The sequence below is a fragment of the Anser cygnoides genome, chromosome 28, assembly GCF_040182565.1.
Source record: "Anser cygnoides isolate HZ-2024a breed goose chromosome 28, Taihu_goose_T2T_genome, whole genome shotgun sequence".
NCBI classification, from domain to species: domain Eukaryota; kingdom Metazoa; phylum Chordata; class Aves; order Anseriformes; family Anatidae; genus Anser; species Anser cygnoides.
The window spans coordinates 2841230-2971547 of NC_089900.1; the positions used below are offsets into that span (position 1 = coordinate 2841230).

General features: G+C 50.9%; 8 protein-coding genes and 1 long non-coding RNA gene across 9 annotated transcripts; 4 read left to right on the forward strand and 5 right to left on the reverse strand.

The window, feature by feature from the left end:
* Positions 1-28961: 28961 nt before the first annotated feature.
* Positions 28962-30197, reverse strand: LOC136787032 (olfactory receptor 14C36-like). The gene has a single exon (XM_066984139.1). The coding sequence runs from the start codon at positions 30195-30197 to the stop codon at positions 29253-29255; it is 945 nt and encodes a 314-aa protein (XP_066840240.1). The 3' UTR covers positions 28962-29252.
* A 12319-nt stretch (positions 30198-42516) lies between these two features.
* LOC136787234 (olfactory receptor 14A16-like) lies at positions 42517-43476 on the reverse strand. Its single transcript, XM_066984382.1, has one exon. It carries the CDS (start codon positions 43474-43476, stop codon positions 42517-42519), a length of 960 nt encoding a protein of 319 aa, XP_066840483.1.
* An 11676-nt stretch (positions 43477-55152) lies between these two features.
* LOC136787304 (olfactory receptor 14C36-like) lies at positions 55153-56501 on the forward strand. The gene has a single exon (XM_066984464.1). The coding sequence runs from the start codon at positions 55246-55248 to the stop codon at positions 56203-56205; it is 960 nt and encodes a 319-aa protein (XP_066840565.1). The 5' UTR covers positions 55153-55245; the 3' UTR covers positions 56206-56501.
* An 8310-nt stretch (positions 56502-64811) lies between these two features.
* On the forward strand, positions 64812-65771 carry LOC136787153 (olfactory receptor 14C36-like). The gene has a single exon (XM_066984286.1). It carries the CDS (start codon positions 64812-64814, stop codon positions 65769-65771), a length of 960 nt encoding a protein of 319 aa, XP_066840387.1.
* A 16547-nt stretch (positions 65772-82318) lies between these two features.
* Positions 82319-83251, forward strand: LOC136787154 (olfactory receptor 14A16-like). Its single transcript, XM_066984287.1, has one exon. It carries the CDS (start codon positions 82319-82321, stop codon positions 83249-83251), a length of 933 nt encoding a protein of 310 aa, XP_066840388.1.
* A 7956-nt stretch (positions 83252-91207) lies between these two features.
* Positions 91208-92167, reverse strand: LOC136787155 (olfactory receptor 14A16-like). The gene has a single exon (XM_066984288.1). It carries the CDS (start codon positions 92165-92167, stop codon positions 91208-91210), a length of 960 nt encoding a protein of 319 aa, XP_066840389.1.
* An 8309-nt stretch (positions 92168-100476) lies between these two features.
* On the reverse strand, positions 100477-101752 carry LOC136787286 (olfactory receptor 14C36-like). The gene has a single exon (XM_066984439.1). The coding sequence runs from the start codon at positions 101730-101732 to the stop codon at positions 100773-100775; it is 960 nt and encodes a 319-aa protein (XP_066840540.1). The 5' UTR covers positions 101733-101752; the 3' UTR covers positions 100477-100772.
* Positions 101753-108477: 6725 nt separating this feature from the next.
* Positions 108478-115869, reverse strand: LOC136787223 (uncharacterized). Its single transcript, XR_010826812.1, has 2 exons — positions 115153-115869; positions 108478-109967 (listed from the first exon to the last, which is right to left on the reverse strand). It is a non-coding gene; the product is annotated as an uncharacterized lncRNA (long non-coding RNA).
* Positions 115870-119270: 3401 nt separating this feature from the next.
* LOC136787296 (olfactory receptor 14C36-like) lies at positions 119271-120296 on the forward strand. Its single transcript, XM_066984457.1, has one exon. The coding sequence runs from the start codon at positions 119271-119273 to the stop codon at positions 120228-120230; it is 960 nt and encodes a 319-aa protein (XP_066840558.1). The 3' UTR covers positions 120231-120296.
* Positions 120297-130318: the final 10022 nt, after the last annotated feature.

A 130318-nucleotide genomic window follows, 5' to 3' on the forward strand; every position in this document is an offset into this window, starting at 1 on the left:
GGCTGGGGGTGATCTAAGACTTCCAATATGTTTTCCTCAGAGAAGTCTGTTCTGACTTTGTTCTGCCTTCTCCTTTTTAACAGGCAACGATTTCCATTGTCAGCAAATGTCCAACAGCAGCTCCATCAGCGAGTTCCTCCTGCTGGCATTCGCAGACACGCGGGAGCTGCAGCTCCTGCACTTCGCGCTCTTCCTGGGCATCTACCTGGCTGCCCTCCTGGGCAACGGCCTCATCCTCACCGCCGTAGCCTGTGACCACCGCCTCCACACCCCCATGTACTTCTTCCTCCTCAACCTCGCCCTCCTTGACGTGGGCTGCATCTCCACCACTCTCCCCAAAGCCATGGCCAATTCCCTCTGGGACACCAGAGCCATCTATCAACGGTGTGTTGCACAGGTCTTTTTCTTTCTCTTCTTCATATCAGCAGAAATTTCTGTCCTTACTACCATGTCCTACGACCAATACGTTGCCATCTGCAAGCCCCAAGCAAGTTCTTTCAACATCTCGGTCGTTCAAAAAGCACCTCTGTGAAGCATGCAGAGACTTCTCTGGAGTACCCTAACTTCTCCCTGGGGTAGGAGAGGTAGACCCCCAGGATCCCCAAGCATCGCTCTGTGTCACCCATCACAGCCTTGGTACGCACAAGCACCTCCCCGTGCTGCACAAGCAATTTGCTGAGGCAGCCAAAGATCTCCCCAGAGCACCCGGTCACCTGCGTGGGGTATTCAAGAACCTCCCTGGAGCACCCAAGTCTCTCAGCAAGCCACCGTGGTGTCTCTTGGAGCATGCAAACATCTCTGTGCAGCACCCAAGCGTCTGCCCCAGGCATACTTGGACATCCTAGAGCATTTTCCTGGAAACACAAGCGCCTCCCTGGGAGCACCCAAGCATATCCCCAGGCCACCCAGACACCTTCCTGAAACACCCAAGCATCTTCCTGTGGCACCCAGGCGTCTCCCTGGGGAAACCAAGCACGTACTTGGAGAGCCCAAGCATCGTTGTGAGTCTCCATCTTTTGTGCGTGAGCAAACCAAGGGGCACCAAAGGATCACCTGGGGGCACCCAAGCATCTCCATGGGGCACCCAGGATCATCCTTGGAACACCCAAGCACCTGCACACAGCAGCCATGCACCTCCCTGGAGGAAGCATGCGTCTCCCTGGGGCACAGAAGCGTCGTCTTGGAGCTCCAGAACATCTCCCTGCATTGTTCAAGCATGTCTCTGGAGCAGCCAAGCAGCTTCCCACATCCCCAAGCATTTGAGCAGGTCACTCAAGCACCTCCCTGGATCCCACAGGCATCTTCCGCAGGTAGCCAGGCATTTCCCAGGCATCTCCCAGAGCACTCCAGCATCTCCACAGGACACTGAAGCACTTCCCTGGTGAAGCTAAGCACTTCCGTGGAGCACCCAGGCATCACCCCAGGGCACCCAAGCACCTCTCTTAAGTTGCCAAGCATAGCCACAGGGCACTAAAAAGATCTCCTTGGATGACACAAGCATTTCCTCAGAGCAAACCAGCATCTCCCTGGAGTGCCCAAGAGCCTCTGGAGTGCCCATCCATCGCCCCAGGACCCCAACTCTTCCCCTGGTGCTCGCAAGTAATTCCCTTTGCACCCAAGTAGAAAGTCAGGGGAAAAAAGGGAAAGCGTCCCAGGGCACCCAAGCACATAACCCTAGAACGCAAGCTCTCACTTTGAGCACTGAAGCATCTCCCCATGCCATGCAAGCCCCATTCTGGAGCACTCAAGCATCTTCTAGGAGACGGTCTTAAACTACCAGAGCATTCATTTCCATTAGATATTAGGCATGTTCGTGGAGCACCCAGGCATGTCCCAGGGCAACCAAGGTTGAAATGGAGATTCCAGGGTGCTCCAGGGAGGTGCTTGAGTGCCCTGGGAAGAGCCTGGTGTGCCCAGGGAGCTTCTTGTCTCCTCCAAGGCTCTGCAGGGCTGATCCCGGGAGGTGCTTGTGTGCGCCAAGGCCATGCTCGGTTTCCAAAAGGAGGGAATTGCATGTTGCAGGGGGATGCTTGGTGTCACCCAGACACTGAGCAGCCCTGGGGAGATGGGTGTGTGCCTCAGGAGGTGCTTGGGTTCCCAGGGGAGATGCTTCGGTGCTGCAGTGAGATGCTGGTGTTCTGTCGGGAGGTGTGTTGGTGCTCCAGGCAGATGTTTGGGTGCCCTGGGGAGATGCTTGGGTTCCTCATGGAGGCGTCTGCATATTCAAGGGAGGTGTTTGGGTGTCCTGGGGAGATTCTTTGGTGCTCCAAGATAGTGCTTGTGTGCCCCGTGGACAGAGTATGTAATGAGCAAGGGAGGAGCCTTGGGGCTTTCGGAAAGTGTAGGGGTGACGTGGATTGATGCCCGTTTGCCCCGGGGAGATCCTGGGATGTCCAGGAAGATGCTTGGGTGACCAGGGAGATGCTTGGGTGCCAGATGGAAAATGCTGGCGTCCCCTCGGCTGATGGCTGGCAGGAGCGTGTGCATCCCACAGAAGCTCTTGGGTGCCAAGGGAGGTGCTTCCCATGTCCAGTGAGATGTTTGTGTGCCCCAGGTGGTGTTGTGGAGCCCTGGGGAGATGCTTGCGTTCTCCACTCAGATGCACGAGTGCTGTGGGAAGAATCTTGGGCACTCCAATGAGGTGCTTGGGTGTTGCAGGCAGGTGCTTCTGTGCTGCAGGGAGATGCTTGGGTGATTGGGCAGAACTTTGTGTGATTAGGGGATAATTTTGTGTGCTCCAGGGAGGCTTTTCTTGTGGCCCAGGGCTATGCTTATGTACCCCGGGTAGATGCTTGTGTGCCCTGGGAATGTCTTCGGGCTCTCTAGGAAGATGCTCTATTGCTCTGGGGCCACTTGGGTGCCCCAGGATGTGCATGAGTACTGCAGAGAGCAGTTTGTGTGCTCCAGGGAGGTGCTTGAGCGCTCCAAGAGTGTTGTTGAGTTCCCTGAGAAGGTGTTTGTTTGCCCCGCTGAGGTGCTTGCATGCTCCAACGAGAGCGCTGAGCGCTGGAGAACGATGCGTGGGTGCTGTGGGGATATGTGTGTTTCCTCAGGTGAGAAGCATTGGTTTACTGGAAACAAGCTTGTGTCCGCCTGGGAAGTGCTTGTGGACCACAGGGAAGTGCTGGGGGTCCCCAGGAAGATAGCTGGATGCCCCTGGAGGTGCTTGTGTACCCTGAGGAGATGCTAGATTGCACGAAGGAGATGCTTGGGTGCTTTCGAGACATGCCTGGGTGCCCCTGTGTTGTGCTTTCTTGCTCCAAATCGATGCTTGGGTGCTCTGGGAATGTTCTTGGGTGCCTCCAGGAGAAGACTGTGTGCTCCTGGAATGTGCTTGAACGCCCTGAGGAGATGGCAGCACGCCCTGGGAAAATGCTTGGGTCCCCCAGGGAGATCTTTGGTCTTCAAGGGAGGTGATTGCGTTCCCCAGCAAGGTGTTTGGCTGTCCCAGGGAAATGGGACACAGGAAATGTGTCAGCCAGGCGTCACAATGGGCAGCGGGGCAGCAGTGGCTGTGTCACCCAGGCGTCACAGTGGGGCCGTGACACGGCAGCCCAGTCGGGATAAAAGGCCCCTGGTTGCGGGCAGGCCCCAGTCGGGATGGAAGCCCCTGGCAGCAGGCAGCAGAGGGCAGAGCAGGGCAGGACAGGGAGGTGAGTGCGCGATGGAGCAGGGGCTGAAGTGCAGTGCGAGCCTGAATGGCCCAGGAACCGCTGTGGGGAGGAGATGCTTGTGTGCTCATCCCGGTGCGGAGATGATGCCTGGGTGCCTCAGAAGATGCCCGCGGGACTCAGGAGCTGCTTTCTTGCTCGATGGAAGTTCTTGGCTATGCCAGGAAGAATCTGGGTGCTCCCCAGGCTTCTTAGCTGCTGTGTCCAGATGCTCCCTGGGTGTGCAGGGAGATGCTTGGTTTCTCCAAGAAGACAGCTGGGTGATGCCGAGATTCTTTTGGATGTCTCAGGAAGATGGATTGGTGATCCTGGCTGTTTCTTGGTGGCTCCAGAGAAATGCTTGAGTGCTCTTTGGGGATGCTTGTGTACCCTAGGAGATGTGCTTGTGTGCCCAGGGGAGAGGCTAGTTTGATCCGGGGTAAAGCTTTGTTTGTCCAGGGAGGATTTTGGGTGCTCCAGGGAGATGGTTGGGTGCTTTTTGTGTGATGCTTGGCTCCAGGGAGATGCTGGAGTGCTGTGGGGAGATGCTTGGTTCCTGCTCTTTGGTGTCTGTGTCCCCTGGGGGATGCGTGCATGAGCACGGGGACATACTTGAATGACCCTGGTAGGTACTTGTGCAGCCCTCGGAAGCTCTTGGGTGCCAAGGGAGGTGCTTCCCATGTCCAGTGAGATCTTTGTGTGCCCCAGGTGGTGTTTTGGTGCCCTGGGGAGATGCTTGGGTTCTCCAGTCAGATGTAGGACTGTGGTGGGAAGGTTCCTGTGGGAGGTGCAATGAGGTGCTTGGGTGTTGCAGGGAGGTGCTTCTGTGCTGCAGGGAGATGCTTGGGTGCCTGGGGCAGAACTTTGTGTGATTAGGGGATAGATTTTTGTGCTCTAAGGTGCAGCCAAACATTCCCCAGACCAGTCCCCATCTTGGGAGCAGCCAAGCATCTCCCCGGAGCACCCGACTATTGTACTAGGAGTACCCAAGCAGCTCCCCAGAGTACACGAGCATGTCCAAGGAGCATTCAGGCACCTCCCTAGAGAAGGCATGAACCTCCCTAGGGAAAGAACCAGTCTCCCTTGGGAATACAAGCATCTTCCTGGAGCACTCTCCACGACACCCAAGCCTCTCGCCAAGGAACCTAAGCACCTCTTGAAATCACCGAGATTTTCCCCAGGGCACACAAGCCTTGTGTTGGAGTAGACAAGCATCTCCCCACGACACCTAAGCACTACATTCTACCCGTGAGGCATCATCCAAGGGCATTCCAGCACCTTCCAGGAGATCCCAACAGCACCCTGAGCTCACAAGGTTCTGCCTGGCTCAGCCAGGCATCTCTCTGGAGCACCCAAGCGTCATTGCAGGGCATCCAAACGTGACCCTTTTAAGGACCCAAGCATTTTGGGTAGACCTGTGCGGTGCCAGGGGTTGCACTTGATCATCCTTATGGGTCCCTTCCAACTCGGGATATTCTGTGATTCTACGATTCCCCAGCAGCAGCAAAGCATCTCCCCAGGAACACAGCTATTTCCCTGAGGCACACAAGCATAACCCCCCGAGAACGCAAGCATCTTCCTGGAGGACCCACGCATCTCCCCGCAGCACTCAGGCACCCCACTGCAGCATAATTGAAACATCTCCCCAGGGAACCCAAGCACATCCCAAGGTACTCGGACGTCCCTCCAGAGCTCCCAAGCAAGTTCTTTCAGCATCTCGGTCGTTCAAAAAGCACCTCTGTGAAGCATGCAGAGACCTCTCTGGAGTACCCTAACTTCTCCCTGGGGTAGGAGAGGTAGATCCCCAGGATCCCCAAGCATCGCTCTGTGTCACCCATCACAGCCTTGGTACGCACAAGCACCTCCCCGTGCTGCACAAGCAATTTGCTGAGGCAGCCAAAGATCTCCCCAGAGCACCCGGTCACCTGCGTGGGGTATTCAAGAACCTCCCTGGAGCACCCAAGTCTCTCAGCAAGCCACCGTGGTGTCTCTTGGAGCATGCAAACATCTCTGTGCAGCACCCAAGCGTCTGCCCCAGGCATACTTGGACATCCTAGAGCATTTTCCTGGAAACACAAGCGCCTCCCTGGGAGCACCCAAGCATATCCCCAGGCCACCCAGACACCTTCCTGAAACACCCAAGCATCTTCCTGTGGCACCCAGGCGTCTCCCTGGGGAAACCAAGCACGTACTTGGAGAGCCCAAGCATCGTTGTGAGTCTCCATCTTTTGTGCGTGAGCAAACCAAGGGGCACCAAAGGATCACCTGGGGGCACCCAAGCATCTCCATGGGGCACCCAGGATCATCCTTGGAACACCCAAGCACCTGCACACAGCAGCCATGCACCTCCCTGGAGAAAGCATGCGTCTCCCTGGGGCACAGAAGCGTCGTCTTGGAGCTCCAGAACATCTCCCTGCATTGTTCAAGCATGTCTCTGGAGCAGCCACGCAGCTTCCCACATCCCCAAGCATTTGAGCAGGTCACTCAAGCACCTCCCTGGATCCCACAGGCATCTTCCACAGGTAGCCAGGCATTTCCCAGGCATCTCCCAGAGCACTCCAGCATCTCCACAGGACACTGAAGCACTTCCCTGGTGAAGCTAAGCACTTCCGTGGAGCACCCAGGCATCACCCCAGGGCACCCAAGCACCTCTCTTAAGTTGCCAAGCATAGCCACAGGGCACTAAAAAGATCTCCTTGGATGACACAAGCGTTTCCTCAGAGCAAACCAGCATCTCCCTGGAGTGCCCAAGAGCCTCTGGAGTGCCCATCCATCGCCCCAGGACCCCAACTCTTCCCCTGGTGCTCGCAAGTAATTCCCTTTGCACCCAAGTAGAAAGTCAGGGGAAAAAAGGGAAAGCGTCCCAGGGCACCCAAGCACATAACCCTAGAACGCAAGCTCTCACTTTGAGCACTGAAGCATCTCCCCATGCCATGCAAGCCCCATTCTGGAGCACTCAAGCATCTTCTAGGAGACGGTCTTAAACTACCAGAGCATTCATTTCCATTAGATATTAGGCATGTTCGTGGAGCACCCAGGCATGTCCCAGGGCAACCAAGGTTGAAATGGAGATTCCAGGGTGCTCCAGGGAGGTGCTTGAGTGCCCTGGGAAGAGCCTGGTGTGCCCAGGGAGCTTCTTGTCTCCTCCAAGGCTCTGCAGGGCTGATCCCGGGAGGTGCTTGTGTGCGCCAAGGCCATGCTCGGTTTCCAAAAGGAGGGAATTGCATGTTGCAGGGGGATGCTTGGTGTCACCCAGACACTGAGCAGCCCTGGGGAGATGGGTGTGTGCCTCAGGAGGTGCTTGGGTTCCCAGGGGAGATGCTTCGGTGCTGCAGTGAGATGCTGGTGTTCTGTCGGGAGGTGTGTTGGTGCTCCAGGCAGATGTTTGGGTGCCCTGGGGAGATGCTTGGGTTCCTCATGGAGGCGTCTGCATATTCAAGGGAGGTGTTTGGGTGTCCTGGGGAGATTCTTTGGTGCTCCAAGATAGTGCTTGTGTGCCCCGTGGACAGAGTATGTAATGAGCAAGGGAGGAGCCTTGGGGCTTTGGGAAGGTGTAGGAGTGATGCACGGAATTCACAGAAGCAGCTTATAACCTTGACAAGGCACAAGTGGAAAATAAACACACACCTAGAGCCAGATTTCTGATAGTGGCTGTCAGAAGAGCTTCAGCACTCAAGCAAGAGGAATCAGTTCTTTGTTTTCATTTAAATTAATTTTTACGGCTGTATGAAAACGGTCTAAGTTCACGGAAAGGAAGAAGGAGAAAGTATATTTAATAGCCAGTTGTTACCTTTTGCAGTACTAGTCTTTTGAAAAGGTAATCCTAGTCTCTCCTTCACAGACTTGGGAACTTGAACTGCAAAACAGAAAAAGACCAAATTAGGGAGGCTGCATAAACGTCAACTTTGTGTTCACATTTGAAAACAAGACAGGGAAGGCAATTTTGAATCCCAGTGATTAAGACCTTAGCCAACATGCAAAAAGAAACATCACAGGAAAAGGACAAACAGAAAGCCTAAATAAAAAACCCGTGAATCAAGTCCAGATGCCTGTTTAGTAGCTGTACCTCTCTTCGGTGCTTTGTCAGCATTTCCCGGAACCTCCACCTTCTTCCCCAGCCTTTCAGCAAGGCTGCGCTTCACCGGAAGGGCGCTTACATCAGCTTCAGTCAGAGAAAACAAGAAATATTTTAAGAACATTTCTTTGCAGGAAGATTTGAGAACAGTCAACCACAAGCTTCTATTTTTCAAGCATATTTTCATACAATTGCCTTTCAGCTGCTAAATGTTTTTTTTGCCATTTCTGCAGTCAACACAGATCTCCACTGCAATACATTTTCCTCTCATACGTCAAAAATACTCTTTAATGCAGTCATATATAGAAGGCAGCACCTAAATAACAGCTCATAAAAAGTTCTTACCCACGGAGGCTTTCCGTTTTCCTTGTTTCTCAGCAAGATCTAGTAGAATCACAGGTTCCTCCCCTAAAACAAAGGTAAATTTTTTCTATTTCATAGAAACCAGTAGCCAATCGAAATAGTATACTGTTAGCCCATGTCCAAAAAAACCCAGTAAGACACTGTTTTGACAGCTAAACCACACAAACTCATATTTCAACTATAATTAACTTAGAAGAAGTATTAGTAGTCTCAGATCAGATTGTTCGTGATTATGTAGCTCACGCAATGACACTTCAGTCCATGGTTCATATAAAAAAGCTTTTTTTTTTTTTTTTTAATACAGCTACACTGACCTGATGAACTCATAAGTAGACTACCCTAGGACAAAGCATCTAGGACTCTAGATTCTCTCTGCAGCTTTAACTACTACACAACATATTGCTCTTCAGACAGAAAAAAAAGGAATTTCCTTCCTAGTTTCACATAGAGCTTTACACAACAGACCAGCTAAAGCCAAGAGTGGTTCTAAGCTTTCCTCCAACATTTCAGGTTCTGTCCACTGACTGCCAGACAAAGCCACCAGTGACCTGACCAGACTGCCTGCCCTATCGCTAGTCAGAGCTCAGGTCATCTGTGATTTATACATTCATTTACAGCACAAATTCATTCCAAGAACCAAAACATGCTCACCATCATCATCTTCATCATCATCTGCAGCATTGATTACAACTGGAGGGTGTGTTGGGCTTGGGACATTTTCCAAGTTTTCCACTTTCCTCACCCCCCTTAGCTATGGAGAGGCATCGGACTGGACAGAAAGTTTGTTTTGCTGCAGTGACATCTGAGCCACTTTCAAATCATTGTCCGCGGACTCAGGCGGACTTGGCAGTGTAGCTAGAGGAAGAGGAGGATCATCAGTAATACGGCAGTTTAAAACTTTGACCACAATGCACGAAGATGGTAGGTAAGGCAGATAACCTGCACAGACAATGAATTCAGCATCTCCTTTTGCCCATCCCGCCACTGTTTACACCGTGAACAATGACTTCCCTTCAAACAACAACACATCTCCCTACCAACCAGCAGAAGACGAAACAACAGAAAGCAAACTGCAAGGCAAATATCACACAAAGCAGAGAGAAGCTGAGCATGAAAGCAGAAAACAAATACCAGCAGTACACCAGCAGTGCACTCGGTTTAGCTGACCACCTAGGACTGCAGACCTTTTCCTGCACTCACAAATGAATGGTTACCTGATGTCTCCTACAGTATTGGCACCCACTAAGTAATATTCAAAATTAATTCTTCAATACTTAAAGAAAAAGGACCTAAACTCACTCTTGCTTGGTGGTAAGAAGACTCCATCGATGTAACGTCCCTTTGCGTGATGAAAAGCACAGTTGGCTTTCTGACTGCCTACTGGCTGCTTCTCCCAGTAGCAGGGAATCTCAATGCGCTTTTTCTGAAGACAGAAAGAAAGACAAGCTCGTGATAACATGCAGCTAAGGTTTGCAAAGAGATGCACAGTTCCAGATCATGACAGCAATAGGGCTGTCACAATACAGTGCTGAAACATCATTCCAAAGGTCACTTTATCACTTAAGTATAGTATTTCCGGGCATATTCACAAAGTTTGCAGAAGCTGTAACCATTATGCACGTTTAGCTTTGTCATCATTCAGTTTGAGAAGACAGGCACTCTCAGACATCAGTTCAGGGTGGGTTAAACTAATACACCTAGGATTATACTAGGATTATTCAGAGGGAAAAAGAACATCTTAAATTGCCTATGTTAACTCTGTCTAGAACTACTTCTTGGAGACTTCATTCTTCTGCACCTTTAACTTTCCCCACTGCTTCCTAGCCCAGGCAGCTAGAACAGCATTATCTGAAGGACTCCGGGACACAAGAGACCTGATAGATCATTATCAAGCCTGCTCTCAGGAGGCTAGTACAGCCTGTTTATTACCCCCCTGCTCCAGCAGGTTTTAGCAGTCTATTTAGCGGTTATTCTGCATCTGTTGAGAAAATACTGTCAGCATCTAATAAAAGAAAATCTTGCTAAGACATACCTAAGGCATTGATTTTATTTCCCTCTCCTTCCTCCCACCCCCTCCCCTGGTAACAGAAACCAGTGTAATTCCAAAGCAAATGACTCTATCCTGCAAAAGCACAATCAGCACACCTACAGCACTGAAAAATGCTTTTGTTGATTTATTTTGAGAACACATCTTTAGGCACTCACATCAATTTCCATGTGTCTGAATCGGCAGACATTCCTGAAACAATGACCCTCCTGCCACAGCGTGCAGACTGTCTCGTTCCCCAGAGCAGCTTCGCAGTGGTGGAAGAAACAGTTGTCTCCCTGTAACCAAAAGGAAACCAACAAGGAAAATATAGTACAGCCTCAAAAACATCCATGCTACTGCCTCAGGTTGCTACAATTGAATTCAGAATCTATCTGGTTATCGTGTTAACCAAAGACCAGTGTGCCTCCTCCTCCTACTCTACCCCTTCCTGAAAAAAAATGGAAAAAAAAAAAAAGCAAAGCAAAGCAAAAGAAGCCCAGCCATACCTTGGTACAGGTAGAATAGAAATAGAAGTAGCAATCGTCTCCTTGTTTAGACATGCCGACAAGTTCTGATAACAAGCTCGGGTTCTCTCCACAGGGACTTCCTCTGCTCTTGGAGAGAGTTGTCTTCACCCTTGCTTGGGCTGAAAGTCTTCTACTGGCTTGTGATCAGTGAAATCTTCTTTTTAAAAGTAGCCCTAAAGAAAGTACCAACAAGTGAAAAATAATGAGTAACAAGCATTTTTCCAGCTTTCTTCTGTTCATCAAATTAGTCTCTTGAGGAGAGCAATGCCTTGAAATCAGTTGTTACGTGAACTAACACAATATTAAACTAAAGTTCTGTAAAGCTGCCGGGAGCTTTGTCAGCAAGTGTTCTCTTCCATGTCCTCAATAATATGCCTTGGAGCACATCTGGAAGCCTGAAAATGGAGTCACTTCTTAAAAAACCACCTGATCATACATGCAAGGCAATGATCAACTATGGCTACGAATAACTTCTACAGAACGCAGTATGACGCATTAAATAGCATGTTCTGGTCACTGTGGGTCTTCGAGTTCACCTACCTGGACAACCTCAGCAAAGTTATCGGTCTTCAAAGACTTCCAGTTAACTTCTCCTGTAGGCCGAACCAACACTGAATCCGTGAATTAATAATAAAGGGGTAGGAAGAATTTTCCTCCTCACTTTGCCAAGGGAACCTCTCATCCACAAGTCAAACATAGGATGTGCTTTTAAACAGCTTATAACTAATGGAGGAAGCAAGTCCATTTGAACACTCTCTCAGACTGGAGACAGCCAGGGTTAGTTAGCTCTTCAAAAAATAAAAACCAAAAAAAAAATCCACAAAACAAAACAAAAACAAAAAAAAAACAGTGCATTTAGAGATGAATTCGTGATTCAAAGTGGCTGCAAAAATGAGGATCCATCTTCCACAGCCGGACAATTTAACTTTTTTTTTTTTTAATTCAAAATTCAGTATGTTCCAATCTCTGGTCTTCAAGATTTCTTCACCTATTAAGAAAACACAAAAACCTTTCCCCGTCTTTATTACCTGTACAGCAAAAAACACACCAGTGCATAGAAATACACAAATGTGCATACGAATACACACATATGTGTTTAGACACACACGAGGAGTGAGTGATAGAAAGTTAGCGAGAGCGACAGTGGAAATCAGAATTTTTGCCTTTTTGACACAGAGAGCGCTTAAAAACTCTCTTATTTTGAGGGAACTAGAAAAAAAATGGAGGATCTACAAAATATTTTGATGAGTATGCCTTCGAGGCCAATGCTTTATAACATGAGTGATCTGGGGGCCAGCACACAAATATGCATACATATGTACATGCGTACAGGATAAACATATCTATACACAAAAGCGTGCACAGTATATGTTGTATGATATCCATATCGAGAACAACTCGTAGCCCTGATCAGACACGTAGAGTTGCAATCAATTAACAGCACGAAGACAGCAGATCAAGGATACAGCAAGCTTTGAGAGGCAGGGGAATGCTCACTTTGCCAGTGGCAAGGCTGCATGATACCAAGAATTTTGAATTAGTTTGATTTTTTGGAAGCAATTTGTTTCCTTTCTGCGTTGTAGCAAATACCACAGGTTTGCCATCACGTGCTGTTCCCTAATCCATATATCCATCATCATCCATTGCTGCAAGATCATGAAAGGTTAGAAAAGATGACTTAGGTCCAATTTAACAGCCAATGATTTTTCAATGACCAGAGCTGCAACAGATTTTATTTAGCCACAAGCAGGTTTTTTTTCTGGTGTGAAGTCAGATATTTTGATTTTTTTTAAGACACTAAATATCATAAAACCTGCAACCAGACCAGATAAAGTTCAAATGAGAGTGATTCTGAATCCTTTCATTAAAATGCTGCACATTTCTGTGCAAATTATTTCTGACTCTTCTGGACAAAAGCAGATGAAATAGTTCTTACAAATTAATAATAAAAGTTTGGAACCTTTTACTCACACAAACACTAGTGAATTTTCCAGGAAATATTTTTTTGGCAGGGAATTTTCCCAAATCTAAAGTAAAGAGAGGAAAAGTTGGGATCTCATATTAGTTATTGGTTTTGACTGCTTGACAAAGGGAATAAAAACAGTAGTTAAGTGCAAGGTTTCCTTCTCTTCTTTAGTATTGAGAGGAATCGTCACTTCTGACCTTTAGCACCTTCAGAAACACACTTAGTGCCATGCAGATTCCTCTGCATCTACTTCTAAAAATTACTGGTGCTCCTTAGCATGGAAGTTTGACTTGAAATCTTTTCCAGATTTAGCTCTTTTGAATGCCCAAGGAGCTCATCATTTTGCTTGTTGCCTTCCATTTTCCTGAACAGACCCAGAACGCTGTTCAGGATATGAATGGACTGGTCTAAGGAATGGGAAGAAAGAAAAAACCAAGGATACCTCACAGCCCTAAATGCAACAAAAGGCAGTCTCATTTTAAAAAAGATCTCAAAAGCTTTTTTTTTTTTTTTAAAACTGACATCTGCTAACATGGCAATCCAAGTGCTGAACAGAAACCAACTGAACTAGCCCCTGAAAGCCTGAATAAAAATGAGTAACTCTGGTGCACTCAGCAGGTCTGTAATAGAAGTTGGCAAGATTTTTAGATTTCTTTTTTCTCCAGGGTGCTAGTAAAGTTTTTGCGTTACGAGATTTTGAACTCTTTTTGTACAAAAGAATTACAGATGCACTACAGTCACGGTAGCTGGGGTTCTGGAAATACATGCCAACAAGTGTCATAAACTTTGCCTTTGCTGAAGGAAGATAAATAGTCCAAAGAAAACCTGTCTAGTTTGTTTTACAGGCTTGTCTTTCTCAGTATGGAACAAACTGACCTCCCTGGTCTAACTTTCCAGTTGGCTATTCTGCCTTTGTCCTGGAGAGAAGAGCAAGAAGGGAACAAAATATTTTTGCACTCCAAAAAATGCATTAGAGAAGGATTATCACACCTACCTAAGGGTAATTTCTTGTTTGTTTATAAAGCACAAAGTATTTCTCTTGGACAGTCTCTGTTGCTGGCCTGTTTTGTGCCTTCCATTTATAATAAAGATATTAAAGATGCTTACCCCATTGTTTTTGGTTTTGTTTTTTTTTTTTTTTTTTTAGAACAGTGTAAGCGGACAGTCAGATGACAAGCAAGAAAGAACAGCATAAACTCCTTGTTCGGACCCTGCTTTTTAATCACCCAGCATCACCCTGGCTGCAAAACAGTCTATAGATGGGAACCAACTGCATACTGCCAGTCTGTATCAACTTCCAATACGACAGTGTTGGAAAAAGGTGCCTTCAATGGTCAGTAGCACAATAGCTCTGGTGATGTGTTATTTAAGTGCACTCTTACAGCTGAGTTTCTTCGTAGCAGTATGTAGATGAGCGTGTCCGAGTTTCCCAGGTAAGATTTATGCTTTCTCCTACCAAGCACCAGCTCAGTATGCAATGCTGTGTTAATAACACCCAAGCATGTAGATGTTAAACTGTAACTGCTTTTAAACCTATTTGTTGGTAAGAAAAGAGCTCAGTACACCACCTTCACAGGGCAAAAATTCACATGGAAGAGCAGAAAAACCCAGAAGCGCTTCCTGAACTTCACATTACCAGCAGCACCATCGGATTTAGATCCTGGCCTGGCATCCAGGATGCACGGTCTGCAAGCACTGCTGCGATGTGGAAGTGCCAAGGCAGGTTTTTGGCCTGCCCTGACTAAAACACTTTTTTTTTTTTTTTTTTTTAACCAACAATACAAAGAGTGTGCCAGGTATGCTGTAATGCCCGTGTGCCGGGTCAATAGAGGATATCCAAACAACAGAGGTGCTTGTCCTAATTTCTGGCATGAAAACACTTTCACAGCTGGGAACACTTCAGTCACACTTCACACTTTCAAAGCTGGGAACACAGCAGCCAAACTCTCACTGCTAACGAAGCCACCAGGGCAGAGGGCTGACACAGACCCGCCAGAGGTGAACCGTACCCGCTCTCCCTCCCGGCTGCGAGGCTTGCCGCAGCAGCCCCGACCCAAAGCGCTCACAGTGCTTTGCTTGGTGATGTCACCGATGAGTCAGAGTCCCCAGATGAGCATCTGCCTTGCCACTCCTTAATGTTGGTGTTGTTTTTTGGTTGTTTGTTTGCTTGTTTTTGAAACATATGCAGGTTATGGTAAACCTTCAGGTAAACCACAGATCAATGGGGAAGAAGTCCCACACGGGGGAAGGCCGTGCTTTTCTTCCAGGCAATGGCGCACGCTTTAACATGCTGCATTTGACAAAGAAGCTCTCTCCATTTTGCGCAGTGGCAACAGGCACGACTGCAACACACGCACGTGTAGGCAGCACCTGCAGGTCCCAAACCCTTAACCAATTTTTAGATAGCACCAATTTTTTATGTAGTGGCTTTCCCTTCATCCATAACCCCTTTTTTCCTTTCTTTATACCGGATGGCTCTCCCCCATTGTTTTCTCTGTCATTTTCCTCCCCAGTGTCTGAGCAGGCACTGGGAATCGTTTCCAGAGGAAGGGTACTGCTGAAGCTACAACGTTTACTCTCAGGGAAAAGAGAGTATGTGAAAAAATACATACTTCCTTTCTTTTTCCTTTTTTTTTTTTTTTTTTAAATCTCTGAATATCAATGCTGCGGCCTGGCAGCAAATAACTATGGGAGTAATGATGATTCCTCATCCTCACTGTAACGTTGTAGTTAATCTCATAAAGAAGCAATTTCCCCAGGCAGTGGCCATTTGAGATGGGAAGGGGCAGTAAGAGGAAGTTTTCCTTAGACTAGCTCTTCCCCCAGAACACCTCACCATCCAGCAACAAATTCAATTCACCTGCCCCGCCTGATCAGTCAAACGCGCGTCCGACTCCAGCACACGCCACAGCGGTGGTTCTGACGTGGTTTGAGAATCACCTATCCGCAGAATATCTCGGGTTTGTACATTCAAATAACGCAGTCTTTTCCAAATAAGGCCCAGAGCTCAGACTCCGAGTGGAGCCTAACAGCACCAGAGGGCCGGTAGGCTAAACATTCCCATCCTGGCAACAGTACTGACCCGGGCAACAGCAAGCATCCCTTCTGCACTTTCATCGTGAACATCAGCATAAGGAAACAGAGTGTAGGTGTAGGAACAGCATTGGTATGTATATGGAACATCGGGAGAGGAAACTATATCAGTATTTACAGATTTTCTACTTCCTTGTCAGAGAGACGTTATCTCCAAATTAGAAATTGATGTATTTTGAATAAGGGGTGGTGGATCGGATTTATTCTTACTAGTGTTAATATTTGCTCTTGAATAGTACTTAATATCTGGTAACGCATCAATCAATCGTCAAAAATAAACTTAAAAATGTGTAAGGCTTATCTCGTTGGTCGATACAAAGACCAAGGTCTTTTCTCTTTTCTCTTTTTTTTTTTTCCCAGTATTGTTTTTCTGTTTTCCTTCTCACTGCAGTCTTGATTTTGTTTCTTGTCCCTTAAGTATGTTTTCAATGTGTTGTTGAAACATTTTCCCTTTCAATCTGAAAAAAGGAGCTGTCACTGGTGTCTGCAAGTTGAAGACTGGAGCTTATCTGAAAATCAAGAGCTGTCACCTTAGTCTTCCGATAGGACAAGGATGTCTTCATTTCTCAGTTAAATGCATTTTTCAGGTTTGTGTATTATTTTCTCAGGAATGGAAAGTGTGCGCACAATTTGCCAGTTGTGGGACTAGGAGTTCTCTTACTTCCTGTGCTTTGTTTAACCTGTCTTAAGTTTAATGGATAGCAATCAAGGTGTACTAGAAATCTGAAAACACTTTATGCTTTGTTCTCTCAGTCATTTTGGTATAACAAACTAGCTTATGGTTTAAACCCTCCATTAGGTTAGCGGTTTCCCTAAACGTAACAAGTCCCTGTGTGCTACAGGAAGACAGTAACAAAAAATTAAGTATAGAAGTTCATCCTGTCATTATTCAGCTTCTGCCTAAGGACACACAATTACGCTTATTTAAAGCGGTATCCTCTTGAAACGTAATCAGCATGTTAGAAAGCACTTAGTATCAGTTATCGGCTTTTGTCCTGGAGGGCTGAGGTTTGTTTTGTTTTGTTTTACATTCAGCATTTCCTTTTCTAGCTTCCATTCCCCTGTTGTTTTGCATGAGGAAAACATGCAGCTTTACAAAGTAGAACGGAAAGAGATGCTTTTCAGTCTAACTTTTCAGTTTTTTGTAGGAGTTTTAAATGTGGTAGGCGCAAAACAGCATAAGTACTGCTGCCAAAGTTATATTCAAACAAGTATTCCTTGGAGAAGCAGAAGAAGCCCAGGGAGAAATAAATTTACAAACATTGCTCTTCATGCTCTCCTTTCCCAAGATTTCTCTGAGATATATCCCATAGTCTGTGGGTTTTGAGGTATGTGGTTCCCAGGAGTGAAAAGGAGGGCCAAACAGCTCTCCTCTCAGATCTCAACGTGCCAGGGCTTTAGTGTACTGCCACTTATGGCTCCGCTTTTCACCTGGAAAAAGCGACCTCATGCTGTAAACTGAGGAGCCCTGCTATTGTTCTACTTGGTTTTTTTTTTTTTTTTTCCCCCCTGCTCATATAGGCTTAGAAATGTACTGATGAAACAATAAAAAAGCCAGCTTGGTACGTCTCCTTACAAAAAAATAAATACAAACTTGAGCTCCTGGTTGGCTTCATGCTGCACTCTGTGCTGTTCTTGTCATAATCTTGGTCTCTCAGTAGATAATATGGTTTAATTACAAATAGAATCATGTGATGAAGAAGATCTCACACTGCAACAAATTCAACATCTCAAATGAAATTTTACATTTTCCGTGATTTTCTTTCTGAGCAGAAGTGTGTAGTATTAAATATATATATATATATCTGTGATGAAGCCACGGTCGCAGTTACTCAGGTATTTTAATAAGCACTTGCAGTAAGATAAATTGCTGCATCTTTTAGCATTATTTAATTGTAGGGATAGAGACATGTTGATTCAACAGAGCTGTAAAGCTTCTAAAAGGTCACTTTGAAAAATACCAGCTAAATTACTGGCAAGACTGCACCCGTTCTTAAAAACAAACAACCCCCCCCGTCATCTATTTTCCTCTTACAGATAACTGAAGTAATCCCCGAAGAAGACAGTTCACTATCCAAAGGCAAGTTTTATTTTTAAACATTTTCTACATTTTATACCTAGCCACAACTTAACAACCAGTTAACAGTCGGTGACAATCCTGTTCAGTGTTGAAAATGTCATTCTGGCATAGGAAACAAAGGACTTCATCTTCTTGCTTTACAGCTGAATGCCTTTTACATAATGTTTGGAGAAGTGAAATCTTGGAAGAGGTTTTCAAAAATTCTGCCCGGTTTGGATGATGAAGTAAATTGCCATAGTCAGTAGATTCTGGCACTGACAAGTTCCTTCAAGCTAAAGAGGGAGTGCGATTGTTGCAAAGCATGTCTGTGTTTTGAGACAGGGATGACCACAAGTTTTAATCTTAAAATAGGACATGGAAGGGAGGCTGGTTGTTCACACATTCTTGCAAACATTAACACAATCTGTCCCATTATCAAGAACAAAATTAGGGACTGAACGGAGGTCTTTCAAATACCAGTGTTGCAAAAATAGACTTTTATGCTACTAATGTCAAAAGAATCCTGATTGTACTAAACTGTAAGTGTCTCTTCTAGCTGATAAATCAGGAACAGCACAGAAGAAAATGCATCTGCTCTAATGCTCTTTGGGCTTCGGTAAATTCTCTGGCCAGCAGATGGCGAAATCGTTTTTTCTAAACCAGTCAAAAGTATAGGAAGAAAGTAAATGTCTTGCATACATTACACAAGTCCAGGGCATTAGGATCACTGGGCTATATGAGTGAAAGAGATGTACCCCAACAGTACCCCACTTAGATACGCTGCTTGCAACATAAGCAGGATAGGAGGGCTGTGCAAAGCAGTTTTGGTAAATTGAGGAATTCATGCATTTCATCAAGCCTAAAGATACTAATTAGTTTCATTTGGGGGAAGGTCAATCTTTCAAAGAAAAGAAAAAACGTCTCTTAAGCAGGATTTTCTGAATGGTGGAATCTAATCTGAAAAAAGGCCACTTCAGCAGGTTATTTATTTATTCATTTATTTTTTACTGTATTGAACCTCTCAAGTAAGCTAGGAGCAGACTAGGAACAACTGAGGACTTGTTAGAGTGTGCCTTTTCACCTGGACTCATGTTACTTTGAATAAATTAACAAGGATAGCTAGTGATAATTTGTGATTTAAGGAAATTCCAGATACGTGAGAGAAAGAGCAGCGTTAAAGCAGTTAAATTCCTGCATTCCTAAGTGCTCTCTCTAGCCAGTTTCTGAATGCTTCTGTTCTGTGGCTAGGATTTGGTCAGCTTGACCACAAGATCACTAGTAAATCAAGGATGCCGTCCAGTCAAACTTTCAAATGAATGTAACTTACCTAAGGTGTACCATTTGCTATCAAAGCAGGCAGCTTTGTCCTAATATTCTGTGCAGTTGACCAATTTTTGCATAGAACTGAAATGCAGTCAGTTTAATGGGAGGGCTTTGGAAGCTGCCTTCTCCAGTCTGTTCAGCCCTGTAGTCAGCAGATCAAGCCGTGTGCAGGGTTGTGACTTCTCTCTTTAGAAAGAAAACCACTGAGCCAGACAGTTCCATGTTGAGTATCACAACAGGGAATGACATTTCTTCCCTTTGTCTTTCAGATGCAGAGCTTACTGATGGAAGCCTTCAATACTCAGACTAAACCTACCATCAAAACCGACGACCTTTTTACCATCCAAACCAACCATTTTTCCATCAAACCCAACAACTTGGGTTTTGAAATGAAACTCGTAAGCCACAAGTCTTTATTGAACCTATTTTGCAGTGAAAGGGTTTTCTCTGTAACCTGATCAGTTAAACTGTTGTGCCTAAACGAAGGGCACTTGCAAGAGCAGTTATAATCCATGCTAATCCATGCTCCATGCTGTTCCTTGCAGTCAGCACACCAGGTTCCCCCAGTGCGGTAACATGTAAGGGTGGAAGCCTAGGGAACACTCAGGTTATGCAGCTATACCGTACCCTGAAAGCCTCCTCAATGCACTACAGTTTCTTTAAAATGTGAATATTAGTTTAATTTTCCTAGTCACTTTAGGCAATTACTCCACAAGACCTTATTGCTCTCCACAACTCCCTCTTAGAGGTTGTAGCAGCATGGGGGTTGGTCTTTCTCCCAAGCAGCAAGCAACAGGAGAAGAGGAATTGGCCTCAAGTTTCACCCAGGAAGGCATGGGGTGGATATGAGGAAAAAATTCTTCCCTGAAAGGATTGTGAGGCCTTGGAAGAGGCTGCCCAGGGAAGGAGTTGAGTCACCGTCCCTGCAGCTCTGCAAAAGACGTGTAGATGTGGTGCTTGGGGATGTGGTTTAGTGGTAGACTTGGCAGGGCTGGGTTAGCGCTTGGACTTGATGACCTCAGAGCTCTTTTCCAGCCTGAAGGATTTGACAATTCTATGATAATAAGCACAAGTGCTGAGACACAGAGCTGACCAAGCAAACATAGAGACAAGGACAAGACACGAACCATGAGGATTCTTCTTAACAGAAGAGTAGAGAAAGCAGCTAGAAATAGAAGATCTTTTCAGAAGAGAACTTTCCAAGCTAGAGAAAGAGGAAAGCATGTGTGCGTAACTTCAAACTTGAACAAGAAAGGAAAAGCATGCTAAACACTGACAAGAAAAACACAAAGAAATATAAACACCAACACTTCAGCCTAAAACTTCAAGAATGATTTGGCATTCGTTATCTTGTTGAGGTTTACGGAAGTTGCCAGAAATATTTTTTTTCTGGGGGTGAATTTGATAAATTAGCTTAAATTTAATTGTCACTGACAAACCTGTGAGTCCAAGGAAATAGATACTGAGTGGTGTCCCAGTAGGCAGGAGGGCAGCGGTGACTGTCTCACCCAGGCGTCACAATGGGCAGCGGTGGCTGTGTCACCCAGGCGTCACAGTGGGGCCGTGACACGGCAGCCCAGTCGGGATAAAAGGCCCCTGGTTGCGGGCAGGCCCCAGTCGGGATGGAAGCCCCTGGCAGCAGGCAGCAGAGGGCAGAGCAGGGCAGGACAGGGAGGTGAGTGCGCGATGGAGCAGGGGCTGAAGTGCAGTGCGAGCCTGAATGGCCCAGGAACCGCTGTGGGGAGGAGATGCTTGTGTGCTCATCCCGGTGCGGAGATGATGCCTGGGTGCCTCAGAAGATGCCCGCGGGACTCAGGAGCTGCTTTCTTGCTCGATGGAAGTTCTTGGCTATGCCAGGAAGAATCTGGGTGCTCCCCAGGCTTCTTAGCTGCTGTGTCCAGATGCTCCCTGGGTGTGCAGGGAGATGCTTGGTTTCTCCAAGAAGACAGCTGGGTGATGCCGAGATTCTTTTGGATGTCTCAGGAAGATGGATTGGTGATCCTGGCTGTTTCTTGGTGGCTCCAGAGAAATGCTTGAGTGCTCTTTGGGGATGCTTGTGTACCCTAGGAGATGTGCTTGTGTGCCCAAGGGAGAGGCTAGTTTGATCCAGGGTAAAGCTTTGTTTGTCCAGGGAGGATTTTGGGTGCTCCAGGGAGATGGTTGGGTGCTTTTTGTGTGATGCTTGGCTCCAGGGAGATGCCGGAGTGCTGTGGGGAGATGCTTGGTTCCTGCTCTTTGGTGTCTGTGTCCCCTGGGGGACGCGTGCATGAGCACGGGGACATACTTGAATGACCCTGGTAGGCACTTGTGCAGCCCTCAGAAGCTCCTGGGTGCCAAGGGAGGTGCTTCCCATGTCCAGCGAGATGTTTGTGTGCCCCAGGTGGTGTTTTGGTGCCCTGGGGAGATGCTTGGGTTCTCCAGTCAGATGTAGGACTGTGGTGGGAAGGTTCCTGTGGGAGGTGCAATGAGGTGCTTGGGTGTTGCAGGGAGGTGCTTCTGTGCTGCAGGGAGATGCTTGGGTGCCTGGGGCAGAACTTTGTGTGATTAGGGGATAGATTTTTGTGCTCTAAGGTGCAGCCAAACATTCCCCAGACCAGTCCCCATCTTGGGAGCAGCCAAGCATCTCCCCGGAGCACCCAACTATTGTACTAGGAGTACCCAAGCAGCTCCCCAGAGTCCACGAGCATGTCCAAGGAGCATTCAGGCACCTCCCTAGAGAAGACATGAACCTCCCTAGGGAAAGAACCAGTCTCCCTTGGGAATACAAGCATCTTCCTGGAGCACTCTCCACGACACCCAAGCCTCTCGCCAAGGAACATAAGCACCTCTTGAAATCACCGAGATTTTCCCCAGGGCACACAAGCCTTGTGTTGGAGTAGACAAGCATCTCCCCAGGACACCTAAGCACTACATTCTACCTGTGAGGCATCATCCAAGGGCATTCCAGCACCTTCCAGGAGATCCCAACAGCACCCTGAGCTCACAAGGTTCTGCCTGGCTCAGCCAGGCATCTCTCTGGAGCACCCAAGCGTCATTGCAGGGCATCCAAACGTGACCCTTTTAAGGACCCAAGCATTTTGGGTAGACCTGTGCGGTGCCAGGGGTTGCACTTGATCATCCTTATGGGTCCCTTCCAACTCGGGATATTCTGTGATTCTACAATTCCCCAGCAGCAGCAAAGCATCTCCCCAGGAACACAGCTATTTCCCTGAGGCACACAAGCATAACCCCCCGAGAACGCAAGCATCTTCCTGGAGGACCCACGCATCTCCCCGCAGCACTCAGGCACCCCACTGCAGCATTATTGAAACATCTCCCCAGGGAACCCAAGCACATCCCAAGGTACTCGGACGTCCCTCCAGAGCTCCCAAGCAAGTTCTTTCAGCATCTCGGTCGTTCAAAAAGCACCTCTGTGAAGCATGCAGAGACCTCTCTGGAGTACCCTAACTTCTCCCTGGGGTAGGAGAGGTAGATCCCCAGGATCCCCAAGCATCACTCTGTGTCACCCATCACAGCCTTGGTACGCACAAGCACCTCCCCGTGCTGCACAAGCAATTTGCTGAGGCAGCCAAAGATCTCCCCAGAGCACCCGGTCACCTGCGTGGGGTATTCAAGAACCTCCCTGGAGCACCCAAGTCTCTCAGCAAGCCACCGTGGTGTCTCTTGGAGCATGCAAACATCTCTGTGCAGCACCCAAGCGTCTGCCCCAGGCATACTTGGACATCCTAGAGCATTTTCCTGGAAACACAAGCGCCTCCCTGGGAGCACCCAAGCATATCCCCAGGCCACCCAGACACCTTCCTGAAACACCCAAGCATCTTCCTGTGGCACCCAGGCATCTCCCTGGGGAAACCAAGCACGTACTTGGAGAGCCCAAGCATCGTTGTGAGTCTCCATCTTTTCTGTGTGAGCAAACCAAGGGGCACCAAAGGATCACCTGGGAGCACCCAAGCATCTCCATGGGGCATCCAGGATCATCCTTGGAACACCCAAGCACCTGCACACAGCAGCCATGCACCTCCCTGGAGAAAGCATGCGTCTCCCTGGGGCACAGAAGCGTCGTCTTGGAGCTCCAGAACATCTCCCTGCATTGTTCAAGCATGTCTCTGGAGCACACAAGCAGCTTCCCACATCCCCAAGCATTTGAGCAGGTCACTCAAGCACCTCCCTGGATCCCACAGGCATCTTCCGCAGGTAGCCAGGCATTTCCCAGGCATCTCCCAGAGCACTCCAGCATCTCCACAGGACACTGAAGCACTTCCCTGGTGAAGCTAAGCACTTCCGTGAAGCACCCAGGCATCACCCCAGGGCACCCAAGCACCTCTCTTAAGTTGCCAAGCATAGCCACAGGGCACTAAAAAGATCTCCTTGGATGACACAAGCATTTCCTCAGAGCAAACCAGCATCTCCCTGGAGTGCCCAAGAGCCTCTGGAGTGCCCATCCATGTGCAGGCATGTGCATCCATGTGCAGTGCAGGCATGACAGTGACATGGAAGTGGGGAGTATGATACACAGGTAAAGGAAAGGTCCCACTCTCCCAAAACAAGGATAGCTAAGAAAAACAGGATGAGCAGTGCAGAATCAGTAAAAACAAAAAATCACGCGCCCTCTAGTCATGAGAGAAGAAGGAAATAAAAAAGGAAAAGGAGAAATTAACAGCTGGTCAAATCAAATTCTACATACATGATATAGTAATAAGCATCGAATAGTTTGTGAACTTGTACTCAGCCAATGAGGAAACAGGAGGAATCAAGTGTTGGGTAATAGGAAATATGGGGTTATGATATACTTTTGCTGGGCGCTCCTGCCTGCAGGACACTCGCCATTGCAATCACGAATAAAATAGCTTCACAGAAGATCCTGTCCGAAAAAATTATTGGGGTTTTTCTCACACCACCCCAAACTCTATGCAGTAATCTTTGCCCTTCAGAAACCTACCTGTATACAGGACAGTGGCTAGCTGGATGTGCGTCTTTGTAGGTGGAAAAGGACCTGTCAGAAAGCCCTGCTGGGTTCAGCAAAGTTGATGCTGTAGCTTTCGATAGGAAGAGGAGAGGCTGAAGGCAGTTTTGGGGCTGCTCACAAACCCACTGATCATCAAAGTTAACAGCTCAGGAGTCTCAGCAATGTGCTCACACTGGACACCTCCTTTTCCGTGTCTCCTTAATTCCCCTCCCTGTCCAGTAGAGGAGGTAACTAAAAAGAGGGCAGAAAATCCCTTCTTTGATCATTCTTGTGGAAAAGAAAAATTGCCTGGGAAATGATACTGGGTGCTTTGGAGCTGTGAGCAGGCTGCCCCAGGCAGCAGCCTCCCGCCAGCACCAGGACCCTGCCCTGCCGGGGGGGCTCCTTCCACCCGCAGCTTCTCCCCGCAGCGCCCTGGGCAGCTCCCCGGGCAGGCTGAGTGCTGAGCCTGGCAGGCGGCAGAGGCCCTGCCCCGGCACACAGCCCCTGGGGCACAGCAGGGACCCTGCTCTGCACCACAGCCCTGGGCACCCCTGCCTGCACCCGCGGCTTCTCCTTCCTCCAGGAGCTGCGGCTGCATTGCCCTCCAGCCAGAGACTTACCGGGGTCAGGGCTGGCAAGTGTTCTCCCCCAGCGAGCTCTGTGCATCCTGCCACTTCTGCCTGCCTTTACCCACTCTGTCTCTGCAGGCAGTGCCCCCAGCCCTGCTGCGCTGGGCAGAGGAGCTGCTCCTGGGCAGAGCTGGCTCTCTGCAGCGCTGCGCGCTTGCCAGGAGCTCCCCTTGGGCCCAGGAGCCCGGCCCAGCTCAGCAGCACAGGCCCAGCCCAAGGCCTCCCCTGCTCTGCCCCCCACCAGGCTCCTTTCATGTGTCCCTGAGGCTCCTGGGCTCACAGCTCCTGGAAGGCAGCAGGGTTCCTCCTGGGGAACACACTTGGAAACAGACAAAGCAAACACTGGCTGACCCTCTCTAAACACTGCGCTGACTGATTCCCACAGCAGGAATTGCCCTGCCAGGGTGTGCAGGGCTACGGGATGTGCCAAAGTTCCTCTCTGTTGTTCAACTTACTCGTCAATGAAGTGAATGATGTAACAGAGTGCACCCTCACAAACTTTGCTTATGACACAGAGCTGGGAGGAGTGGCTGATACCCCAGAGGGGCCTGGATATGCTGGAGGGATAGGCTGAGAGGAACCCTTGAAGTTCAACAAGGGCAAGTGCAGGGTCCTGTCTGCTTCCTAGGGCAGAATAACCCCCAGCACCAGTACAGGCTAGGAATGACCTGCTGGAAAGCAGTTCTGCAAAGAAGGACCTGGGAGTCCTGGTGGACAGCAGGCTGAGCATGAGTCAGCAGTGTGCCCTTGTGGCCAGCCAAGAAGGCCTATGGGATGCTGGGGTGCATTCGGAAGAGTGTTGCCAGCAGGCCAAGGGAGGTGATCCTCCCCCTCTACTCAGCCTGTACTGGTGCTTGGGGTTATTCCTCCCTAGGAAGGAGACACCAACTTTTCTTTCTGGTGTCAAATGCATGAGAAGCCGGACAGGGTCAGAAAAGCAACATTTAGTTGCAGAATAAGCACTAGGGCTGGATTCCCCTGAAATGCTACTAGTTGCTTGACAGAGCGGCACACTGCCACAGTCATGGTGACAGCCTGGCAGCTTTGTGCCTGGGTATTAGTGAGATCAGCCAAACGGGATGAAGGCTTTGTTCCTCATCCCTTCTGTTGAGAGAGCGGTTTTGCCTCTCGCCAGAAGCTATCGCTGCCACATGTCACCCAGGCAATGTCTGTGAGTGGCATCTGCCCCTGGGACCCAGAGATGTGCAAAGCCTTGGTTCTCTTGCTTTCCAATATCCACTGGCATTCCATCCAAGCTAAGCAACCCAAGGCCTTCTCCAGAGCTGGTCATCACGGAAAGGCACTTCTGGGACTCCTTGCAACAGCCTGCAGTAATGCTGCCATTGCTTATGTCAATTGTGGGTGCCTGGAGTGTTTTGGACTCTTCTAGAGGTGAATTTGGAGTATGGGAATGCTTTATACAAACACAAAAGAGCTTTGACATGTTGGCTTGTGTTCAGTGACTTCTGTCATAGAGCACTGCAGGTTATTGAATCAAAGACTGGAGTGCGCAGAGCGCATCCAGTGTCCTAGAGCCACTCACACACTGGCCGATACTGACTTGGTTACTGAAAATACAGTCAGGTTGGGGTCTTCAGTTTCCAAGATGTCTTCTGGAAAGACAACACAGCAGAGAGGAAATAGTCTAGGAGGTCTCTGGAGTGTGTGGAAGATGAGCAGGGGAGGTCCCAGTCAACTGTTGGTTAGCAAATGTGACGCCCATCTACAGGAAAGGCCCAAAGGAGGACCCAGTGAACTACAAGCCTGTCAGTCTGACTTTGGTGCCGGAGAAGGTTATGGTGCAGATTATCTTGTGTGCCATCCTACTGCATATACAGGACAACATACAGGTGATCAGGCCCAGTCAGCATGGATTTATGGAAGGCAGGTCCTGCTTGACGAACCTGTTCTCCTATGAAAAGGTGATGCACTTAGTGGATGAGGGAGAGGCTGTGGATGTTGTCTGCCTAAGGTTTAGTAAAGGTTTTGACTCTGTTTCCCAGAGTTAAATCCAATTGGCGGCCAGCCATAAGTGGTGTCCCCCACGGCTCAGCGACAGGACAAGAAGAAATGGCCTCGCGTTGCACCAGGGGAGGTTTAGGTTGGATATTGGGAAAAATGTCTTCCCTGAAAGGGTTGTGATACATTGGAACAGGCTGCCCAGCGATGTGGTGGAGGTGGTCATCCCTGGAGGTATTCACAAGACATACAGATGTGATGCTTAGGGACATGGTTTAGTGGTAGACGTGGCAGTGTTAGGTTAACGGTTGAACTTGGTGATCTGAGAGGTCTTTTCCAATCTACATGATTCTGTGGTTCCATGGTTCTAGGAGTCTAACATAGGTCATAATCATTGGAAGGCAGCCACTGCAGTCTGGGAACTCGAGACTGTGGCCTGGACAAGACCATAGGTTGTGTGAGGGATTCCTGTGGGCTGGCACCATGCATCCTGGCACACGTTCCAGTGGATTCCCGGAGTTAACTACACTTGAAATGGCCATTGAGACCCCCAAGAAAATCGTTTTGGTCCATGTGCGATAAACTCAGGCTGAAAGACTCAAGAGCAGGTGATTTTGAGTGGCTGTGGCAGAGCCCAGCAGCTTGCCCCAGTCTGGGAGTATGTCCCCTTCCATCTAGTGAATTTAAAAGGGATTAATATGAACAGACCCATCAGGTCAATCTGCATAATACGGAGAAGTAATGGTTCTTGTGCTGTAGGTGCAGCAGGCAGGAGGCCTTGGATAGGGCCTCAGAAGACTCAAGCAGATCTAATGCGGTTCATCCCTGAGCTAAGACAAACACTGTGAGCAGAAAGAAGGACACCGAGTGGTGCCCTAGCATGAAGGAGGATGCAGAGCACAGCTGTAAGAGGCGTCTTTCTTGTGCCACGACCGACGCAGGTTCGTCTGAAGTGAAAGCCCCAGCCCAGGACCCATAGAGTGAAGGTCCCTGGGCACAACTGCAGAAAGACTTTGCAAGACCTCTGCCAGTGACAGCTTGAAACACCAAATGCATCTTGGCAGTAGTAGGTCCTTTTGGCTCAGGGGCAGATGTCCTCCCTGGCAACACCACCACGGAGGCCACCACTGCAAAGCTGCTGCGTGACACCGACTGCGTGACACCCCGGGGTCCAGAGAGGGGAGAGGGGAAGGGGAGAGGCAGGCCGTGGGGAGGGGGCTGGAGTGAGGTCACTGCCACTGCAGCAGCCTGACTGGCCCTCAGAAGGGCTGGCCGGCAGGCACTGTGACATCATCCCGCGCATCAGAGAGCCCCTGGGCAGAAATGACGTCACTGCAGAGGGGAGGGCGAGGGGCTGGCAGAGCCCCATCGAGGGGCTGGCTGTGGGTCCCCTCTGCTACAGCCACCTGACGGCGCGGGGTAGGCAGGAGGGCAGGCAGGGCTCGTGGCCGCCTTGCTCAGGACGAGCCCTCGGCGAGCTGGGTGAGAAATCTGTGCCTTAGCTCCAGCAAAAGCTCTTCTCTTTGCTCTTGACTTTTCTCGATAACACCACTTCCAGGTGAGCTCTGCCCTTGCTAAAACCATACCTCCACCTCCACCATAAATTTCTGTTTCAGAGCCTGTCCTTGCTGCCACACCCTGGCAGATCCTTTGTGGCCCCTCTCAGCACCCTCTCCCTGCAGCGTCCCAGTCCCACTGCCCCACACATGCTCCCACAGCCGTGCTGCCAAGGCACCACACATGGCAGTGCACATTCAGGGCTGGGTCAAGATCCCCCTGTTACAATCCCAATGAGACCCTCAAGATCCCTTCCCGCCATGGCCCTCCTGCCTTTGCAGCCTCCTCCAGCCCCTTGCCCCTGCCCTGACCCAGCCAAATCCCATGGGGGCCTCTGCAGACAGTCCTGCTCCAGGTCTGCAGGGCTCTGGGCCAGGACAGAGGCCAACAGGGCTAGCCGTTCCCTCGACACAGGCCCCGAGCCTGGCTCTCCCAACTCCTTGCCCTCTGCCCACCTCCCTGCCCTCATCCCAGTCCAGTGGTAGCAGCCCCAGGGCAGTGCCCACCACAGCCCCAGCCCCTCTGAAGGGCACAGCAGCTCCTAGGGCACAGAGGGCTCAGCCCCACAGATGGGAACATCCATGGAACAAGCGTACAGAGGTCAGTGTACCATGCTGTGTCCCCTGCACTCCTCTGCAGCACATCCTCAGAGGCCCGCAGCCCTTCTGTGACATCCCTGGGGTCCTCAGGCAGTTCCTGCTGCCCCAGGGCCAGGGCAGCCTGACCTGAGCTGCTGCAGCCAGAAAGGGGTTTGCTGGTCCCATTATGTCCTGCTCTGCTGAGAGTGGGGTCCAGACAAAGAATTTGCTGTAGGTTCATTTATTTTGTTTAAATACACAGAGAGGCTGGCTCCTTGTTTATGCAGAGCCTCAGGGTCACAAAAGATATGTTGGTATTTAAGTACAAGGTCATGAAGAATGGCATTTCTTTGTGGAAAACATTATCACAAGGGGAAAATGAAAAAGAAAACCAAATTCATCTAGAAGTACAACCAGGCTTAGCCTGTCATGACATAAACCACAATTCAAGTGTAGAAGAAGACAAGAAGCAGTCTATAGCTGCTGAAAGGTCCAATCAATTTCCTGAGCAAATCCTGATAAACATCCATGACATCACTTTCCTAATGGCATTCTTGAGCTCCTGGTTTCTGATGCTGTAGATGAGGGGGTTCACTGCTGGGGGCATCACTGCATATAGAACAGCCATTATCATGTCCAGGGATGGAGAGGAGATAGTGGGAGGCTTCAGGTAGGCAGATACACCAGTGCTAACCAGCAGGGAGACCACGACCAGGTGAGGGAGGCACATGGAAAAGGCTTTGTGCCGGCCCTGCTCAGAGGGCATCCTCAGCACAGCCCTGAAGATCTGTACATAGGACAGCACGATGAATACAAAACACCCCAAAACCAGGAAACCACTGAATGTGAGAAGCCCAACTTCCCTGAGGTAGGAATCTGAGCAGGAGAGCTTGAGGATCTGGGAGATTTCACAGAAGAACTGGTCCACAGTATTGCCTTGGCAGAGGGGCAGGGAAAATGTATTGGCCGTGTGCAGCAGAGCATAGAGAACCCCACTGCCCCAGGCAGCTGCTGCCATCTGGGCACAAGCTCTGCTGCCCAGGAGGCTCCCGTAATGCAGGGGCTTGCAGATGGCAACGTAGCGGTCGTAGGCCATGATGGTGAGAAGAAACAAATCTGCTGACATCAGAGAGGGAAAGAAAAAGACTTGTGCAACACATCCCGCATAGGAAATGGCCCTGGTGTCCCAGAGGGAATTGGCCATGGCTTTGGGGAGAGTGGTGGAGATGCAGCCCAGGTCAAGGAGGGCGAGGTTGAGGAGGAAGAAGTACATGGGGCTGTGGAGGCGGTGGTCGCAGGCTACGGCGGTGAGGATGAGGCCGTTGCCCAGGAGGGCAGCCAGGTAGATGCCCAGGAAGAGCGCGAAGTGCAGGAGCCGCAGCTCCCGCGTGTCTGCAAATGCCAGCAGGTGGAACTCGCTGATGGAGCTGCTGTTGGACATCTGATCCTCCTGGACAAAGGGGACTACCCAAGAAAGAAAAGACAGTGATAATTAGGAGAGACGTCTCTGAGAAAAACCTACTCCACTTCTCAGTGAAACCCCCCACAGTGACTTTCCCCTTTCCGAGACCGTTCTGCTGCTCTGTTGCTTGAGCTTTGGATGGTGCTGGAGGAAGGTGCTGCTGGGAGCAGGGGACCCTGCTGTGCACTTTGGAGGAGTCACGCCTGTCCTACAGGTCTAAGCATAAAGAAATCAGGAGTGATCTCTGATTAAATCTACCTCTGACGTATGTGGACTTCCCAGCATTACCACTCTCAACACTATAGACTGCCAAATGGCATTTGTGGTTTAATTTGTTCCAACTGCATGTGTGACACTCGGAAGAGTTTTTTTTTGATGGTAGAAAACCCTGGCATTTTTCGTACATTCCAGGTGAGATTTTGTGAATGTCCTTAGCGTAGTGAGGATAGCCAGTCTGCCCATCTACCCTGGTCTCAGCCAGACTCCTCTAGGGCTCAGTCCAGTTGCCCACATCGAGCTGCTCAATGACTGTGGTCTCAGGAATATCCGGGAAAATGATTCAGTGTTTTCCTTCCCCATAGACTGCATTGTCCCAAGCCTCAGAGTTTAGAAGGGGGTTTGGGCACCTTTCCCCTAAGGACAGGTCTGCGTGGTGGGACCCAGAGGGTCAGAGCCTGAGCTGCAGCTGAAAGCCAGATCTGCAGGGAGCCCCAGAACAAGAACAGCAACAGTAGGTACAGGAACAGAGGGAAATAGCACAGGGCTTCTGCCAGGCGAGGCAAGGCCAGGGAGGGACCAACCAGAACTCAGGAGAGTCCGCTCTACTGCAGGTCCTCCTGATGAGAGGTTATGAGTCATGTCCTGAATCCTGTGGGCTTGATGGTGGATGAGGAGGTGCCAGAATACTTTGCAGGCTCTGCTGCCTGCAGCTGGGTCTCTGTCCCCACGCCTCCTGCCTGCAGGTCACAGCCCCCATCCCACCCGCTGGGTGCTCAGCTCTGCCCTGCAGACACCTCCTGGCAGCAGGGCTCTGCCCAGGGGCAGCTCGCTGGAGGCATGTCCTAGAGACCAGGTCACACAGGGGACACTGCATGTAAGCTCCACATGTAGTGGTGGAGCTTTCTATGGGCTGAGGGGAAGGGAAAGATCCTTGTAACCTCTCAGCCATCATGGAGCCTCAGCCTCTTCTTGGAATTAAAAGCATATATTTCTATTACCACTGAAGCAAGTAGAGAAGATTGAAAGCTCAGGAGGCTCAGGAAAGCTGTGACAGAAGCTAAAATCCCCTACCTTACCCCGCCTGTTGCAAAGTCCCCTTGGATACATCCTGGTTGTGCTGTAAAACTGTGAGCAGGCTGCCCCAGGCAGCAGCCTCCCACCAGCAGCAGGACCCTGCCCTGCCCGGGGGGACTCCTTCCACCCGCAGCTTCTCCCCGCAGCGCCCTGGGCAGCTCCCCGCGCAGGCTGAGTGCTGAGCCTGGCAGGCGGCAGAGGCCCTGCCCCGGCACACAGCCCCTGGGGCACAGCAGGGACCCTGCTCTGCACCACAGCCCTGGGCACCCCTGCCTGCACCCCCGGCTTCACAGCCTGCAGCCGGCCCATGACAAGGGAGCCCTTGGGGCCTGGACACTGACCCTGCAGCTTAGAAACCCCTGCTCTGGAGCTTGTGCTTCTTTACAAGAAAAAAACACACAGTGTCTACGGCCTGATCTGCTCTGGGAAAATCCAGGTGTAGGACTCCTCCAGGATACTCTAGTGCATTGCAGTTCACTTAGACTTGCCATGTTAAGGGTTGCAAGCATTGCTTCTCCAGTGTACTCTCAGCTTTCTAACCCTCCACACAGCCTTAAACATCTCTCCCTTCTTTCCCCTCCCTGTGCCAGCTGCAGGCAGTGCCCCCAGCCCTGCTGCTCCTGGGCAGAGGAGCTGCTCCTGGGCAGAGCTGGCTCTCTGCAGCGCTGCCCGCTTGCCAGGAGCTCCCCTTGGGCCCAGGAGCCCGGCCCAGCTCAGCAGCACAGGCCCAGCCCAAGGCCTCCCTTGCTCTGCCCCCCCACCAGGCTCCCTGCCCATGGCCCTGGGGCTGCAGGGGAACCTGCTGGGAAACAGCCTCAAGGAATCCCTGGGGTTCCCTCCCTCCCCTGGGCACGCACACTTCTTGACAGCAGGCTCATTTCTCCTTGCAGAAAACCAATTAAGTGTAACAATCACATCTTCTCTGAGAATTAGTTTGTTATGTCATGGACACGTCCACATGGCTTCACCTAAGACCAGCAAGGTCTGCCTGCCTTTTATGCCCTGACACAGGACTCTGCCTGGGTACAAGAGGTGCTGGGTGGTGATAAAATCACTGGTACTTTGCAAACTGCATCCTTATAGTCCGTGGGACAGTAGGGTTTACACTGAAGAATTCTTGGTTGTGACCAGGAGGTGCTGGTTCATTATGATCCCAGGAGAAAGGCACTCTAGGTCTTGTGCAGGGACAGTTGGCGTGTTACCCACCCCCTTGCACTGCATTGCCTGTGGCCCCACAAGTCAGATGGGCGATGGAACACCTCATTGCTGTGCCGACACATCTGTGGCAGGATGTTCAGGGTCATTTTTGGAACTGCACCTGAAACCCCCATCCCTAGAGAGCCTAAACACAATAGCAGGAGCAGCATGAATGGGTGGAGAAATGTGGGGAAATATCACGGTGCTCACTCTGAGGAAGACAAGGAGGCAGAGAAACCCCCCCCGAGAGCCTCACCCAGCTGTGCACAGCCCCCAGGGATGGGCACTGCTGGGCAGTCACTGGCATCCCCTCTGTCATGCAAGAGGAAAGGGGAGCATGTCCGCAGAGATGCGCCTCTCCTCTTCTGGGGCTCTAGTTGCAGACATGGCAGCTAATGGCCGGGCCACCATGATCAGCTCCACATGATCCAGCAGGGTTCGCTTGCAGCATAGTCCAGCTGACACAGGACCACGTGTATCTCTGTGCAGCACAGTCAGGGACGGTAGTCCTGCCTTCAGCATGCCACAGGTCTCCTGAAATGAGAGACTTGGTCAGGCTGTAAGAGAGAGCCCAGATTCATGCAGAAGAGGAGTTCAGGCACAGTGAGGGGCTGCTGCATCCCAGGTGTCTTCGCTCCCATCTTTTGAAAAAAGCCCAGGCCAAGGAGAAGGTGAAAACCCCACCTTCCTGGAATGGCTCCAAACAAGAGGCATATTGGTGCAGGAACACAGTGGTGACTCCTCCAGCACTCCACTTCCTATATTCCATGGCCTTTGCCACCATTTGGAGATTTCCCTCATCTGTTCCTGATCCTGAAAAGAACTGGGCAGAAGAGAGGTGACAGTTTCTCAGGACAAGAAGGGAAATCTCTCGTCTCTCTCCCGAGCTGCACCATCTCCTTGCTGCTGACCCCATAGGCCTTCAAATGACACGTGCTGATGTCACAGGGGGATGGATGCACTGCATCACCAGGATATCATCACTGGAGCAGCGGCAGTGCCGGCACTTCCCTGCAAGGCCTGGTCCCTGCTGGGCGCTCCTTGGGTGCTCCCCACCGCTGTCCTTCTGTGGCCAGGAGTGGGGGCAGCAGGCAGCAAGGTTGCACTGGGCGACCCTCGCTGACGGGCGGAGGAGCAGGGGCACCTCACAGAGGAGTTGTGGCTGAGGAGCCATCCCTGAGCTGAGGGCCAGCAGCAAGCGAGATGGACGGCTGCTGGAGGGTGACCATCACCTCCGAACTGACTTCCATGTTCCCAGTGCTCCTGCAGCTCTCCTCCAATGGTGAGGGTGTCAAGAGCCCCTTCACAAGGGCTGGAACAGGAGCTGTCAGCTGTCCAAAGCTGCAGGTCCTGGGCTTTGGGGCAAAGCTGAACATGGCTGGTGGCTGATGCAAGAGCCGTGCCTGAGGGTCCCTCTGGACTCGAGACAATGTGGCAGTCAGGATTCCTGGGTCTTGATGCTAGGGCTGCCCTGAACCCTAGGGCTTCTCTGGGCATGGCTCAGCCTCCTCGTGATGGGGACAATCCAGGGCCAGGTTTCCCTGGGAGCTGGTGCCTCTTTGGGATCTGGATCTGGGAGGAAAGACCTCTGGTGTCCCAGAGACTGGTGTGGCCTGCAGCTCCCACAGGCCTCTCAGGAATGTGCCAGCAATGCCTGAGTTGGGAAACAAGCCTTCCCCTTCTACTTCTCTCCTTCAGGGGAACCTCTGTTCCTTCCCTCCTGTGCCACCAGGCTGGCAGAGCATGTCCTGGATGCTCAGATGCCATCCCTGGATGGCCACAGTCCTGGTGCTGAACCCTTTCCATGTCCCTACGGGGGTGGTTTTATCCTGCTATGCATCTGAACTCCACCACAACCGCTCTTTCATATCCCCACATACAAGGAAAAGGGGGAGAAAATGCGACGAAAGAGCCCGAGGGTTGAGATAAGAACATGAGATCATTCTCCACGCACTGTTACGGGCACCAATTATTACTCAGTCCTCATGAGGCCACGCCTGGAATAGTGTGTCCATTTCTGGGCTCCCCAGTACAAGAGGGACATGGAAGTCCAGAGGAGGTCTATGAAGACGATTAGAGGAATTGGAGCACCTGTCGTACAAGGACAGGCTGAGGGAACTCTTTAGCCTGGGAAAGAGAAGACTGAGAGGGAATCTTAACCAATGTGTACAATTATCTGAGGGAAGGGTGTCCAGAGGATGGGGCCGGACTCTTTTCAGCGGTGCCCAGCAACACGACAAGAGGCAAGAGGCACAAACTGACACACAGGAAGTTCCAGCTGAATATGAGAAAACATTTCTTTACTGTAAGGGTGACAGAGCACTGGAATAGGTTGCTCCACAATGGCCCTCTCCCATGCCCCTCCACATCCTGTCCTACATTTTCCTGTATCTGTGCTTGCATCCCTGCACACTTTTACCACGCACTCACATTCCCACCTCACTCTGACCCCATGATTGCCAAAGCTCTCCTAATTTCTCTCCATCCTTACTAGCTTTGGCTTCAAACACAAACCTGTGTTTTCCTGAGGATTTACCAATACCTGTGGTTTCCCCACGACACATCAGGCTTCTTCCAAAACCTCACCCTATTGGAACTCTATCAGCCAGTATGTCCCAGCCCCACATTTGCTTGAATTGTCATTGGATTGAGTCTCTACATTGCCGCCCTGAACTCGACATAATCCTTCTGGAATGGAAAAGGCCACACTAGAGCAGGTACACCTCTGAAGAGAGTGTGGCACATGGATAAGTCCACACCTCTGAAGGCACACCTGCAACCGTCTATGGCTGTTGGTAAGTCCACGCACAGTAGGTAGAGCTTTGAAGGGACTGTGGATAAGGATGTGTTGGAACAGTTACAGCTCTAAGGGACTGTGGCCAGTGGATGAGCCCAGGCTGGAGCAGGGGTGAGGGGAGGAGTTCATTGCAGGGTCAGATTCTGCAGCCTGGTCTGTGCTGTGGTTTAACCCAGCAGGCAGATAAGCACCACACAGCTATTGGCTCAAATCCCCTGCCCCAGCACAATAGGGCAGAGGACTGAAAACGGTAAAAGTGCAGGTACTTGTTGGTGTAACAAACAAGTGTTTTTTAACAAAGGGGGGGGGAAAAACAAAGTGATGCAGAATGCTATTGCTCACCTCCTGCTGACCAATGCCCAGACACCCCTGGCCGATTTCCCCAGTATTCTTGCTTAGCATCACATCATGTGGTACGGGATATCCCTTTGGCCAGTGTGGGCCAAACTGCCTTCTCCTGTCCTGTGAGGCCACAACAACAGATAGAAACCAATTCATGAACTAAATGGATTCACTGAACATTTGATTAATATGGACATTTCTGGGAGGTGGCCCATAGACTAAGGGAATGATATCCGTGTTCAAATTGCAGGGTGTTGATTAATGAAGACATATTGGAAAGTCTGGAACCTGTCATGGTATAAACGGTACAGAATAAGGGGTGATTATTATCCTGGTTACTTCTTGGGTGACTTTTTTTGGCTCTCAACGCAGCTCAGAGAGGTGGTTTACTCCCCCACACTTAATGGGACACTTAATGGATAAGTCAGAAGTCCATATGTGTGCCCTGTACAGATGAGGCTTCAGTGTGCACATTGTGTGCATGTGCATGTGAGGTGAACATGAGTGAGCACAAATGCCCTCTCCCTGTGTCCATTCCTCATGCCATGGGGTATCTGAGAGAAGTGCAGAGCAGGGTCATGCACTGCAGGGCTGAGGTGCCTCGCAGAATCTGGGAGAGGCAGCAGGAGCCAGAGGGACACCACAACCACTGCAATGCCCTGCCTTTGGGTGTACAAGGGTAGGACTTGTGTGTTCTTGCCTGTCTCCTGCACCACCCTCCCCTGCCTTCCTGGACTGTGTCAGCAAATGTGCCAGGGGGACCAGAAAGCTTTTTGGAGACTTGGAATGACATCAGACCTGCCTTCCAGAAGAGGAAAAAAGAGGGTGGGAAGAATTAAGGCTGGTCAGCCTCACCTCCATCCCTGGGAAGGTGATGGGGCAAGTTTTTCCACAGCTACCTCCGGGCACTTGAAGGACAAAAATGGGATTGCAGAACCCATAGGTGAGGGAAAAGAAAGGGACGCTGTCTACCTGCACTTTAGCAAGGCTGTTGACATTGTCTCCTGGAGACTACTTACAGCCTGATTGGTGCTATGTGGACTTAACAAATGGATGAGGCTGTGGGTGGGAATTTGGCTGGACACTCAGGCCCAGTTGTCGTCTGTGATGGAAAGTTCTCCTGTCAGGCAGTTCCTAGCACCATCCCTCAGTGAGCAGTACTTGGGCCAACACTGCTGAATGTCGTTATTAACTCTCTGAATTACAGGATGGAACACACTTTCAGATCCTTTCTGGATGGTGCCAAGCTCAGAGGAGCCCTTTAGCTACCTCATCTGGTTTAGTTTGCCTTGAGCAGGACAGGTGAAGAGGATGCCATTCAGGGGTCTCTTCCAACATGAGTTATTTTGTGATTCAATGACTCTTTCCATTGGAGAGCTCTCTGAAGACATAATAGGGAGAGGAAGAAGAAAAGAGAGAGAGGCAGAGGTACAGATATATCGTGTGTTACTAAAAACACAGTAGATCCTGTGAAGACTGTTTCCATATTTAAAGAAGTGTTAGAAAATTTGATGGATAAATTTCATTTAAAAAGCTTACTTTTTGTGTCCTCAGGTCCTGGCCCACAAGGCGAGTGCTGGGTGAATGTGTTCTTATGTGGTCTGTTGTGCCTCAGAAACTTAACAACCAGTAGGAAGCATCTGGTCAATTCAGTCTCTGGAGCTGACAGGCCAGCAGCAGTAACATGGCTGGGGACAGGGCCTATGAGGTGACTGCTTCCTGAAGCAGCTGATGTGTCAGCCCTTGCCTTGATTAGGGAAGCTGAGGCGATTCCAGATAAGAAAGGGTTAAGAATGTAACTATTAAAGGAGAACAGAACATTAGGTGTAGGGCAGGAAACAGATGTACGGACAATGTATCTCGAAATAGGACATATACGGGCAATATATCTCGAACAAGACATTGGAATCCAAGATAAGAAAATAATGAGCAGAAGATTCGAAGAAAAAACAGTCCTTGCGGTTAGGAAGAAAGCTAACTCAGCAGAATCCTGACCAAGGGTGAAAAGTACACTGTGAGGAAGACTTATGGCCTTCCTCTCTGAGACCACCGACCACAGCTCGACGACCCCTGCCCAAGACCACTGAGAGGATCTGCGCAGGCGCAGGACACAAAAAACTGATTAGCATGAGAAGCGAGAGTAGGCGGGGTTAGATAATGAATATGTATAGGCGTTAATAAAATATTAATCACTGTGATGTATAAATTTGGGACGGCTTTTCACTTCGGGATGCACGATAGGCGGAAAGATCCCCCGTGCATCCGGCGCCGTCAATAAAGAATAAATCACTTAAAGAAATTGGATTTCTGATCTTTGAATCAGCCTCCTGGCTGAGACCTGTGCTTTCTGGCTTACACCTGCCAGCATCCCTGATAAGGCAGCAGAAGGCACCTGCTTGGCACACTGATTGTGAGATGCCCTCTGTCTGAGAGCCTGATAGGCCCCATGCAGGAAGAGGCCTTGGTGTGAGTTATAACATCCCTTCTGCCTGAGCACATGGTGGGACAGCAAAAGGAACAAAACTTGGTCACGTCTACCTGAGAGGCTGAAAGACCAGCAGCAGGTATATGGCTTGGAAGACCATGGTGAGGTTTCTTCTGTCTCGTCAGGCCATAGGGCTCCAGAAGGCTGATGGCTTGGGACATCTGCTAAAAAAGTAGTTTGTGGATGATGGAGCTTTCTCTGGTGGTGGGAAACAGCAGGAGAGAGTAAAAGCTGCTGCAATGTGCTTCTTGGAAGTTTAAGACTGGGCATGAGGAGGAGGAAATGTCACTGAAAGGGTAGTGCTGTGGTGTCAGAGGTCACCCAGAAGGAGCCTGTGGTCAGCCCATGCTATTGTGTTTCAAGCAACTGCCATGGAGGGTGGGGAGACATCAGTGAAAGTAAGGAAATGCCTGGATGAGAGCAAGGTGGAGAAGCAAGGTGGGTGCCTACAGCTTTCAGGGAAAAGTGGGAAGGGATAAGACAGCGCAGGACAGCCTGTGGTGGAGAAGACCGAGAGCACTGGCAAGGCTGGAAGGCCCCAGCAGAACCAAGAGCTTTGTCCCCCTGCCGATGGCAATTGTCTCTGCTACTGAGGCTCATGAGGAGACATACTGTGCTCATGACATTGGGGCCTTGTTGCCTCCTTGCAACCCAGTGGGGAGGCCAGGAGGTGTCATAGCATTGTCCTTCACGCAGCATCACACACCCCTCATCCCACTGCCCCAGGAAGAGCCCTGAGCCATGGGTGAGGGTCAGGGCCTCCCTTCCCAGGGGCTGTGGACAAGGCTTTAGCCTTTGTGCTTCACCAAACAAACCAAGGCCTTTACTCAGCATCAGAGTCTCCTGCCCAGTGCCTTTGCCTACCTGCAATCATGGCCTCCCATTGTCTGCTCTAACAAGTCCATGGGGAGGCTTTGTCAGTAATGAACCTCACTGGGGCCCATTAATACTCCTAGACACTTCTAAGTTTCCATCTGACTTTAACTTCTCCTGCAGTTACATCATTCTCTTATCACTACCTGAAGTTTATGGACTCAGCACCAAATGCACCATGGGGCTCATTACAATTCAGTCATTTTCATTCAGTCTTCCAGACTTGTACAATTAATTAGTGAGGTTTCAAGAATGCAGTTTAAAGAGGAAGTTTTCAATGACCACTTCACTAAGAGCATTTTCCTTATTTAAGGTTAGTTTCCATTAGTTTAGAGTTTTCAGAAGAACTGATAGCATTATTCTCTAGTTGTCATGGATCCAATGTGCCTCCTAAGGAGATCTGTATAAGTGGAAAAGCAGTCCCTTGAAGTCCTAGACTGTATGGACAACCTTGCTGCTGTATGGACAACCTATGGACAACCTTGCTGCTCACCTCTCCATCCCCAGCATTTCCCTCATCAGGCACCTGGGACTTGCATCACTTTGCCTTACACCAAACTTCTCCACTTAAGTTCACAGCTGTTGTAGCTGTTATAGCTGTTATAGTCCACAGCTCTTATAGCTGTTAAGTCCACAGTTGTTATAGCTTCTTTGCACCAAGTCCCACCTCCTTTCCTCAGACAACTGGCTGCTCACAGGCACAGTTTTTGATGTCGTTGTTATTAACATTTTACAACAAAGAAGCAAACCCCACAGTCCCCAACTGTGAGCCAAATCCAAGTTGCCTCCAATGAGGTGCAACTTCCACAAGGGATGACTATACATAAATGTTTGACATAGGTAGGAAATGATGAATAGAAATGCAATTACAGAGTTGGCTGTAGGGATGATGAGATAGAAAACTGAAATATGGGCAAGCTTGAGATCCCTCAAGTTCTGAGAACCAACTGTGTAGGTGAGAGGTATCTGAATGATCAAAGAGTAAGGGGAGGGGAATCTGGAGAAGAATGGAAACTGCACATGTCCAGAGAGTCTGCTGGAAAAGTGACTTCCAACATGGTCTGTTTCATAAAGCCAGGTGGAAATACCAGAAAGACTGGGGAGATGAAGCGCGGTGCATAAGAGACAGAGTTCTGGCAATGCAAGTACAGGGGAAGATTGGTATTTTTTTCTTTTGCTGTAATAAACATTCAAGAAAAAAAAATGTCATGAGACAATTCAAGCATTGTATTAGAAGTGTTCAGTCATTTCAGTTGATTGAAGTGTGCTGATTGAAGTGAAATGTTTGTAATGGTTAAAAAAATGGAGGCAATACTCAGGCCTACAGCCATAAAACGACGATTTTCTGTCCTGCCTTGAGCACATTTACCATAAAACACTCCCTGCTCAGGACTGTTCATGGCACCCCTCACTCCTGCCGCAGAGCAAATCTGTGACATGTCGACCTCTCCTGCCTGTTAGAGGCCCAGATGATGTAGGCAATGGTATCTGAATTACCAAATGCGGATACAGGTATAGCAAACTAGGGATCAGTGGGGGAAAATGTGATTGGTGAGCACTGGTAATTGAGCAGGGCACTGCATGTAAGAAAGGAAGGGATTAAAGTGTCTCGAGGAGGAAGAATCCTGTGGAAGAAGAGGGGAGAGGGATGCAAGGGGCCAGCTGCATGTGGATATGGGGCTGGTCAGGGCTGGTCTGCTCAGGCCCTGAGCCTGATCACTGTCCTGCCTTCTTATTCAACTCTGTTGCTGGCTATTTGCTGTGTGAGTGTGCCCACTCCTGGGTGTGTTGGGGGTGAATCATACAATCATGGAACCACATAGCCATGTGTGCGTCTGCACCCATGGGTAATTGCTGCTGGGGATGCGTGGAGCACTGGTGACCTTCAGAGCAGATCAGGCTGAGGTGAGGAATGGGATGGGGCCAGGTGTGTTGCTCATGGCTCTGTGTGTGCTGCTGGTGGTGTGGTGGCTGTGAAGGTGCTGTTCCCTGTTGGAGCTGGTCTGTGTGTGGTCGGCTGTGTCCATGCCCTGTGTGTATTTGCCTGTGTGCACAAGAGTCTTGGAAATTCTGAGAGAATTTCTCCAGGTTCCTGATGAAAGAAGAAGCTTTCCTGGGTCTTAGGACTGAGGGACATTTTCTGAGGGACATATCCCCCACTAAACCAGGTCCCTAAGTACTACATCCAACCTTTTCCTCTGCACAGCTTTCCAGCCAGTCTGCCCCAAGCCTGTAGCACTGCATGGGGTTGTTGTGGCCACAGGGCAGGACGCGGCACTTAGCCATGGTGAACCTCATCCCATTGGCCTCTGCCCATCGATCCAACATGTCCAGGTCCCTCTACAGGGCCTTCCTATCCTCCAGCAAATCGACACTTCCCCCCAACTTGTTGTCATCTGCAGACTTACTGAGGGTGCACTCAATTCCCTCATCCAAATTATCAATAAAGATGTTAAAGAGGATGGGCCCCAAACCCAACCCCTGTGGAACACCACTAGTGACCGGTCACCAGCTGGATTTCACTCCGTTCACCACTACTCTCTGGGCCCAGCCATCCAGCCAGATTTTAACTCAGCAAAGAGTGTACCTGTCCAAGCCATGGGCTGCCAACTCCTCCAGGAGGATACTATGGGAGACCGTGTCAAAGGCCTTGCTGAAGTCTAGGTGGACTGCATCAACATGATTTCCCTCATCCACCACGCAAGTCACCCAGACATAGAAGGAGATGAGGTTGGTCAGGCAGGACCCCCCTTTCATGAACCCATGCTGACTGGGCCTGGTCCCCAGGTTGTCCCACATACGTTGTGTGACTGCATTCAAGATGATCTGTTCCATCACCTTTCCTGGCGCTGAGGTGAGGCTGACAGGCCTGTAATTCCCCGGGTCCTCCTTACAAACCTTCTTGTAGATGGGCTTCACATTAGCAAGTCTCCAGTCATCTGGGACCTCTCTGGATGACCATGACCACTGACAGATGATGGAGAGCGTCTGATAGGTGATGGAAAGTGGCACAAGCTTCGGGAAAGCTTGGCAACAACCTTGAAAAAAGAGCCAAGGCCTCAGACAGTGCACTGTGGAGATCCCGTTTTATTATTTTATTAGATGCTATGGAAGAGTCAGCTCTGACCTTCTGTTAGACACATATTTGCAGAGCCTCAAGAGCAAACAAAGCAGTGTCGCTCCTCAGCAGAAGTAGGATGAAAAAGAAATATTACTCTAAGAGCATAATAAATGCAAATGATACCAAAGATAAGAATAACAATAATGATAATGAAAGAAGGACCAGGCCTGAGGGGAGGTACCAAGTTAAGTCATTTCTGGAAAAAGAGGGGAAGTTTGTCACTATTCAGAAACGTCCATGAAATCACTTTCCTAATAGCCCACTTGAGCTCCTGGTTCCTCATGCTATAGATGAGGGGGTTCAATGTTGGAGGTATCACCGAGTATAGAACTGCCACCGCCAGGTTCAGGGATGGGGAGGAAATGGAGGGGGGCTTCAGGTAAGCAAAAAAGCCTATGCTGATAAACAGGGAGACCACAAAGAGGTGGGGGAGGCAGGTGGAGAAGGCTTTGTGCCGGCCCTGCTCAGAGGGCATCCTCAGCACAGCCCTGAAAATCTGCACATAGGAAAAAACAATGAAAACAAAACAGACAGATGCTAAACAGACACCAGTCACAACTACCCAAAAACTCTTCAGGTAGGAGCGTGCACAGGATATCTGCATGATCTGGGGGATTTCACAGAAGAACTGGTCCACAGCATTGCCTTGGCAGAGGGGCAGGGAAAATGTATTGGCAGTGTGCAACAGAGCATTGAGCAACCCACTGCCCCAGGCAGCTGCTGCCATCTGGGCACAAGCTCTGCTGCCCAGGAGGCTCCCGTAGTGCAGGGGCTTGCAGATGGCAACATAGCGGTCGTAGGACATGACGGTGAGAAGGAAATACTCTGCTGATATCAAGAAGAGAAAAACAAAGACCTGTGCAGCACACCCCGCATAGGAAATGGCCCTGGTATCATGAAGGGCATTGGCCATGGCTTTGGGGAGAGTGGTGGAGATGCAGCCCAGGTCGAGGAGGGCGAGGTTGAGGAGGAAGAAGTACATGGGGGTGTGGAGGCGGTGGTCGCAGGCTACGGCGGTGAGGATGAGGCCGTTGCCCAGGAGGGCAGCCAGGTAGATGGCCAGGAAGAGCGCGAAGTGCAGGAGCTGCAGCTCCCGCGTGTCTGCGAATGGCAGGAGGAGGAACTTGCTCACAGAGCTGCTGTTGGACATGTGCTGCCTCTTGGCCTCGGAGCCTGTCCAAAGACAAAAGGACACAGAGAATTTAGGGCAGGCTTCTCTGAGCAAAGCTCTGTACTTTCAGCAACACTCTTCCTTTCTCACTCACCTACACAAACGCATTCTCAGCAGCAGTTTCATTCTCTTCTCTGGCTAGAGCTCTGGTTCGTGTTGGCTGAGCACTGTTTGGAGCCACGGCCTCTGCCCATGAGCTCCATCGGACTCAGCCCTGCTTTGCAGCAGTGGGTACCTGGGAAAGCTGGTGACCCATTCTGAAACTCATAGTTTGGTTCAGATGCTGTGCACCTGTAATACAGACAGGCTGTTCAACATCCTCCAGCAGGATAACCCCAGGGACACCGCTGGATGTCCTTAAACCAGAGTGACCTGAATAGAGCCAGCTCATTTCCCAGCCCTACGCACCACAGTGCCCAGAGCCATATTGGCTAGAACAACTTGGGCACTTTGCTCCCAGGGATACACCTCCAGAGCAGGACTCAGTACTCTGCTGTTTGAAATCTGGCTTTAATCCCACTGCCCAGAGTCTGAGGAGAATAGTAAGGGCAGGATGGATGGGAGGGGAAACACAAAGAAATGCCCCATTGCTTCTGCTGAAGAAGCCAAGAATGAGAGTGAGAGCTGGGCATTTGGGGTGACCTCTTGTCCTGAAGACTGGGCAGCCAAGGGGCTAATGTTACAGTATCACAGATTTCTAGGTTGGAAGAGACCTCAAGATCATCGAGTCCAACCTCCGACCTAACACTAAGTACTCCACTAAACCATATCGCTAAGCTCTACATCTAAACGTCTTTTAAAGACCTCCAGGGATGGTGACTCCACCACCTCCCTGGGCAGCCCATTCCAATGCTTAATAACCCTTTCGGTAAAGAAGTACTTCCTAACATCCAACCTAAAACTCCCCTGTCGCAACTTTCGCCCATTCCCCCTCGTCCTGTCACCAGGCACGTAGGAGAACAGACCAACCCCCACCTCTTTACAGCCTCCTTTAAGGTAACTGTAGAGAGAGATAAGGTCGCCCCTGAGCCTCCTCTTCTCCAGGCTGAACAAGCCCAGCTCCCCCAGCCACTCCTCATAAGACTTGTTCTCCAGACCCCTCACCAGCTTGGTCGCCCTTCTCTGGACTCGCTCGAGCACGTCCATGTCCTTCCTGTAGCGAGGGGCCCAAAACTGAACACAGTACTCGAGGTGCGGCCTCACCAGAGCCGAGTACAGGGGCACAATCACTTCCCTAGACCTGCTGGCCACACTGCTTCTTATGCAGGCCAGGATGCTGTTGGCCTTCTTGGCCACCTGGGCACACTGCTGGCTCATATTCAGCCGACTATCAACCAATACTCCCAGGTCCCTCTCGGCCAGGCAGCTTTCCAGCCACTCATCTCCCAGCCTGTAGCTCTGCTTGGGGTTGTTGCGCCTCAGGTGCAGGACCCGGCACTTGGCCTTGTTGAACTTCATACAGTTGACCTCAGCCCATCGCTCCAGCCTATCCAGATCCTCCTGCAGAGCCTTCCTGCCCTCGAGCAGATCGACACACGCACTTAGCTTGGTGTCATCTGCAAACTTACTGAGGGTGCACTGGACGCCCTCATCCAGATCATCGATAAAGATATTAAAGAGGACCGGCCCCAGTACCGAGCCCTGGGGGACACCACTAGTGACCGGCCTCCAACCAGATTTGACTCCATTCACCACAACTCTCTGAGCCCGGCCATCCAGCCAGTTTCTAACCCAGCGAAGCGTACACCAGTCCAAGCCCCGAGCAGCCAGTTTCTTGAGGAGAATGTTGTGGGGAACTGTGTCAAAAGCCTTACTGAGGTCAAGGTAAACCACATCCACAGCCTTTCCCTCATCCACCAAGCGCGTCACTTGGTCATAGAAGGAGATCAGGTTCGTCAAGCAGGACCTGCCTTTCATAAACCCATGCTGACTGGGCCTGATCGCCTGCTTGCCCTGCAAGTGCCGCGTGATGACCCTCAAGATAATCTGCTCCATGAGCTTTCCTGGCACTGAGGTCAAACTGACAGGCCTATAGTTCCCCGGGTCTGCCCTGCGGCCCTTCTTATAGATGGGCGTCACATTGGCTAGCCGCCAGTCAACTGGGACCTCCCCCGATAGCCAGGACTGCCGATAAATGATGGAAAGCGGCTCGGCCAGCTCCTCCGCCAGTTCTTTCAGTACCCTCGGGTGCATCCCATCCGGCCCCATCGACTTGCGCACATCCAAGCTCCGTAGCAGGTCGCCAACCATTTCCTCATGGATAGCGAAGGCCACGTCCTGCTCCCCATCCCCTTCCACCAGCTCAAGGCACTGGGTATCCAGAGAACGACCGGTATTGCCGCTAAAGACTGAGGCAAAGGCGGCATTAAGCACCTCAGCCTTTTCCTCATCCTTAGTAACTAGGTTTCCCCTCGCATCCAGTAAAGGATGGAGATTCTCCTTAGTCCTCCGTTTCGCGTTGATATATTTGTAAAAGGATTTTTTGTTGTCTTTAACAGCAGTAGCCAGGTTGAGCTCCAAATGAGCTTTGGCCTTTCTAATTTTCTCCCTGCACAGCCTCGCTACATCCTTGTAGTCCTCCTCAGTGGCCCGCCCTTTTTTCCAAAGATTATAAACCCTCTTTTTTCTGCTAAGCACAAGCTGCAACTCTCTGTTGAGCCAGGCCGGTCTTCTTCCACGCCGGCTCGTCTTTGGACACGTGGGGACGGACCGCTCCTGTGCCATCACGATTTCCTTCTTGAGGAGCGCCCAGCCTTCCTGGACTCCTCTGCCCTTCAGAACCGCCTCCCAAGGGACTCGGCCAACCAGCGTCCTGAGCAGCTCAAAGTCAGCCCTCCGGAAGTCCAATACAGCAGTTTTACTGGTCCCCTTCCTGGCCTCGCCAAGAATAGAGAACTCTACCATTTCGTGGTCACTCTGCCCAAGACAGTTGGCAAGTGTTCTCCCCCAGCGAGCTCTGTGCATCCTGCCACTTCTGCCTGCCTTTACCCACTCTGTCTCTGCAGGCAGTGCCCCCAGCCCTGCTGCGCTGGGCAGGGAGCTGCTCCTGGGCAGAGCTGGCTCTCTGCAGCGCTGCCCGCTTGCCAGGAGCTCCCCTTGGGCCCAGGAGCCCGGCCCAGCTCAGCAGCACAGGCCCAGCCCAAGGCCTCCCTTGCTCTGCCCCCCACCAGGCTCCCTGCACATGGCCCTGGGGCTGCAGGGGAACCTGCTGGGAAACAGCCTGAAGGGATCCCTGGGCACACACACTCCCTCCCCTGGGCACACACACTTCTTGAGAGCATGCTGATTTCTCCTTACAGAAAACCAATTAAGTGTAACAATCAATCACATCTTGTTGTCCCAGTATCAGTTTGGACATGAAGTCATGGTCAGGGACTGATCTCCTTCATCCCACTTGAGGAAGGAATTCAGCAGAGTCAGTCGAGGCATCTCATGCTGCTTGTTATTCCTGGGGTTGGAAGGGGTCTCAGCTCCCTCCCATGTCTGCCACAGACTCACAGGACCTGGGATTCCTCCGGCCTCAGTTCAGGTGTCCACAACATAGGCAGCTTAATGCGAATTACTGAGCCACAATAGCTCCTTAGTGGAGATGGAGGACAGGCAGGAGCTGTTCAGATGCAAACATCTGGTGAAATTTGAGGTTGATCCTCTGAGAGTCAGCTGGAGGCATTCCTTTGGGTAACTGAAATGGCAGCAGATGCCACATGTAGGACAACTGAACCTGTCCCTACTCCTTATGTGCAGGGCAGCCTGAAGAGGCTGTGGGAAGAGCAAAAGGAGTCATGTGTCACAGGGAGAGCTAAACCATTTTCTTCGTCTTCTACATGCCCCTTGGCTGTAATGGCTGTTGTGTCTCAGACATAACCACAGGGCCTCAGCTCTCACCAGCAAGGTCTCCCTGCCCTTTGTGCCTTGAGGCAGGACTCTGCAGGGGTACAACAGGTGGTGGGTGGGGACAAAATCAGTGGTTACTTTGCAAACTACACCCGTAACAGTTCATGGGACCTTAGGGCGTGCATCCACGGGTACAGGGAGAGTGTTCTGGCCTGGGGGTACTGGTTCCTTATGATCCCAGGAAGGGATCGGACAGCAGCATTCAGATACTGTAAGGGATCATTTAACTGCTCTTAGAGCTAAGACTGTAAGGAGAGAAGACTATAGATGACCTACTGAATCTGGTGTGACTTCATTCTAGACACAGTACTCCACTGTTAGTTGCAGCTCTCCATTAGACATTTGCACTGACCCTATGGGATTATTAAAGGGTGAGCGAGTTTTGCTGATCAGTCCTTGGCTCTCCAGTAATGAAGCAGCATATATATGGTAATCAGGGAGTCTCGGATAGTGCCATATTGCCACTGGTGCACCATTTGGATTGCTAATGGCAATTCGACCCTGAGCAACCCCACAACAGTAGGATCCTGTGAGGGACCGGGCAAGGTAGAAAACTGTTTAATGTGCATAAACCACCATAAATCACCTCCAGCATGGCCAATTCCACCAGATATGGGCTGCCTCTCTCCCTAGTGGTCCATTTGCCTATGTGGCATACAACATCTTCCTTGAAGGGATACCTTTCCTTTACACCTGACAGGAGTTGCCTCAAGAGAGTGAGGATTTGTGCCCCCTTTCCAACTGCTTTGTCAATGCCCCCTTCCCTGGGGAGGGATCCCAGCTGCTTGTCTTCCCTGTCCTCTAATTCCAGGCTACTGGCCCTGTTATCCCAGTATCAGATCAGCCAGGTGACAATGTGCTGGCCTAGATGATGGATGAAATCTTTTCGCACATCTCACAGCTCCCCAAGGAACAGTGATCAGGTGCTTACTGATGATTTTATGATATCTCACTCTTCATCCACCTGTTCCTCTGACGGCCCTGCTTGGGAGTAGCCTGCCTCATCTTCTTCTTCCTCCTTCCCTGTATGAGTAGGAGCTTCTTTCCTTGCTAAACAAGCTGATTTTGTTTTTTTCTCATGTATACGTATGACTGATACAGACACAGTTTCGTTCTGTGGCCCAGTCGCAGGGCTTGGAGTTGTGTAGATTGCAACTCAGTAAGCAAAGGCCAAGCCCCAGCACTTTGCAGTGATTTCTGTCTCTTTGGAATTGCCAGGGTGATGACACTCCTTTTTCAAGCATTCTGTGATTTTTTCTTTTAGGATTCTGCACTTGTTCATGGGTGAAGTAACAAAGCATTGCAGGTGCCTACAGTTCTAGGTGCCTGCCCATATCCTCCCACATTCCCTGCCACTCATAATTATCCTGCCTCAAGGCACATCCCTGTGTGGCATTCTAGAAATAGGTTACCCTAACCTTAAACAAAACCTGAAACACATTCAGGAGAAATAAGAATAAGAAGAAGTTGGTTTGAACATCCCAAGGATATTGAAAGTTTTGAAGAGCTATTGTAACTAGCCTGGAGGAGAAAGGGGGAGGTGAAGGAGAAAGGGAGAGGGAAGAATTGGGGAGAAGAAGTGTCCCCCCTCATCCCTCCCATAGATTGTCTCCCCAAGGAGAAAAGGTAAAGACTGTTAATTATGAATAGTTTCTGGGAGATGGTTCCTCAAGTATGGAGGTGACAGCAATGCTGAGTACATCTACCAGATTAGTCTCATGACCAGCAATTTCATCATAACATGAGGCAGCGTTACCCGGTAGAGTAAACTAATAACCAGAAACCAGCCCCCAGAAAGCCCCCAGCACGACAGGGAATACACCGAGTACGTAATGTGCTATCTAACAGAATTCTGAGGCGAAACACAACTACTACACCGAGATTAAAAAATAAATAAAAAAATACACCTTGTGGTCAGCAGCTATGAAGCAGATATAATGCTTGTAACCATTTTATTTTAACATGATCTGGTCATATCTGTTCTTATCTCAACCCTTTGGGCCCCACGCAGGACCCATTCAGGAAGGAGGGCATCCCACAGGAGAGACCCAGAGAGGGCAGAGATGGATTGTCAAGGAGCGGTGGAGACAAGTGTCATGGACTGACTGCAATTCCCATTCCCCTGTACCACTCAGGGGAAGGAGTTACAAGAGGCTGGATGGGGGGAATGGTGTTTTTAGTTTGCTTGTGGTTCCTGCTGGTTGTAGTCCACTGGTAATAGGCAATACATTCTATTAATCTGCCTATGCTAAGTCTGTCTTGTCCGTGATGATAATTGGTGCCCATGGTGGTATTTGGTGGGTGACCTCGTGCTCTGCCTCAACCCCTGAGGTCTTTTCATTGTATTTTCTCCCCCTATTTCTTGTAGAATCGTAGAATCATAGAATCAGAGAATACCCCGAGTTGGAAGGGACCCATAAGGATCATTAAGTCCAACTCCTGGCACCGCACAGGTCTGCCCAAAAGTTTAGACCATGTGACTAAGTGCACAGTCCAATTTCTTCTTAAATTCAGACAGGCTTGGTGCAGTGACTACTTCACTGGGAAGCCTGTTCCAGTGTGTGACCACCCTCCCGGTGAAGAACCTCTTCCCAATGTCCAGCCTAAACTTCCCCTGCCTCAGCTTCACACTGTTCCCACAGATCCTGTAGGTTGGAAGTGAAAGAGCAGTTGCTGTGGAGTTCACCTGCGTAGCTGGATAACACCACCACAGTAATGGAGATGGAAAGGGTTCAGCACCAGGACTGTGGCCATCCAGGGATGGCATCTGAGCATCCAGGACATGCTCTGCCAGCCTGGTGGCACAGGAGGGAAGGAACAGAGGTTCCCCTGAAGGAGAGCAGTAGAAGAGGAAGGCTTGATTTCCAACTCAGTCATTTCTGGCACATCCCTGAGAGGCCTGGGGGAGCTGCAGGCCACACCAGGCTCTGGGACACCAGAGGTCTTTCCTCCCAGAGACAGATTCCAAAGAGGCACCAGCTCCCAGGGAAACCTGGCTCTGGATTGTCCCCGTCAGGAGAAGTCTGAGCCATGCCCAGAGGAGCCCTGGGGCTCAGGGCAGCCCTAGCATCAGGACCCAGGAATCCTGACTGCCACATTGTCTCCTGAGCCCAGAGGGACACTCGGGCAGGGCTCTTGCAGCAGCCATCAGCCCTATCCAGCCTCCTCCCAAAGCCCTGGACTTGGAGCTCTGGACAGCTGACAGCCCCTGGGACACCCCTTGGGAAGGGGCTCCTGACACCCTCACCTTTGGGGGAGAGCTGCAGGAGCACTGGAAACATGGAAGTCAGTTCAGAGGTGATGGTCACCCTCCAGCAGCCCTCCATCTCGCTTGCTGCTGGCCCTCAGCTCACGACAAGGGATGCCCGCCCTGGCTCCTCAGCCACAACTCCTCTGTGAGGTGCCCCTGCTCCTCCGCCCGTCAGCGAGGGTCGCCCAGTGCAACCTTGCTGCCTGCTGACCCCACACCTGGCCACAGAAGGACAGCGGTGGGGAGCACCCAAGCAGCGCCCAGCAGGGACCAGGCCTTGCAGGGAAGTGCCGGCACTGCCGCTGCTCCAGTGACGATATCCTGGTGATGCAGTGCATCCATCCCCCTGTGACATCAGGACGTGTCATTTGAAAGCCTATGAGGTCAGCAGCAAGGAGACGGCGCAGCTCGGGAGAGAGACGAGAGATTTCCCTTCTTGTCCTGAGAAACTCTCAACTCCCTTCTGCCCAGTTCTTTTCCACAGGATCTTGACAAATCCACCAGGAACATCTCCAAATGGTGACAAAGGCCATTGGATATTGGAAGTGGAGCACTGGGGAAGTCACCAGTGTCCTCCTGCACCAACACTCCTCTGATCTTGGAAGCCCTTCCAGGAAGATGGGGTTTGAGGCTTGTCCTGGGCCTGGGCTTTTTTCAAAAGATGGGAGCAAAGGCACCTGGGCTGCAGCAGCCCCTCACCGTGCCTGAACTCCTCTTCACTGCATGTCCCTCACTTGGAGAAGTAGGATGTGTTATATGGATGGAATTGCAGTGCATGCCAGGGCCTTCCTCCCTGGACGTCCCACAAGGCTCTGTGCTCTGAGAAGGCCTCAGCAACATCCCCCGGTCTGCCATGCAGGAGGCAGAGGTGGTACACGAGGGAATGGCAAACGTAATCGCTGTTGATCATCCCCACTTGTCTCTTCTGAAGAATCTGCACCCAGCCAGCACAGCACCCCAAGCTGAGGGACCTGTCCCCCCACACCTCAGCAGCTCTTCCATCCATGTCCCAGCCCTGGGACAGCAGGCGGGGATCCAGCTCCTCCTGCCTGTGCCCCACGCTGAGGGCATTGGGGCACATCTGGGCTGCAGCACCTCAGCTGTGGCACAAGGGCCAAACTCAGCCTTGTCCCAGATCTTGTGCCCAAGCATGGGCATGCAGAGGCTTTCCTTCACAGCAGAGACCTGCTGCCGTGGATGGCAGATGGCCATGGGAGGATGAAATGAGGGGCCCGAAGCAGAGCACGCCCTGGTGTTCCTGAGGCCAGAAGGAAACAGGCCTGGGCTGTGCTGCCCTGACAGCAGAGGGCCTTTTGTGGTGTTGGTGCAGCCCTGAGGGCCAGTGCTGGAGCTGGGGCTGATCTCCAGGCAGGAGAAGGGGCTGCTGCCAAAGTCCTTGGCTATGGGCGTCCTGTGATCCAGGGACACAGAAAAAATCACTGGGCTATGTCTTGAATAAAGGATGGGGGTGAGAAGCAGGAGCAGTGTTTGCAAACACAAGTGGAAACCCTGGTGTGATTTGCCTCATGTCCATGCACTGCCTGCCTCTACTGGATAGAGGAGGAACAGACCTTGGCTTGCTGCAGCCCTGAGAAGCAGTCACTTGCTCACAAGCACCAGATCTGTCGGAGATGCCATCAGGGATTCCCGTTAAGTACCAGCTATGAATGGCCAGAGCTGTCCTGTGGGTCCTGTGCTGCCCGTGTCAGCTGCATGCTCCAGTGGTGCTGGGCAGCGTTGGCATCTCAGGTAGCACTGCAGGCCTGGAACTGGCTATTACATGGAGCAGCTGCCCTGAACGAGGTTAGGCAATGTAGGGATGTCCGTGAGACAAGTGCCGTTACAGTCACTGGAGATGGAGGGAAAACCAGATGGAGAAGAGGGAGAGAGACTCAGGTCTCCCTGTGGCACAGTTCTCCATTGGGTCAGGTGGATACCTCTACAGGCTGCCCTGAGCCTACTGAGGAGGGACAGGTTTAGTTGTCCTAAATGTGTGCATTTGGTGTCACTTCAGCTGGCCAAAGGCATTCCCCACCAGCCTCCAAGGGGATGCCCCCAGGTGCTGCCCTGTCCCTCAGGGTTCCTCCATGAGAGCTTGCAGATACCTGCACGTCCCTCTGCCCCCTGACATGTCACCAGGTGTTTGCAGCCCCCTGATTTCCTCCATCTCCATTAATGATGTTGGAGCTGAGACAAGGAGCTCACCTGCAGGTGCCCATGTGGTGTACATTAAAGGGAGGGCAGAGGAATCCCAGGTCCTGTGGGTCTGGGGCAGGCATGGGTGTGAGCTGAGCTCCCTTTTGGTCCCAGTCCTAAAATCCATCATGAGATGTCTCAACTGACTGTGCAGAATCCCTTCCCTGAACAGGGGATAAAGAAGAAGATTCCCTGACTTTGTCTGGATGCCCAAACTGATAGCGGGACAAGAAGATGTGATTGATTGTTACACTTAATTGGTTTTCTGTTAGGTGAAATGAGCCTGCTGCCAAGTGTGTGTGCCCAGGGGAGGGAGGGAACGCTAGGGATCCCTTTGGGCTGTTTCCCAGCAGGTTCCCCTGCAGCCCCAGGGCCATGGGTAGGGAGCCTGGTGGGGGGCAGAGCAAGGGAGGCCTTGGGCTGGGCCTGTGCTGCTGAGCTGGGCCGGGCTCCTGGGCCCAAGGGGAGCTCCTGGCAAGCGGGCAGCGCTGCAGAGAGCCAGCTCTGCCCAGGAGCAGCTCCTCTGCCCAGCGCAGCAGGGCTGGGGGCACTGCCTGCAGAGACAGAGTGGGTAAAGGCAGGCAGAAGTGGCAGGATGCACAGAGCTCGCTGGGGGAGAACACTTGCCAGCCCTGACCCCGGTAAGTCTCTGGCTGGAGGGCAATGCAGCCGCAGCTCCTGGAGGAAGGAGAAGCCGCGGGTGCAGGCAGGGGTGCCCAGGGCTGTGGTGCAGAGCAGGGTCCCTGCTGTGCCCCAGGGGCTGTGTGCCGGGGCAGGGCCTCTGCCGCCTGCCAGGCTCAGCACTCAGCCTGCCCGGGGAGCTGCCCAGGGCGCTGCGGGGAGAAGCTGCGGGTGGAAGGAGCCCCCCGGCAGGGCAGGGTCCTGCTGCTGGCGGGAGGCTGCTGCCTGGGGCAGCCTGCTCACAGGTATACAGCACACAGTGGCATTTCCCAGTTAAGTTTTTCACAGGAAAAGTCCAATTAGGAATATTTTGCCCTCTTGTCAGTTACCTACTCTACTGGATGGGGACGGGAAACAGGGAGAAATGGAAAAGGAGCTGTCAAGTATGAGCACATTGCTGAGATTCCTGAACTGTGATACTGATGATCAGTAGGTTTGTGAGCTGCCCCGGAACTGCCTTCAGCCTCTCCTCTTCCTATCGATAGCAACAGCATCATCTTTGCTGAATCCATCCGGGCATTTCTACAGGTTCTTTTCCACCTGTAAACATGCACATGCAACTAGCCAGTCCCCTGCATACAGGAATTCGCCGAAGGGCAAAGATTACTGCACAGAGATTGGGTCGAGGCTGTGAGCAGAAACAGGAATAACACTTGAGACAAGGAAACAGCTCCCAGAAATAAAACCTTCAGTCATCAGGGATATGATCAAGGAATGAGAGGAAGGTAAGTCATAAAACCTGTCACAGGGCTAATTCATCAGAAAACTCCATATTTTTCCATTCAGTAAAGACCCCTTCCTGTGAGCCTACCTCCTAGCCTCCTCTCACGCCTAAAAAAAAAGTCGCTGCCCTCTTGGTCTTTCGAGCTGTGAGCTGCCCTGCAGGATAGAAATCTTTCCCATAGTATGTTTGTAATATCTGGAAAGCATACGTAGTAGAGGAGGTGCTAAATGCAAGGACGTACTATTGGGCTGGTGAAATGAACGTTAGGTGTCCTGGGCAGGAGGTGTGGTGCTGAGACCTTGCTCAGGTACCTTGACAAAGGCTGGGCATTGAGGAATTGGCAGTGGATTCCTCCTCTCTCAGCAGTGTCTGGCGTCTTTCTGGGTAACAGAAATGTGATTGTCCTCCATCTGCAAAAGCTGCACACTCAGGGCAGGTGGGAACAAGCCCAGCCAACTCCCCTCACCCTGCTCTGAGCCAAAGGGAATACTTTGCCTCTCAGGTCTCACAACCGTTCACGGTGAGTGCAGCAGAAATCCTCAGGATTTCTGAGTGTAGAGAACACTGCTTGGGCGTGAAGAGAGGGAAAAGGATATGTAGAAAAAATTGCCCCTAAAACTCCTTTCTGTCAACTACATTCTGTAGCACTGGAATGCAGATGCTGACATGGCCTTCTGTGTAGGAAAGGATTTCATCTGATAAACTTTGAAAATAAAACCTTTCCCAGCTGCCATGTTCCCGTGTACTCATTGCACTGAGTAAGGACTTATTCCCTCAAGAGCCCAGGAGCAAAGGCCCCTGCTCCTCATGGCGCACTGAACCTTAAAAATGAAGCTCATGTCGTGGAGCTGAATGAAAGATTCCAGTAGAGAAAGGAAAAGCCTTTAAGTATGGCAGGGGGAGGGTCTACAAGGAATGATATAGGTTTCACTTGGAGAAGCCTGTCCTAACTTTTCATTGTCTTTTACTACCTGTACAGATCCCCATACCCAACAGGCATCAGATGTCCAACAGCAGCTCCATCACCGAGTTCCTCCTCCTGCCATTCGCAGACACGCGGGAGCTGCAGCTCCTGCACTTCGCACTCTTCCTGGGCATCTACCTGGCTGCCGTCCTGGGCAACAGCCTCATCCTCACCGCCGTAGCCTGCGACCACCGCCTCCACACCCCCATGTACTTCTTCCTCCTCAACCTCGCCCTCCTCGACCTGGGCTGCATCTCCACCACTCTGCCCAAAGCCATGGCCAATTCCCTCTGGGACACCAGGGCCATCTCCTATGCAGGATATGCTGCACAGGTCTTTTTGTTTGTCTTCTTTATTGGAACTGAATTTTCAGTTCTCACCATCATGTCCTATGACCGCTACGTTGCCATCTGCAAGCCCCTGCACTACGGGAGCCTCCTGGGCAGCAGAGCTTGTGCCCAGATGGCAGCAGCTGCCTGGGGCAGTGGGGTTCTCTATGCTCTGCTGCACACTGCCAGTACATTTTCCCTGCCCCTCTGCCAAGGCAATGCCTTGAACCAGTTCTTCTGTGAAATTCCCCAGATTCTCAAGCTCTCCTGTACAGATGCCTATCTCAGGGAAGTTTGGGTGCTTCTGTTTAGTGCTTGTTTGACATCTGGATGTTTTGTTTTCATTGTTTTTTCCTACGTGCAGATCTTCAGGGCCGTGCTAAGGATGCCCTCTGAGCAGGGATGGCACAAAGCCTTTTCCACGTGCCTCCCTCACCTGGCTGTGGTCTCTCTTTTTCTCAGCACAGCCATTTTTGCCCACCTAAAGCCCCCCTCCATCTCCTCCCCGTCCTCTGACCTGGTGGTGGCAGTTCTGTACTCGGTCATGCCCCCAACACTGAACCCCCTCATCTACAGCATGAGAAGCCAGGAGCTCAAGGGTGCCATTAAACAAATGATTTCATGGATCTTTCTGAGTAGTGATAGATTTTCCCTCTTTCTACACAAGTGACTTTCCTATCCCCATGAAGGCCTCAGCCTTGTTTCATATGTATATTTTCATTGTTATCTTTAGTATCATTAGCAATTATGTTCTTAGAGAAATGTTTGCAGATGTCTCATTTCTAATGAGGAATGACACTGCTCTGTTTACTCTGGAGGCTCTATAAATGTGTCTTACAGAAGGTCAGCACTGACTGTTTTAGTATCTGCTTAATAAAACAGGATCTTAATAGTGCAGTCTGAACACTTCACTCTTCTTTCACAGCTTGTGCCAAAATCAGGGCTGTGCACTTGCTCCCCGGCAGGCCTGTTGCTGCATGGATTTGGGAGAGACCAAGCATAGGATTTAAGAGCAATATGTTGGTGTCTAATGACAGCAGAGATGGTCACTGAGGTACATAGGCATGATTGTCCCACATGGGGCAGGGCAGAGGACATCCTCCAGGACATAAATGTGAAGCTGCCTGGAGAGTCCATCAGCTATGTGCAGATCTTCAGGGCTGTGCTGAGGATGCCTTCTGAGCAGGAAGGTCTGCAGGCCTCTTGGGGATCCGTTGCAGAAGAGAGCAGGGGACACAGCAGGGGACACTGACCTCTGTACGCTTGTGCCATGGTTGTCCCATCTGTGGGGCTGAGCCCTCTGTGCCCCCAGGAGCTTCTGTGCCCGTCAGAGGGGCTGGGGCTGTGGTGGCAGTGCCCAGAGCCCTGCAGCAGCCTGTGGTGGGCACCGCCCTGGGGCTGCTGCCACTGGACTGGGATGAGGGCAGGGAGGTGGGCAGAGATCAGGGAGGTGGGAGAACCGTGCTCAGGGTCTGTGTTGGGGGAACGTCCAGCCTCTGTCCTGGCCCAGAGCCCTGCAGACCTGCAGAGGCCCCCATGGGATGTGGCTGGGTCAGGGCAGAGGCCATGGGCTGGAGGAGGCTGCAAAGGCAGGAGGGCCATGGCAGGAAGGCATCCTGAGGGTGCCATTGGGATTGTAACAGGGGGGATCTTGACCCAGCCCTGAATGTGCACTGCCATGTGCGGTGCCTTGGCAGCACGGCTGTGGGAGCATGTGTGGGGCAGTGGGGCTGGGACGCTGCAGGGACAGGGTGCAGACAGGGTCCACAAAGCAGCCATCCGTGGGTGACAGCAAGGATAGGCTCCAAAACAGAAATTTATGGTGGAGGTGGAGGTATGGTTTTAGCAAGGGCAGAGCTCACCTGGAAGTGGTGTTATCGAGAAAAGTCAAGAGCAAAGAGAAGAGCTTTTGCTGGAGCTAAGGCACAGATTTCTCACCCAGCTCGCCCAGGGCTCGTCCTGAGCAAGGCGGCCACGAGCCCTGCCTGCCCTCCTGCCTGCCCCGCGCCGTCAGGTGGCTGTAGCAGAGGGGACCCACAGCCAGCCCCTCAATGGGGCTCTGCCAGCCCCTCGCCCTCCCCTCTGCAGTGACGTCATTTCTGCCCAGGGGCTCTCTGATGCGCGGGATGATGTCACAGTGCCTGCCGGCCAGCCCTTCTGAGGGCCAGTCAGGCTGCTGCAGTGGCAGTGACCTCACTCCAGCCCCCTCCCCACGGCCTGCCTCTCCCCTTCCCCTCTCCCCTCTCTGGACCCCGGGGTGTCACGCAGTCGGTGTCACGCAGCAGCTTTGCAGTGGTGGCCTCCGTGGTGGTGTTGCCAGGGAGGACATCTGCCCCTGAGCCAAAAGGACCTACTACTGCCAAGATGCATTTGGTGTTTCAAGCTGTCACTGGCAGAGGTCTTGCAAAGTCTTTCTGCAGTTGTGCCCAGGGACCTTCACTCCATGGGTCCTGGGCTGGGGCTTTCACTTCAGACGAACCTGCATCGGTCGTGGCACAAGAAAGATGCCTCTTACAGCTGTGCTCTGCATCCTCCTTCATGGTAGGGCACCACTCGGTGTCCTTCTTTCTGCTCACAGTGTTTGTCTTAGCTCAGGGATGAACCAGATTAGATCTGCCTGAGTCTTCTGAGGCCCAATCCAAGGCCTCCTGCCTGCTGCACCTACAGCACAAGAACCATTACTTTCCCTTACTGTGCAGATTGACCTGATGGGTCTGTTCCTATTAATCCCTCTTAATTTCCCTAGTTGGAAGGGGACATATTCCCAGACTGGGGCAGGCTGCTGGGCTCTGCCACAGCCAGTCAAAGTCACCTGCTCTTGAGTCTTTCAGCCTGAGTTTATCACACATGATCCAATACGAGTTTCTCGGCGTCTCAATGGCTGTTTCAAGTGTAGTTAACTCCAGGAATTTACGGGTAAGTGTGCCAGTGTGAGAAACATAGTTGTGGTTTTGCAATAGAAGGGGAAGGTCCCACTGTCCCAAATTAAGGAGGAGAGCTAAGAAAAACAGGACAAGAAGTGCGAAGTCAGTAAAAACAAAAATCATGAGCCTCTAGTCGAGAGAGATTAAGGAAAAAAAAAAAAAGAAAAAAAAAAAAAGGAAAAGGAGAAATTACCAGTTGGTCAAAAAAAATGTACATATATGGCATAGAAGGGCATCGAGTAGGCTGTGAACCTGCAGTACTCAGCCAATGAGGACACGGGGGAAATCAGGTCATAGAATCATAGAAACACGGGGTTGGAAAGGACCTACAAGATCATCTCGTCCAAATGTCCTCCTATCACCAATACTACCCACTAAGCTACTAAATCATATAACATAGCACCTCATCCAGGTGCTTCTTGAACACCGCAAGGGACAGTGACTCCTCCACCTCCCTGGGCAGGCCGTTCCAGTACCTGACCACTCTTTGAGAGAAAAAGTTTTTCCTGATATCTAATCTAAATCTCCCCAGGCGCAACTCATGGACATTTCCTTGAGTCCTACCATTAGTTATCTGGGAGAAGAGGCCAACGCCCTCCTCATCACAACCTCCCTTCAGGAAGCCTTAGAGAGCAAAAGCGTAGGTGTCGGGTAATAGGGAATACAAGGTTATGATAAACTTTTACTGTGCACTTCTGCTTGCAGGACGCCCGCCATTGCAATCGCGAATAAAATAGCTTTGCAGAAGATCCTGTCTGAAGAAAATTATTGAGATTTTTCTCACAGCCAGGATGTGTGGTGCCAGCCCACAGGAATCCCTCGCACAACCTACAGACTTGTCCAGGCCATAGTCTCGAGTTCCCAGACTGCAGAGGCTGCCTTCCAATGACTGTGACTTATGTTATACTCATGGAATCATAGAACCATAGAATCACGTAGATTGGAAAAGACCTCTCAAATCATCAAGTTTAACCATTTACCTAACACTGCTACATCTATCCCTAAACCATATCCCTAAGCACCACACCTATATGTCTTGTGAATACCTCCAGGGATGACCACTCCACCACATCCCTGGGCAGCCTGTTCCAATGCATCACAACCCTTTCAAGGAAGACATATACCCAAAACCAAACCTAAACCTGCCCTGATGCACCTTGAGGCCATTTCCTCTTGTCCTGTGTCTGGCCCCAGTACTGAGCCCTGGGGGGCACCCCTTGTGTGTGGCTGCCAATTGGATTTAACTCCATTCACCACAACCCTTTGGGCCCAGACACACAGCCATTTTTTTTACCCAGCAAAGCTCACGCCCATCCAAGACATGAGAAGCCAGTTTCTCCAGGAGAATGCTCTGGGAAGCAGAGTCAAAAGCTTTACTAAACCCTAGGTAAACAACATCCTCAGTCTTTCCCTCATCCACCAAGTGCATCGCATTGTCATAGAAAGAGATCAGGTTCATCAAGCAGGAGCTGCCTTTCATAAATCCATGCTGACTGATACCAATCACCTGGTTGTCCTGTATGTGTTGAATGATGGCACTCAAGATAATCTGCATCATAATGTTCCCCGGCACCAATGTAAGACTGACAGGCCTGTAGCTCCATGGGTCCTCCTTTTGGCCTTTCCTGTAGATGGGCATCACATTTGCTAGCCGACAGTAAGCTGTGACCTCCCCTGGCAGCCAGGACTGCTGATAAATGACGGAAAGTGGCTTGGTAAGTACTTCTGCCAGCTCCTTCAATACTCTTCGGTGGATCCCCTCTAGCCCCATAGACTTCTGTATGACTAAGCGGAGTAGCAGGTTGCTAACCATTTCCTCTTGGATTAGGAGGGCTTCATTCTGCTTTCTGTCCCTACCTACCAGCTCAGGAGGCTAGGTACCCAGAGAACAACTGGGCTTCATACTAAAGACTGAGGCAAAGAAGGCATTAAGTACCTCTGCCTTTTCCTCATCTCTTGTCACTATATTTCCCCCCATACAATTAAGGATGGAGATTCTCCTTAGTCCTCCTTTTGTTCCTAAGGCATTTATAAAGACATTTTTTATTCTCTTGCATGGCAGTAGCCAGACTGAGTTCCAGCTGGGCTTTGGCCCTTCTAATTTTCTCCCTGCACAGCCTCACAACATCTTTGTAGTTCTCCTGAGTGTCCTGCTCCTTCTTCCAAAGGTCATAAACTCTCTTTTCCTTACTGAGCCCTATCCAAACCTCTCTGTTCTGCCAGGCCAACCTTCTCCACTGGCTCATCTTTTGGGACATGGGAATGGCTTTTTCCTGTGCCTTTAGGATTTCCTTCTTGAAGAGTGTCCAGCCTTCCTGGACTCCTTTGCCTTTCACAACTGCCTCCTAAGGGACTCTGCCAACCAAGCTCTTTAACAGGCCAAAGTCAGCCCTCTTGAAGTCCAGGGCGGCAATTATGCTAACCCCGCTCCTTACCTCTCCAAAAATCAAAAACTCTATTAATTCGTGATCGTTATGCCCAAGATGGCCTCCAACCTTCACATTCCCCCCAAGGCCTTCTCTGTTCACAATCAAAAGGTCCAGCTGGGCACGTTCCCTGGTTGGCTCACTCAGCAGCTTTGTCAGGAAGTTATCTTCCACCCACTCCAGAGACCTGCTAGACTGATTCCTCTCTGCTGTGTTGTCTTTCCAGAAGACATCTGGGAAGTTGAAGTCTCCCACCAAACTGTATTTTCAGTAACCAAGTCAGTATCAGCCAGTGTGTGAGTGGCTCTAGGACACTGGACACACTCCAGGTATTCCAGACTTTGATTCAATAACCTGCAGTGCTCTAGGACAGAAGTCACTGAGCACAAGCCAACATGTCAAAGCTCTTTTGTGTTTGTATAAAGCATTCCCATACTTCAAACTCACCTCTAGAAGAGTCCGAAACACTCCAGGCACCCACAATTGACATAAGCAATGGCAGCATTACTGCAGGCTGTTGCAAGGAGTCCCAGAAGTGCCTTTCTGTGATGATCAGCTCTGGAGAAGGCCTTGGGTTGCTTAGCTTGGATGGAATGCCAGTGGATATTGGAAAGCAAGAGAACCAAGGCCTTGCACATCTCTGGGCCCCAAGGGCAGATGCCACTCACAGACATTGCCTGGGTGACATGTGGCAGAGATAGCTCCTGCTGAGAGGCAAAACCCCTCTCTCAACAGTAGGGATGAGGAACAAAGCCTTCATCCCATTTGGCTGATCTCACAGTGATACCCAGGCACAAAGCTGCCAGGCAGTCACCATGACTGTGGCAGTGTGCTGCTCTGTCAAGTAACTAGTAACATTTCATGAGAATTCAGCCCTAGTGCTTCTTCTGCAACTAAATGTTGCTTTTCTAACCCTGTCAGGCTTGTCATTCATACCACCATTTCTTTGTGGTGTCTCCTTCCTAGGGAGGAATAACACCAAGCACCTGTACAGGCTGAGTAGAGGGGGAGGATCACCTCCCTTGGCGTGCTGGCAACACCCTTCCGAATGCACCCCAGGATCCCGTTGGCCTTCTTGGCTACAAGGGCACAGTGCTGACTCATGCTCAGCCTGCTGTCCACCAGGACTCCCAGGTCCTTCTTTGCAGAGCTGCTTTCCAGCAGGTCATTCCCAGCCTGTACTGGTGCTGGGGGTTATTCCACCCTAGGAAGGAGACAGGACCCTGCACTTGCCCTTGTTGAACTTCGTGGGGTTCCTCTCAGCCTATCTCTCCAGCATGTCCAGGTCCCTCTGTGGTATCAGCCACTCCTCCCAGCTTTGTGTCATCGGCAAAGTTTGTGAGGGTGCAGTCTATTACATCATTGACTTCACTGATGAGTAAGTTGAACAACAGAGAGGAACTTTGGCATGTCCTGCAGCCCTGCACACCCTGGCAGGGCAATTCCTGCTGCAGAAATAAGTCAGCACGATGCTTAGAGAAGGCCAGTCAGTGTTTGCTTTGTCTGCTTCCAAGTGTGTTCCCCAGGAGGGACCCTGCTGCCTTCCAGGAGCTGTGAGCCCAGGAGCCCCAGGGCCATGTGCAGGGAGCCTGGTGGGGGGCAGAGCAAGGGAGGCCTTGGGCTGGGCCTGTGCTGCTGAGCTGGGCCAGGCTCCTGGGCCCAAGGGGAGCTCCTGGCAAGCGGGCAGCGCTGCAGAGAGCCAGCTCTGCCCAGGAGCAGCTCCTGTGCCCAGCGCAGCAGGGCTGGGGGCACTGCCTGCAGAGACAGAGTGGGTAAAGAAAGGCAGGCAGAAGTGGCAGGATGCACAGAGTTCGCTGGGGGAGAACACTTGCCAGCCCTGACCCCGGTAAGTCTCTGGCTGGAGGGCAATGCAGCCGCAGCTCTGCCCGGGGAGCTGCCCAGGGTGCTGCGGGGAGGCTGCTGCATGGGACAGCCTGCTCACAGCTCCAAAGCACCCAGTATCATTTCCCAGGCATTTTTTTTTTTTTCACAAGAATGATCAAAGAAGGGATTTTCTGCCCTCTTTTTAGTTACCTACTCTACTGGACAGGGAGGGGAATTAAGGAGACACGGAAAAGGAGCTGTCCAGCGTGAGCACATTGCTGAGACTCCTGAGCTGTTAACTTTGATGATCAGTGGGTTTGTGAGCAGCCCCAAAACTGCCTTCAGCCTCTCCTCTTCCTATCGAAAGCTACAGCATCAACTTTGCTGAACCCAGCAGGGCTTTCTGACAGGTCCTTTTCCACCTACAAAGACGCACATCCAGCTAGCCACTGTCCTGTATACAGGTAGGTTTCTGAAGGGCAAAGATTACTGCATAGAGTTTGGGGTGGTGTGAGAAAAACCCAATAATTTTCTCGGACAGGATTTTCTGTGAAGCTATTTTATTCGTGATTGCAATGGCGAGTGTCCTGCAGGCAGGAGCGCCCAGCAAAAGTATATCATAACCCCATATTTCCTATTACCCAACACTTGATTCCTGCCGTTTCCTCATTGGCTGAGTACAAGTTCACAAACTATTCGATGCTTATTACTATACCATATATGTAGAATTTGATTTGACCAGCTGTTAATTTCTCCTTTTCCTTTTTTATTTCCTTCTTCTCTCATGACTAGAGGGCGCATGATTTTTTGTTTTTACTGATTCTGCACTGCTCATCCTGTTTTTCTTAGCTATCCTTGTTTTGAGAGAATGGGACCTTTCCTTTACCTGTGTATCATACTCCCCACTTCCATGTCACTGTCATGCCTGCACAATCACTTTTGAATATGCAAGGTTAGTGGAATTTTCCACTGCAAAAACACATTCTACTGCAAAAACACAAGACTCTTTCTCACACTGCGGTTGTGAGCAGAAACAGGAAGAAGACGTGAGACAGGGAAAGAGCTCCTGGAAGTAAAAGCTTCAGGGATATGATCGAGGAATGAGTGGAAGGTAAATCAGAAATCTTGTCGGAGGGAGAATTCATCACAAAACTCCATATTTTTTCATTCAGTGCAGACCGCTTCCTCTGTGCAAGCCCCCTTGCCTCCTGTCCCGCTAAGAAAAGCCTCTGCCCTCACAGCCTTTAGAGCTGTGAGCTGCCCTGCAGGATGCAAATCTTTCCCATCGTCTGCTTGCATGATCTAGAAGCCTTGTGTAGTTGAGGAGATGCTACACGCAAGGACATGCTGTTGCGCTGGAGAAATGAATGTTAGGTGTCCTTGGCTAGAGGTGTGGTGCTGAAACCTTGCTCAGGTACCTTCAAAAGGGCTGGGCACTTAGGGATTGGCAGTGGCCTCCTCTGCTCTCAGCAGAGTCTGGCTTCTTTTCAAGTGTAATATGAATGTTATTGCCCTTGGTGCCCAAAATCTGCAAGTGCCGGGCAGCTGGGAACAAGCCCAGCCAGCTCCCTTCACTCTGCACCAAGCCACAGTGAATCCCTTTGCCTCTCAGGTCTCACAGCCATTCACTCTGAGTTAAGCAGAAAATCTCAGGATTTCTGACTTCAGAGGACACTGTTGGGGCATGATGAAGGGGATGAGGGTGTGTAGAATAAAAGTGGCCCTAAAGCACTTTTCTGCCAACTACATTCTGTAGCTCTGGCAATGCAGATGCAGACATGCCCTTCTGGGTAAGAAATGATTTCATTTGACAAAATCTGAAAATAAAACCTTGTCCTGCTGCCATGGTCCTGTACACTCACTGCGCTGGGTCAGGACTGATTCCCTTGAGAGCCCGGGAGCAGAGGCCCTTGCTCCTCATTGCACACTGAACCTTAAAAAATGAAGCTCATGTCATGGAGCTGAATGAAAGATTCCAGTAGAGAAAGAAAAAGCATGGCAGTATGGCTGGGGGAATGGCATAGGTTTCACTCAGAAAAGCCTGTCCTAACATATCATTGTCTTTCCCTTCCTGTGCAGATCCCCATACCTAGAGGCAGCACATGTCCAACAGCAGCTCCATCACCGAGTTCCTCCTGCTGGCATTCGCAGACACGCGGGAGCTGCAGCTCCTGCACTTCGCGCTCTTCCTGGCCATCTACCTGGCTGCCCTCCTGGGCAACAGCCTCATCCTCACCGCCGTAGCCTGCGACCACCGCCTCCACACCCCCATGTACTTCTTCCTCCTCAACCTCGCCCTCCTCGACCTGGGCTGCATCTCCACCACTGTCCCCAAAGCCATGGCCAATTCCCTCTGGGACACCAGGGCCATCTCCTATCAAGGATGTGCTGCACAGGTCTTTCTGATTGTCTTCTTGTTTTCAGCAGAGTATTCTCTTCTCACCATCATGGCCTACGACCGCTACGTTGCCATCTGCAAGCCCCTGCACTATGGGAGCCTCCTGGGCGGCAGAGCTTGTGCCCAGATGGCAGGAGCTGCCTGGGGCAGTGGGGTTCTCTATGCTCTGCTGCACACTGCCAATACATTTTCCCTGCCCCTCTGCCAAGGCGATGCTGTGGATCAGTTCTTCTGTGAAATCCCCCAGATCCTCAAGCTCTCCTGCACTAACTCCTACTTCAGGGAAGCTGGGCTTCTCACATTCAGTAGTGTTCTGTTCTTGGGGTGTTTTGCTTCCATTGTGCTCTCCTATTTGCAGATCTTTAGGGCCGTGCTGAGGATGCCCTCTGAGCAGGGGCGGCACAAAGCCTTTTCCACGTGCCTCCCTCACCTGTTTGTGGTCTTTCTGTTTCTCAGCACTGGCATGTTTGCCTACCTGAAGCCCCCCTCCCTCTCCTCTCCATCCCTGGATCTGGTGGTGGCAGTTCTGTACTCAGTGGTGCCCCCGATATTCAATCCTTTCATCTACAGCATGAGAAACAAGGAGCTCAAGTGTGCTATCAGGAAAGTGATTACATGGATTTTTCTTAAGATTGATACATTTCTCCTCTTTCTCCACAAGTGACTTCCTTTGGTTTCCCTTGGAGGCTTGGTACTTACTTTCATTACCATGATGTTATATTTATCTTCAGTGTCATTTCCATGTATTACTTTTGTAGAAAGAAGTATTTTATTCACCCCACTTCTCCCGAGCTATGAAATTGCTATTTTTTTTTCTCTGGACATTTTTTGTCTACCTGGATGCCAGTACTCTCTCTTAGCATCTGCTTAATAAAATGGAATCTCCCCAGTGCACTGCCTGAAATCCTGTCTCTTCTTTCAAAGATGTTGCCAATAACATGGCTGAGCAGTGTGGTGGTTTCACATAGATGGCCAGCTGAAGTCCTCCACACTGCTCTTTCACCCCCCTCTAAAGGAAAAGCTGGAGAAAAAAGAGTGGAAAAGGACTCCAGGGTTGATTTAAGGGAGAGGCAGATGACTGATATATTTCAGTCATGGTCTTAACAGACTTTGTAGAGAGATTCAGGTAAGTTATTGAGCATTACTAACAGACGAGAGCAGTGAGAAACTAAAGGCCTAAAAACACCTTCACCCCAATCCACCGTCTTCTACCTCCTCCCCCCAGTGGTGCAGCGGAACGGGGAATGGGGGCTGCAGTCAGTCTATAACACTTTGTGTCTGCCGCTCCTTCATGGTCACCCTCTGCCCCTGCTCCAGTATGGGGTGCCTCCCATGGATGCCATCCTTCCCGAACTGATCCCCCCAGGCCCCCAGCTCCTGCGTGGGCTCCTCTCCATGGGATACAGTGCAGCCTGGAGTCTGCTCCGGCAGGGGTCCTCCATGGACCACAGCCTCCTCCAGGCCACATCCACCTGTTCCACCGGGGGCTTCTCCATGGGCTGCAGCGTGGAGATCTGCTCCATGTGGGACCCATGGGCTGCAGGGGGACAGCCTGCTCCACCAGGGGCCTGTCCACAGGCCGCAGGGGAACTTCTGCTCTGGTGCATGGAGCACCTCCTGCCCTCCTTCTGCACTGACCTTGGTGTCTGTACCAAGGACTGCTTCTCACTACATTTTCTCACTCCTCTCTCCCAGCTGCAGCTTCAGAGCAGGTTTCTTTCCCCCTTCCTTAAATCTGTTCTCACAGAGGCTAACCCAGCATCGCCCATTGGCTCAGCTCTGGCCAGCAATGGGTCACTTCTGGAGCCATCTGTAACTGGCTCTTATTTAACATGGGGCAGCTTCTGGACTCTGCTCACAGGGTCCAGCCCTAGATACCCCCTGCTACCAAAACAGTGACACGTAAGCCCAATACAAGCTGCTGCACCTCAGAAGGCCTGTAACTCCATGCGTTTGGGAGACAAAAAGCTCATCACCATCATATGAGCTGTGAGATATCAAGGGTAGGATTTAGGAGTAACCTGTTGGTGTCTGATGACAGTGAAAGTGGTGAATGGCCACTGAGGTACATCCCCGCGTCTGTCCCACATCGGGCAGGGCAGAGGACATCCTCTAGGAGAGTCATGTGGAGCTGCCTGGGAAGCTCAGGGGTTCTCCCTAGGGAGCATGTCCCAGGGGTGGGCAGTGCCTGGAGCCCTACAGAGTGAGAGCTTGCCCAAGGTGGAGTCACCCATAGGAACAGTGCCAAATTTTGATGTCCCCAGGCAAACAAGAACTCAGTGCCTGTGGGATTCAGTGAGGGACCAGCATGCTCAAAGAAGGAAGGCTGGAGAGGGGTTCCTCTCATCCTCAGGGAAGTCCAGCTGCCTGGATCTATAAAATACCTGGAAACCCCTAGAGTCCTTGGAAATATTCCCTAGTCTTCCTGAGCATCTGCCACAGATGTTGAATCCAGAGTGAGAGTTTAGCAGCAGTGATCCCAATACAGATAGGTCTACTTCCCACCGTGTGCAGCACAGCCAGTGTGCCGTCACCTCTTGGGCACCACAGCATGCTTGGTCTGCTCATAGCACCACCAGCTCAGGGCCACATGGGGAGCATGGGGAGGTGGCCAGGAAGAGCTGGAGAGGAGAGAGGAGGCATGAGGAGAGATCAGATGGGAGCTGACCTTGTCTAGAAGTTGCCTCAAATACTGGTGTTCATCTCATCCAAGACAAGGTCTGGACATATCCATTAATCCCTAAACCTAAATGCTACTCCACACCCTGACAGGAATCCACTACTCTAATGTTTGACCACAATATCCCTTGAAGCCAAACTTAGTCCATAGCCTTTTTCCATTACCCTTACACTCTTGCTCGCCCTGATCCCTGCCCTTAACACTAGCATTAAAATGCTCTAGTTAACCCTAGTCTTCTTGCAGACCTAAACAAAACCCTAAACCACAGAGCTTGACCATACCCTAACCACAGACCTGACACCACAAGCAGAACACCAAACACTTCCACTAGATTTTGCTTCATCTCTAACCCAGAAAAGTGAGCTCTAGTCACTAATGCCATACATGAACAACTAACACCCAAAGCCCCCATTCCTGTGCATTAACCTCCTCACCTTCAGCCCCTCTCCTGACCCTTAACTTTAGGCGCTTACCCCCTTGGCGCAGGGCAGGAGCCGTGAGGTTGCTGTGCACTCACATGGCATTCAAAGATGAATGTGAGGGGCCATGGATCTGATCAGCTCGTCAAACACAAGGAGGAGATGGGTGGGAATGCTCTGATGAGCTCAGCTCTGCCTCAGGATCTCCTGCCCCAGCAGGAGGAATGTGGCTGTGGCAGTGACTGTGAGGTCACTTCTGTCTCTGCAGATGATAGGGCAGCAGCAGGAACATGTCACGGAAAGGGACTGTGAGGTCACTTCTGTCTGAAGTAGCTGACAGGTCACCCTTGGCTTCTCCCTGGGATCTGTACTTTTTGGCTGACATCTGCCAGTGGCCCTGGTAGGCCAGCAGAAGGCACCTGGTTGGCATGCTGACTGTGGGATCCCCTCTGCCTCCATACCCAGGAGGACCCAGGCAGAAAGAAGGCCCGCATATGGGTTGTGCTGTCCCTTCTGCTTGAGTCCATGACTGGACAGCAGGAGGCACATGGCTTGGTTGTGTCCAGCCAAGAAGCTGCAAGGCCAGCAGCAGGCCCATGGCTTGGAAGATGCTGGTGAGGTGACTTCTGTCTGCTGGGCTGACAGGCCGCAAGGAGCCTGATGGGTTGGGATGCCTACTTCAGGAGTGGTTTCCACACTTATTGAGCTTTCTTTGGAAGTAGGAAATAGCAGGAGAGAAAAAATTGCCACAAAGTGCACCTTGGAAGGGTGGCACTGGCCATGAGGAGGAAGAAATATCTAGGGGAATAACTGGTCTTGCTGCTAGAGACTGAGGCAAAGAAGGCATTAAGTGCCTCAGCCTTTACCTCATCTCTTGTCACCAGGTTTCCCCCCACATCCAATAAAATATGATGATTCTCCTTAATCCTCCTTTATTAAAGTATTTATATAAACAGTTTTTATTGTCTTTGACAGTAATAGACAGATTGAGCTCCAGCTGGGCTTTGGCCCTTCTAACTTTGACCTGCACAGCCCCATAAAATTCAGGACACAGCTCCAGACAAACTGACAGCATGCATGAGAAGGAAGCACAGAAAATGCGGAACCTGGCAGCCTCCCATCCCCTACCCTTCTGTGACTCTGTGCTGCAATTCCATTCAACTCACTACTCCTGTATTATCCAAACTTTCCTGCAACTCCTGATGCTGCCATCTTGTCAGAGAGAGCACAATCACGTGAAGGTTAAACTGTCTGCCTGCAGACATGAACAGCTGACAGAATGGAGTGTCATTGTGGGGGAACCTTGAGAAACTGCAGGATTTTGCCTACAGAATCCTCTCGACATTTACAAGGAGAAGAGCTTAATCCTGCACCAGAGGAAGAGGAACCCCACACATGAGGGCAGACTGAGACCCTGCTGAGTGAACAGTGCCCAAGAGGAGGAGGGCCTGGAACACCACGACGGATGCCATACGAGCAGTGGTGCCACTCACCAGGAACCAGGCCAGCTTCAAACAGAGCTGCCTTAAGAGGAGCATTGCACCAAGAAAATCTGAGTTATCAGACTCAGCTGAGATCCAGTAAGACACCACACGGACAAGGGTCTAGAGCCAGCAGGGAAAGATGTGCAAGTGTGGGAGTCCTTTGAACAGCCAGGTGTAGACAGGATAGAGGGCTGTGGCAAGGCTGAAAGTCCCAACAGGACCCAGGTCTTTGTGTCCATGGCTATGGCTGTTGTCTCTGCCACTGAGGCCTATGAGGAGACAGCTTGTCATTAAAGTACCAGGGAATCATTGCCTCCTCGACCCCACCCATGAACCAGGCAGGGGTCATACCATTCTCCTGCACTTGTCCATGCACATCCCCATCTCCTACTGCCCCAGGAAGAGCCCTGAGCAAGGTGTGACAGAAACAGATCTCCCTTCCTGGGTGCCAGGGGACAAGGTCTGTTCCTTTTCTTTGGTGAAACACATCCAGGTTGTCTACTCATCAGTGTCACCTTTACACTGCCTTTGTCTCCTTGTTCTCACTGCCTCCTCCAATGTTCTGCTCTAACGAGCTCCAAGGGAGGCTGTGTCAGTGCTGGCCCTCAGGGAGACACTGCAGGAAACTTGCCTCTGACTTGGACTTCTTGAGAGATTTCTTCAATTGTCTCTCAGTGCCTGAGGTTCGTGGGCCCATCACCAAAACCCCCAGAGGGGTGATTCCAATGCCTTGGGCTGGGCCTCTGGTGCTGAGCTGGGCCGGGCTCCTGGGACAGAGAGTGCTCGAGGCAAGAGGGCCCTGGTGCAGAGAGCCAGCTCTGCCCAGGAGCAGCTCCTCTGCACAGCGCAGCAGGGCTGGGGGCTCTGACTGCAGGCACCCAGGCAGAAAGTGATTCCAGGCAGCCTGGAGGGTGTGGGCAGAGGAGAGCTCAGTGCAGGAGAAACCTTCACAGCTCTGCACATGGTAAGTGTCCGGCTGCAGGACAGTGCAGGAGAGGTTCCTGGAAGGGGCTCCTGGATCCGGGATGTCTCTGCCTGGCCAGGAGCTGCCAGGATGTCTCTTGTGGCTCGTGCTGTGTGGAGGAGAAGGTGCTGCAGAGCAGCCTTGGGCAGAGGAAGGGGAGGGCAGGGGCTGCCTGCAAAGAGAAGGCACTTTCTGCAGTCTCTGCCTGCATTTTCCTGCTCTAATTCTTGCGCAGGCTCTGTGTTAACAGAGTTGTAGGGATTGCACAGGTGAAGGAACTTCCTATTGCATTGAACTGAGACATAAACAGGTTAGTGATGAACCTGAGAATATCCCTTCCCTTCTCTCTGCTTACACACTGCACCAGGGCTTTTCTGAGCTGTTCTTTAGGACCTGCAGACAGGGAGATGTCCCTGGGAGGTGTCTGCAGGGCAGAGCTGGGCACACAGCGGATCGGATGGTGTCTGTGAGCATGGACAGGAGGAGACGTGGGGACAGAGAAAGAGCTGCTGGCAGGGACAGCTGCAGGCAGCAGGGACATGGGCAGGCAGTGAGAGGGAGCTGCTCCCTCCCTGCCATCCCCTGAAGTGCAGGCGCCTTCCTTGCAGCAGCCCCTGGTCTCCTCTCCTCACCAGCACAGCTTCTGTCATGGCATGTATAATCTGTGGAGCTGAGAATACGGGGTGTCTGAACCCTAAATCTCTGTGTAAGTAGGCACATTTGCTGCAGGCCCCCTCCACCTTCCTCCACAGAAGAAGGCATAGAATCACAGAATCATAGAATATCCCGAGTTGGAAGGGACCCACAAGGATCATCGAGTCCAGCTCCTGGCTCCACAGAGGTCTTACCCCAAAATTCCTACCATATGACAAGGAGCATATTCCAAACGCTTCTTAGACTCCAGAGCTCTTTTCCCTCTGCTGCCTGTGCTGGCCAGGTGGCACAGGGGTGTGAGGACAGGTTGTACCTCACCGACACCGCAGCCTCGGCACCAGGTTGGGTCCGCCCTGCCTGCCCATGCCTGCTTCTCTCCCTTGCCCAGCGTGGCAGCTGCTGGTGCCTGATTCTGACAGGGAATGCTGTGCATGGAGGGTGAAGCAGGAGGAGATGCTTGCTGTTCTCTCCGGCCAGACACAGGCGGTCTGTGAGCTGATTTCCTCTCTCAGGGTGGGGAATAGAGAAGACTCACATGGAGTCACACAGCCAAACACCCCTCACTCAACAGAGGGATCCCCTTCCCTGGAACCCTCCTCCAAGTACATGGCTCTGTTGGCACCTCTGTGTACCACTGCTCTGGAGCAGAGGTGGCCCATCGGGAGCTGCTGGGCAGAGGCATTTGCTGTGTACAGGACACTCAGCCAGCACAGAGCAGGGCTCCAGCCAGGGAGAGACAAAATGGTCTTCTAGAAAGAAAGGCAATGTGAAGGCTGCATTGAAGAATCAAATGGCTACAGCTCAGAGCAATTTTCCCTAACACTCTATATTTTTTCTTCTTTGGCAGTGTCCCTGATGAAGGGCAGAAAATGCCCAACAGCAGCTCTGTGAGCGAGTTCCTCCTGCTGGCATTCGCAGACACGCGGGAGCTGCAGCTCCTGCACTTCGCACTCTTCCTGGGCATCTACCTGGCTGCCGTCCTGGGCAACAGCCTCATCCTCACCGCCGTAGCCTGCGACCACCGCCTCCACACCCCCATGTACTTCTTCCTCCTCAACCTCGCCCTCCTCGACCTGGGCTGCATCTCCACCACTCTGCCCAAAGCCATGGCCAATTCCCTCTGGGACACCAGGGCCATCTCCTATGCAGGATGTGCTGCACAGGTGTTTGCATTTGTCTTCTTGATATCAGCAGAGTTTTTTCTTCTCACTGTCATGTCCTATGACCGCTACGTTGCCATCTGCAAGCCCCTGCACTACAGGACCCTCCTGGGCAGCAGAGCTTGTGCCCAGATGGCAGCAGCTGCCTGGGCCAGTGGCTTTCTCCATGGTGTCCTGCACACGGCCAGTACATTTTCCCTGCCCCTCTGCCAAGGCAATGCTGTGGAGCAGTTCTTCTGTGAAGTTCCACAGATCCTCAAGCTCTCCTGCTCAGATGCCTACCTCAGGGAAGTTGGGTTTATTGCATTTAGCTTTTGTTTAGGTGCTGGTTGCTTTGTTTTCATTGTGGTGTCCTATATGCAGATATTTAGGGCCGTGCTGAGGATGCCCTCTGAGCAGGGCCTGCACAAAGCCTTTTCCACGTGCCTCCCTCACCTGGCTGTGGTCTCCCTGTTTATCAGCACTATCGTGTTTGCCGGCGTGAAGCCCCCCTCCATCTCCTCCGTATACCTGGACTTTGTGGTGGCAGTTCTGTACTCTGTGGTGCCTCCAGCACTGAACCCACTCATCTACAGCATGAGGAACCAGGAGCTCAAGCATGCACTGAAGAAGCTGTTTCAGTTGTCTTCCAGAAGCAATTAGCTGCTGCTCTGCTGCTGCAATGGGAAAAACTCACCAAAAAAACACGGTGTGAGACACAGCCTTTCAGTGCCAGGTACCAGGTCCACAAATGCTGGCCCCAAACTGTGAGAAGCAAAGTAACAATGTTACGTACAGAAGGAGAGAAGATGGATCCTGAGGATACAGGGCTGCAGGCACCTGTGAGCAGTACTGACACTGACCTGCGGTCTCAATGCTCTTAGGGTAGGGAATAGGATAAAGAGGCCAGTGCCTGTCCTGTGCCACCTCCCCTCCAGCCCTGCCCTCCTACAGGTGGAGTATTTCTCCCTTACTCGGGCACCAGCAGCGCTTTGCCTCCTCCTCCTCCACAGGGAGATGAGCCACAGGCCTGGCTGTGTGTGAGGGAGCAGCAGACCTGAGCAGAAAAAAAGCCAGTTTCATGGCACCGGGGCATCTGAAGGGTCCAGCCCCTGCGGTTGGGTCTGTTCTCCGCAGCAAAGGGCTGTCACCAAGCCCCAGGTCTGTGGTTGCTCCTGCAGCTCTGAGGACCACTCCAAGGGCATCACAGTAACGATGGTCAGGACCTACGAGGGTCAGCCTGCCCATGGATCGCAACAGGAGGTTGGTAGGATTCCATAGTACACAAGGACACAGACACCTCGTTGCTCCGTTTTCATGAATGTCTTTATTACAAATTGCTACAAAACCCTACCTGTAAAGCAACTACATAGTGCAAGAAACTACTAAGTTACCACTAGGAAAGCAAATATGGGCTTGTGATGCTTTCCCTAAATCTGCACCAATAAATACTATTTGAGCTGCTACTGGTACGACACTCATGAATCCACTTGGTGGAGGGCACAAGGCAGGGCACCTTCCCCTTCTTTCTTTGGGGCCAGTCATGATAGCTCTTGAGTATTGTGAACATCGTTGGGTAACCCTAATGACATGCCTCCAGACTCTGTTTCTGGCTTTTTCCAAGGGTAAACAACTAAATAAAAGGATACCAGAGGGCTGTTGGCATAACTGCCTTGAATACAGAGAACGTCAAGTAGTTGTCTACCTTGCCTGGTCTCGCACAGGACCCTTCTGTTGTGGGGTTGCTGAGAGCCGAAGAAGAGCAGGTGCCGATGGCTGCCACAACGGTGCACCGGCAGCAATAGCGCACTGACCTCCAAGTCCTCCAAGCTCAAGAGCTGTGTATTCCTGTGAGCAAAAAGTCAGACAAAGGGGGCAGGAGACCTGCTTGGATGATCAAGGAGATCCTGGAGTGACTTAAATGAAAGAAGAAAGCATACATAATGTGGAAAAGGGGACAAGCCACTTGGGAAGAATATAGGGACAATGTCTGAGGATGCAGGGAAGTGACAGGGAAGTCCAAGGCCCATTTGAAGTTAAATCTTGCAAGAGGTGTCAAGGACAACAAAAAGGGCTTTTTCAAATATATCAAGAGCTGAAGGAAGATGAAGGAAAATATGGGCCCACTGGTTAACGAGGAGGGTGCCCTGGTGACAAAGGATACACAGAAGGCAGAATTACTGAATGCCTTCTTTGCTTCAGCCTTCACTGCTAAGACCAGCCCTCTGGAATCTCTGAGCTTCGGGACAAGGGAGGAGATCTGGAGAAATGAGGACTTTCCCTTGGTTGAAGAGGATCAGGTCAGAGATCTCTTAGGCAAACTTGACACCCACAAATCCATGGACCTCGATGGGATACATCCATGAGTGCTGAGGGAGCTGGCAGATGTTACTGCTGGCCCACTCTCCGTCATCTTTGAAAGGTCATGGAGAACAGGAGAGGTGCCTGAAGACTGGAAGAAAGCTCATGTCATGCCAGTCTTCAACAAGCGCAAGAAGGCCCCAGGCAACTACAGGCCGGTCAGCCTCACCTCCATCCCTGGAAAGGCGATGGAACAGCTCATCCTGCAGGTCATCTCCAGCATGTGGAGGAGAAGGTGATCAGGAGTAGTCAGCATGGGTTCACCAAGGGAAACCATGCTTCACCAACTTGATAGCCTTCTGTGATGGAATGACTAGCTGAGTGGGTGAGGGAGAGCAGTGGATGTTGTGTACTTTGACTTCAGCAAGGCTTTCAGCACTGTCTCCCATAACATCCTCACAGGCCAGCTCAGGAAGTGTGGGATGGATGAGTGGACAGAGAGGCGGATTGTGAGCTGGTTGGATGGCAGAGGTCAGAGGATTGTGTTTAGTGGAACAGAGTCTAGTTGGAGGCCTGGAGCCAGCAGTGTCCCCCAGAGATCTACACTGGGTCCAGTCCTGTTCAACTTATTTGTCAATGACCTGGATGATGGAATAGAGTGCACCCTCAGCAAACGTAAAGATGTGCTGTGTTTCAGGTCAAAGTGCTCCGTTTTGAGTCAGAGCTCACCTTTTTTTTCTTTTCTTTTTTTTTTTTTTTAACCCAAAGACCTCATGTACAGGTGCTGATAAGGTCTTGGTAGATAACCAAATAAAGGAACCAGCAGGTAGTCATTTTCTGTTTCATTTTCTGTGACTCTTGTTTCTCATAATTTCTCTTCAGGTACAGCAGTGCTTGTGGGATGAAGAGCCCAGCTGCAATGCGGAGGAAAAGCCCTGGTGGCCCTTGGGGCTGCCCCATTTTGCCCTGGCAGGCACTCCCTCTCTGTGAGTCGAGGTATTGCTGGCATTTGTAATCCCTGCTCAACTTTGTCCTTGGGGTTACATCGTGAACAAATTCATCCTCAAAAGAAGGCTCTGCCCCATGAGCACCCGGTGTCCAGCTGGTTTGGAGATACTGCCAAGGAGTTCTCAGAAACACTGACAAGCATTGCAGAGTGATAGGTTCACTGAGACTGGAGGGGACGTCCAAAGCCCATCTAGCCCAACCCACTAGCCAAGCATGGACACCTAAACCAGGCAGCCCAGGCCCATTTCCAGCTGTTCTTTGGGTATCTCCAGTGATGGGGACTCCGGTACTTTTTAGGAAACATGATCCAGTGCTTGGTATTGCTCACAGTAAAAGTGTTTTCCTGTGTGGAATGTCATGTATTCTCATGTCTTGTCCTGTCATGGAGACTGCTGAGATTGTCAGAGGAAAATACCTGATAGCGAATCCATGTCTCATAGCCACGTCATAGCAGCAGACAGAGACGGGGCTGAGGGACTCAATGTTTTCTCTGTATTAGTCTGTACCAAAAAGTTCTCCTAGACCTATGTATTCAGTAAAAGAGTTCAAGGATGAGAAGAGAATGTACTGAGAGGAAGGCCATGAAAAGCCACCAGGACAAGGGCCAGTTTCTGTCCCTGCAGGGGACTGACCCTGGGCAAGGCCCAGCTTGGGAAGCAGCCCTGTCAGACGTTCTTGGTGGGCAGTGAGCTGGGCAGGAGGCAGCCGTGTGCCCTGGCAGCACAGGAGGGAAGGCTGAGGGGCACCTCACTGCAGCCTGCCAGGAGCTGCAGGGATGTCAGGAAGAGCCCAGGGCCAGGCTCTGCCCTGCAGCCACGAGCCCTGCCTGCCCTTCTCCTGCCATGCTGCATGCGGTAGCTGCAGCAGAGGGGACCCCCAACCAGCCCCTGCATGGGGCTCTGCCACCCGCCTCACCCCAGCCCTCTCCAGTGCCCTCCTTGCTGCTCTCTGATGCACGCCAGGACCTCCCAGTGCATGCTGGCCAGCACATCTGCTGAGGGCCAGTGCGGTTGCTGCAGGGGCAGGGAGCTCAGCATGGCCCTGCCGTGGGCCTCCCTCTCCCCTTGCCCTCGGCCCAGGCTTGTCTCTGCTGGCAGGAGCACTCTTGGCATGCGCTTCCTGGCCTCCCCTCGCCTGTGCACAGCTGCTGCCCACTCAGGCTGCTGGCACAAACGTGTCCTCACAAGCAGCACCACCCCTTCGGCTGCTTCTCTTGGCCTCCCCAACCCCACTGCATAGACTCCTTGTCTCTGCTGGGCCACCTCTTAAACACCCAAATACATCCCTTGGCTGTCAGCTCCCTCTCCCCTGCCCTGTGGGGTGACAGACCCAGAGTGGGACATGCTACCTGTATTTGATATAGTTCTTGTGTATTTGCACTGGTGATGGCACAAAAAGACAGCTCCTTCAGCAATCATGTACATCCTTCTTCATGTTAGGACACAACTCAATGTCCTTCACTCTGCTTTATCTCATGGATGAACTAGATCAGTTCTCCTTGATTATTCTGAGGCACAATGCAATGCTTTTTGCCTTCTGTCCCTACAGCACAATATGTGTGACTTTCTCTTACTCTGCGCATTGACCTGACGGGTCATTTCACATTTTTCACTTTCAAAACCTTAGGTTTTTTTTCCAAAGTGGGGCAAGCTGATGGGTTCTGGCTCAGCCATTTGAAGCATGCTATACTTGAGTTTTTCAGCCTGAGTTTGCTAAAGATGACCCAGGAAGGTAAATGAATGTTCAAGTATCTAGTTTGAATAAGGGAGAGTATCATGGGTTTCCAATGGCCATTCCAAATCTAGGTCAATCCCAGGAACCCACTGAAGAAGAGGTTTGTCTTTGAAGGGGTTTCCTGTGCTGGGCTGGGCTGGAGTTACAGGGACAAAGACCACTGCTGGCAGTGGAGGTGCTATGGGAACTCCACCTGGCTCCACCTGATTTTCCCAAAGGGCTCCGATCTCCTGCAAGTCTTTTCTGACATCTGCCAGTCCAGGGAGGTGCCTCAAACACAAGGGGGCCACAGGAGGTTTTCCCTGGTTGCTTATGGTCAGACAGCAAAGCTCTGCCTGAATACCCAGTAATTTTTTTAGTACTTAACTAATAAAGAAACTACTCACCAGCTCAAATGATTCAATCCCTTCTGCTAAATGTCTCACGTGAAGTGTAGTTTCTATCATGAAGAAATGCTAATTTCCATGATCTATATTCATCGCAGGAGAAGAAATACTGATGATCTCCTTTACTTGCACTGTCATCGCTTTGTCTATCATGGTGTGCTCCCTCATCTTCCAGGCTCAAAACCCACCTTGATTACACAGACAGTGCTGAATGTCCCCTTTCCAGCTGCCTGTCTGGACCTATGCACTTCCCATCGTTCTCCTGGTTTGCCCTCCCCTTACTCTTTGATCATTCAGACCGCTCTCACCAACCTAGTTGCTGCTTTGAGTTTCAGTGAGTTCAAGGTCGCCCATCTATCAGCAGTCTGTCTAATGGTTTCCTTAGCAAGAAACTCATCGTTTATCATTGAATTAGTATGATATGGATTAATATTAACACTACTATTTAAAATTTCCTATTAATCAGTGTAAAATACATCATGTACAGTCATCTTTCTGGGAATGTAAACATCACTGGAGGCAACAAAATGAGGAACTTGAGCTTTGTTTGTTTTGAAAATTGCAGCATGATTTCCTGTTGTTTGTTTTTAAATAGGAAAAACCCTGCTTTTCCTATCTAAGCAGGGCTTCAAAGGAGAAACCCTAGACCAATATCTATAGGAGAATGATGCTCTAAACAGAAATGCAACAAAATTCAGCCTTTGAAATGAGGAAAGATTTCTAATAGATGCTCTTTGAAATCTTCCTCCTTAACTACACCATGAAAGCTCTCCAATTAGCTCTACAAGTCTTGAAGAAAACTTTGGGAGAGATATGGCTCCTTAGGAGTTTCTGCATTTTAGTGAGTTCCATGGTGTATTTTGGTGCTGAGTCTATAAAGCACAGGTACTGAGAGGAGAATGATGCAATTGCTTAAGAAAGTAAAGTCAGAAGGAACAGTTGAATTGACTTGGAGTATTAATGGGCCCCACTGAGGGCTGTTACTAACAAAGCCTCCCCAGGGACTTGTTAGGGCAGATAATTGGAGGCCATGATTACAGATAGGCAAAGGCACTGTGCTGAGAAAAGTCCAGGTTTTAGTGAAGCAGAAGGGCCAAGGCCTGACCTCAGCCACTAGGAGGGGAGATCCTGAACCCCCATGTCTCGCTCAGGGCTCTTCCTAGGGTCTGTGGGATGTGGTGGGCAGTGCGATCCCACGAGAAGAACAGTGGTATGACACCTCTCCACCTCTGAATAGGGTTGCAAGGAATGTAAAATTTCTGCTCCAGTTTCTAGTGGGCAGTCCTCCAAACACAGTAATGAATACTATGAGCAGGACTAGAGGGACCCTGCCTGAAGCCAAGGGGAGTAAAGAGACAATCAGGTTTATTGGACTGTGTGGATTCGATGGCCTGGCACATCAGACCCAAAAAAGTACAAGGCTCTAGTGGACACTGGAGCACAGTGTACTGTGATGTCATCAAGCTATAAAGGGGCAGAACCCATCTATATTTCTGGACTGACATGGGGATCCCAACTGTTAACTGGAGACGGAGGAAATTAAACAGTTGTGTGCATTCCCGATCTCTCACAGTACCCTTCTATTGTGGGGTTGCTGAGGGTGGAAGAAAGAAAGGTGCCCATCAGTACCACAGGAGCGCGCCAGCAGAAATATTGCACTGAGACTCCCTGATTCCCATCTATGAGCTGGTTCATCGACTGGAGAGCCAAGGATCGATCAGCTAGACTCGCTCCCCCTTTAATTGTCCTCTGTGGATACTGCAAAGGTCTAATGGTGAGTGGAGGCTAACAGTGGACTATCGTGGCCTGAATGAAGTCTCACTACTGCCAAGTGCTGCAGTGATGGGCATGCTAGATCTTCAATACAAACTGGAGTCAAAGGCAGCCTACTGCTATGTCACAACTGATATTCCTAATGCATTTTTCTCCATTCCTTTGCCAGCAGCATGCAGGTAACAGTTTGCTTTAATTTGGAGGGGCACCCAGTCCACCTGAAATCAACTGCCCCAGGGGTGGAAACACAGCCCTACCATTTGCCATGGACAGACCCAGACTGCCCTGGAACAGGGGGAAGCTCTTGAACACCAGCAGTACATTGATGGCATCATCATGTGGGGTTACAAAGCAGAGGCTGTTCTTGAGAACAGGAAGAAAATGTACTAAATCCTTCTGAAATATGATTTTACATTAAACAAAATAAGGTCAAGGGACCGGCACACTGGATCCTGATGCAGGCTGACCAGGGTCAAGGGGGCTGCAGCTCTGGCTCGGGCTGGGCGGTGGGTGGCAAGCAATTGCATTGTGCATCCCTTGCTTTCTACATGTTATTACTATTATTATTATTATCATCATCATCATCTCTTCCTTTTCTGTCCTATCAAACTGTCCTTATCTCAACACATGAGCTTTTTGGGGGTAAGGGTGAGCTGTGTGGTGCTGAGCTGCCTGCCAGGTTAAAGCACAACATGCTTGACAACCACACTCTAATAACACAAATCACGTCTTCCCGTGTTCAGAGGGAAGCAGTCTGAGATGACTTCAGTCTGCTGCAAGCACCACACCCCAGGAGAGACCCTGCTGCCTTCAGGAGCTGTCAGCCCTGAGGCCTTGGGGACACCTTGAGGGAGCCCAGTGGCACAGAGCAAGCGATGCCATGGTCAGGTGCTGTGCTGCTGAGCTGGGCCGGGCTCCTGGGCCCAAGGGGAGCTCCTGGCAAGCGGGCAGCGCTGCAGAGAGCCAGCTCTGCCCAGGAGCAGCTCCTCTGCACAGTGCAGCAGGGCTGGGAGCTCTGACCACAGGTGTCATGAGGAGAGGAGAGAAGGAGAGAGGGGCTCGAGGCAGTGAGGAGCGCAACAGCAGAGGGCAGCGTGTGGCAGGACAGATCTGCAGACTCTTGACACAGTGAGTCTCTGGCAGCAGGGCAATGCAGGTGTAGTTGCCAAAGGGGTCTTCTACAGCTGGCACATCCGATGGCTGATAGCATCTGTCAGGATAGGTCTCACTCCACCTGTAATGTGGACTAGAAGATGCTTTAGAGAATGGCATTTATGAGGGGGCATTTCCAGAGGAAGACCGAGGCTTGGTTAATCTGAAGAGGCTTTTTTTGGTTGTGTGCTCTCAGATTCCTGCAGTGGAGGGGAAGCAGGTTTCATGGCAATGGATTTTCTGAATTGTAGAGGAGACTGAGATTCCTAGAGTATTGCACTGAGAGATCAATATGTCAACGATGAACTTGATAAAGTCCCTTCAGGCACCTCAGCTTAAAGACTGCACCAGCTTCATGTTTCTGGTCTCCTCAGGTTTTAACTGAGCTGATCTTTAGGAGCTGCAACCCCTGTGACGCCCATGGACAGGGCTCTGTACTCAGTAGTCCTCTGCAGGGCAGAGCTCAGCACACAGCTTATGGGATGGGGTCTGTGAGCGTGGACAGGAGATGTGGGGACAGAGAACCCGCTCCCAGCAGGGACACGGGCAGGCAGCAGGGACACGGGCAAGCGGTGGGAGGGAGCTACTGCCAGAAATGCTGTGCGAGGGAGGGCTCAGGCACCTCCCTGCCATCCCCTGCAGGGCAGGCACCTTCCCTGGGACACCCCCTGCTCTCCTCTCCTGCCAGCAGAGCCTCTGCCTTCAAGCCCCTGGTGTCCCCAGCAGGAGCTGCCTCCTCTGCAGACAGATCTGCAGCAGAGAAGGGTCTGCTGCGTCCGTCTGTCCCTCCCTGGCCTTGCCTCCCCTAGCAGCAGCTGGCATTCCTCCTGGCTTCACCTGGCCGTGCTGCTGCTGGTCTTGTTTCCAGGCTGACTGGGGATGGGGGTTTCACATGCACATGGAATGAACCTTCAGTGTGCTTGGGGGAAGGGGAGTAGGGGGACAGGGTGAAGGGTCTGGAGATGTGCACTTTGAGCATGGATTCAGCAGTGCCCTGGTTCTTTTCAGGTGAACATGTGAGTGTAATTATCCCGCAGCTCATAGACATGCCAGCAGAAGAGAGCAGCTTTTATGGACAGACTGGCTGTCCCCTCTGAAGGAACACTCTGCACTAAAGGGACAGTCCGTTTGCCTCTGTGGAGCCACAAGGTTTCACTTGGAGTGTAACAGGAACGACAGTATACAGAAAAGAAATCCAGACAGCCCTGCTCTGCAGTTGGGTGAATTTGGAAAGGCAATGTGGATAATCACCTGATATGAGGAGTGAATTTTATCTGTGATTACCACATTCCCCTTTCCTTATTATTATAGGTGAGGACTGACTACAACATTGCCCAGAGTAGAGTATCCTACTCTCAGGGACACCCTCAGGCAGCATCAATCACAACTCAAGAAATGAACCTGCAACATCTATGAAGAATACACCAAAACTGAATTAGTTCTTATCAGATAATTTTGTTGTACTTCCTTACTGCCTTTTTCCTCTGTGGTCAGGACCCCATGCCTAGAACTACCAAATGCCTAACAGCAGCTCCATCACCGAGTTCCTCCTCCTGCCATTCGCAGACACGCGGGAGCTGCAGCTCCTGCACTTCGCGCTCTTCCTGGCCATCTACCTGGCTGCCCTCCTGGGCAACGGCCTCATCCTCACAGCCGTAGCCTGTGACCACCGCCTCCACACCCCCATATACTTCTTCCTCCTCAACCTCACCCTCCTCGACCTGGGCTGCATCTCCACCACTCTGCCCAAAGCCATGGCCAACTCCCTATGGGACACCAAGGACATCTCCTATCAAGGATGTGCATCTCAAGTCCTTTTTCTAATCTCGTTCTTTGATGCAGAGTATTCCCTCATCACCATCATGGCATGCGACCGCTACGTAGCCATCTGCAAGCCCCTGCACTACGGGACCCTCCTGGGCAGCAGAGCTTGTGCCCAGATGGCAGCAGCTGCCTGGGGCAGTGGCTTTCTCCATGGTGTCCTGAACATGGCCAATACATTTTCCCTGCCCCTCTGCCAAGGCAATGCTGTGGATCAGTTCTTCTGTGAAATCCCCCAGATTCTCAAGCTTTCCTGCTCAGACTCAGACTACCACAGGGAACATGCAGTTATTGGTTTTAGCCTTTGTGTATTCTTTTGTTGTTTTGTTTTCATTTTGTTGTCGTATGTGCAGATCTTCAGGGCGGTGTTCAGGATGCCCTCTGAGCATGGCCGGCACAAAGCCTCTTCCACGTGCCTCCCTCACCTGGACGTGGTCTCCCTCTTTCTCAGCACAATCATGTTTGCCCACCTAAAGCCCACCAGCATCTCCTCCCAATCCTTGGACCTGGTGGTGTCATTTCTGTACTCGGTGGTGCCTCCAACAGTGAACCCCCTCATCTACAGCATGAGGAACCAGGAGCTGAAGGATACAGTGAGGAAACTCTCTGAAAATTTTCCATATGAGTAATGTCCATATATTCCTTAAAGGATTCCCACAATATGTCAGAAAATGTTTTGTCAATGTTTTTCTTTTTTTTTTTTAAATTAATTTCTCAAATGAATGATTTTGACTTTAATCCTGCTTTTCTTCGTGTTCTGCCTGTAAATTCATTAATTTATTCTAAACTAATCATCTTCTGTACCTATACAACCAGGCTTCCTGTGCAGATAAAAACAATAAAGATGCCATCAGAACCTTACTGGTCTAAGGTCCAATCTGTTCACACCTTTTCTAGTGCTGGGGGAGCAGCCCCAGCATGCAGGAGGGGCTCAGGGCCAAGAGCCCAGCTGCTACATGGAGGAGCAGCCCCGGTGGCCCTCGCGGCTGCCCCTCACTGCCCGCTGGGCTCTGCCTCTCTGCTGCCTTTGGGTCGGGGCTGCTGCTTCCCTGGAGCCATGGCCATGGCCAGCAGCAGGACGTGGCCTTTTCACTGCTGCTTTCTTTTGGCTTCCACATTGTTCTCTTGTGCTCTTGTACGTGGGTTAGCCCTCAGATCTTGTGTACCTTGGTGACAGTCCTGTTGTCTCTGCACTGGCATCCCTGTCCCAGCAGGCAGCAGCAGCCTGTGTCACAGCTGCCCTCCCTGATACCACGGCAGTAACAAATGGGGCTCTGCAGGGCAAACCCAGAAGCCTGGATGCCTCTTCCAATGCCGCTGTTAGGAACAGAGCCAAGGATTTGCTCCATGCTCTTCTGTTTTCTGGGGTTCTTCATGGAGTGAAGGACACAGGCTTCCTGTCCTTGGGTTCATTAGGTTCACAGGGTGGTCTGTGAGGAGACCAGGGCTGGACCAGGATCTCCCTTTATGACAGCACTTATCAAATCAGAAGACAACAGGCCTTGGACTCATCTGTATGGGAATGTGCACCTGCTTTGGGGATGATGGTCAATGCCAGCCTGGAGAGGAATCTGGATCTGCCAGGAGATGTCAGGGGATCTGCAGGGACAATGCTCAGTGGGTAGTGATTAGAACCTTATAAAATGAATGACCATCCAAAGAAGAGTCTGGTAAAGGAAAAGGCGAATCTGAGGACTCCTTGGTCTAAGGAGGGCTCTGCAATGCCAGGAGAGGTGGTGAAGAGCGAGTAGGCGAAGGCACATAAGACTGAAGAATAATAGAAGAGGCAGTATTTGAAATCTTGTGGGCCACCTCTGGTACTGCACTCGCCTGCCCTTTGTGCCCTTAGAGACACCCCATGGTCCTGCCAAGCACTGCCTGGTGCTGAGCCAGGTCTCCTGTACTGGCTTGGGGAGCGGGGCTGGCCCTGCGGGGCACAGGCACTCTGTGCTGGTGATCTCCCAGGCAAGAGACCACGGCTCCTGCAGCTTCACAGACCTCCGTTTCCTGAGCTGTGGCTGACCCCAGCCCAGGGGCTGCTGGAGAGCCCAACCAAAGAGGCCGCCTTTGTCCCCGCAGCTGCGGTGCCTTGCGAGGGGCTGGGGCTGTGGTGGCCGTGCCCAGAGCCCTGCAGCAGCCTGCGGTGGGCACTGCCCTGGGGCCAGCCCAGCCTGGGCTGCAGGACTGGGCTGGGCTGGGCTGGGCTGGGCTGGGGAGAGGGCAGCGAGGTGGGGAGAGGTGGGCAGGGGCTGGGCTGGGCTGGGCTGGGCAGTGCGCGGCAGAGGGCAACAGCAGCGTCAGGGAGCGGTGGGAGCATGCAGGGGAGGGCTCCCAGCAGGGCTTGGTGCTGCAGAGCCAGGGCTGCGTGAAGGGAGCCCAGAGCTGCAGGGACAGGGGAGAGGAGGCCCCTCTGGTCCCTAGCCGGCCTGGGAAGAGCAGGAAGGGGGTCCCAGGGCATTCATCCTCTCACTGCAGCCCGCCAGGACCGGCAAGGCGGTCATGGAGTGTCCAGGGCCAGACACTTCCATGTGGTGCGCAGGGAGAGGGCAAAGCCTTCTAAGGGGAACAGAGGGCCCCATATGTCCGCCGGACCCTACCAGTAGGGAAGTCTGCTGCCTACCTGGGGTCCAGGTCAGGGACATTGCCAGGAAACTTCCTGACCTTGTCTCTGCTGGGCCCCAACTTCCACATCCGAATGTGTCCCTTGGCTGTCAGCTCCGTCTCCCCTGCCCTACAGGATGACAGAGCCAGAGTGGGATGTGTTACCTTTAGGTAGTGTAGTGCTTCTGTATATTGGTGGTGGCATAGAAAGACAGTTCCTTCACCAGTGATTTACATCCTTCTTCGTGTTAGGACATAACGTCCTTCACTCTGCTTTATCTTAGATGAACTGGATTAGGTCCTTGATTGGTCTTAGGCACAATGCAGTGCTTTTTGCCTTCTGCCAAAGCAGCACAATACATATGACTTTCCCTTACTCTGTGCATTGACCTGACAGGTCATTTCACATTTTTCACTTTCATATTCTCAGTTTGAAAGGGAGGATTTCCCAAAGTGGGGCAAACTGATGGGTTCTGCCTCAGCCATTTGAAATGTCCTGCTCTTGAGTCTTTCAGCCTGAGTTTTTCACAGTTGACCCAGGATGGTAAATGGATGTTTAGGTGTATACTAGGAACAAGGGAGAGTATCTTGGGATCCCAGTTGCCATTTCAACTTCAGATCAGCCCCAAGAACCCACTGAAGAAGGGGTTTGTCTTTGAAGGGGTTTCATGTGCTGGGTTGGGCTGCAGTTTCAGGGTCAAAGACCACTGCTGGCAGTGGATGTGCCCTGGGAACTCCGTCTGTCTCCACCTGATCCACCAATGGGCTCTGGTCTCCTGCAGGTCCTTTCACACAGCTTCCATTCCAGGGAATTACTTTAAATGCACCAGAGCCTCTGGAGGCCTAATGATTTTATTGAAGGCATAACCATGAAATGTGACTTCAAGGAAATATTTCAAATGCGAATAAACTACTCTGAAGATCTTGGCGCTGGTTGCTTATGGTCAGATAGTAAAGCTCTGCCTGAATACCCAGTAATTTGTTCAGTACTTAACTAATAAAGCAACTATTTATAACCTCAAATGATTCAATCCCTTCCCTAAAATGTCACACAGTGTATCATGAAGGACTGTGAATTTTAAAGATCTGTATTCGTCACAGGAAAACAAATACTGATGTTCTGTACTTGCATCGTCGTTGCTTTGTCTGTTATGGTGTGCTCCCTCATCTTCCAGGTACTTGCATCTGTCTTGACTAACCAGTCCATGTTGGATGTCCCCTGTCCAGCTGCCTGTCTGGACCTATGCACTTCTCATGGTTCTCCTGCTTTGCCCTCCCCTTATTCTTTGATCATTCAGACCGCTCTCACCCGACCCAGCTGCTGCTTTGAGCTTCAGGGAGTTCAAGCTTGCTCATCTATCAGCAGTCTGTCTAATTGTGTCCTAAGGAAACTCATCATCGTTTATCACTGAATTCATATCATATGGATTAATACTTATCTTAATACTTATAATTCCCTATCTCTCAGTATAAAACACTTATTGTGCTGTCATCCTTTTGGGAAGGTATACCTCAATGGAGGCATACAAGATGAGGAGCTTTCTTTGCTTTTTAGAAAATTGCAGCATGTTTTCCTGTTGTTTGTTTGGAAACAGGAAAAACCCTTCTGTGCCTGAGTGCAGACAGCTCTATAAGGAGCTGGTGTAAAGGAGCAGTAACATCCAGCTGCAGACTACAGTGCAGAAATCTGGTATAAGGACAAGTGATGCAAGCGCCAATGAGAGAAATGGCAGGGCTGGGGTGGTGAGGAATAAGGTTGTCCATGCAGTCAGACCTCTCTGCTTTTCCACCCTATGCATGCCTCCAAAGTTACCCTGGGTCAATATCAATAGGAGAATGATGCTCCAAACTGAAATGCAGCAAAATCCATCCTTTAAAATGAGAAAGGATTTTTATTAGATGCTCTTTGAAATCTTCCTCCTTAACTACACCATGAAAGCTCTCCAATTAGCTCTACAAGTCTTGAAGAAAACTTTGGGAGAGATATGGCTCCTTAGGAGTTTCTGCATTTTAATGAGTTCCATGGTATATTTTGGTGCTGAGTCTATGAAGCACAGGTACTGAGAGGAGAATGATGCAATTGCTTAAGAAAGTAAAGTCAGAAGGAACAGTTGAATTGACTTGGAGTATTAATGGGCCCCACTGAGGGCTGTTACTAACAAAGCCTCCCCAGGGACTTGTTAGGGCAGATAATTGGAGGCCATGATTACAGGTAGGCAAAGGCACTGTGCTGAGAAAAGTCCAGGTTTTAGTGAAGCAGAAGGGCCAAGGCCTGACCCCAGCCACTAGGAGGGGAGATCCTGAACCCCCACGTCTCGCTCAGGGCTCTTCCTAGGGTCTGTGGGATGTGGTGGGCAGTGCGATCCCACGAGAACAGTGGTATGACACCTCTCCACCTCTGCATAGGGTTGCAAGGAAGCAATGAGGTTAGCTTGCAATGAATATAACGTGTCTCCTCATAAACTCTAGCCAAAGGGACAAAAATGTCAGGGCTGTTGGGGCCTTCCCTTCTTGCCAGCACCCCCTACCTTCTCCTCCGCAGGCTTTCCTGTGCTGTGCCACACTTTGTTCTATTTCCTTGAAGCCTGCAGACACCCATCTCTGTTCACCACCTTGATCTCATCCCAGCATTTCCATCATTTCACCAATGTCTTGTCAACCCTCACCAGCTGTTCCTTGAAACACAAAGCCAGGGTCTGACCACAACACTCTTGGGGTGACCTCTGGCACCACAGCATGACTCTTTGAGGGATATTTCTTCCTCCTCATGGCCAGTGCCACCCTTCCAATGTGCACTTTGTGGCAGTTTTTTCTCTCCTGCTCTTTCCCAATACCAAAGAAAGCTCCATAAGGGTGGAAACCACTCCTGAAGTAGGCATCCCAACCCATCAGGCTCCTTGCGGCCTGTCAGCCAACCAGACATGAGTCACCTCACCAGCATCTTCCAAGCCATGGGCCTGCTGCTGGCCTTGCAGCTTCTTGGCGAGACGCACCCAAGCCTTGTGCCGCCTGCTGTCCAGTCATGGACTCAAGCAGAAGGGGCAGGACAACCCATATGCGGGTCTTCTTTCTGCCTGGGTCCTCCTGGGTATGGAGGCAGAGGGGATCCCACAGTCAGCATGCCAACCAGGTGCCTTCTGCTGGCCTACCAGGGCCACTGGCAGATGTCAGCCAAAAAGTACAGATCCCAGGGAGAAGTCAAGGGTGACCTGTCAGCTACTTCAGACAGAAGTGACCTCACAGTCCCTTTCCGTGACACGTTCCTGCTGCTGCCCTATCATCTGCAGAGACAGAAGTGACCTCACAGTCACTGCCACCATCACATTCCTCCTGCTGGGGCAGGAGATCCTGAGGCAGAGCTGAGCTCATCAGAGCATTCCCACCCATCTCCTCCTTGTGTTTGACGAGCTGATCAGATCCATGGCCCCTCACATTCATCTTTGAATGCCATGTGAGTGCACAGCAACCTCACGGCTCCTGCCCTGCGCCAAGGGGGTAAGCGCCTAAAGTTAAGGGTCAGGAGAGGGGCTGAAGGTGAGGAGGTTAATGCACAGGAATGGGGGCTTTGGGTGTTAGTTGTTCATGTATGGCATTAGTGACTAGAGCTCACTTTTCTGGGTTAGAGATGAAGCAAAATCTAGTGGAAGTGTTTGGTGTTCTGCTTGTGGTGTCAGGTCTGTGGTTAGGGTATGGTCAAGCTCTGTGGTTTAGGGTTTTGTTTAGGTCTGCAAGAAGACTAGGGTTAACTAGAGCATTTTAATGCTAGTGTTAAGGGCAGGGATCAGGGCGAGCAAGAGTGTAAGGGTAATGGAAAAAGGCTATGGACTAAGTTTGGCTTCAAGGGATATTGTGGTCAAACATTAGAGTAGTGGATTCCTGTCAGGGTGTGGAGTAGCATTTAGGTTTAGGGATTAATGGATATGTCCAGACCTTGTCTTGGATGAGATGAACACCAGTATTTGAGGCAACTTCTAGACAAGGTCAGCTCCCATCTGATCTCTCCTCATGCCTCCTCTCTCCTCTCCAGCTCTTCCTGGCCACCTCCCCATGCTCCCCATGTGGCCCTGAGCTGGTGGTGCTATGAGCAGACCAAGCATGCTGTGGTGCCCAAGAGGTGACGGCACACTGGCTGTGCTGCACACGGTGGGAAGTAGACCTATCTGTATTGGGATCACTGCTGCTAAACTCTCACTCTGGATTCAACATCTGTGGCAGATGCTCAGGAAGACTAGGGAATATTTCCAAGGACTCTAGGGGTTTCCAGGTATTTTATAGATCCAGGCAGCTGGACTTCCCTGAGGATGAGAGGAACCCCTCTCCAGCCTTCCTTCTTTGAGCATGCTGGTCCCTCACTGAATCCCACAGGCACTGAGTTCTTGTTTGCCTGGGGACATCAAAATTTGGCACTGTTCCTATGGGTGACTCCACCTTGGGCAAGCTCTCACTCTGTAGGGCTCCAGGCACTGCCCACCCCTGGGACATGCTCCCTAGGGAGAACCCCTGAGCTTCCCAGGCAGCTCCACATGACTCTCCTAGAGGATGTCCTCTGCCCTGCCCGATGTGGGACAGACGCGGGGATGTACCTCAGTGGCCATTCACCACTTTCACTGTCATCAGACACCAACAGGTTACTCCTAAATCCTACCCTTGATATCTCACAGCTCATATGATGGTGATGAGCTTTTTGTCTCCCAAACGCATGGAGTTACAGGCCTTCTGAGGTGCAGCAGCTTGTATTGGGCTTACGTGTCACTGTTTTGGTAGCAGGGGGGATCTAGGGCTGGACCCTGTGAGCAGAGTCCAGAAGCTGCCCCATGTTAAATAAGAGCCAGTTACAGATGGCTCCAGAAGTGACCCATTGCTGGCCAGAGCTGAGCCAATGGGCGATGCTGGGTTAGCCTCTGTGAGAACAGATTTAAGGAAGGGGGAAAGAAACCTGCTCTGAAGCTGCAGCTGGGAGAGAGGAGTGAGAAAATGTAGTGAGAAGCAGTCCTTGGTACAGACACCAAGGTCAGTGCAGAAGGAGGGCAGGAGGTGCTCCATGCACCAGAGCAGAAGTTCCCCTGCGGCCTGTGGACAGGCCCCTGGTGGAGCAGGCTGTCCCCCTGCAGCCCATGGGTCCCACACGGAGCAGATCTCCACGCTGCAGCCCATGGAGAAGCCCCCGGTGGAACAGGTGGATGTGGCCTGGAGGAGGCTGTGGTCCATGGAGGACCCCTGCCGGAGCAGACTCCAGGCTGCACTGTATCCCATGGAGAGGAGCCCACGCAGGAGCTGGGGGCCTGGGGGGATCAGTTCGGGAAGGATGGCATCCATGGGAGGCACCCCATACTGGAGCAGGGGCAGAGGGTGACCATGAAGGAGCGGCAGACACAAAGTGTTATAGACTGACTGCAGCCCCCATTCCCCGTTCCGCTGCACCACTGGGGGGAGGAGGTAGAAGACGGTGGATTGGGGTGAAGGTGTTTTTAGGCCTTTAGTTTCTCACTGCTCTCGTCTGTTAGTAATGCTCAATAACTTACCTGAATCTCTCTACAAAGTCTGTTAAGACCATGACTGAAATATATCAGTCATCTGCCTCTCCCTTAAATCAACCCTGGAGTCCTTTTCCACTCTTTTTTCTCCAGCTTTTCCTTTAGAGGGGGGTGAAAGAGCAGTGTGGAGGACTTCAGCTGGCCATCTATGTGAAACCACCACACTGCTCAGCCATGTTATTGGCAACATCTTTGAAAGAAGAGACAGGATTTCAGGCAGTGCACTGGGGAGATTCCATTTTATTAAGCAGATGCTAAGAGAGAGTACTGGCATCCAGGTAGACAAAAAATGTCCAGAGAAAAAAAAATAGCAATTTCATAGCTCGGGAGAAGTGGGGTGAATAAAATACTTCTTTCTACAAAAGTAATACATGGAAATGACACTGAAGATAAATATAACATCATGGTAATGAAAGTAAGTACCAAGCCTCCAAGGGAAAACAAAGGAAGTCACTTGTGGAGAAAGAGGAGAAATGTATCAATCTTAAGAAAAATCCATGTAATCACTTTCCTGATAGCACACTTGAGCTCCTTGTTTCTCATGCTGTAGATGAAAGGATTGAATATCGGGGGCACCACTGAGTACAGAACTGCCACCACCAGATCCAGGGATAGAGAGGAGAGGGAGGGGGGCTTCAGGTAGGCAAACATGCCAGTGCTGAGAAACAGAAAGACCACAAACAGGTGAGGGAGGCACGTGGAAAAGGCTTTGTGCCGCCCCTGCTCAGAGGGCATCCTCAGCACGGCCCTAAAGATCTGCAAATAGGAGAGCACAATGGAAGCAAAACACCCCAAGAACAGAACACTACTGAATGTGAGAAGCCCAGCTTCCCTGAAGTAGGAGTTAGTGCAGGAGAGCTTGAGGATCTGGGGGATTTCACAGAAGAACTGATCCACAGCATTGCCTTGGCAGAGGGGCAGGGAAAATGTATTGGCAGTGTGCAGCAGAGCATAGAGAACCCCACTGCCCCAGGCAGCTCCTGCCATCTGGGCACAAGCTCTGCCGCCCAGGAGGCTCCCATAGTGCAGGGGCTTGCAGATGGCAACGTAGCGGTCGTAGGACATGATGGTGAGAAGAGAATACTCTGCTGAAAACAAGAAGACAATCAGAAAGACCTTTGCAGCACATCCTTGATAGGAGATGGCCCTGGTGTCCCAGAGGGAATTGGCCATGGCTTTGGGGAGAGTGGTGGAGATGCAGCCCAGGTCGAGGAGGGCGAGGTTGAGGAGGAAGAAGTACATGGGGGTGTGGAGGCGGTGGTCGCAGGCTACGGCGGTGAGGATGAGGCTGTTGCCCAGGAGGGCAGCCAGGTAGATGGCCAGGAAGAGCGCGAAGTGCAGGAGCTGCAGCTCCCGCGTGTCTGCGAATGCCAGCAGGAGGAACTCGGTGATGGAGCTGCTGTTGGACATGTGCTGCCTCTAGGTATGGGGATCTGCACAGGAAGGGAAAGACAATGATATGTTAGGACAGGCTTTTCTGAGTGAAACCTATGCCATTCCCCCAGCCATACTGCCATGCTTTTTCTTTCTCTACTGGAATCTTTCATTCAGCTCCATGACATGAGCTTCATTTTTTAAGGTTCAGTGTGCAATGAGGAGCAAGGGCCTCTGCTCCCGGGCTCTCAAGGGAATCAGTCCTGACCCAGCGCAGTGAGTGTACAGGACCATGGCAGCAGGACAAGGTTTTATTTTCAGATTTTGTCAAATGAAATCATTTCTTACCCAGAAGGGCATGTCTGCATCTGCATTGCCAGAGCTACAGAATGTAGTTGGCAGAAAAGTGCTTTAGGGCCACTTTTATTCTACACACCCTCATCCCCTTCATCATGCCCCAACAGTGTCCTCTGAAGTCAGAAATCCTGAGATTTTCTGCTTAACTCAGAGTGAATGGCTGTGAGACCTGAGAGGCAAAGGGATTCACTGTGGCTTGGTGCAGAGTGAAGGGAGCTGGCTGGGCTTGTTCCCAGCTGCCCGGCACTTGCAGATTTTGGGCACCAAGGGCAATAACATTCATATTACACTTGAAAAGAAGCCAGACTCTGCTGAGAGCAGAGGAGGCCACTGCCAATCCCTAAGTGCCCAGCCCTTTTGAAGGTACCTGAGCAAGGTTTCAGCACCACACCTCTAGCCAAGGACACCTAACATTCATTTCTCCAGCGCAACAGCATGTCCTTGCGTGTAGCATCTCCTCCACTACACAAGGCTTCTAGATCATGCAAGCAGACGATGGGAAAGATTTGCATCCTGCAGGGCAGCTCACAGCTCTAAAGGCTGTGAGGGCAGAGGCTTTTCTTAGCGGGACAGGAGGCAAGGGGGCTTGCACAGAGGAAGCGGTCTGCACTGAATGAAAAAATATGGAGTTTTGTGATGAATTCTCCCTCCGACAAGATTTCTGATTTACCTTCCACTCATTCCTCGATCATATCCCTGAAGCTTTTACTTCCAGGAGCTCTTTCCCTGTCTCACGTCTTCTTCCTGTTTCTGCTCACAACCGCAGTGTGAGAAAGAGTCTTGTGTTTTTGCAGTAGAATGTGTTTTTGCAGTGGAAAATTCCACTAACCTTGCATATTCAAAAGTGATTGTGCAGGCATGACAGTGACATGGAAGTGGGGAGTATGATACACAGGTAAAGGAAAGGTCCCATTCTCTCAAAACAAGGATAGCTAAGAAAAACAGGATGAGCAGTGCAGAATCAGTAAAAACAAAAAATCATGCGCCCTCTAGTCATGAGAGAAGAAGGAAATAAAAAAGGAAAAGGAGAAATTAACAGCTGGTCAAATCAAATTCTACATATATGGTATAGTAATAAGCATCGAATAGTTTGTGAACTTGTACTCAGCCAATGAGGAAACGGCAGGAATCAAGTGTTGGGTAATAGGAAATATGGGGTTATGATATACTTTTGCTGGGCGCTCCTGCCTGCAGGACACTCGCCATTGCAATCACGAATAAAATAGCTTCACAGAAAATCCTGTCCGAGAAAATTATTGGGTTTTTCTCACACCACCCCAAACTCTATGCAGTAATCTTTGCCCTTCAGAAACCTACCTGTATACAGGACAGTGGCTAGCTGGATGTGCGTCTTTGTAGGTGGAAAAGGACCTGTCAGAAAGCCCTGCTGGGTTCAGCAAAGTTGATGCTGTAGCTTTCGATAGGAAGAGGAGAGGCTGAAGGCAGTTTTGGGGCTGCTCACAAACCCACTGATCATCAAAGTTAACAGCTCAGGAGTCTCAGCAATGTGCTCACGCTGGACAGCTCCTTTTCCGTGTCTCCTTAATTCCCCTCCCTGTCCAGTAGAGTAGGTAACTAAAAAGAGGGCAGAAAATCCCTTCTTTGATCATTCTTGTGAAAAAAAAAAAAATGCCTGGGAAATGATACTGGGTGCTTTGGAGCTGTGAGCAGGCTGTCCCATGCAGCAGCCTCCCCGCAGCACCCTGGGCAGCTCCCCGGGCAGAGCTGCGGCTGCATTGCCCTCCAGCCAGAGACTTACCGGGGTCAGGGCTGGCAAGTGTTCTCCCCCAGCGAACTCTGTGCATCCTGCCACTTCTGCCTGCCTTTCTTTACCCACTCTGTCTCTGCAGGCAGTGCCCCCAGCCCTGCTGCGCTGGGCAGAGGAGCTGCTCCTGGGCAGAGCTGGCTCTCTGCAGCGCTGCCCGCTTGCCAGGAGCTCCCCTTGGGCCCAGGAGCCTGGCCCAGCTCAGCAGCACAGGCCCAGCCCAAGGCCTCCCTTGCTCTGCCCCCCACCAGGCTCCCTGCACATGGCCCTGGGGCTCCTGGGCTCACAGCTCCTGGAAGGCAGCAGGGTCCCTCCTGGGGAACACACTTGGAAGCAGACAAAGCAAACACTGACTGGCCTTCTCTAAGCATCGTGCTGACTTATTTCTGCAGCAGGAATTGCCCTGCCAGGGTGTGCAGGGCTGCAGGACATGCCAAAGTTCCTCTCTGTTGTTCAACTTACTCATCAGTGAAGTCAATGATGTAATAGACTGCACCCTCACAAACTTTGCCGATGACACAAAGCTGGGAGGAGTGGCTGATACCACAGAGGGACCTGGACATGCTGGAGAGATAGGCTGAGAGGAACCCCACGAAGTTCAACAAGGGCAAGTGCAGGGTCCTGTCTCCTTCCTAGGGTGGAATAACCCCCAGCACCAGTACAGGCTGGGAATGACCTGCTGGAAAGCAGCTCTGCAAAGAAGGACCTGGGAGTCCTGGTGGACAGCAGGCTGAGCATGAGTCAGCACTGTGCCCTTGTAGCCAAGAAGGCCAACGGGATCCTGGGGTGCATTCGGAAGGGTGTTGCCAGCACGCCAAGGGAGGTGATCCTCCCCCTCTACTCAGCCTGTACAGGTGCTTGGTGTTATTCCTCCCTAGGAAGGAGACACCACAAAGAAATGGTGGTATGAATGACAAGCCTGACAGGGTTAGAAAAGCAACATTTAGTTGCAGAAGAAGCACTAGGGCTGAATTCTCATGAAATGTTACTAGTTACTTGACAGAGCAGCACACTGCCACAGTCATGGTGACTGCCTGGCAGCTTTGTGCCTGGGTATCACTGTGAGATCAGCCAAATGGGATGAAGGCTTTGTTCCTCATCCCTACTGTTGAGAGAGGGGTTTTGCCTCTCAGCAGGAGCTATCTCTGCCACATGTCACCCAGGCAATGTCTGTGAGTGGCATCTGCCCTTGGGGCCCAGAGATGTGCAAGGCCTTGGTTCTCTTGCTTTCCAATATCCACTGGCATTCCATCCAAGCTAAGCAACCCAAGGCCTTCTCCAGAGCTGATCATCACAGAAAGGCACTTCTGGGACTCCTTGCAACAGCCTGCAGTAATGCTGCCATTGCTTATGTCAATTGTGGGTGCCTGGAGTGTTTCGGACTCTTCTAGAGGTGAGTTTGAAGTATGGGAATGCTTTATACAAACACAAAAGAGCTTTGACATGTTGGCTTGTGCTCAGTGACTTCTGTCCTAGAGCACTGCAGGTTATTGAATCAAAGTCTGGAATACCTGGAGTGTGTCCAGTGTCCTAGAGCCACTCACACACTGGCTGATACTGACTTGGTTACTGAAAATACAGTTTGGTGGGAGACTTCAACTTCCCAGATGTCTTCTGGAAAGACAACACAGCAGAGAGGAATCAGTCTAGCAGGTCTCTGGAGTGGGTGGAAGATAACTTCCTGACAAAGCTGCTGAGTGAGCCAACCAGGGAACGTGCCCAGCTGGACCTTTTGATTGTGAACAGAGAAGGCCTTGGGGGGAATGTGAAGGTTGGAGGCCATCTTGGGCATAACGATCACGAATTAATAGAGTTTTTGATTTTTGGAGAGGTAAGGAGCGGGGTTAGCATAATTGCCGCCCTGGACTTCAAGAGGGCTGACTTTGGCCTGTTAAAGAGCTTGGTTGGCAGAGTCCCTTAGGAGGCAGTTGTGAAAGGCAAAGGAGTCCAGGAAGGCTGGACACTCTTCAAGAAGGAAATCCTAAAGGCACAGGAAAAAGCCATTCCCATGTCCCAAAAGATGAGCCAGTGGAGAAGGTTGGCCTGGCAGAACAGAGAGGTTTGGATAGGGCTCAGTAAGGAAAAGAGAGTTTATGACCTTTGGAAGAAGGAGCAGGACACTCAGGAGAACTACAAAGATGTTGTGAGGCTGTGCAGGGAGAAAATTAGAAGGGCCAAAGCCCAGCTGGAACTCAGTCTGGCTACTGCCATGCAAGAGAATAAAAAATGTCTTTATAAATGCCTTAGGAACAAAAGGAGGACTAAGGAGAATCTCCATCCTTAATTGTATGGGGGGAAACATAGTGACAAGAGATGAGGAAAAGGCAGAGGTACTTAATGCCTTCTTTGCCTCAGTCTTTAGTATGAAGCCCAGTTGTTCTCTGGGTACCTAGCCTCCTGAGCTGGTAGGTAGGGACAGAAAGCAGAATGAAGCCCTCCTAATCCAAGAGGAAATGGTTAGCAACCTGCTACTCCGCTTAGTCATACAGAAGTCTATGGGGCTAGAGGGGATCCACCGAAGAGTATTGAAGGAGCTGGCAGAAGTACTTACCAAGCCACTTTCCGTCATTTATCAGCAGTCCTGGCTGCCAGGGGAGGTCACAGCTTACTGTCGGCTAGCAAATGTGATGCCCATCTACAGGAAAGGCCAAAAGGAGGACCCATGGAGCTACAGGCCTGTCAGTCTTACATTGGTGCCGGGGAACATTATGATGCAGATTATCTTGAGTGCCATCATTCAACACATACAGGACAACCAGGTGATTGGTATCAGTCAGCATGGATTTATGAAAGGCAGCTCCTGCTTGATGAACCTGATCTCTTTCTATGACAATGCGATGCACTTGGTGGATGAGGGAAAGACTGAGGATGTTGTTTACCTAGGGTTTAGTAAAGCTTTTGACTCTGCTTCCCAGAGCATTCTCCTGGAGAAACTGGCTTCTCATGTCTTGGATGGGCGTGAGCTTTGCTGGGTAAAAAAAATGGCTGTGTGTCTGGGCCCAAAGGGTTGTGGTGAATGGAGTTAAATCCAATTGGCAGCCACACACAAGGGGTGCCCCCCAGGGCTCAGTACTGGGGCCAGACACAGGACAAGAGGAAATGGCCTCAAGGTGCATCAGGGCAGGTTTAGGTTTGGTTTTGGGTATATGTCTTCCTTGAAAGGGTTGTGATGCATTGGAACAGGCTGCCCAGGGATGTGGTGGAGTGGTCATCCCTGGAGGTATTCACAAGACATATAGGTGTGGTGCTTAGGGATATGGTTTAGGGATAGATGTAGCAGTGTTAGGTAAATGGTTAAACTTGATGATTTGAGAGGTCTTTTCCAATCTACGTGATTCTATGGTTCTATGATTCCATGAGTATAACATAAGTCACAGTCATTGGAAGGCAGCCTCTGCAGTCTGGGAACTCGAGACTATGGCCTGGACAAGTCTGTAGGTTGTGCGAGGGATTCCTGTGGGCTGGCACCACACATCCTGGCTGTGAGAAAAATCTCAATAATTTTCTTCAGACAGGATCTTCTGCAAAGCTATTTTATTCGCGATTGCAATGGCGGGCGTCCTGCAAGCAGAAGTGCACAGTAAAAGTTTATCATAACCTTGTATTCCCTATTACCCGACACCTACGCTTTTGCTCTCTAAGGCTTCCTGAAGGGAGGTTGTGATGAGGAGGGCGTTGGCCTCTTCTCCCAGATAACTAATGGTAGGACTCAAGGAAATGTCCATGAGTTGCACCTGGGGAGATTTAGATTAGATATCAGGAAAAACTTTTTCTCTCAAAGAGTGGTCAGGTACTGGAACGGCCTGCCCAGGGAGGTGGAGGAGTCACTGTCCCTTGCGGTGTTCAAGAAGCACCTGGATGAGGTGCTATGTTATATGATTTAGTAGCTTAGTGGGTAGTATTGGTGATAGGAGGACATTTGGACGAGATGATCTTGTAGGTCCTTTCCAACCCCGTGTTTCTATGATTCTATGACCTGATTTCCCCCGTGTCCTCATTGGCTGAGTACTGCAGGTTCACAGCCTACTCGATGCCCTTCTATGCCATATATGTACATTTTTTTTGACCAACTGGTAATTTCTCCTTTTCCTTTTTTTTTTTTTCTTTTTTTTTTTTCCTTATTCTCTCACGACTAGAGGCTCATGATTTTTGTTTTTACTGACTTCGCACTTCTTGTCCTGTTTTTCTTAGCTCTCCTCCTTAATTTGGGACAGTGGGACCTTCCCCTTCTATTGCAAAACCACAACTATGTTTCTCACACTGGCACACTTACCCGTAAATTCCTGGAGTTAACTACACTTGAAACAGCCATTGAGACGCCGAGAAACTCGTATTGGATCATGTGTGATAAACTCAGGCTGAAAGACTCAAGAGCAGGTGACTTTGACTGGCTGTGGCAGAGCCCAGCAGCCTGCCCCAGTCTGGGAATATGTCCCCTTCCAACTAGGGAAATTAAGAGGGATTAATAGGAACAGACCCATCAGGTCAATCTGCACAGTAAGGGAAAGTAATGGTTCTTGTGCTGTAGGTGCAGCAGGCAGGAGGCCTTGGATTGGGCCTCAGAAGACTCAGGCAGATCTAATCTGGTTCATCCCTGAGCTAAGACAAACACTGTGAGCAGAAAGAAGGACACCGAGTGGTGCCCTACCATGAAGGAGGATGCAGAGCACAGCTGTAAGAGGCATCTTTCTTGTGCCACGACCGATGCAGGTTCGTCTGAAGTGAAAGCCCCAGCCCAGGACCCATGGAGTGAAGGTCCCTGGGCACAACTGCAGAAAGACTTTGCAAGACCTCTGCCACTGACAGCTTGAAACACCAAATGCATCTTGGCAGTAGTAGGTCCTTTTGGCTCAGGGGCAGATGTCCTCCCTGGCAACACCACCACGGAGGCCACCACTGCAAAGCTGCTGCGTGACACCGACTGCGTGACACCCCGGGGTCCAGAGAGGGGAGAGGGGAAGGGGAGAGGCAGGCCGTGGGGAGGGGGCTGGAGTGAGGTCACTGCCACTGCAGCAGCCTGACTGGCCCTCAGAAGGGCTGGCCGGCAGGCACTGTGACATCATCCCGCGCATCAGAGAGCCCCTGGGCAGAAATGACGTCACTGCAGAGGGGAGGGCGAGGGGCTGGCAGAGCCCCATCGAGGGGCTGGCTGTGGGTCCCCTCTGCTACAGCCACCTGACGGCGCGGGGCAGGCAGGAGGGCAGGCAGGGCTCGTGGCCGCCTTGCTCAGGACGAGCCCTGGGCGAGCTGGGTGAGAAATCTGTGCCTTAGCTCCAGCAAAAGCTCTTCTCTTTGCTCTTGACTTTTCTCGATAACACCACTTCCAGGTGAGCTCTGCCCTTGCTAAAACCATACCTCCACCTCCACCATAAATTTCTGTTTTGGAGCCTATCCTTGCTGTCACCCACGGATGGCTGCTTTGTGGACCCTGTCTGCACCCTGTCCCTGCAGCGTCCCAGCCCCACTGCCCCACACATGCTCCCACAGCCGTGCTGCCAAGGCACCGCACATGGCAGTGCACATTCAGGGCTGGGTCAAGATCCCCCCTGTTACAATCCCAATGGCACCCTCAGGGTCCCTTCCTGCCATGGCCCTCCTGCCTTTGCAGCCTCCTCCAGCCCATGGCCTCTGCCCTGACCCAGCCACATCCCATGGGGGCCTCTGCAGGTCTGCAGGGCTCTGGGCCAGGACAGAGGCTGGACGTTCCCCCAACACAGACCCTGAGCACGGTTCTCCCACCTCCCTGATCTCTGCCCACCTCCCTGCCCTCATCCCAGTCCAGTGGCAGCAGCCCCAGGGCGGTGCCCACCACAGGCTGCTGCAGGGCTCTGGGCACTGCCACCACAGCCCCAGCCCCTCTGACGGGCACAGAAGCTCCTGGGGGCACAGAGGGCTCAGCCCCACAGATGGGACAACCATGGCACAAGCGTACAGAGGTCAGTGTCCCCTGCTGTGTGCCCTGCTCTCTTCTGCAACGGATCCCCAAGAGGCCTGCAGACCTTCCTGCTCAGAAGGCATCCTCAGCACAGCCCTGAAGATCTGCACATAGCTGATGGACTCTCCAGGCAGCTTCACATTTATGTCCTGGAGGATGTCCTCTGCCCTGCCCCATGTGGGACAATCATGCCTATGTACCTCAGTGACCATCTCTGCTGTCATTAGACACCAACATATTGCTCTTAAATCCTATGCTTGGTCTCTCCCAAATCCATGCAGCAACAGGCCTGCCGGGGAGCAAGTGCACAGCCCTGATTTTGGCACAAGCTGTGAAAGAAGAGTGAAGTGTTCAGACTGCACTATTAAGATCCTGTTTTATTAAGCAGATACTAAAACAGTCAGTGCTGACCTTCTGTAAGACACATTTATAGAGCCTCCAGAGTAAACAGAGCAGTGTCATTCCTCATTAGAAATGAGACATCTGCAAACATTTCTCTAAGAACATAATTGCTAATGATACTAAAGATAACAATGAAAATATACATATGAAACAAGGCTGAGGCCTTCATGGGGATAGGAAAGTCACTTGTGTAGAAAGAGGGAAAATCTATCACTACTCAGAAAGATCCATGAAATCATTTGTTTAATGGCACCCTTGAGCTCCTGGCTTCTCATGCTGTAGATGAGGGGGTTCAGTGTTGGGGGCATGACCGAGTACAGAACTGCCACCACCAGGTCAGAGGACGGGGAGGAGATGGAGGGGGGCTTTAGGTGGGCAAAAATGGCTGTGCTGAGAAAAAGAGAGACCACAGCCAGGTGAGGGAGGCACGTGGAAAAGGCTTTGTGCCATCCCTGCTCAGAGGGCATCCTTAGCACGGCCCTGAAGATCTGCACGTAGGAAAAAACAATGAAAACAAAACATCCAGATGTCAAACAAGCACTAAACAGAAGCACCCAAACTTCCCTGAGATAGGCATCTGTACAGGAGAGCTTGAGAATCTGGGGAATTTCACAGAAGAACTGGTTCAAGGCATTGCCTTGGCAGAGGGGCAGGGAAAATGTACTGGCAGTGTGCAGCAGAGCATAGAGAACCCCACTGCCCCAGGCAGCTGCTGCCATCTGGGCACAAGCTCTGCTGCCCAGGAGGCTCCCGTAGTGCAGGGGCTTGCAGATGGCAACGTAGCGGTCATAGGACATGATGGTGAGAACTGAAAATTCAGTTCCAATAAAGAAGACAAACAAAAAGACCTGGGCAGCACATCCTGCATAGGAGATGGCCCTGGTGTCCCAGAGGGAATTGGCCATGGCTTTGGGCAGAGTGGTGGAGATGCAGCCCAGGTCGAGGAGGGCGAGGTTGAGGAGGAAGAAGTACATGGGGGTGTGGAGGCGGTGGTCGCAGGCTACGGCGGTGAGGATGAGGCTGTTGCCCAGGACGGCAGCCAGGTAGATGCCCAGGAAGAGTGCGAAGTGCAGGAGCTGCAGCTCCCGCGTGTCTGCGAATGGCAGGAGGAGGAACTCGGTGATGGAGCTGCTGTTGGACATCTGATGCCTGTTGGGTATGGGGATCTGTACAGGTAGTAAAAGACAATGAAAAGTTAGGACAGGCTTCTCCAAGTGAAACCTATATCATTCCTTGTAGACCCTCCCCCTGCCATACTTAAAGGCTTTTCCTTTCTCTACTGGAATCTTTCATTCAGCTCCACGACATGAGCTTCATTTTTAAGGTTCAGTGCGCCATGAGGAGCAGGGGCCTTTGCTCCTGGGCTCTTGAGGGAATAAGTCCTTACTCAGTGCAATGAGTACACGGGAACATGGCAGCTGGGAAAGGTTTTATTTTCAAAGTTTATCAGATGAAATCCTTTCCTACACAGAAGGCCATGTCAGCATCTGCATTCCAGTGCTACAGAATGTAGTTGACAGAAAGGAGTTTTAGGGGCAATTTTTTCTACATATCCTTTTCCCTCTCTTCACGCCCAAGCAGTGTTCTCTACACTCAGAAATCCTGAGGATTTCTGCTGCACTCACCGTGAACGGTTGTGAGACCTGAGAGGCAAAGTATTCCCTTTGGCTCAGAGCAGGGTGAGGGGAGTTGGCTGGGCTTGTTCCCACCTGCCCTGAGTGTGCAGCTTTTGCAGATGGAGGACAATCACATTTCTGTTACCCAGAAAGACGCCAGACACTGCTGAGAGAGGAGGAATCCACTGCCAATTCCTCAATGCCCAGCCTTTGTCAAGGTACCTGAGCAAGGTCTCAGCACCACACCTCCTGCCCAGGACACCTAACGTTCATTTCACCAGCCCAATAGTACGTCCTTGCATTTAGCACCTCCTCTACTACGTATGCTTTCCAGATATTACAAACATACTATGGGAAAGATTTCTATCCTGCAGGGCAGCTCACAGCTCGAAAGACCAAGAGGGCAGCGACTTTTTTTTTAGGTGTGAGAGGAGGCTAGGAGGTAGGCTCACAGGAAGGGGTCTTTACTGAATGGAAAAATATGGAGTTTTCTGATGAATTAGCCCTGTGACAGGTTTTATGACTTACCTTCCTCTCATTCCTTGATCATATCCCTGATGACTGAAGGTTTTATTTCTGGGAGCTGTTTCCTTGTCTCAAGTGTTATTCCTGTTTCTGCTCACAGCCTCGACCCAATCTCTGTGCAGTAATCTTTGCCCTTCGGCGAATTCCTGTATGCAGGGGACTGGCTAGTTGCATGTGCATGTTTACAGGTGGAAAAGAACCTGTAGAAATGCCCGGATGGATTCAGCAAAGATGATGCTGTTGCTATCGATAGGAAGAGGAGAGGCTGAAGGCAGTTCCGGGGCAGCTCACAAACCTACTGATCATCAGTATCACAGTTCAGGAATCTCAGCAATGTGCTCATACTTGACAGCTCCTTTTCCATTTCTCCCTGTTTCCCGTCCCCATCCAGTAGAGTAGGTAACTGACAAGAGGGCAAAATATTCCTAATTGGACTTTTCCTGTGAAAAACTTAACTGGGAAATGCCACTGTGTGCTGTATACCTGTGAGCAGGCTGCCCCAGGCAGCAGCCTCCCGCCAGCAGCAGGACCCTGCCCTGCCGGGGGGCTCCTTCCACCCGCAGCTTCTCCCCGCAGCGCCCTGGGCAGCTCCCCGGGCAGGCTGAGTGCTGAGCCTGGCAGGCGGCAGAGGCCCTGCCCCGGCACACAGCCCCTGGGGCACAGCAGGGACCCTGCTCTGCACCACAGCCCTGGGCACCCCTGCCTGCACGCGCGGCTTCTCCTTCCTCCAGGAGCTGCGGCTGCATTGCCCTCCAGCCAGAGACTTACCGGGGTCAGGGCTGGCAAGTGTTCTCCCCCAGCGAGCTCTGTGCATCCTGCCACTTCTGCCTGCCTTTACCCACTCTGTCTCTGCAGGCAGTGCCCCCAGCCCTGCTGCGCTGGGCAGAGGAGCTGCTCCTGGGCAGAGCTGGCTCTCTGCAGCGCTGCCCGCTTGCCAGGAGCTCCCCTTGGGCCCAGGAGCCCGGCCCAGCTCAGCAGCACAGGCCCAGCCCAAGGCCTCCCTTGCTCTGCCCCCCACCAGGCTCCCTACCCATGGCCCTGGGGCTGCAGGGGAACCTGCTGGGAAACAGCCCAAAGGGATCCCTAGCGTTCCCTCCCTCCCCTGGGCACACACACTTGGCAGCAGGCTCATTTCACCTAACAGAAAACCAATTAAGTGTAACAATCACATCTTCTTGTCCCGCTATCAGTTTGGGCATCCAGACAAAGTCAGGGAATCTTCTTCTTTATCCCCTGTTCAGGGAAGGGATTCTGCACAGTCAGTTGAGACATCTCATGATGGATTTTAGGACTGGGACCAAAAGGGAGCTCAGCTCACACCCATGCCTGCCCCAGACCCACAGGACCTGGGATTCCTCTGCCCTCCCTTTAATGTACACCACATGGGCACCTGCAGGTGAGCTCCTTGTCTCAGCTCCAACATCATTAATGGAGATGGAGGAAATCAGGGGGCTGCAAACACCTGGTGACATGTCAGGGGGCAGAGGGACGTGCAGGTATCTGCAAGCTCTCATGGAGGAACCCTGAGGGACAGGGCAGCACCTGGGGGCATCCCCTTGGAGGCTGGTGGGGAATGCCTTTGGCCAGCTGAAGTGACACCAAATGCACACATTTAGGACAACTAAACCTGTCCCTCCTCAGTAGGCTCAGGGCAGCCTGTAGAGGTATCCACCTGACCCAATGGAGAACTGTGCCACAGGGAGACCTGAGTCTCTCTCCCTCTTCTCCATCTGGTTTTCCCTCCATCTCCAGTGACTGTAACGGCACTTGTCTCATGGACATCCCTACATTGCCTAACCTCGTTCAGGGCAGCTGCTCCATGTAATAGCCAATTCCAGGCCTGCAGTGCTACCTGAGATGCCAACGCTGCCCAGCACCGCTGGAGCATGCAGCTGACACGGGCAGCACAGGACCCACAGGACAGCTCTGGCCATTCATAGCTGGTACTTAACAGGAACCCCGATGGCATCTCCGACAGATCTGGTGCTTGTGAGCAAGTGACTGCTTCCCAGGGCTGCAGCAAGCCAAGGTCTGGCCCTCCTCTATCCAGTAGAGGCAGGCAGTGCATGGATATGAGGCACATCACACCGGCGTTTCCACTTGTGTTTGCAAACACTGCTGCTGCTTCTCACCCCCATCCTTCACTCAGTCAAGACACAGCCCAGTGATTTTTTTCTGTGTCCCTGGATCACAGGATGCCCATAGCCAAGGACTTTGGCAGCAGCCCCTTTTCCTGCCTGGAGATCAGCCCCAGCTCCAGCACTGGCCCTCAGGGCTGCACCAACACCACAAAAGGCCCTCTGCTGTCAGGGCAGCACAGCCCAGGCCTGTTTCCTTCTGGCCTCAGGATCACCAGGGCGTGCTCTGCTTCGGGCCCCTCATTTCATCCTCCCATGGCCATCTGCCATCCACGGCAGCATGTCTCTGCTGTGAAGGAAAGCCTCTGCATGCCCATGCTTGGGCACAAGATCTGGGACAAGGCTGAGTTTGGCCCTTGTGCCACAGCTGAGGTGCTGCAGCCCAGATGTGCCCCAATGCCCTCAGCGTGGGGCACAGGCAGGAGGAGCTGGATCCCCGCCTGCTGTCACAGGGCTGGGACATGGATGGAAGAGCTGCTGAGGTGTGGGGGGACAGGTCCCTCAGCTTGGGGGGCTGTGCTGGATGGGTGCAGATTCTTCAGAAGAAACAGGTGGGGATGATCAACAGTGATTACGTTTGCCATTCCCTCGTGTACCACCTCTGCCTCCTGCATGGCAGACCGGGGGATGTTGCTGAGGCCTTCTCAGAGCACAGAGCCTTGTGGGACGTCCAGGGAGGAAGGCCCTGGCATGCACTGCAATTCCATCCATATAACACATCCTACTTCTCCAAGTGAGGGACATGCAGTGGAGTTCAGGCACGGTGAGGGGCTGCTGCATTCCAGGTGCCTTCGCTCCCATCTTTTGAAAAAAGGCCAGGCCCAGGACAAGCCTCAAACCCCACCTTCCTGGAAGGGCTTCCAAGAGCAGAGGTGTGTTGGTGCAGGAGGACAGCAGTGACTTCTCCAGCGCTCCATTTCCTATATCCAATGGCCTTTGTCACCATTTGGAGATGTTCCTGGTGGATTTGTCAGGATCCTGTGGAAAAGAACTGGGCAGAAGGGAGGTGACAGTTTCTCAGGACAAGAAGGGAAATCTCTCGTCTCTCTCCCAAGCTGCGCTGTCTCCATGCTGCTGACCTCATAGGCTTTCAAATGACACGTGCTGATGTCATAGGGGGATGCACTGCATCACCAGGATATCATCACTGGAGCAGCAGCAGTGCCGGCACTTCCCTGCAAGGCCTGGTCCCTGCTGGGCACTGCTTGGGTGCTCCCCACCGCTGTCCTTCTGTGGCCAGGAGTGGGGGCAGCAGGCAGCAAGGTTGCACTGGGCGACCCTCGCTGACGGGCGGAGGAGCAGGGGCACCTTGCAGAGGAGCTGTGGTTGAGGAGCCAGGGCGGGCATCCCTTGTCGTGAGCTGAGGGCCAGCAGCAAGCGAGATGGAGGGCTGCTGGAGGGCGACCATCACCTCTGACCTGACTTCTGCATTCCCAGTGCTCCTGCAGCTCTCCTCCAAAGGTGAGGGTGTCAGGAGCCCCTTCCCAAGGGGTGGCCGAGGGGCTGTCAGCTGTCCAGCGCTTCAAGTCCTGGGCTTTGGGGGGAGGCTGGGCAGGACAGGTGGCTGCTGCAAGAGCCGTACCTGAGTGCCCCTCTGGGCTGAGGGGACAATGTGGCAGTCAGGATTCCTGGGTCCTGATGCTAGGGCTGTCCTGAGCCCCAGGGCTCCTCTGGCCATGGCTCAGCCTCCTCCTGATGTAGGACAGTACAGGGCTAGGTTTCCCTGGGAGCTAGTGCATCTTTGGGATCTCTCTCTGGGAGGAAAGACGTCCAGTGTCCCAGAGACTGGTGTGGCCTACAGCTCCCACAGCTGTCTCAGGAATGTTCCAGAAATGCCTGTGTTGGAAATGAAGCCTTCCCCTTGTACTGCTCTCCTTCAGGGGAACCTCTTTTGCTTCCCTCCTGTGCTGCCAGTCCTGCAGAGCATGTTCTGGGTGCTGCGATGCCATCCCTGGATAGCGACAGTTCTGGTGCTGAACCCTTTCCATGTCCATTACTGTGGTGGTTTTATTCAGCTACACAGGTGAACTCCATGGCCACCGCTCTTTTACTTCCCCACCTAGAAGGAAAAGGCGGAAAAGTATGATGAAAAGACATCAAGGGTTGAGGTAGAAGTCACCCACCAAAAGGTAGTCACCCACCAAATACCATCATGGGCACCAATTATCATCATGGGCAAGACAGACTTAGCATAGGCAGATTAATAGAATTTATTGCCTATTACCAGTGGACTGCAACCATCAGGAACCACAAGCAAACTAAAAACTCCATTCCCCCCATCCAGCCTCTTGTAACTCCTTCCCCTGAGTGGAGCAGGGGAATGGGGATTGCAGTCAGTCCATGACGCTTGTTTCCACTGCTCCTTGACAATCCATCTCTGCCCTCTCTGGGTCCCTCCTGTGGGATGCCCTCCTTCCTGAATGGGTCCTTAATGGGGACATAAAGGGTTCAGATAATGACAGATATGACCAGATCATGTTAAAATAATATTGTTATAATTATAAAAAAGATCCTTTTATAATATATCAGCTTCGTAGTTGCTGACCAAAATGTTATTTTATGTTGGTTTAGTAGTTGTGTTTGGTCTCAGAATTGTGTTGGATAGCACATTACATATTATGTGTGTTCCCTGTTGTGCTGTTTATTCTTTTTGGGGGCTGGTTTATGGTTATTAGTTTACTGCGTAACACTGCTTTATGTTATGCTAAAATTACTGGTCATGAGACTAATCTGGTAGTTGTACTCAGCATCGCTGTCACCCACATACTTCAGGAACCATCTTTCAGAAACTATTCATAATTAGCAGTCTTTAACTTTTCTCCTAGGGGAGCCAATCTATGGGAGGAATGGGGGGGGACACTTCTTCTCCCCACTTCTTCCCTTTCCCTTTGTCCTTCACCTCCCCCTTTCTCCTCCAGGCTAGTTACAATAGCTCTTCAAAACTTTGAATGTCCTTGGGATGTTCGAACCAGCCTGTACCTATTGGTCTATCTCATGAATATGTTTCATTTTTTGTTTATGATTACGGTAAACTATTTCAGAATTCCACAGAAAGATCTGCCCTGAGGCAGGATAGCTATGAGTGGCAGGGAGTGTGGGAGGATATGGGCGGGCACCTACAACAGTGAGCACCTGCAATGCCTTGGAACTTCACCCCTGAACAAGTGCAGAATGCTAAAAAATTGTCAGAATGCTTGAAAAATGTGTGTCATCACCCTGGCAATTCCAAAGAGACAGAAATCACTGCAATGTGCTGGGGATTGGCTTATGCTTACTGAGTTGCAATCTACACAACTCCAATCCCTGCGACTGGGCCACAGAACCAGCCTGTGCCTATATCAGTCATACGTATACGTGAGAAAAAAACCAAAATCAGCTTGTTTAGCAAGGAAAGAAGCTCCTACCCATACAGGGAAGGAGAAAGAAGAAGACGAGGCAGGCTACTCCCAAGTAGGACCATCAGAGGAACACGTGGATGAAGAGTGAGATATCATAAAATCATCAGTAAGCACCTGATCACTGTTCCTTGGGGAGCTGTGAGATGTGCGAAAAGATTTTATCCATCATCTAGACCAGCACATTGTCACCTGTGATTCAAAGATCATAAATCCAATTTCTTTAAGTGATTTATTCTTTATTGACGGCGCCGGATGCACGGGGGATCTTTCCGCCTATCGTGCATCCCGAAGTGAAAAGCCGTCCCAAATTTATACATCACAGTGATTAATATTTTATTAACGCCTATACATATTCATTATCTAACCCCGCCTACTCTCGCTTCTCATGCTAATCAGTTTTTTGTGTCCTGCGCCTGCGCAGATCCTCTCAGTGGTCTTGGGCAGGGGTCGTCGAGCTGTGGTCGGTGGTCTCAGAGAGGAAGGCCATAAGTCTTCCTCACAGTGTACTTTTCACCCTTGGTCAGGATTCTGCTGAATTAGCTTTCTTCCTAACCGCAAGGACTGTTTTTTCTTCGAATCTTCTGCTCATTATTTTCTTATCTTGGATTCCAATGTCTTGTTCGAGATATATTGCCCGTATGTCCTATTTTGAGATACATTGTCCGTACATCTGCTTCCTGCCCTACACCTAATGTTCTGTTCTCCTTTAATAGTTTCATTCTTAACCCTTTCTTATCTGGAATCGCCTCAGCTTCCCTAATCAATCCCCCCTTTTCTTTTCCCCATGCAAATTCTTTTGCATTGCATGCCCTTATCATTAGCAGTATCGCAGTGACATACATACAAATATTCCTACTACCAATAACATAACCAGATCAGTAAAAACTTGTTCTAACTATTGAAAGTTGGGTAACCATGAAGTTAACTTATTCCATATTTCCTCAAAGCCCCATGAAATGTTATCCTTACTAATCTTATACAGAAAATTTATCATGAGGCTCTTGCCTTCCTTGATCTCGAGCTTTTGACCATTATTAGTCCAAAAACAGTTAACTGCTACAGTCTGTGTTAATATACAATTATACCAACAATCTAATTTACCTGGGCGGATACAACCTTCTTGTTGGCCACTTTTGGAAGTCGGTTTTACTAAAATCCCCGTTGCTTTCTCGTGGGCTGTTCCATTAATCATTCGGCACCCTATTTCAATTTCGTCCCCTACAGTTCTTTGGTGTATCCACCCTTCCCCTAAATTTTGCCATTCTGATAATGCATGTAAATGATCACCATTTGTTCGCCAAATAACCACAACAGCTAACTTTCCATTAATGTTCTTATCCTCCGTGGTTACGGCTTCAGACCAAGGCCACCCACCATTCTCTATCATCATAGAAGCACCTTCCAATTCTTGAATCACAATTACAACTATAAGCCACAGAAATAAAACAATTCTGTTAACTAAATTTCTGCTAACTACATTACTAAATACTCCTGACCATAGTGTCTTCATTTTGCTTGACTGAACTTTAGTTTCAGTTCACCGTCACCCAGCGTTACTTTCCAGGGGGCTTTTGGAGCTTTCTTCACTCTCGAATAATGGATCCAGGCCGTTTGCTCCTTAATCTTGATGGCGGTATGTGTTGTCAGCAGCACCTGGTATGGTCCCGTCCACTTTTCTTCCAAAGGGCGACCTGCAAATGCTTTTACATACACATAATCCCCAGGTTTAAAGGGGTGGATTGGTTGGTCCAGCCCTCTAGCCCTGGTTCCTGAGACAACTTTAGATATTTGATCCAACTCTTTTTGGAGTCCTATTAAATAATTATACAAGTATCCCGACCCCAGTTGCGTCAGGTCCTCCCCGCTGAACAAAAACTGATAGGGTCTTCCGTATAATATTTCAAAAGGGCTTAGATTTTCCTTTGTCCGTGGTTTTACTCTAATTCTAAGTAAAGCCAAAGGGAGAGACTGAGGCCATGATAAATTAGTCTCTTGTCCTATTTTGGCTATTTGTTGTTTGATTAGATGATTCATCTTTTCCACTTGTCCGCTTGCCTGTGGTCTGTAAGGGGTATGGAGTTGCCAGTCTACCCCTAAGACCTTACTTACTTCTTGAACTATTTGCGCACAAAAATGAGAGCCTCTATCCGAGGACATTGCTGCCGGAATTCCGAAACGCGGTATTATCTCATTCAGTAAAACCTTAACCACTTCTCTTGCCTTGTTGGTTCGACAGGGAAAAGCCTCCGGCCACCCGGAAAAAGTATCTGTCAAAACCAACAAGTATCGATACCCCCCTTTTCTTGGCAGTTCTGAAAAATCTATCTGCCATTGTTGTCCTGGATAGTTTCCTTTACTGATTATTCCGAACTTTACCCTATTTTCTGTATTAGGGTTATGATGCAAACAAATACTGCATTGCTGGGTTACTTGTTTTACCGTAGTATACAGATTTCTTCCCACCAAGACTCGACTCAGATTTTTATATAAGGTGTCTGCTCCCCAGTGAGTCTTATTATGTTCTGCCATGACCATAGGCCATATTAAATTAGAGGGTAGTACAACCCTATTATCTTTCAGGTATACCCATCCATCACTCCTTGCTTTTCCTCCCAGGTCCCCAATTAACTTTTGATCTTCCTGTGTGTACCTAGGTTCCTGTCCTTCACCTAAAGTTTGTATTTTACCGTCTGGTATTAAAGTGAGCGCTTCTGCCTCAGCCAATCCGGCCACCCTTTTTGCTTCTTGGTCAGCCAATCGGTTCCCTACCTCGAAGTCAGCGGTTCCTTTTTGGTGTCCCCGGCAATGTATAACAGCCACCTTCTCTGGGTGCTTTACCGCTTCCAACAACTTCAAAATCTCCTCAGCATATTTTATTTGTTTTCCTTGGGCCGTTAATAATCCTCGTTCCTTCCAGATAGCCCCATGTGCATGCACCACACCAAATGCATACTTAGAGTCTGTCCAGATATTTACTTTCTTTCCTGCTGCTAGTTCCAATGCCCGCGTAAGGGCAATTATTTCTGCTTTCTGAGCAGACGTCCCAGGGGGTAATGGTTTCGACTCAATTACCTGTTGAGTGGTCATCACCGCATACCCTGCTTTGCGTTGTCCTTGTTTCACAAAGCTGCTTCCATCAGTATACCATGATTCGTCCGCGTCTTCCAAGGGCTCCTCCTTGAGATCTGGTCGGCTAGAATACACAGTTTCCATAGTTTCGATACAATCGTGGACCACTGGCTCGTCAGGAGCGTTACTAAGGAAAGAAGCTGGGTTCACAATGTTAGTAACCACAATTTCTACGTCATCTTGCTCCACCAGTATTGCTTGGTATTTTAAAAATCTTTGAGGGGATAACCAGTGTGCCCCTTTCTGCTCCAAGACTGCCGAGACAGTGTGTGATACCAGCACGGTTATCTTCTGTCCCATAGTGAACTTCCGAGCCTCCTGTATATTCATGATGACAGCGGCCACCGCTCGAAGGCAACCCGGCCAACCTTTACTTACTTCATCCAGTTGTTTAGAGAAGTAGGCCACAGCTCTCCTGTAGGGGCCCAGCTTCTGTGCCAGCACCCCCAGAGCCATCCCTTGTCTCTCACAGGAGTACAACCAAAAGGGTTTGGACAAGTCCGGTAGACCCAAAGCTGGTGCTCGCATTAACTCCAATTTAAGCTTCTTAAAGGCAGCCCGTGCTTCCCCCGTCCAGACCAATTTTGATTGGTTATTCTTGATGAGGTCATATAGGGGTTTTACAATTAGTCCATAATTATTAATCCATAGACGGCACCAACCTGTCATCCCTAGAAAAGTTCGTAATTCCTTAATGGTCTGTGGTTCTGGGGTACGGCAGATAGTTTCTTTCCGTTCTGTTCCTAACTCCCTTTGTCCCCCTGAAATCTCAAACCCCAAGTAAGTTACACGTGACTGAATCAGCTGAGCCTTCTGTTGAGAGACTCGATACCCATTCAAACCCAGAAAATTAAGGAGACTTATCGTCCACTGCATGCAGCTGCTCCTATTCTCAGTGGCTATCAAAAGGTCATCAACGTATTGCAGCAGAACTCCTTCGGTGTTTGGGGCCTCCCAAACCTCAAGCTCTTTTGCTAGTTGATTCCCAAAAATCGTGGGGCTGTTTTTGAATCCCTGCGGCAATACGGTCCAGGTCAATTGAGCCTTTCGTCCTGAGTCTGGATTTTCCCATTCAAAAGCAAAAAGCTTCTGACTTTCTGGGGCTAAAGTCAGGCAGAAGAAGGCATCTTTTAAATCCAGTACGGTAAACCAAACTAAATTATCTTTTAATTTAGTCAGTAATGTGTACGGGTTGGCTACCACAGGGTGTATATCTTCAGTGATCTTATTTATAGCTCTTAAATCCTGCTCTAATCTATAGTTCTTCCCATCTGGCTTCTTAATTGGTAGTATAGGAGTATTATATTCAGATTCGCACTCAACCAGCAGTCCATGTTTTAAAAACTTATCCACTATCCCCTTAATTCCTTTCCTGTCTTCTAATCTTAGGGGATATTGCTTAATCTTAACTGGCCTTTCCCCTGGCTTTAATCTCACCACTATCGGGGCTGCATTTTTGGCTCGCCCAGGGATGTCAGTAGCCCAGACTCCTGGGTAAACTTGGTCTAAAATCTCCGAAGGTACTTTACCGATGGGGTCTGCTTGTATCAGCGTTAAGCTTAGCGCGGTTATCAGCTTTTCTTCTCTCACCTTTAACCCCACCTTCCCTTTTTCAAAGACAATTTCCGCTTCTAATTGTTCTAGTAAATCTCGCCCCAGCAAAGACTTCGGGGATCCTGGTAAATATAAAAACCTATGTATTCCCATCTGTTTCCCTAACTTGTATTTTAAAGGCCTTAGGAAAAAGGCTTTCTCGTGCTGGCCTGTAGCTCCTATCACCGTCACAAAATCCTCATCCTCTGGTATCAATTTCTGGTTTAACACAGAATAAGTCGCTCCTGTGTCAATTAAAAACTCCACTTCCTGTCCTGATTTCCCTAGCTTAATTTTAACCAGCGGATCTGCTAGGGTAGAATCCCCCGGTCCACTTCATTGGTCAGGAGATACACTAGCTACCATCAACCTGTTCTTCTCCCGTTGTTTCGGACATTCCCTTCTCCAATGACCCACTTCCCTACAATATGCACACTGATTCGGTCTCAGGGGAGGCTTTACTGACCTTCCCCTTATCCCATTCCCTCTTCCTTTTCCCCGAAAAGGTTCTTCTTGCCTCTGTAAGGCTGCAACAGTTGCCGCAGCAATAGCCCTACCCAGCCTTTGTTTCTCATTCCCTTCTCGATTCCTAAATACCCTCCATGCCTCTTCCACCAGCCTTTCTAAATCTCTCACATCCGGCTCTTTCATTTTCTGAAGCTTCCGCCTTATATCGTCCGCAGACTGACCCAAGAACAATGATACTAGCTGGACTTTACCTTCCTCAGAAGAGGGGTCTATCGTTGTAAATTTTTGCATTGCTGTCCTTAGTCGATCGAGAAATTCTGACGGGGTCTCAGTTTGCCCCTGTTTTATGGTATATAACCTAGACCAGTTTACAGACTTTGGTATCGCACTTTCCAAGGCGATCCTAATCCATTCCTGATATCTTTTTAATAACCTATAATCACCCTCATCATTATAGTCCCAGTTTGGGTCCACTCTGGGCACATATACCTCCACAGTTCCAGGTAAAACTCCTGACGTTACCTGGGTCTGTACTTGAGTTTGTGCATTCTTAATTACCAGTTGCTTTTCCGTTTCCGATAATGCTGCCAGCATTATCTCTATATCTTTCCAATCGGGATCTAAATTCTTTACAATCAGCTCAAACCTCCGGGCCACTGATTCTGGATCATCCCGGTATCCTTTCACAGCTTCCTTCCATGAATCTAACTCAGCAGTTGTGAAAGGTACTTTTATCCGAGCTGGTCCGTTAGCCCCCATAGCCTGTCGTAACGGGGCTTGAATAATGGGCCCGACCTTACTTCGGGTTCGAGCCGTGATCGGGGTAAAGTCTCCATTCCCCCAACTCTCATTTTTCTTATCTATTCTGCCGTTTCCTGAGCTCGCCCCCACGCCTCGTTCTATTATCTGGGGCGGGAGGACATAATCCTCCATTCTCTCCTCTGACTCATTCAATTTCAAACATCTCTGCCCGATACTGCACGCTGAACAACATCTTTTCATTTTTCCTGCCCCTTCCTTCTTCATATCCTTTTCTATTGCCAGGATCAAAGGATCCTGTGGGGCTAAGTTAATTCCACACTCCTTCTGCCATTCCGGGTGGTTTCTCAAAGTGAAAAACATATCTGCGTATGACACCTCATCCCACTTTCCTTCTCTCCTTAGAAACAACATTAACTGTAGTAAAGTATTATAATTTAAGGTTCCATTCAGTGGCCATTTTTCCTCACAATCCAACTTATAAAGTGGCCACCATTGATTACAATATTTTATCAACGTTTTCTTATTTTCAGTTCCACCGGGGGATCCCCCTATATCTTTCCAATGACTCAAGATACATCCCAACGGGCTTTTCTTTGGAATCCCACTACTCTGCTGCCCCCCCCCATGTTACAGTTCAGAATGTTTCTTGTTACACAATACAAGCCGGCAGCTTTCCACAATAACACCAAGATCCTAGTAACGTTATAAAGAGTATAATCAAAATCCCAAAGACAATAGCCAAGGTCAAGTTCCACATTTAAACACAACGTAATACCAACCTCGCATGCAAAGGTTACTTGTTTCCCAACAGCAACTGAGTGCTTTCCAAAAAACCAAATGCCGTCCTGCAGAAAACTTTTACTTTCTGACTTACAGACGACCCCAATTGACCGGTCAACCAAATAAACCAAAATAAAGAATATAATCACTTACAATGATGGGGTCCGTGTCTGCCTCCGCAGTGATCCGTTGAGTCGAGGAGTCCCTCCGGGAAATCCCGGGGGTACCCTAGGGAGTCCTGTTCCCAGCGGGTCCTGCGGTCCGACAGAGAAGAAGTCCCATCTGGGGTGCCAGATTGATTCAAAGATCATAAATCCAATTTCTTTAAGTGATTTATTCTTTATTGATGGCGCCGGATGCACGGGGGATCTTTCCGCCTATCGTGCATCCCGAAGTGAAAAGCCGTCCCAAATTTATACATCACAGTGATTAATATTTTATTAACGCCTATACATATTCATTATCTAACCCCGCCTACTCTCGCTTCTCATGCTAATCAGTTTTTTGTGTCCTGCGCCTGCGCAGATCCTCTCAGTGGTCTTGGGCAGGGGTCGTCGAGCTGTGGTCGGTGGTCTCAGAGAGGAAGGCCATAAGTCTTCCTCACAGTGTACTTTTCACCCTTGGTCAGGATTCTGCTGAATTAGCTTTCTTCCTAACCGCAAGGACTGTTTTTTCTTCGAATCTTCTGCTCATTATTTTCTTATCTTGGATTCCAATGTCTTGTTCGAGATATATTGCCCGTATGTCCTATTTTGAGATACATTGTCCGTACATCTGCTTCCTGCCCTACACCTAATGTTCTGTTCTCCTTTAATAGTTTCATTCTTAACCCTTTCTTATCTGGAATCGCCTCAGCTTCCCTAATCACCTGTCTGTTCCGATACAGGGATACAAGGGCTAGTAGCCTGGAATTAGAGGCCAGGGATGCCAAGCAGCTGGGATCCCTCCCCAGGGAAGGGGGCATTGACAAAGCAGTTGGAAAGGGGGCACAAACCCTCAGTCTCTTGAGGCAACTCCTGTCAGGCCTAAAGGAAAGGCATCCCTTCAAGGAAGATGTTGTATGTCACCCAGGCAAATGGACCACCAGGGAGAGAGGCAGCCCGTATCTGATGGAATTGGCCATGCTGGAGGTGATTTATGGTGATTTATGCACATTGAACGGTTTTCTACCTTGCCCGGTCCCCCATGGGATCCTTCTGTTGCGGGGTTGCTCAGTGTCGAAGTGCCAGTAGCTACCCAAATGGTGCACCAGTGGCAACATGGCACTATCCGAGACTCCCTGATTACCATATATATGCTGCTTCATTACTGGAGACCAAGGACTGTTCAGCAAAATTTGTTCACCCTTTAATAATCCCATAGGGTCAGTGCAAATGTCTAATGGAGAGCTGCAACTAACAGTGGAGTACTGTGTCTAGAATGAAGTCACACCAAATTCAATTGGTCATCTATAGTCTTCTCTCCTTACAGTCTTAGCTCTAAGAGCAGTTAAATGATCCCTTACAGTATCTGAATGCTGCTGTCCGATCCCTTCCTGGGATCATAAGGAACCAGTACCTCCTGGCCAGAACACTCTCCCTGTACCCGTGGATGCACGCCCTAAGGTCCCATGAACTGTTAAGGGTGTAGTTTGCAAAGTAACCACTGATTTTGTCCCCACCCACCACCTGTTGTACCCCTGCAGAGTCCTGCCTCAAGGCACAAAGGGCAGGGAGACCTTGCTGGTGAGAGCTGAGGCCCTGTGGAGATGTCCGTGACACAACAGCCATTACAGCCAAGGGTCATGTAGAAGAGAACAGAATAGGTTTAGCTCTCCCTGTGACACGACTCCTTTTGCTCTGCTGACAGCCTCTGCAGGCTGCCCTGCATATAAGGAGTAGGGACAGGTTCAGTTGTCCTACATGTGGCATCTGCTGCCATTTCAGTTACCCAAAGGACATATGCCTCCAGCTGACTCTCAGAGGATCAACCACAAATTTCACCAGATGTTTGCATCTGAACAGCTCCTGCCTGTCCTCCATCTCCACTAAGGAGCTGTTGTGGCTCAGTAATTCACATTAAGCTGCCTATGTTGTGGACACCTGAACTGAGGCCGGAGGAATCCCAGGTCCTGTGAGTCTGTGGCAGAAATGGGAGGGAGCTGAGACCCACTTCCAACCCCAGGAATAACAAGCAGCATGAGCTGCCTTGACTGACTCTGCTGAATTCCTCCCTCACGTGGGGATGAAGGAGTTCAGTCCCTGACCATGACTTCATGTTCAAACTGATACTGGGACAACAAGATGAGATTGTTACACTTAATTGGTTTTCTGTAAGGAGAAATCAGCATGCTCTCAAGAAGTGTGTGTGCCCAGGGGAGGGAGTGTGTGTGCCCAGAGACTCCTTCAGGCTGTTTCCCAGCAGGTTCCCCTGCAGCCCCAGGGCCATGGGCAGGGAGCCTGGTGGGGGGCAGAGCAAGGGAGGCCTTGGGCTGGGCCTGTGCTGCTGAGCTGGGCCGGGCTCCTGGGCCCAAGGGGAGCTCCTGGCAAGCGGGCAGCGCTGCAGAGAGCCAGCTCTGCCCAGGAGCAGCTCCTCTGCCCAGCGCAGCAGGGCTGGGGGCACTGCCTGCAGAGACAGAGTGGGTAAAGGCAGGCAGAAGTGGCAGGATGCACAGAGCTCGCTGGGGGAGAACACTTGCCAGCCCTGACCCCGGTAAGTCTCTGGCTGGAGGGCAATGCAGCCGCAGCTCCTGGAGGAAGGAGAAGCCGCGGGTGCAGGCAGGGGTGCCCAGGGCTGTGGTGCAGAGCAGGGTCCCTGCTGTGCCCCAGGGGCTGTGTGCCAGGGCAGGGCCTCTGCCGCCTGCCAGGCTCAGCACTCAGCCTGCCCGGGGAGCTGCCCAGGGCGCTGCGGGGAGAAGCTGCGGGTGGAAGGAGCCCCCCCGGCAGGGCAGGGTCCTGCTGCTGGCGGGAGGCTGCTGCCTGGGGCAGCCTGCTCATGGCTCCACAGCACTCCCGGGTTGTATCCAAGGCAAGAAGCCAATCGGGGGTTAGATGCTTGCATCTCGGCTTTCCTGAGCCTCTGAGTTTTCTCTTCTTTGTCCCTGTGGGAATGGAAATAGAGGCTGTTATTTTTAAGAAGAGGCTGACATTCCTAAGCCTTCATAAGGAGCATTCCAAGGACCATAGGAAGTCTCTTTCCTGCCCATAGGAAGGTCCACCACCACACGTGCAGTGTCAGCAGGGTCTGTTTGACCTGGTCTCTAGGACGTGCCCCCAGCGAGCTGCCCCTGGGCAGAGCCCTGCGGCCAGGAGGTGTCTGCAGGGCAGAGCTGAGCACCCGGTGGGTGGGATGGGGGCTGTGACCTGCAGGCAGGAGGCGTGGGGACAGAGACCCATCTGCAGGCAGGGAGAGCTGCAGGCAGCAGAACCATGGGCAGGGAGTGAGAGGGAGCTGCTCCCAGAAGCAACATGGGACAGGGGATTTGGGCACCTCCCTGCCATCCCTGCACTGGAGACGCCTTCCCCTGAGCAGCTGCATGGTCTGCTCTCCCATCCAGTAAAGCCCCTACCCCGACAGCCATGGAGTCTTTAAACGTTAGCCCCTTGGCTGCCCACTCTTCAGGACAAGAGGTCACCCCAAATGCCCAGCTCTCACTCTCATTCTTGGCTTCTTCAGCAGAAGCAATGGGGCATTTCTTTGTGTTTCCCCTCCCATCCATCCTGCCCTTACTATTCTCCTCAGACTCTGGGCAGTGGGATTAAAGCCAGATCTCAAACAGCAGAGTACTGAGTCCTGCTCTGGAGGTGTATCCCTGGGAGCAAAGAGCCCAAGTTGTTCTAGCCAATATGGCTCTGGGCACTGTGGTGCGTAGGGCTGGGAAATGAGCTGGCTCTATTCAGCTCACTCTGGTTTAAGGACATCCAGCGGTGTCCCTGGGGTTATCCTGCTGGAGGATGTTGAACAGCCACTCTGCGTTACAGGTGCACAGCATCTGAACCAAACTATGAGTTTCAGAATGGGTCACCAGCTTTCCCAGGTACCCACTGCTGCAAAGCAGGGCTGAGTCCGAGAGAACTCATGGGCAGAGGCTGCTGCTCCAAACAGCACTCAGCCAACACGAAGCAGAGCTCCAGCCAGAGAAGAGAATGAAACTGCTGCTGAGAATGCGTTTGTGTAGGTGAGTGAGAAAGGAAGAGTGTTGCTGAAAGTACAGAGCTTTGCTCAGAGAAGTCTGCCCTAAGTTCTCTGTGTCCTTTTGTCTTTGGACAGGCTCCGAGGCCAAGAGGCAGCACATGTCCAACAGCAACTCCATCACCGAGTTCCTCCTCCTGCCATTTGCAGACACGCGGGAGCTGCAGCTCCTGCACTTCGCGCTCTTCCTGGCCATCTACCTGGCTGCCCTCCTGGGCAACGGCCTCATCCTCTCAGCCGTAGCCTGCGACCACCGCCTCCACACCCCCATGTACTTCTTCCTCCTCAACCTCGCCCTCCTCGACCTGGGCTGCATCTCCACCACTCTCCCCAAAGCCATGGCCAATTCCCTCTGGGACACCAGGGCCATTTCCTATGCAGGATGTGCTGCACAGGTCTTTTTGTTCCTCTTCTTCATATCAGCAGAATTTTATGTTCTCACCGTCATGTCCTACGACCGCTACGTAGCCATCTGCAAGCCCCTGCACTATGGGAGCCTCCTGGGCAGCAGAGCTTGTGCCCAGATGGCAGCAGCTGCCTGGGGCAGTGGGGTTCTCTATGCTCTGCTGCACACTGCCAATACATTTTCCCTGCCCCTCTGCCAAGGCAATGCTGTGGACCAGTTCTTTTGTGAAATCCCCCAGATCCTGCAGATATCCTGTGCACGCTCCTACCTGAAGAGTTTTTGGGTAGTTGTGACTGGTGTCTGTTTAGCATCTGGCTGTTTTGTTTTCATTGTTTTTTCCTATGTGCAGATTTTCAGGGCTGTGCTGAGGATGCCTTCTGAGCAGGGACGGCACAAAGCCTTTTCCACATGCCTCCCCCACCTCTTTGTGGTCTCCCTGTTTATCAGCACAGGCTTTTTTGCTTACCTGAAGCCCCCCTCCATCTCCTCCCCATCCCTGAACCTGGTGGTGGCAGTTCTGTACTCGGTGATACCTCCAACATTGAACCCCCTCATCTATAGTATGAGGAACCAGGAGCTCAAGTGGGCTATTAGGAAAGTGATTTCATGGGTGTTTCTGAATAGTGACAAACTTCCCCTCTTTTTCCAGAAATGACTTAACTTGGTACCTCCCCTCAGGCCTGGTCCTTCTTTCATTATCATTATTGTTATTCTTATCTTTGGTATCATTTGCATTTATTATGCTCTTAGAGTAATATTTCTTTTTCATCCTACTTCTGCTGAGGATCGACACTGCTCTGTTTGATCTCGAGGCTCTGTAAATATGTGTCTAACAGAAGGTCAGAGCTGACTCTTCCATAACATCTGCAAAATAAAATGGGATCTCCACAGTGCACTGTCTGAGGCCTTGGCTCTTTTTTCAAGGTTGTTGCCAAGCTTTCCCGAAGCTTGTGCCACTTTCCATCACCTATCAGACGCTCTCCATCATCTGTCAGTGGTCATGGTCATCCAGAGAGGTCCCAGATGACTGGAGACTTGCTAATGTGAAGCCCATCTACAAGAAGGTTTGTAAGGAGGACCCGGGGAATTACAGGCCTGTCAGCCTCACCTCGGCGCCAGGAAAGGTGATGGAACAGATCATCTTGAATGCAGTCACACAACGTACGTGGGACAACCTGGGGATGAGGCCCAGTCAGCATGGGTTCATGAAAGGCAAGTCCTGCCTGAACAACCTCATCTCCTTCTATGTCTGGGTGACTTGCGTGGTGGATGAGGGAAATCACGTTGATGCAGTCCACCTAGACTTCAGCAAGGCCTTTGACACGGTCTCCCATAGTATTCTCCTGGAGAAGTTGGCAGCCCATGGCTTGGACAGGTACACTCTTTGCTGGGTTAAAAACTGGCTGGACTGCCGGGCCCAGAGAGTAGTGGTGAACGGAGTGAAATCCAGCTGGTGACCGGTCACTTGTGGTCCTCCCCAGGGGTTGGTGTTGGGGCCCATGCTCTTTAACAGCTTTATTGTTGATTTGGATGAGGGAATTGAGTGCACCCTCAGTAAGTTTGCAGATGACAATAAGGTGGTGGGAAGTGCCAATTTGCCAGAGGGTAGGAAGGCCCTGTAGAGGGACCTGGACAGGTTGGATCAATGGGCAGAGGCCAATGGGATGAGGTTCACCATGGCTAGAAATTCTCTCAGAATTTCCAACACTCTTGTGCACACAGACAAATACACACAAGTGCATGCACAAACACACACTCATACACACACAGATGTGCACGCAGGGCATGGACACAGCCGACCACACACAGACCAACTCCAACAGGGAACAGCACCTTCACAGCCACCACACCACCAGCAGCACACACAGAGCCATGAGCAACACACCTGGCCCCATCCCATTCCCCACCTCAGCCTGATCTGCTCTGAAGGTCACCAGTGCTCCACGCATCCCCAGCAGCAATTACCCATGGGTGCAGACGCACACATGGCTATGTGGTTCCATGATTGTATGATTCACCCCCAACGCACCCAGGAGTGAGCACATTCACACAGCAAATAGCCAGCAACAGAGGTGAATAAGAAGGCAGGACAGTGATCAGGAACAGGGCCTGAGCAGACCAGCCGTGACCATCCCCATATCCACATGCAGCTGGCCCCTTGCATCCCTCTCCCCTCCTCTTCCACAGGATTCTTCCTCCTTGAGACACTTTAATCCCTTCCTTTCTTACATGCAGTGCCCTGCTCAATTACCAGTGCTCACCAATCACATTTTCCCCCACTGATCCCTAGTTTGCTATACCTGTACCCGCATTTGGTAATTCAGATACCATTGCCTACATCATCTGGGCCTCTAACAGGCAGGAGAGGTCGACATGTCAAAGATTTGCTCTGTGGCAGGAGTGAGGGGTGGCATGAACAGTCCTGAGCAGGGAGTGTTTTACGGTAACCGGTCTCCATGCAGGACAGAAAATCGTCATTTTATGGCTGTAGGCCTGAGTATTGCCTCCGTTTTTTTTAACCATTTCAAACATTTCATTTCAATCAGCACACTTCAGTCAACTGAAATGATTGAACACTTTTTTTTTTTTCTTGGATGTTTATTACAACAAAAGAAAAAATACCAATCTTCCCCTGTACTTGCATTGCCAGAATTCTGTCTCTTATGCACCGCGCTTCATCTCCCCAGTCTTTCTGGTATTTCCACCTGGCTTTATGAAACAGACCGTGCTGGAAGTAACCTTTCCAGCAGACTGTCTGGACATGTGCAGTTTCCATTCTTCTCCAGATTCCCCTCCCCTCACCCTTTGATCATTCAGATACCTGTCACCTACACAGTTGGTTCTCAGAACTTGAGGGATCTCAAGCTTGCCCATATTTCAGTTTTCTATCTCATCATCCCTACAGACAACTCTGTAATTGCATTTCTATTCATCATTTCCTACCCATGTCAAAAATTTCTTGGATAGTCATCCCTTGTGGAAGTTGCACCTCATTGGAGGCAACTTGGATTTGGTTCACTGTTGAGGACTGTGAGGTTTGCTTGTTTGTGGTTAAATGTTAATAACAACGACTTCAAAAACTGTGCCTGTGTGCAGCCAGTTGTCTGAGGAAAGGAGGTGGGACTTGGTGAAAAGATGCTGTAACATCCAGCTGCAGACTTCAGTGGAGAAGTCTGGTGTAAGGAAAAGTGATGCAAGTCCCAGGCGGCTGATGAGAGAAGTGGTGGGGATGGGGAGCTGAGCAGCAAAGTTGTCCATACAGTCTAGGACTTCAAGGGACTGCTTTTCCACCTATACAGACCTCCTTAGGAGGCACATTGGATTCATGACAACTAGAGAATGATGCTATCAGTTCTTCTGAAAACTCTAAACTAATGGAAACTGATCTTAAATAAGGAAAATGCTTTTAGTGAAGTGGTCATTGAAAACTTCCTCTTTAAACTGCATTCTTGAAACCTCACTAATTAATTGTACAAGTCTGGAAGACTGAATGAAAATGACTGAATTGTAATGAGCCCCATGGTGCATTTGGTGCTGAGACCATAAACTTCAGGTAGTGATAAGAGAATGATGTAACTGCAGGAGAAGTTAAAGTCAGAAGGAAACCTTGAAGTGTCTGGGAGTATTAATGGGCCCCAGTGAGGGTCATTACTGACAAAGCCTCCCCATGGACTTGTTAGAGCAGACAATGGGAGGCCATGATTGCAGGTAGGCAAAGGCACTGGGCAGGAGACTGATGCTGAGTAAAGGCCTTGGTTTGTTTGGTGAAGCAGAAGGGCCAAGCCTTGTCCACAGCCCCTGGGAAGGGAGGTCCTGACCCTCACCCATGGCTCAGGGCTCTTCCTGGGGCAGTGGGATGTGGGGTGTGTGATGCTGTGTGAAGGACAATGCTATGACACCTCCTGGCCTCCCCACTGGGTTGCAAGGAGGCAACAAGGCCCCAGTGTCATGAGCACAGCATGTCTCCTCATGAGCCTCAGTAGCAGAGACAACTGCCATCGGCAGGGGGACAAAGCCCTTGGCTCTGTTGGGGCCTTCCAGCCTTGCCAGTGCTCTCGGTCTTCTCCACCACAGGCTGTCCTGCGCTGTCTTATCCCTTCCCAATTTTCCCTGCAGGCTGTAGGCACCCACCTTGCTTCTCCACCTTGCTCTCATCCAGGCATTTCCTTACTTTCACTGATGTCTCCCCACCCTCCATGGCAGTTGCTTGAAACACAATAGCATGGGCTGACCACAGACTCCTTCTGGGTGACCTCTGACACCACAGCACTACCCTTTCAGTGACATTTTCTCCTCCTCATGCCCAGTCGTAAACTTCCAAGAAGCACATTGCAGCAGCTTTTACTCTCTGCTGCTGTTTCCCACCACCAGAGAAAGCTCCATTATCCACAAACCACTTTTTTAGCAGATGTCCCAAGCCATCAGCCTTGTGGAGCCCTATGGCCTGACGAGACAGAAGAAACCTCACCATGGTCTTCCAAGCCGTATTCCTGCTGCTGGCCTTCCAGCTTCTCAGGTAGACGTGACCAAGTTGTGTGCCTGTTGCTGGCCCACCGTGTGCTCAGGCAGAAGGGATGTTATAACTCACACCAAGGCCTCTTCCTGCATGGGGTTTATCAGGCTCTCAGGCAGAGGGCATCTCACAATCAATGTGCCAAGCAGGTGCCTTCTGCTGGCTTATCGGGGATGCTGGCAGGTGTAAGCTAGAAAGCACAGGTCTCAGCCACGAGGCAAGGGCTGACACATCAGCTGCTTCAGGAAGCAGTCACCTCATAGGCCCTGTCCCCAGCCATGTTACTGCTGCTGGCCTGTCAGCTCCAGAGACTGAGGTGACCAGATGCTTCCTACTGGACTTTAAGTTTCTGAGGCACAACAGACCACATAAGAACACATTCACCCAGCACTCGCCTTGTGGGCCAGGACATGAGGACACAAAAAGTAAACTTTTTAAATGAAATTTATCCATCAAATTTTCTAACACTTCTTTAAATATGGAAACATTCTTCACAGGATCTACTGTGTTTTTAGTAACACATGATGTATCTGTACCTCTGCCTCTCTCTCTTTTCTTCTTCCTCTCCCTATTATGTCTTCAGAGAGCTCTCCAATGGAAAGAGTCATTGAATCACAAAATAACTCATGTTGGAAGAGACCCCTGAATGGCATCCTCTTCACCTGTCCTGCTCAAGGCAAACTAAACCAGATGAGGTAGCTAAAGGGCTCCTCTGAGTTTGGCACCATCCAGAAAGGATCTGAAAGTGTGCTCCATCCTGTAATTCAGAGAGTTAATAATGACATTCAGCAGTGTTGGCCCAAGTACTGCTCACTGAGGGATGGTGCTAGGAACTGCCTGACAGGAGAACTTTCCATCACAGATGACAACTGCGCCTGAGTGTCCAGCCAAATTCCCACCCACAGCCTCATCCATTTGTTAAGTCCACATAGCACCAATCAGGCTGTAAGCAGTCTCCAGGAGACAATGTCAACGGCCTTGCTAAAGTGCAGGTAGACAGCGTCCCTTTCTTTTCCCTCACCTATGGGTTCTGCAATCCCATTTTTGTCCTTCAAGTGCCCGGAGGTAGCTGTGGAAAAACTTGCCCCATCACCTTCCCAGGGATGGAGGTGAGGCTGACCAGCCTTAATTCTTCCCACCCTCTTTTTTCCTCTTCCGGAAGACAGGTCTGATGTCATTCCAAGTCTCCAGAAAGCTCTCTGATCCCCCTGGCACATTTGCTGACACAGTCCAGGAAGGCAGGGGAGGGTGGTGCAGGAGACAGGCAAGAACACACAAGTCCTACCCTTGTACACCCAAAGGCAGGGCATTGCAATGCTTGTGGTGTCCCTCTGGCTCCTGCTGCCTCTCCCAGATTCTGGGAGGCACCTCAGCCCTGCGGTGCATGACCCTGCTCTGCACTTCTCTGAGATACCCCATGGCATGAGGAATGGACACAGGGAGAGGGCATTTGTGCTCACTCATGTTCACCTCACATGCACATGCACACAATGTGCACACTGAAGCCTCATCTGTACAGGGCACACATATGGACTTCTGACTTATCCATTAAGTGTCCCATTAAGTGTGGGGGAGTAAACCACCTCTCTGAGCTGCGCTGGGAGCCAAAAAAGTCACCCAAGAAGTAACCAGGATAATACTCACCCCTTATTCTGTACCGTTTATACCATGACAGGTTCCAGACTTTCCAATATGTCTTCATTAATCAGCCCCCTGCAATTAGAACACGGATATCATTCCCTTAGTCTATGGGCCAGCTCCCAGAAATGTCCATATTAATCAAATGTTCAGTGAATCCATTTAGTTCATGAATTGGTTTCTATCTGTTGTTGTGGCCTCACAGGACAGGAGAAGGCAGTTTGGCCCACACTGGCCAAAGGGATATCCCATACCACATGATGTAATGCCTAGCAAGAATGCTGGGGGAATTGACCAGGAGTGTCTGGGCATTGGTCAGCAGAGGTCAGCAATAGCATTCTGCATCACTTTTTTGTTTTTTTTTTTTCCCCTTTGTTACAAAACACTTGTTTGTTACACCAACAAGTACCTGCGCTTTTACCATTTTCAGTCCTGTGCCCTATTGCGCTGGGGCAGGGGATTTGAGCCAATAGCTGTGTGTTGCTTATCTGCCTGCTGGGTTAAACCACAGCACAGACCAGGCCGCAGAATCTGACCCTACAATGAACTCCTCCCCTCACCCCTGCTCCAGCCTGGGCTCATCCACTGGCCACACACCCTTAGAGCTGTAACTGTTCCAACACATCCTTATCCACAGTCCCTTCAAAGCTCTACCTAGTGTGCGTGGACTTACCAACAGCCATAGACGGTTGCAGGTGTGCCTTCAGAGGTGTGGACTTATCCATGTGCCACACTCTCTTCAGAGGTGTACCTGCTCTAGTGTGGCCTTTTCCATTCCAGAAGGATTATGTCGAGTTCAGGGCGGCAATGTAGAGATTCAATCCAATGATGTGGGGCTGGGACATACTGGCTGATAGAGTTCCAATAGGGTGAGGCTTTGGAAGAAGCCTGATGTGTCGTGGGGAAACCACAGGTATTGGGAAATCCTCAGGAAAACACAGGTTTGTGTTTGAAGCCAAAGCTAGTAAGGATGGAGAGAAATTAGGAGAGCTTTGGCAATCATGCAGTCAGAGTGAGGTGGGAATGTGAGTGTGTGGTACAAGTCTGCAGGGATGCAAGCACAGATACAGGAAAATGTAGGACAGGATGTGGAGGGGCATGGCAGAGGGCCATTGGGGGGCAACCTATTCCAGTGCTCTGTCACCCTTACAGTAAAGAAATGTTTTCTCATATTCAGCTGGAACTTCCTCTGTGTCAGTTTGTGCCTCTTGCCTCTTGTCGTGTTGCTGGGCTCCGCTGAAAAGAGTCCAGCCCCAAACTCTTGACACCATTCCCTCAGATAATTGTACACATTGGTTAAGATTCCCTCTCAGTCTTCTCTTTTCCAGGCTAAAGAGTTCCCTCAGCCTTTCCTCGTATGTCAGGTGCTCCAATTCCTCTAATCATCTTCATAGACCTCCTCTGGACTTCCATGTCCCTCTTGTACTGGGGAGCCCAGAAATGGACACACTATTCCAGGCGTGGCCTCACGAGGACTGAGTAATAATTGGTGCCCGTAACAATGCACGGAGGATAATCTCATGTTCTTATCTCAACAATCAGGCTCTTTCGTCGTATTTTCTCCCCCTTTTCCTTGTATGTGGGGATATGAAAGAGCGGTTGTGGTGGAGTTCAGATGCATAGCAGGATAAAACCACCCCCGCAGGGACATGGAAAGGGTTCAGCACCAGGACTGTGGCCATCCAGGGATGGCATCTGAGCATCCAGGACATGCTCTGCCAGCCTGGTGGCACAGGAGGGAATGAAAAGAGGTTCCCCTGAAGGAGAGAAGTAGAAGGGGAAGGTTTGTTTCCCAACTCAGGCATTGCTGGCACATTCCTGAGACAGCTGTTGGAGCTGCAGGCCACACCAGTCTCTGGGACACTGGGCATCTTTCCTCCCAGATCCAGATCCCAAAGAGGCACCAGCTCCCAGGGAAACCTGGCCCTGGATTGTCCCCATCACGAGGAGGCTGAGCCATGCCCAGAGGAGCCCTAGGGTTCAGGACAGCCCTAGCATCAAGACCCAGGAGTCCTGACTGCCACATTGTCCCGAGTCCAGAGGGACCCTCAGGCAAGGCTCTTGCAGCAGCCACCAACCATGTCCAGCCTCCCCCCGAAGCCCAGGACCTGCAGCTTTGGACAGCTGACGGCCCCTGGGTCACCCCTTGGGAAGGGGCTCCTGACACCCTCACCTTTGGAGGAGAGCTGCAGAAGCACTGGGAACATGGAAGTCATGTTGGAGGTGATGGTCACCCTCCAGCAGCCCTCCATCTCGCTTGCTGCTGGCCCTCAGCTCAGGGATGCCCGCCCTGGCTCCTCAACCACAACTCCTCTGCAAGGTGCCCCTGCTCCTCCGCCCGTCAGCGAGGGTCACCCAGTGCAACCTTGCTGCCTGCTGCCCCCACTCCTGGCCACAGAAGGACAGCGGTGGGGAGCACCCAAGCAGCGCCCAGCAGGGACCAGGCCTTGCAGGGAAGTGCCGGCACTGCCGCTGCTCCAGTGACGATATCCTGGTGATGCAGTGCATCCACTGTGACATCAGCATGTGTCATTTGGAGGCCTGGGAGGTCAGCAGCATGGAGATGGCACAGCTCAGGAGAGAGACAAGAGATTTCCTTTCTTGTCCTGAGAAACAGTCACCTCCCTTCTGCCCAGTTCTTTTCCACAGGATCCTGAGAAATCCATCAGGAACATCTCCAAATGGTGACAAAGGCCATTGAACATAGGAAGTGGAGTGCTGGAAGAATCACCACTGTGTTCCTGCACCAATATGCCTCTTGTTTGGAGCCCTTCCAGGAAGGTGGGGTTTTCACCTTCTCCTTGGCCTGGGCTTTTTTCAAAAGATGGGAGCGAAGGCACCTGGGATGCAGCAGCCCCTCACTGTGCCTGAACTCCTCTTCTGCATGAATCTGGGCTCTCTCTTACAACCGACCAAGTCTCTCATTTCAGGAGACCTGTGGCATGCTGAAGGCAGGACTACCGTCCCTGACTGTACTGCACAGAGATCCACGTGGTCCTGTGTCAGCTGGACTATGCTGCAAGCGAACCCTGCTGGATCATGTGGAGCTGATCATGGTGTCCCGGCCATTAGCTGCCATGTCTGCAACCAGAGCCCCAGAAGAGGAGAGGCGCATCTCTGCGGACATGCTCCCCTTTCCTCTTGCATGACAGAGGGGTTGCCAGTGACTGCCCAGCAGTGCCCATCCCTGGGGGCTGTGCACAGCTGGGTGAGGCTCTCGGGGGGGGTTTCTCTGCCTCTTTTTCTTCCTCAGAGTGAGCACCGTGATATTTCCCCACATTTCTCCACCCGTTCATGCTGCTCCTGCTATTGTGTTTAGGCTCTCTAGGGATGGGGGTTTCAGGTGCAGTTCCAAAAATGACCCTGAACATCCTGCCACAGATGTGTCAGCACAGCAATGAGGTGTTCCATCGCCCATCTGACTTGTGGGGCCACAGGCAATGCAGTGCAAGGGGGTGGGTAACACGCCAACTGTCCCTGCACAAGACCTAGAGTGCCTTTCTCCTGGGATCATAATGAACCAGCACCTCCTGGTCACAACCAAGAATTCTTCAATGTAGGCCCTACTGTCCCACGGACTATAAGAATGTAGTTTGCAAACTACCAGTGATTTCATCCCTGCCCAGCACCTCTTGTACCCAGGCAGAGTCCTGTGTCAGGGCATAAAAGGCAGGCAGACCTTGCTGGTGTTAGATGAAGCCATGTGGACATGTCCATGACATAACAAACTAATTCTCGGAGAAGATGTGATTGTTCCACTTAATTGGTTTTCTGCAAGGAGAAATGAGCATGCTGTCGAGAAGTGTGTGTGCCCAGGGGAGGAAGGGAACGCTAGGGATTCCTTCAGGCTGTTTCCCAGCAGGTTCCCCTGCAGCCCCAGGGCCATGGGCAGGGAGCCTGGTGGGGGGCAGAGCAAGGGAGGCCTTGGGCTGGGCCTGTGCTGCTGAGCTGGGCTGGGCTCCTGGGCCCAAGGGGAGCTCCTGGCAAGTGGGCAGCGCTGCAGAGAGCCAGCTCTGCCCAGGAGCAGCTCCTCTGCCCAGCGCAGCAGGGCTGGGGGCACTGCCTGCAGCTGGCACAGGGAGGGGAAAGAAGGGAGAGATACTTAAGGCTGTGTGGAGTGTTAGAAAACTGAGAGTACACTGGAGAAGCAATGCTTGCAACCCTTAACATGGTAAGTCTAAGTGAACTGCAATGCACTCGAGTATCCTGGAGGTGTCCTACACCTGGATTGTCCCAGAGCAGATCAGGCTGGAGACACTGTGTGTTTTTTTCTTGTAGAGAAGCACAAGCTCCAGAGCAGGGGTTTCTAAGCTGCAGGGTCAGTGTCCAGGCCCCGAGGGCTCCCTTGTCATGGTCCGGCTGCAGGCTGTGAAGCCGGGGGTGCAGGCAGGGGTGCCCAGGGCTGTGGTGCAGAGCAGGGTCCCTGCTGTGCCCAAGGGGCTGTGTGCCGGGGCAGGGCCTCTGCCGCCTGCCAGGCTCAGCACTCAGCCTGCCCGGGGAGCTGCCCAGGGCGCTGCGGGGAGAAGCTGCGGGTGGAAGGAGACTCCCCGGCAGGGCAGGGTCCTGCTGCTGGTGGGAGGCTGCTGCCTGGG

What these genes read in the sequence shown, in the direction of transcription:
- LOC136787154 (XM_066984287.1), top strand. Translation starts at nt 82,319, where the DNA reads ATGCCTAACAGCAGCTCCATCACCGAGTTCCTCCTCCTGCCATTCGCA.
- LOC136787304 (XM_066984464.1), top strand. Translation starts at nt 55,246, where the DNA reads ATGTCCAACAGCAGCTCCATCACCGAGTTCCTCCTCCTGCCATTCGCA.
- LOC136787296 (XM_066984457.1), top strand. Translation starts at nt 119,271, where the DNA reads ATGTCCAACAGCAACTCCATCACCGAGTTCCTCCTCCTGCCATTTGCA.
- LOC136787032 (XM_066984139.1), bottom strand. Translation starts at nt 30,197, where the DNA reads ATGTCCAACAGCAGCTCCATCAGCGAGTTCCACCTGCTGGCATTTGCA.
- LOC136787155 (XM_066984288.1), bottom strand. Translation starts at nt 92,167, where the DNA reads ATGTCCAACAGCAGCTCCATCACCGAGTTCCTCCTGCTGGCATTCGCA.
- LOC136787286 (XM_066984439.1), bottom strand. Translation starts at nt 101,732, where the DNA reads ATGTCCAACAGCAGCTCCATCACCGAGTTCCTCCTCCTGCCATTCGCA.
- LOC136787153 (XM_066984286.1), top strand. Translation starts at nt 64,812, where the DNA reads ATGTCCAACAGCAGCTCCATCACCGAGTTCCTCCTGCTGGCATTCGCA.
- LOC136787234 (XM_066984382.1), bottom strand. Translation starts at nt 43,476, where the DNA reads ATGTCCAACAGCAGCTCTGTGAGCAAGTTCCTCCTCCTGCCATTCGCA.